This window comes from Adiantum capillus-veneris, chromosome 18 (assembly GCF_014529385.1).
Source record: "Adiantum capillus-veneris isolate H3 chromosome 18, ASM1452938v2, whole genome shotgun sequence".
Lineage (NCBI taxonomy): Eukaryota > Viridiplantae > Streptophyta > Polypodiopsida > Polypodiales > Pteridaceae > Adiantum > Adiantum capillus-veneris.
In genome coordinates this window covers 128,523,438-128,667,616 of record NC_140948.1, presented here as the reverse complement: position 1 = coordinate 128,667,616, position 144,179 = coordinate 128,523,438, and the positions used below count along the sequence as shown (strand labels likewise).

The 144,179-nt window shown below is 43.1% G+C and overlaps 2 protein-coding genes across 3 annotated transcripts; both read right to left on the bottom strand.

Moving 5' to 3' along the window:
• Nucleotides 1-28,901: 28,901 nt before the first annotated feature.
• On the bottom strand, nt 28,902-42,023 carry LOC147436390 (external alternative NAD(P)H-ubiquinone oxidoreductase B1, mitochondrial-like). 2 transcript variants are annotated; one of them, XM_086489301.1, is made up of 10 exons: nt 41,491-42,023; nt 40,273-40,567; nt 39,990-40,193; nt 39,662-39,912; nt 39,342-39,561; nt 38,977-39,081; nt 30,287-30,559; nt 30,090-30,211; nt 29,888-30,007; nt 28,902-29,656 (listed from the first exon to the last, which is right to left on the bottom strand). In XM_086489301.1, the coding sequence occupies exons 1-10, from the start codon at nt 41,685-41,687 to the stop codon at nt 29,653-29,655; spliced, it is 1,791 nt and encodes a 596-aa protein (XP_086345427.1). In that variant the 5' UTR covers nt 41,688-42,023; the 3' UTR covers nt 28,902-29,652. The 2 variants fall into 2 exon arrangements, with proteins under 2 accessions (XP_086345427.1, XP_086345426.1); XM_086489300.1 differs by having other exon boundaries at nt 28,902-29,663; nt 41,491-42,022.
• A 31,020-nt stretch (nt 42,024-73,043) lies between these two features.
• LOC147436389 (bet1-like protein At4g14600) lies at nt 73,044-132,193 on the bottom strand. Its single transcript, XM_086488157.1, has 5 exons — nt 131,958-132,193; nt 74,222-74,287; nt 74,016-74,139; nt 73,589-73,645; nt 73,044-73,510 (listed from the first exon to the last, which is right to left on the bottom strand). Exons 2-5 carry the CDS (start codon nt 74,242-74,244, stop codon nt 73,352-73,354), a joined length of 363 nt encoding a protein of 120 aa, XP_086344283.1. The 5' UTR covers nt 74,245-74,287; nt 131,958-132,193; the 3' UTR covers nt 73,044-73,351.
• Nucleotides 132,194-144,179: the final 11,986 nt, after the last annotated feature.

The window sequence follows — 144,179 nt, the reverse complement described above, 5'->3', positions numbered from 1 at the left end:
GAGCACAACAAGGATATTGTGAACATACTCCTAGGAAATTGGGATGGTATTCACGATCTTAGATGCGCTCCAAATGCAGTCAAGACATTGCAAATAAGTCTAATACTAGAGGGTAAGGCCTATAAATGGTGTATGTAGCTCAAGGAGCAGAGCATCATACCACATACATGGGTGAACTTTGAGGATCTGTTCAGAAAAAAATTTGCCCACCAATGAAGCAAAAAAAAATTGGACTGCATGGGACAAGTTCTCTATACATACACATAAGAGGCTGTTGGAGGAAATCTCGCACTATCATGATGTGATCTTCAAGCTGGAGGGTTTAGGTGCCTTCTAGCAAGTGCAGGGGTTCATCGGTGGGTTGACACCATAGCTTAAGAAGCACGTTAAAATCCAAGACCCAAGACGTTGGAGGAAGCTATAGTGTAGGCACATATACACAATGATCACGATGAAAAAACATTGCATAGCACACACATGCCTGGAACTTCACATTCAAATACACAAGCATCTCCTGGGCATAATAAGAGAAAATTTGTAGTAGTTGCATAAGTGATGCATTGAAGAAGTCCAAGGGGCCTAGGGCCATCTGTCTACTAGTGAAGAGTTTGAGAAAGCAAAGAAGGAAAAGCTATGTTTTGCATGTCGAAGAAGTGGACACGGCAAAAAGTATTGTCGTCCCAAGGGAAAATTTGCTACCCAAGGTAAATTGAAAGTGGTGCACATGGTGAAATTGATTCCCCTCAATTTCTCTTCTTGCTTTTCCAATGTGGAAGCAACACACGCCAAAGCAGTGCACGAGTGATTAGAGCCTCCATGTGGCAATCATCCTTTGATCCATAGGAGTTGGTACGCATGCTTAGATTTATCGAGGGTGACAAGGTGAGAATCTTGGTAGATGATGGTGCTTCACACAATGTTATTAAATATAAGTTAGTGAAATGCCCCCAGAAACCTAGTTCCCACCACTACAAGGTAGCCATGACTAATGGCCATATGCGAAGGTGTGGGATACACAAGTAAAGGATTGACCCCTGGATATTCAAGGGTATCATAATTCCTTGAATTTTCAAGTGCTACTATTGGGAGAAGAGAATATTCTTTTCTGGTCACTTATTTGTATAGCCAAGCTTATGAAGATCTCTTCTCAAGATGAAATGTAAGGACTCTTTTTGTGTTACTCGTTGTGTCATTTTTTGTCAAATGTTAACAATGGTTTACTAAATGAAAATTCCTTAACACTGCATTCTTATCTCTCTTCTCTTCCACCCCTAGCTACTTTTCTATCACCAGAACAAGAAAATGTTGCTAGTAAATTAAAAGAACTATTAATGGAATACAAATATGTGTTTCCATATGATTTACCACTACGGTTATTGTCGACGTGTTCTATGCCACACGACATAGACGCGGTTGCATGTAGTAAGCCTGTTAGTAAACCACCCTAGAAAATGATTCATGCTAAGGCTATTGAGGTGGAATGTCATCTTGCTGACTACCTCAGTAGAGAGTTTATTCAACCCAGTCCTTTACCATGGGCCACTCCCATTTTGCTGGTAAAGAAAAAGGATGGTAGTATGCACATGTGCGTAGATTATCATGGTCCGAACATGGTTAATGTCAAGAAAAAGTATTCATTGCCTTGAGTGGATGAATTATTTGATAAACTCACCCATGCTTGTATCTTTACAAAGATAGATTTTCGGTCAGGGTATCATCAAGTACGCATTAGGCTTACTAATATACCCAAAACTGCTTTCCAAAACAATGTTTAGACACTATGAGTTTTTGCTTATGCCCTTCGGGTTAGCCAATGTGCCAATTATTTTCATGACGCTTATGGAAAGTGTCTTGAACCATATATGGGCAAGTTTATTATCATTTTTCTCGATGACATCCTAGTGTAGAGTGCCTCTAAGGAAGAGCACTTACATCATCTGAAGTAAGTGTTTGAATTACTATGGCAAAACCAATTATTTGTCAAAGATTCCAAGTGTGATTTCATCAAAGATGAGATTCACGATTGGGGGTATGTAATTTGGGATTCGTAGATGGCCTTCTCCCAAAAATTTGGAACAACTTCAAATTTTTGTGGGATTTGCTGGTTTTTATTGATGGTTTGTTAAAAACTATGCTTGTATTGTTGTTCCTATGACAAACCAACTGAAATCCAAGGGGAAAACCTTTCAGTGGGGAGAATCTCAACATCAAAGTTTTGATGATCTCAAGGTTGCATTAGCTATAGCTCCTATTTTAGCTATTGTAGATCCTATGAAACCATTTGTGTTAGAAATAGATGCTAGTAATCATACTATTGGAGTAGTCCTGCTGCCTGCAGGAGGGAAGGCCACTTGCATTTAAAAGCAAGAAACTTGATTATGCACAACATAATTTCTCTACTTATGAAAGAGAACTCTATGCAATAGTGTCTGTTCTGAAAACATGGAGACACTACTGTATGGGACTCAATTTGAGATTGTGTTTGACCATGAGAAAATAAAATGGTTTACACAACAAATCCATTTGAAGGGTTGAAAGGCTAAGTGGGCTTGGATTCTTCAAGAGTATGACACAAAGCTCTGGTATCATAAAGGGCTCTTAGTTGTATGCCCAAGATCAAATCTCTTCTCTTTACTAAGCTTCAAAATAGCATGATGAAACATACTCCAAAGTGTGGAGCCATGTGAAAATGAGGGATCGTCTCACACCAATGCTGGAAGTGTGTCTTTTTCCTCCACACCCAATTCTCCTCTTTTGAGAGATGGAATAATTTTTCCATAGATGATGGATACCTACTTCACAAGAGGAGAGTTTTGTGTATCTACGAACGCAGACATTCAACGTCAAATTCTTTATGAATATCATGGAAGTCCTAGTGTAGGGCCCCAAATATAGAGAAAAATTATGCACTCGTATAACAATAGTTTTACTGGATAGGTTTATACGGGTATGTTCAAGACTATGTCTTGCATTGCCAAAAATATCAAGTTAATAAAGCAGAGTGCCTAAAACCAGGAGGTCTCTTACATCCTTTGGAGAGATTCCCAATGGTAAATGAAAAAGTATCTCTCTGGATTTTATTGTGGATTTATCGACCATTTTACAAGTTCATGACTCGCTATGGGTGGTAGTAGATCGATTGACTAAACTTTGCAAATTTATTCTAAGCAAGTCCACGATTAAAACTCCAGAGTTAGCAAAGTTATTTGTTGACGATCTATATAGACTATACAGATTGCCCAACAATATTGTGAGTGATGATGATCCCAAGCTTAGAATTCATTTTTGGAGGGCTATGTTTAAAGAATTGGGCACACAACTCAATATCAGTACTATAGATCATCCATAAATGGATGAATAGACTAAATGTGCGAATCACGTGCTAGAGGATATGCTAAGAGCATATGTTAACAAAAATCATTTTGATTGGGAAGATTATCTCCCTATTCTAGAGTTTTCTTATATTATTGCAAAGCATGTGACGACTGGTTTTAGTCTTTTCATACTGGTGTATGGTTTTCAACCTAGATCACTATTTACGGTGAGGTTGGCAACTAAGAAACTTTAGTAGGTCAAGGATTTTCTCCAAGATCATATGGATATGTTGAAACTTTCTCATCAAAATGTTCAATAAGCACAGGATAGATACAAAAAGTATGTTGATGAAACGTCGACAAGTCACCTTCATGGAAGGAGAAGAGGTATTTTTACGTGTGCCAAAACATTAAAAAAGTCTGAAAAGTGGGTCAACGCCTAAATTATCTCCGAGATTCTGTGGGCCTTTTAAGATACTCAAGCGAGTGGGCAATAAGTCTTACAAACTCTCTTTACCTATGCACTCTTGCATTCATCCGGTTTTTCATGTAAGTTGTTTACGTAAACACTTGCATAGGGATGACAATGTCATTGATTATTTGGTTGATTTCATTGAACGTCGAACTGAGACGCATGAGCCTGAGTGCATTCTAGATTATCATACATGCATGTCATCATGTGAGTCATCAAGCATTAGTCAAGTGGAAAGACCGAATTATGTTAAAGCACAAAAGAAAAATCAATTCTTTAGCTGTAATGAGATAGGGCACACCAAGGCTGAGTGTGCAAAGCTTAAAGCTAGCACTAGTGACAATGAGCCCAAGAGAGATGGAAAGTCCTCTAGGCAGTTGCATACAGTACAGAGGCTTCAGTTTCAAAAAGTTCAGGGAGGTGTTTGTGTGCCACTATGATGAGCATCATGCTTGTTGGATGACACCCGCTATGTGGCATCTTAGTGTAAGCCTCCATGACATGGTGCACATGTATGGCACCATAGGTGGCTATAGAGTCACTGTCTTTATAGACGACGGAACTAGCCATAACTTCTTAAACTACTTGTTAGTTGAGGTTGACAAAGACCACGAGCAATCATGAGCATACTGTTGGGTTAGCAACCAACGTTTATGATAAGATGGTATGGAATAATGTAGTCTTGGAAGTTCCATTAGCCATGTAGGACTATGAGGCTTCACTTGACTTTTAGGTCATGTAGTTGGCTAGAGTAGACATATATTTAGACAGGAAGTGGCTATTTGGCTTAGGCCCTAGTCTAGTTCACAGTTATTTGTGTAACACGCTATAGTTTGAGCATGGTGGTAGGGTCATCACCCTATAGGGCAATCATAATATTCCCATTATCCCTCTCATTTCATCCATGGAGCTACACAGATCAGTCCCCAGAGGCCAGATAGAAGAGATATTTGCTTGTTACTCTCTTTTAAATTTTGTAGTTGTAAATGAAAGTGATAAAAATGTCTCAGTAGAGTTCAAAATGTGGGTAATGTTTGCATAGACAAACATTTTCAAAAAGATTGCCTTGGATGAGACCCACTATTTGAGAACCATGTTTAGCATGCATGCGATTCTAAAACGCCAAAATCCACGGCAAAAGAGGACCTTAAGAAAAAGTACATAAATGCTTTAATGAATTTACTAGAAGAGTTTCATGATGTATTTCCTAGTGATTTACCGGATGGCTTGCCGCCATTGCAAAAAGTAGACCATGGCATTAACATTATGCTAGGTACAAAACCTATAAATAAACCTACCTATATATTAAACCACTCCAAGGCACAGGAAGTGGAAAAACAGTTGACCAAAATACCTAAGCAAAGACTTTATTAGGCTTAGTTCTAGTCTTTGGGCATCACCTAATCTTCTAGTTAAGAAAAAGTATGGATATATTCGTATGTGCGTAGATTATAGGGCTCTTACTTAGATAATGATTAAGAACTAGTATCCAATGTCGCATATGCATGCATTGTTTGATCGACTCTTTGGGTCAAAGTATTTTTCAAAGATAGACCTGAGATTGGGTTATCATTAGGTTAGAATAAACAAGAAGATGTTGCGAAGACAACATTTAGAACGCGTTTTGGACATTTTGAGTTATTGGTTATGCCATTTGGGCTAACCAAAGCACCAACCACATTTATGATGCTTATTGATAGTATTTTTTGTTCGTACTTAGAAAAATTTGTAGTAGTTTTCTTAAATGATATACTAATCTACAATAAATCTAAAAAAGAACACTTAAAACATTTACGTCTAGTGGTTGAGTTATTGAAAACACATAAACTATTTGATAAGAAAAAAAATGTGATCTCTTTGAGACCGAGATTCATTATCTTAGTCACATTATATATGCAAAGGGAACGTGGATGGAACCTAAGAAAGTGGAAGCTATTCTTAGGTGGCCAATGCCAAGAAATCTCGAGGAACTACAAATTTTACTGGTATGTCGGGGTTCTCCATACAATTGTGAAGGAATATGCCAAGATTGTAGCCACAAACAAGTTGAGGTCAAAAACCAAAAGTGTAAGCTGGGGGGAAGCCCAACAGAAGAGCTTTGAAAAGTTAAAGGTAGCTATAGCAAGTCTACCTATATTGACCATAGTTGATCCAAAGGAACCGTTTGTCCTAGAGACATATGCAAGTAATGAGGCCATTAGGGATTTGTTTATGCAAAGGGGATGCCCAATCGCATTTAATATTAAAAATTTAGATCTTGCCCAATGTAACTACTCAGCCTATAAGTGTGAGTTACTAGTGATAGTACATGCAATTAAAAAGGGGAGATATTTATATGCTGCCACTTTTGAGGTTCGGACAGACCATGAAAGTTTGAAATGGTTTTCAAGTTAGAATGAATTGAGGGGAAGAAAAGCATGGTGGGCAGAGGTCTTACAAAGTTCGACCTTTGAATAAAGGTAAATATAACGTAGTGGTGGATACACTTAGTCCCATGCTGCAAATTAATGAATTAAGCTTCATAGTCTTCAAGAATGAATTCTTGGAATCACTGCATGGCTTATGTGAGCATGACATATCTTTTACAAAGGTCTACACACGACCACCTCTCTCGTTGGCACGTAGTGCTAGTCTAGAGAGACTAGTTGTAGATACAACACGTAGAGAATCAAGAGTTAGACTTCTAGGTATAGTATAGAGCTAGGAAGCTTTGACATAGACACTTCGTCACCTTTGACAGCTATGACAAGTGATAAACTTCATCGGGGGGGATCAGTATGCTCACTACTCCATTGATGACGGGTACTTACTCTACAAGGGTGAAGTGTGTGTACCAACTATTGGTCATTTTTGGGCATGAACTCTTAAAGAAAGTCATGATACTCCAAGTGTAGGTTATCTCGGGATTCAGAAAACCTATACACTAGTTAAAACATAATTTTATTGGCCTACTTTATTTAGGGACATCTAGACTTATGTGCTGCAATGCAATAAGTGTCAAGTCAATAAATATGAGTATCTCAAGGTTAGGGGACTACTCCATCCTTTGGAGATTTCTCAAGAGAAATGGGAAAGAATTTCCATAGACTTCATTATTGGTTCACCCAAGACTAGTCGAGGTAATGACTCACTGCGGGTGATAGTGGATAGATTAGCCAAAATGGAAAAGTTTATTGGCACGAAGATAAGGATTAAAATGCTAGAGTTGACAACAGTCTTTATTGAACATCTCTACAAGCTATATGGAATGCCCACAGATATAGTGTGAGATTTTTAATAGCCACTTTTGGAGCGACGTCAAAAAGCTGGATATCATTTTGAGTAGGATTATGATGGATCATCATAATCTAAATTTACACCATTCATGTTGATGTATGATTTCCAGTCGAGATCTTCTCTGGTTGTAGGCCTAGAGAAGCAAAAAATGCAATCTATCAAGGATTTCCTTGAAAATATGAATCATATGTTGAAGGCATCAAAGGAAACCATTGGTAGTGCACATGATCATGCTAAGACTTATATAGATAAAGGTAAAGAAAAGCTACCTTTGTAGAGGGTGACTTTGTATTCGTAAAGGTTCCTGCGAAGTCAAAAAACCATGAAAACAAAAAAGTGTGACAAACTTTGTCTTAGATATTGTGGCCCCTTTAAAGTCCTTAAGAAGATTGGGGATGTAGCATATAAACTTGAGGTACCGAAGAGTTCTCAAGTTCACTCTATCTTCCATGTGAGTAAATTGAAAAAATCAATTCACAGGTTGGAGAATGTAGTCTCTCTATATATTTTGGTTCACTTGAGAGAAGCACCAAAGATACCATATAAACCGGAAAGGATTCTAAGGTATTGAGATAGACAAACCCGTCATAAAGTGTACCAAAATATATTAGCTAAGTGGACAGACATAGACGAGGAAGAGGCAACTTGGGAATGCCATAGTGCTACTCTTTATGGGTTGGTGGGGGGGGGGGGGGGGGGGGGGGGGGGGTAAATGTCATGTAACCTATAATGGCTATGACAAGGTCGATCGCCCTCCTATCATGAGGAAGGGGGTCAAGGAGAGATCACTCGGTCGTAGTGCCCAGGTGGTTAGACCAATGTGGATGGCATGACACATTGGACCAATGTGGATGGTAGACCACACCCCTATATAAGGTCTAGGAATGAGGGGCAAGCCTCATTCTCTCGATGGCTGGGTGGACAACAAATGACCCAACCTTCTCAGGCAAGTATGCCCGTACTGGCATTATGGGATCCTAAGAGTCGGTATTGCTAGTATTGGTTTGTTAAGACATTACCCAAGGGCCTTAATCAAATGAAAAATTGAGCAACAATTTTTAAAGGAATATATTGCAGTTTAAGGCCAACTTATCAAGTGCTACAAAAAATCACATTGCAAGGTATATACAATATTTAGATGCAAAAATCTAATTGGTTGCATGTGGAACGCCTTCACTTCTATGTTATTTTAAAGAACATTATAGAATCACATTACACATAATATTTAAATGGAAAATCTAATTGGTTGCATGTAAAAAGCATGTGCTTCTATGTTATTTTAAGGAACGTCATATCACACTATTTGGTCATCTTTTTGCTTGCATCAAGGACTTAACAATGTATGTGTGCATGACATTAATTACTATGCTCTGTGCGTGTGCGCACGTGCGCACATGCACATGTATACACACACATGCACACAATCCTTACTAGAATCAACTAAGGGCAAGGGATAAGTTAGTTGTGGACATGTATTCTCACTACTCCCCCTTGCAAGTTCATACACGAAGGGGGGAAACAACAACACAAAGAGAGAGCTCAAATTTTGACACCTATCAAACAAAAAATGAGCATAAACTTGACCTTCAGCACCAACGTAACGCTAGATAAACTATCTTGCATGTCTTAGAGGCTAAACAAAAGCTTATAGCTTATAGGCATGTGTTCTTGTGCTAGAGGGAAAGTATTCTCATAACCTAAATCCAATGCAAAATGCTGAGGAAAACAATGCATGGGAAGTCTTATCATGTATTGCTACTAGCATAGTCAATGTCTAAACCTGACTACACAAGGTGAAGGTAAAACCCGTTGGAAAAAGGCTTTGAAGTCAATGATGAAATGTAGAACAAGACAAAAAAATTTAAGATGTATAAGCGTTTAGAAAGCCGAAGAATTTTGTTCGAATTGTCTAAGCTTTGAGAGTTTTCCATCCCATGTCTCTCTCTCTAAAAGTGTTGGGACTACTCCCCTTTTGATCAAGGCTTCCATAATGATGAACCTTTGATATTGCATGATAAATCATCGAGGGCACAAGCTTTGTATGAAATGCCATAAAATATGAGCCATAGATCTCATATATATGAGTGTTCATAAACTTGGGCAACGATTAAACGATTAATAGCCATAACAAAGGGTGAAAATCTTTGAGGAAAAGAATAGCCAAACATTTTGTTGATGTTTCCTTTACTCGGTGTGATGGGGTTCTTATGAGGAATCCCAAGACATTAGGAGAGGCTTGTAGGTGTGGACCTGCAATGCAGGATTCAAAGAATAAGTCACAAAATTAATGAGCTTAAATACAATAGCATGTCTACATGGAAGGTGGCCAAATCTATTCTAGATGTGAGTGATGACGTTGATGGTGGTGTGAGACAGAGTGTTTTGTAGGCTTACAAACAAGGACAAAAGCAGAGGCCAACAATGGTGCTATTGCTGAGAAATGATGATGTAGTTGGTTGTGTATAGCAAAACAAGGGAGACAAGAGGTAGCCCGCTATGTAGCCAAATGTGTGCGAGTAGGAAATTGTTCTTGTGAGGTAAAGTTGTCGAGTTGGAGATTGAGTGAAAGCCTAAGCCAGCTCTATAGTACTGCTTGTTGGTTGATTAGCTTCCACACATAGAGGATGTTATTGCTCACAAGATCCCCATTAAATTTTTGCTCTTCTATTATGAGTGCAAAATAAGGGAGCCAAGAGTTGCGAGAGTAGCAGATAGGCAATGTGGAGCAAGCATCTACAATGGCTTTGGTGCCCAGAGAGAGAGAGTCTAGCCAGGTAAGGCGATGGGAAATGTGAGAAAAAATAGAGTTGCACCAAGAAAAGGCGGTCTTGAGTGTTGAAAATCCAATAATTTGACAATACTTGCTAGTTAGATTGGCTATTAATCAGGGTGGCTGCCACTTGGGAAGTGATAAAGGCATTGCTTTGGGATAGTGTGTTGGGTCAGAATCCAAGGATAGTAAAACAAGATAAAATATAATGTCTAACCACATAGTGTTTAAGATGATGAAGGACTAAGGCAAAATTAGATGCTAACTATAATTATAAAAAAAAAACTCTCTAAAAGAACACCTAGTGCTCTAATACCATGTTGAGAATATGGGCGGGGAGAGAGAGAGAGAGAGAGAGAGAGAGAGAGAGAGAGAGAGAGAGAGAGAGAGAGAGAGAGAGAGAGAGAGAGAGAGAGAGAGAGAGAGAGAGAGAGAGAGAGAGAAATGAAATGATATATTAACGTCTTCAAAAGGCCAAAGTGACATGACACAAAAGAGTTTACAAATGGTGAATCTAATACAATGTCTGTATAAAAGATTGAAAATTTGAAAAATTGAAACTTAACTGAGCTAAAGTGAAATGAAACGAAATGAAATTGGATGAGATGAGGTGAAATGAAATGAAAGGCTGAGATGCTGGAATCAAGATCCTATCCTATGATATCTAGCATCAGTCATTGGCGGAGCTCATCAATATCCTCCTCAGTGAGTACTCTAACTAGATGCCTCCCATGTCGTGATAGAATAGTCCGACCCTCTGATGCAGCTTCCACCGATGTCTCAATGACCCTGACAATCATGGGAGTCTGGATCTCCCTAGCTTAATGGCCCTGTGAGTCAGTGTATCTCTGGTACAGGTGGACTCTAAAGTCTACTTTGATGCCCGCTCATCTGAATGTCGTGCATGTAGTCAGAAGAAATCAGTGCTCTCCGTCTATGAGTGTCTCTATTGTCTGGTCTCCTCAAGAGGCTCTCTCTATGTCTGCACAGCTCCAATAAAAACAGCCAAAAGAATCTCTGATCTTCATATCTCATAGCTTTGGCCAATGGTCCAAAACACAAACACTAGAAGTGATACAAAATATTGGGAAGTCAATAACTGAACTTACTTAGCTAAGAATGTACAAGAGAGGGCTTAGAAAGCCAATGTGCACGATGACATCACTAATTGTATCAAGTTATAGTGACTTCATAGGTTCGGTCAAGCTTAGGATTCTAGTATAGAAGAGGTTCCCATATACCTAACAAGAACAAAGTGGATACTCTTGCCACCTTGGCACTAGTGGGACTAGGACAGCTCTCTTTGAAACAGAGAGATAAAAAAGAGAGCATTTCTCATATTACATTCACATTTAACGAGTATTATTGTTTAATATGCTTGAATGGCAATGTAACCAATGACAAGATTCTTACCATATTAATGTAATGTGTGTAAGCACACTTAAAACTATCAAAGCACGTTTTCCCTCCTTAGGAGGTTTTGTTCCCCGGCTTGTATATAAACCCAGCATTTTAGGGCAAAGTCTTATCTTGTACATTAACACTAGAATGCACAAAGTGTTGTCTGTTCTCCAAGCTTCTCCTTCTCCAAGCTATTTGTAGGCCTAACGGTATTCCTATCAAAGGGAATCTAGTTATATTCACTATGGGTATGCCGTTGGGATGACTATCATTTTGTCAAAGGAGAAGCAATATTGCCCAATCATTACAAAGAATGTTGATTAAAAAAAAGAGAATAATTGTATGTAAAATCATATGTTGATTGTTGTGTCTCATACATATGAGTTTTCTTCTTGTGTTACTATTTATACACATTATGAGTTGATTTAACCATTGACCTAAGGATTGTTAGTGGTTTTCTCTAAGCAACTAAGCTATGCAAACTAAAATAAGAGTCACGGCTAGAACTATTATTCTCTTGCAACACTAACTTCAACATTTGATATTAGAGCAAGCTTTCACTTCTGGAGCAGCATCGCCAATACCTCGTGCTTCACCATCTGTGATATACAATAAATTTTGTTGTACCATCAAGATTTTGATTCACTCTCATTTCAACCTCCTTCTCCACTAGTTTTTGTTGTTTCTTGGCAGCTTTCCCCTAATACATGCAACTTTTTCATCTGATGCATCAGATAGTGGCCACTGTCTGATGCAGACAGTGGCCCTGGCTAACAATAATAAATTTTTTGGTAGGTTGCGTGATGAAAATTTTGATGGGCCAATTATCCATTGTGTGAATGCACAAAAAAACATGTATTTTTTTTTTTAAAAAATCGTATTGTGCATGCATGTCTTACTATTTTAGCACTTGCAAGTGTAAATATCATGAAAATAGGTATCATTGATGATGTTGCACGATCGAGTTCCACTATTTCTACGAGAGTTTATAAAATTTGTCACAATCGGTGTCAGGGCTACATTGCCTACTACTAATGAGTAGATTTGTTGAGATGCTTAGGCATTCCAAACATTTGTTCATGCAAGACAGCTAAGAGATGCATGGAGTACGATTGCAAATTTGTACAAACTTAGATATGAGGCTAATGTGTTTTCTATCTTTTTATGTAGTTAGATAGTGAGTGCATGAATGATGGTGACTCTATGGATAAATCTTGGTCAGAGATTAAAGATTAAGGAGCAGGTAATTCATGCAATTGAGATTATTTGGCTGATAGTAAGCTCAGGTAGACTATTCTCAATGGTCTTCCTGGTTCTTATCGGAGTTTTTACATATGAACTCCTCTTGATGGTAAAAGGGGATTCAAATAACTTGTCATTTAAGGAGTCAATTTTAGTTTTTGTGCAACAAGAGCAATCCGGAAAAAATAAGAACAATATGCATGTTCTAGATCAAACTTTGTGGCTCGTCTTCCTCTATTGTTGAAGATTTTGATCTGTGGTACTTCAAAAGTGGTGCCTCTAAGAATATTACCTCACAACATTATTTGTGTGTTTCTCTTATGTATCCCTATAGGGAATATTATTACATGCAATCACGACTCCTTATACCCAATTAAAGTAATTGGTAGAATTGTTCCCAATGCTGTAAAATTTTACACTTTCTCATGATTTGTATGTATGGTATGGGGAATCAAAAAGAATTTGTTGTTAATTTGTGCACTTTCTAGGATTGGTACGGTTATAAAATTTATCAATGATAATGTACAATCCATTATCTCAATTTTGGTGACACTAGTGTGGCATGTGGTTCACTATGCCATGGGCTTTATTAGCTCAATCTTGATGGAAAAAGTGTGAAATATTTTCTATGTCCAATTTTTGCAAATATAGTTCATTTCAGATACAAAACTTTGGCATGCACATTTTGAGCTTATGAGTTTTGTTACTTGCCACCCCTAGAGTGCACCTGCAAAATTCTAAAATGAGACTCAACGTACTCAAGATAATCATATGTGAGGTCTCTCTTGAAGCCTGGCAACGTCTCAAATGCATCATTCCCTTTCAACTTGAGTTCTATCTCTCTGTTCTCTGAGATGTATCGAGTTAGGTACTTGTTCTCCATAGAGCACTTGTCTCATAACTCCCAATTCCTCTCTTCTTCATTGGTTGGCAAGAATTCCTTTTCAAACATTGTTTTGAACTCGCCCGTGGCAGTACAGTAGTCAAACTCATCTACCACTTGTACGCCTTGCCAATGAAAAAGAAGCTAGCCTCTATGGGCTGCACATGATTAGGCTGCTTTTGCAGTGCATGAATGTTTGACTACTTTGCTAGGAACATATTCATTGAATCCTTGTTCCACTCTCTTTCCTCACCTCCAAAGCTATAAAATCTTTGAAAGGGAGGAGGCTCTCTATAGATGGCCCTGTATGCACATCAGCCTGAACTCCCATGACTACAAGTGAGGCTACGCTCACCCGCATCATGAGAGCTCTCCTACTACAAGGAAGAGGAGAGCCTCCACCTTGATGAGACCCAACCATCAAGAGAATGAGGCTTTCCCCTCATTCCTGGACCTTATATAGGAGTATGGCCTACCGTCCACATTCGTCATGGCACTACAATCGAGCAATCTCCCCTTGAACCCCATCCTCACAACTCTACATCCAAAGTCACAGTTCTTACAGGCTACATGACACTCAGAATTGAAACATTGATCAGATAATTTTTGGGCCTCCAGGGCTAGTCCCCCTCGATGTGTGGGTAGTAGTGGCTCAAGGTACATGGTGGACACCTCAAGAGAAAGGTTCTCTAGAGCAACAAGCTTGTCCTTCAAAGAGGAATTTCAATTCTACACGTGTCCCAAGGCACTTGTTTGACTGATAGTGTGCCAATTGATGTGCATCCCAAGTTTTGAAATCAAAAAATCATCACATGGAGTCATATTGATAAAGGATTTTTATGTCAATATTGAACTTAAACAAACCATTTAAGCCAAGTTGATCTGAGAAGTGATAGTGTTCAACAATGAGTCTCATGTTTTCTATGCCAACACAAAAGACTCAATGAAGAAAGAAGTAACTTATTCACTGACTCTTGTAGATTTTTCAAGTTGTACATGTCTCATGTTTTCTATGTAAGCATGAAAGGCCCAATGAAGAAAGGGGTAACTTGTTCATTGACTCTTTAAGATTTTTCAAGGTGCACATGTGAGGATTCCAATACCAAGAAAGCAAAAAACTTACTTACGTGCCTTGCAAACACCTACACTATATATCCTTTTGCATTATATTGTTGGAGTCCTTTGTGCTTGAGTTTGTGCACTATGCCACTTGGACAAGGGTTTCTGCAATCGTAGCATAATAAAACCATACAAAATCAACAACCTCAAATAGTTCATCCAAAGAAGAAAACCTGGCTAGGACATGGAGGCATCTCACAAGAGTCAGAGAGTTCTTTAGTTTTAGTGGAAGAAGAGGCTCTAATAGAAGAGTAGAAGCTCAAAAGAAAATCCATGGAAGAACCAATCTTTTGTTTATCTCCTCTACCTCTATCAACCGTGTACACACATACACATGCATATGTATTCTCCTACCATACATACTACACACATCTCTTCCAATTAGCACACACATAGAGCTAACTAAAAAGGATGGAAGCCATGTTCTCGCAATGCACAAACTTCTAATTCCTCACATTGTCACACACACATGCTTATAAAGAGTGACCATAGAATGCATAGAAAGAGAGAGTAAGCATGCTCAGGCATAGATTAATGCAAACAACACGCACATAAACATACCTAATATGTAAGAAAGAGATTAGTGGTGAAGAGAAAAGAGAGACACCATAATCAAACTTCAAGCTTACTTTTTGTCCAAAAAGTGAGTTCACATGTTACAAAATATCTTCGTACTTAGGATTGCATAAGCATGTTCGGACGTCGATAACTAATGAACACACTAATCACTTAAGATTCACTTATCTCAAGCTCTCACAATTTAAAACTCCTCATGAACATAATTTACATTATACAACGTCACATTTGCCAAAATTACATGGTAAATATTTACAAAATATTTTCAAAATAACATGGGAAAGTATTTACAAAAGAAATTTTCAAGCTATTTTTGCACTTCTACTCCGATCCAACTTTCACTTTGACCATTGTACCTTGCAACTATGTAGTGTATGGAGACTCCGCCTTCACGTCCTCAGACGCCATTGCAAAATGGTTGCACATGCCAAGAAGATTGTTATTGATGAGTACTTCAATGTCAGTAGAAAGAGTATTTGTTGATGGAGGTCCTTCTTTGTTTTCCATTGTAAATAAAGAAAGAAGAGCATGTGGGGTGGTGTTCTAGAATTGTTGAAAATTTATTGAAGAACGTATATGGTGTGCTTTTTGTAACTTGTGATCCATTATAACATATTTGTCAACTGCGGAGAGCTTGCCCAACACCGTGTGCGAGCCACCAGGGCTGCAAGCACACAACTTGTACACACAAACAAACTCTATGCTCTACATATGGTGTGTCACTCGCCTCGTGTGATGCAACCACTGAGGGAATCATGCGCACGCCAAAAGGAAGAATTTTCCACTATTGTCATGCTCCTCGCTGTTGTTGTGCTCTCGTTGCTTGATCGCCTACGGCCTCTCTCTCTCTCTCTCTCACGCTCACAGATAGACAGAACAAGAAGATAAGGCAAGAGCAAGCTTCATACGTTCCAAATGATCCAAAAGACTAGTTTTACAACCTTATCTATGGGTTGTGGGTCCGTCCCTTTCACATATGAACGTCCACATTTAGCCACTTGGCACTAAACGAGTTTGGTGCACCCAAGTTTTTCCTCTATTGTCCCAAGTTTCTATGGTTGTTGTGAGGTGTACCCAATCAATGTTGTCCAACTCACCCATTCCAAGTAGGACATCCATATAAGGAGAGTCTCCCCCAATATTCATGTCCTTTTTACATGTGTAACAATACTTCAATGGAGATGAGTGAATTGTTGTGTCTGATTGATTGTCAATTATAAACATGTTCCCTAAAGGGTGCACTCAGCAGCTTACAAGATCAACTCGCATGACGGAGTCTTGGAACTGTAAGTAGACGTGATTTCTAGACCAATTATGTACCATTTTTTCTTCCCTCATGACAGGACGCCCTAAGATCATCTCAAATGATATAGGATGCTTAGAGAAATCCATAACGATAAAGGTATGCCTTACCTTGTGTCCAAGGACCTTGATCTTGAGATCTTTCAACATTCCAATAGGCGTAACGATATAACCATTGGCCATCTTTACCACTACGTTCATGACCTCAAGATGAGGTCTTCCCATAGATTTCGAAAAGCTTTTTGTTACAATGCTCACTCATGCACCACCATCAAAGATTCCTTTCACAGTTAATCCTTTAGTAGTGATTGCATTAGATTCATCACCTTCAAAGTATTGCCCCAACTTGTTAATAGATATTTCAATGAATGAGCTTTCATCTAGTTTGGGTTGTGGGTCCAAGCATTCCTCCTCAATTGGGATTTCATTGGGCATAGTCATTTGTTCAAATTGTGGTAGGCCGACTTTTATTTCTCCATGACAAATGTCCAAAGAGCCAGGAATAGCTCTGGATCCCTGCGTTAGGAAATAAGACGTAGCTAAATAGATATTTGAGTAGATTACTTAATGGAGAGAGATAGATTTCACACACAAGAGATTATAGAGTAGAGAGAGAGAGAAAGAGTACACACGATATACGTGGTTCACCCAATGTGGGCTACGTCCACGGGAAAGCAGCCACTCAATGGCTTTAGTACTTCAAAACAAGAAGTAGTTTACAAAGGGATTATACCCTTAATGGAGCTCCCGCCTTGCTTCACTCTCACCACCTCACACTCACCTTGTTGCATCAACTTCACACTATGAAACGTGTGTAGAAATGGCCTCCTTTTATAGGCCAAAAGGGTTGCCCTCTCTTATGAGAGGTAGCCATGTGTAGCCGCCCCTGTGCGAATAAGTCCAAATCGGACCCTCCAATCCGCCCATGTGTGGCCGTCCTTGAGAAGACAAGTCCGCCATTGAATTCGGCCACCGGCCCACTGGCCATTGACTTCCGACCACCGGCCACCGGCCAACCGACCGGTTGTTTTTCGACCACTTTCCGGCCGCCGGCCAGCCATAATATTCCGGCGAGGGAAAAGAAAAAGTCTCAGGGGCCTCCGCCCATGAGGCCCCTAAAGTTGCCCCTGATTCTTGTCCGTGAAAATTTTGGTTTCCGGTGAGTGATTTTCCTTCACGCACGATGGCTTCTCCTCATAATGGGGGCCTTACAAATGTGCGCTTTTACCACAGAAAATTACAAGGGTAAATCAGGCTCCATACTTAACAATCTCCCACTTGGAGACTGATCTCCAAACCAAACCTGTGACTGCTTTCCATTCTGGCTTCTTATCCTTGAATGCCGATTGAAGATGAGAAAAAGCTCAACTTCTCCTTGTTGACCACCTTTGTAAACATGTCTGCAGGATTTTCACTTGTATGTACCTTTCCTAGCTTTAGCTATCCCTCTTCCAAAAGAGTGCGTATGAAGTGATATCTCACCTCAATGTGCTTTGTCCTTGAATGAAAGGCTGAGTTCTTCGCAAGATGGATAGCGCTTTGGCTATCACTGTACAAGACACAATTGTCTTGTTTGAATCCAAGCACTTCTAAGAATCTGTGAAGCCACAGAATTTCTTTGCTTGCCTCCGTCATTGCTACATACTCTGCTTCCATGGTAGAAAGTGAAACCACTTTCTGCAGCTTTGAAGCCAAGCTTACTATTGTGCCTTCAACCATGAACACATAGCCAGTAGTGCTCCTTCGAGTATCTTTGTCACCTGCCATATCTGCATCAGCATACCCTTCTAGAAAAATATCAGTTCCTCCAAAATACAAAGCATTTGTTGTTGTCCCTTTTAGATACCTAAGTATCCACTTCACAGCTTGCCAATGCTCTTTACCTGGGTTGTCCATGAACCTACTCACAACTCCCACTGCATGTGCAATGTCTGGCCTTGTCCAGACCATAGCATACATTAGAGAACCTACCGCTGGAGCATATAGAACTTTAGACATATAGGCTATCTCCTCTTGTGTCTTTGGACACATATCCTTCGTTAGTTTAAAGTGACCAGCCAAAGGTGTAGAAACTGGTTTTGCATTTTGCATTGCAAACCTTTCTAGTACCTTCTTGATGTAATCTTCTTGAGATAGCTTTATTGTCTTCTTCGTCCTATCACTCGATATTTTCATACCAAGTATCCTCTTTGCAGCACCTAAATCTTTCATTGAAAAAGATTTAGACAGCTCCTCTTTTAGGTCTTTGATGTCCTGCATGTTAGCACTTGTAATCAACATGTCATCAACATATAACATTAGGATGATGAATTTCCCATCTCCCAAATTCTTCGTGTAGACGCAGTGATCCGAGTTGCATCTTGTGAATCCATGATCCAACATCCATCGATCAAACTTCAAGTACCATTGTCTTGATGCTTGCTTTAAACCATACAAGCTCTTCTTTAATCTCCAAACCATTTTCTCCTTACCTTTTACTTCATACCCCTTTAGTTGAAGCATGTAGATTTCCTCCTCTAAGTCACCATGAGGGAATGCCGTATTTACATCCATTTGCTCGAGATTTAGATCGTGAGCAGCCACAAGGCTTAAGACAAGCTTAATTGAGTTCATTTTTACAACAGGAGAAAATATTTCATTGAAGTCAATACCTTTCTTTTGAGAAAACCCTTTTACCACAAGCCTAGACTTGTATCTTTTCTTCCCACCTTCTTCTTCCTTCACCTTGTACACCCATTTGTTTTGAAGTGCCCGCTTACCTTTAGGCAACTCAACCAACTCCCATGTTTGGTTGCGATGTAGTGAGTCCATCTCCACTTGCATGCTCTTCGTCCATTCTTCTTTGGATTCATGTTGCATAGCTTCTTCGTATGATTCCGGCTCTCCAGAATCTGAGATCAAGAGATAGTTGAAGGAAGGAACAACCTTTCTGGAGGTCTACTTGCTCTTGTAGATCTTCGGGGAATAGGTTGAGGCTCCTCATTTGGTTGACGTTGTTGCACATTGTCACCGTTTGCAGTCCTTGAGTCTTCACCGTCCTCAAGCTCCATGTACTCATCACCTGTTTCTTTTGTTTGTTTTCTTTCCAAGTAATCTTTGTACATATTTTGTTCGTTAAAAATTACATCCCTACTCCTTAAGATTTTACCATCTTCAGGATTCCATAGGCGATACCTAAAGTCACCTTCTCCATAGCCAATGAAGAAACACTTTTTGGACTTTGCATCTAGCTTTGATCTTAGGCTTCTATCTATGTGCATGAAAGCCTCACACCCAAACACTTTGAGAAATGCATAAATCACCGGTTTACCTGTCCATGCCTCTTCTGGAACTCCCCCATCCAATGCCGTTGAGGGTGACCGGTTGATTAAGTACACAGACGTACTTATAGCTTCCGCCCAAAGCTCAAGCGGAAGGCCTGCATATAGCCCCATGCTTCGTGCTCGCTCCATGATTGTCCTGTTCATCCTTTCTAAAATCCCATTTTGTTGAGGTGTCCTTGGGGTTGTCCTTTGCCTCCGAATGCCATTGCTAGCACAAAAGCTTTCAAAAGCTTGGCTGCAATATTCACCTCCATTGTCGGATCTGAGGCATTTAACCTTGGTACCCGTTTTATTCTCCACAAAGGCTTTCCACCTCTGAAATATGGAAAATACATCGGATTTATTCTTCATGACATAAACCCATGTTTTTCTAGTCGCATCGTCTATGAATGTTACATAGTACAATGAGCCACCAAGTGATGGTGTACTTGCAGGACCCTAAACATCAGAATGAACCAACTCAAGTTTTTTATTTTTTCTTTCATTTCCTGATTTCTAAAATTTTACCCTCTTTTGTTTACCATAAACACAATCTTCACAGAACTCTGAGTCCACTTCTTTCAAACCTGGTAGAAGCTTCTTTGTTTGAAGGATTTGCATTCCTTTGGCACTCATATGCCCAAGTCGATAGTGCCACACCGCACTGTGAGCTTCTGTAGTTGTTGCACAAGCTGAAGGTTGCGTGCTAACAGTACACAAGTAAAGTGTACCGACCTTTTCTCCCTTGGCAACCACCAAAGTTCCCTTTGAGATCTTCCACCGTTTGTTTTCGAATGCAATGTTGTAACCTTCATCGTCCAATTGTCCTGTAGAGATCAAATTTTTGCGAAGAGAAGGAACATGCCTAACATCTTTAAGCTTCCATTCATTTCTGTTAGCAGTTTTGATAGAAACTGTACCTTTTCCGACAATCTCACAAGCTTCATCATCTCCCAAGTATACATACCCTAAATTACCTTTGGTGTAATCTTGGAAATGTTGCTTGTGTGGTGTCACATGGAATGAAGCCCCGGAATCTACTATCCAAGAATTAGACACATTGTCTAATGAGAGAATTAGAGCATCTTGCTTTACTTTACCTACCACATTGGCCTCCGATGTTGGCTTGTTGTCTTGAGACTCAGTCTCCTTCTTCTTCTTGGACCAGCAATCCTTCTTGACGTGGCCCTTCTTGCCGCATTTCCAACATTAAAGAACTGACTTTGTGCGTGACTTACTCCGCCTTGAGCGATCACGACCCTTTTGGTTTTTGAACCTCTCCTTAGGCCTTCCTCTTGTTTTCACTCACAATGCAGCACTTGATGATTCTCCTGTGCTTCTCCTTCGTATTTCCTCTCTTAGGAGAACACCCACAACATCATCAAACTTAAGAGTATTTGTACCAGAGATAGAATTGCTTACAGCCATCACAAGGTTGTCCCAACTATTCGGTAGAGATGATAGTATAAGGAGAGCTCGCACTTCATCATCGAAATTGATTTTCACCGATCAAAGTTGACTAATGTTTGTGTTAAAGTCATTTAGGTGTTCTGCAACTGAACCATTCTCTGCCATCTTTAGATTGAACAAGCGCTTGATAAGAAATACCTTATTGGATGTTGATGGTTTCTCGTAGAAGTCGTCAAGTGACTTCATCAACTCCTTCGTGGTCTTCATCTCCGAAACATTGAAGGCCACCGTTGACGCCAAGCTTAACCGGATTGTTCCCAGTGCCTTTCGATCAAGGACAATCCATGCTTCATCTGCCATTGTTGCAAGCTTCTTCGCAAGATCGCCTAGTGGCAAATAGAGGTCCTTCTGGTAGAGATAGTCTTCAATCTGCATCTTCCAATGTTGGTAGTTTTTGCCGTTGGAACTTCTCAATCTTGAGCTTCCCTTCCTCCGCCATAACTCCCACTCAATTCAAGGAATCCTTTCCTTGAGATAATTTAGCTACGAGCAAACCTTGCTCTAATACCAGTTGTTAGGAAATAAGACGTAGCTAAATAGATATTTGAGTAGATTACTTAATGGAGAGAGATAGATTTCACACACAAGAGATTATAGAGTAGAGAGAGAGAGAAAGAGTACACACGATATACGTGGTTCACCCAATGTGGGCTACGTCCACGAGAAAGCAGCCACTCAATGGCTTTAGTACTTCAAAACAAGAAGTAGTTTACAAAGGGATTATACCCTTAATGGAGCTCCCGCCTTGCTTCACTCTCACCACCTCACACTCACCTTGTTGCATCAACTTCACACTATGAAATGTGTGTAGAAATGGCCTCCTTTTATAGGCCAAAAGGGCTGCCCTCTCTTATGAGAGGTAGCCATGTGTAGCCGCCCTTGTGCGAATAAGTCCAAATCGGACCCTCCAATCCGCCCATGTGTGTCCGCCCTTGAGAAGACAAGTCCGCTTTTGAATTCGGCCACTGGCCCACTGGCCATTGACTTCCGACCACCGGCCACCGGCCAACCGACCGGTTGTTTTCCGACCACTTTCAGGCCGCCGGCCGGCCATAATATTCCGGCGAGGGGAAAAAAAAAGTCTCAGGGGCCTCCGCCCCCGAGGCCCCTAAAGTTGCCCTTGATTCTTGTCCGTGAAAATTTTGGTTTCCGGTGAGTGATTTTCATTCACGCACGATGGCTTCTCCTCATAATGGGGGCCTTACAAATGTGCGCTTTTACCACAGAAAATTACAAGGGTAAATCAGGCTCCATACTTAACACCCTGTACAATTTAGACATTATAGTGGTTCCGACTTTAAAAGCCAGGAAATTCGTTAATTTCGTAACATTCAAGGGCACTTTTTGAGATTCTAGTCCATGACCTAAGGCTGGTGACGATGGGATCTCCATTTCTTCAATGTGGTCAGATATTCCCTCACTAAACATTCTTTCAATCAAGAAAGATGTATGCCCACTTTTTGATGTTTGGACCTTACTTCCTTCCTAGGTGATACTAGGTATCTCTAGTGGGTTGGGATCTCCTTGAGGTTGCGGTTGTGTGGGGAACACTATATCTGTAATCCTAGTCCGCCTAGGTTTTGGCTCAAGCCCTCTTTGGGTCTCCTCTACCAAATTCCTTAAATCTCATCTACAGGGTTTGGATAGGTCCCAAATTTTCTTCGTGGTTCCCTTGGTTTTTGGTCATTGTGGCTTCTCTTGGAGGCTCTCGCTTGATTTGGTTAGCCTTGAAGACATTCGTTGCATCATCGGTGGTATGGGAGTGATTTCCTTATGTCTTCCCCTATCGTGTCTTTGCTTGATTTTCTATCATGATGGTCCTCATTGGTTTTTCCTCTTATGGTGGCAGGTTTAGTCTCCATGGTTTGTATTGAATCGGAATCATCTTCAGGATCATTCATTTACACGGGGTCATCACCGGTCCCTATGTTGGTTTTTGAAGTAGGGCTTGAATTTGTAGCTTTTAGTGACCTCTTCCTTCATGTCTGCTTCTTTCTCGCTCGGCCAATTGATGCAGCATCTCTCTCTTTGAGGATGTAATTTTGATCTTGGAGCATCGACCGTGTGAGTGTGTTCATTGGTACTTAGGTGTTGTTTGGTGCTCCATCGATAATTTTTTTATCAAGTTCAATGGTGTAATCTTTGATGCATTTGGATTATTAGGGCATTGGGCAATCAAATGATCTATGCCACAATGATTACAGGTGAGTATTGGTATTGCCGATGTGCTCCCTTGACTTATTTGCACTGGTGCAACATTCCTTTGCATTCTCATAGGACACGCAGCTACTCGATGTGGTCCACCACATTTGTAGCATTGAAGAGGCGGTCTCCTGGAAATGATATTGATGGTTTGGCCTCTTGCTACAAGAGAAATAGCTTGATATACAGGCTTGACTTGTCCCCAATGGTCCTCCATGTAGTATTGGGGACACTCTTATCTACTCTGTAGGTGATACCTGAGTCTATGTCATCTTCGTAGCCCAACTAAGTACTAGATGGCTCACAACCTACTTGGTTTATAGGGGTAACTCTAGGATGCGAAGGTTGCGGTCCTAGTAGCGGAGGGGGTAATGGTGTGGTTTGAACAACATTTTGGGTTCTAGGGACCATATGCTACAATGGTTGCTCAATGGGTGGGGTAGACATTAATGCAGGAACTCGAGGCGAGTCTGTCCAAGCTAAGGGTGGTCTATTTTCCATTATGTGTTTAAGCACTAGGCAATCCTTAGCTTGATGTCCATACCTACCACGCACATTGCAAGTCCCATTAAACTTCTCTAAAGGTAGGGCATTCACTGGTGCTATGTGGTCCCAAGCAAACAGAGCACCATTGTTGCTCCCTTCTTGGATACATACGATTATTTTGGGGGGTACGATTACCCCTAACGCTTTCTTGGATAGCCTTGGTCAGATCGGCTTAAGTCATCTCAGATATCTTTGGCTCTTTCACGATTGGCTTTAGGATCACCGGCTCATGCCCAATTTCTTGCAAGCTTGTGGATTTTGGCCCAACAAACACTCTTACACCTTCAATCATTAAATTGTCTTCCAATTGGATTGCATTGGTGGTGACTGCTTCCCAAGTATTGATACCTCTAATGACTACGCCATTATAGATATCCTCATGTCGCAATCTCCTAACGAATCTATCGAGAAGTTGGTTATTATTGAAACACTCATTTGGATTACATCAAGTATTCAAATGCTTCAAGCGACTAATAAAGTCTCTCACTGACTCACCTTCCTCCCGTTGGGCGTTCTCGAGCTGAGATGCTATGCCTTAAAGCCGTATGTACTCTTTCAAGAACAATCTCCTAAGAGTAAAATATTGTGTGTGCTCTTTATTCCTCAGGGTTCTATACCAATCCCCTGCCTTGCCACTTAGAGTCAATCTTAAAGCCTTGCACGTATGTAGTTCATTGTGCTCTTCCAGGGAATTAGCTAATGCCTTACTTCTAAGCTCTCTATGAGGCGTGCTACGCATATTTTCAACAATAGGTCAATCGATAGCTTAAGAAAATGTTGCCAGGTCACCTAAGTGAGCAGGTATAATGGGCAGAGATGCTCTCGAGACTGCATGTGGAATGGGGATTGGCGTTGGGTTTGGCATATGGGAAATTCGTGGGTTCCAAGCTTGGTACGACGTTACATCGTGTGTGGCCCAAAGTTCATATGTGTGGCCCTAGGCATATCAGATGCAGGATGTGACATGTTAATGCTAGATGGTATGGCTCCACTAGAATAAGGGCTTGGATAGGGTGGTCGTGGAGCGTAAGCTGTCTAAACAATTGAGGGTGTAGGAGCTACATGGACATGAGGGCCAACAAGTATATATGACCGGTATACACTTGTAGGTATTGATGTAGGCATTGTGCTACTAGAGGTAGTGGTGCTTTACTCATGAATGAGGTCCATGGTGTACTTTTTTCCATGCTTATTATTGAGATATGCATGGTAGCCGTAGTGTATTTGAGGGAAAGAGGAGCTAAATTTGGAAAGGTAAAACTATTTCTTGTGGACTCAAACTGTATCGAGATTCTAGGCGAGACAACATATGAAGGATCCATCGGACTTACTGAGGGAGTCTCCATTTGTGATAGGGTCGGTGTTTTGCCTTTCCTGTATCCAAGAACCTTATAGGACCCATTGAAGAAATGTTAATTCCCTCATTTTGCGTCTCCAATTGGACAACCCCATTGATGACATCATAGACCATCTGTTGCCACTCCTCTAGACTTGTGGCACTAGACGTGGATTGTACAACCTCTAACCAACCCACATGGTATACGTAGCTCGTGTACAGGTCACTCAAAGTCTCAGTTTGCAAGTCATACTCCAAATTTTTAGTGAGAAATACCCCCTCTAAGCCTGGAGTGTTGGAGGTTCCCCTTGAAGTGGAAGCATTATGGTTCCCTATGGTCTGACCCTCAGTGACTGCTAATTCAGGAGCACTTGGTTGATTGTCTGGTATGATTGTTGTCATAGGGGTCTTTGCTTTCATGGTTGGACGTTGCTCTATTATAAATAGGCTCTCAATTTCCCTTTCCCTAGCTGCTTGTATATATCGTTCGACCTCTTGTACTTCCCCAAGACTCCTACCATCGGGTAGTAGAACTTCAGAGGGTGATGGCTTGGTAGAGTCTTTAGTGAATGCAAGGCATAGAATGTCGACATGGATACTCTTGAGGAGTATAGGGTCTACATGAGAAGTGAAAAGTGAATCTACCTCCCCATCACCTTCGTTTAATTCACTAGATGTAGGCTCGAAACGAGTGGCTCAAGTAATGGTTTCCGTTACGCGACTAAACACACTAGCACTAGGTTGTGGGGCCGAGAGTCCAAGTACATTTTGGCTTGTATTTTTTTGGTATGGGGTAGAGTGTCCATCCATTATGTCAGAATCAGAGAAAGAGTCACTAGCCACCGTGATGTGTGGATCTTGGGTTGCACTACATTGGATCCCCGTCGAAGGACCGGAACCTAATGTGGGTGGATAATGGGTTCTTGTGTAATCTGAGCCACTTTCTAATTGCTCAGACTCTAGCACTCATCCAGAGCGTAAATACATGTGATGTGCGTAGCCTAAAAGTGTTGACAACTACCCAGAGAGGCCTCATCACTAGCTATTCCGATCGTTTTTATTTGGTTTTTTTTGTTTTTGATGTGGTATGCATCAAGTGATAGCTCAAAACAAGCGTATCGATCAGAGATATGACGTGCTTTACAGCACACGATTCGGCTATCAAAAACTCTTGTAACCCCAAAAATAGTAGAGTCCGACTTGGACATGTGGACACAAGAGGGAAAGTTCGACTAGTTTAAAGGAAGCAAGTGGAGGGAAAAGGTGAAGCCTGCATCCCACATACTTCTTTTTGCCCTTGAGAAGTGGGTTTTATATATAACATGAGACGCATTATTCCTTCACTTTAAAGGAAGTTATGGAGGACCCTACTTCCTATATATATGGATCAAGATCAAGGTTAGGGCCAATGGTTCTCTTTCTTTTTCTCGCCTACACGAAGGGCTAGTTGGAATCGGTTTTTTTTTTGTCAACTCAAAAAACAAATACAACTGCTGGCAGGGCAGTTTTTTTTTTTCATTTTCTTTTCTCGCTTTTTCTCTTTTTGTTTTAATTGGTTTTCAGAGATATCAACTCAAAATTTGACACCAAAAAAAACAACAATTTGCAAAACTTAACAAAGCCTAAGTTTACAGAAAAACAAAAAACAGGTAATATTGTCATACAGTAAAATGTAAACAAAGTTAACAAAAAAAAAAAGCACAACTGACTTCAACACATCCAAATCTACACAGATAGACAAAACACACGCACACACTTCTTAGCCTTCCAAACATGCAAAAAATAACCTCAACACAGATGCATGTTGCAGTTGGAGCTTGGTGTAGAGCAGCTCCCCTCCCCGGCAACGGCGCCAAAAATGTCAACTGTGAGGAGTTTGCCCAACGTCATGTGTGAGCCACAAGGGCTGCAAGCACACAACCTGTACACACAAACAAACTCCACGACTACATATGGTGTGTCACTCACCTCCTGCGTTGTTGTCTTTGAGGGAATCATGCGCGTGTCGAGAGGAAGAAGCCGCCACTGTTGTCATCCTCCTCGTTGTCGTCATACTCCCGCTGCTCTATCGCCTCTCTCTCTCTCTCTCTCTCTCTCTCTCTCTCTTCTTCTTCTTCTTCTTCTTCTTCTTCTTCTCTCTCTCTCTCTCTCTCTCACACAGACAGACAGAATAAGAAGATAAGACAAGAGCAAGCTTCATATGTCAGAATGATCCAAAAGACTGGTTTTACAACCTTATCTATGGGTTGGGTCCATCCCTTTCACATACACACGCCCACATTCAACCAATTGAGCACTAAACGAGTTTGGTGTGCAGTCTATTGCGCCTCTCATCGGCAATCACCAGCCCTAGACTATAGACCTACGAAACCGACAAGCCCGACCCATAACTAAATACAAATAATAATAATAAGGATGACACACAAAGTTAACAATATTGCTTGGAGTTTGTCTAGCTATTTTGTGGTATGGATAAGACAAAGTAAATAATTTGTTAGAAGCTAAATTAAGGTGTGAGGACTTGTATGATCAAGTAAATAAAACCTAGTGGAAAAAAAGCTCCCTTGGTATATGCACATAGGATTCTTCAATGTATCACACTCTAGAGGATGTATTTTGATTGTAATAAAGTACATATAGAAAGGTTGGATGAGGCTACATTAGATTATTAGGATTTTGAAAGCAAAGGGTTGTAGCCAAAAGATAGTGTCTTAAAGTTGAGAGATTTGAGTGGCTAGGCTCAATTTATGTAGAGATATATCTAAGAAATGGGGCTATCAAAGATGTGGATGTTGGAGTGGATAAGATAATAGATAGCTTTTCCTTGGCTTGGAAGTTGAGTCATTAACATTAACATGGTTGAGTCACCTCTAGGATGAATGTATGTGTGGAGCACAAAGAGAGTGTTTAATGCATTTATCGAATGATACAAAATCAAGTAACAATGGACACTTCTAAATGTAAGTGTAGCTATCAAAGCTTTAAACAAGCTTCTCAAGCTCCAACCTTTTAAGAGGGGTTTTAGTTGTTAAGGATAAGTGCTCTCATTTCACATTGCATGTGTGCACAAGTATTAGACTCTATGCCACTTCACTAATAAATTAGAGTAGACTTCGACCCCTCTACTCACCTCTACAAAAAGGAACGACACATAGTTCAACTCCTCTAGTTTGAGCATTAAGCTTACTATTTATGACATTTAACAAAGAGCTTACTATGACTTGAAGCCTTGGGACTACCACATTGCTCATTCAATGGCTCAATTATCCAAGCTTGACTATACCAAAGGGTTCTCTTTGCACTCTGATGACGACTTTATTTTAGAGAGCTCTTACCATGGAGTAAAGCATTAAGTAAATGAGCTCTCAACTTGGTGCTTGGTGTGGAGACTTGGCTACCACTAGGCTTCATGTAGGTTACGAGACTTTAGTTGCTGCATCCATGACTTGGAAATAACTTCAACCTTCTTGTTGGTATGAAGTTGCTTCTTACCAATATATTGCTTTCTTGACAATACCTAGTTTCACTTGTTGCATTAATATATGGATAAATGAAGTTTAAAGGTTCAACCTCATTTTGGTCGAGCAGATGGGACTTTCTTGGCAACACGTCTTGTTTTTGTACCATTAAGGTGAAAAGCATATGTTGTTGTCTAAATAGCGGGGCCCAAAACAAATCAACGTAGCCCAATTAACAAAGCAAAATGACTTTTCTTTCTGGCTGAAAGTTATAAGTACATCAAAATGGTGTTTTCGAACTCTTATTGCAGATCAATACTATGAAGTAACAAACAAGCTTTCACATTTTTGTTTGGTTTGCTTGATAGGACTACCTTGAGCATCCAACCTGCGTTGTACCTCTGGAGGACTCCCATTTATTGAGAAGAAATGGTAATCAGTTGTCTGGGCAAAGAAACTTTGGCAAATCACACTGATTTGCAAGCCAACATGTTCGAGGAGAAGAAATGATAATCAGTTGCCTAGGCAAAGCAACTTTGGCAAGTCACACCCATTTCATGCTGATTTGCAATCCAACACGTGTGTGCAAATTGTATTCAGGTGCTCGATTGACCAATCGTGCCATAATATGCTGAAAAGGCGACGTGGCCAGATCGTCCATGTAATCCACAAAACTGCTGTCCTATGCATTAAGTTATAAACAAGAATCTCGTAAGGGCTTAGGCCCTTGAGGCTGCCAATGATGATATGCCAATGTGGCAAAATGGTAGTGGTGTGAGCAGCAGCACTTGCCTCTCTTGGATGTAACTGAGTTTTATGCATTCTTGAAATGCAGGATGTAACTGAGTTTTATACATTCTTGAAATGCACCTTGAACCTTTGTTTATTCATGATACCGCTCTACATTCACATACGGCTTGAATCCCGCCCAAAAATGAAGCGCTTGCTCCAATCAAAGATTACCAGTGCTCTTGTCCTCCAGCTTACCTGCTTGCTGCCAAGAAAAAACTGTGTCAAATTCCCATAAAAGTGGTAGCATGACAGTCTTTTCAATTAAACTAGTTTTAGCATCTGAGGCCACTGCTTGAAAACTGTGACCTCACCTGCACTCATTCAAGGCCTTTCTTTAATTCCATTTCTATCAAACTAGGAGCTTTAACTGGCCTTTTCTTAGGTCAATCATACTTAATGAGGAGAAAAAAAGCCTCATATGTTTACCTTGCATACACAGAGTACCATAGCCACTGCGTACTTCTTCCAACCGAAACCCAATCACCTGGCAGCTCTGCAGCTGCCTGCTCTCCACCAAGAGGTGCAAACTGGCCTAAGTGCTTATATCTGCACACAACAGCAAGGCTTTGGCATCACAGTCCGCGTCCATTATATTTCTCGATTGAAAGCAAGGGCTAGTCTTTCTCACACAAAAGGATGGAACTGATGCCGTCCATCTCCTCTGACCCGCAATGGTCCCTCTGGTTCCACCTCGCATTTTTTCCTGCGGTTGAAACAGCGGGACAAATATTCACCTTGTTGTGCAGCAACCTGGAGGAGTCTTCAACAAAGGTCAGCCACATCAAATGCAAAAAGCGTGAGATAACAGACGACAATTCAAATAACCTGAGCAGTCGCAGGTAGGGCTTTCATCTGTGCATCAACTTTGCTAAGAGCCTTCTTGAACTGCTCAACATCAAGTAAGATCCTCTCACCCTCCCCGTAAGTTTGAGGATCATCGAGAATCTTCATTACATCTTTCATGTGTTGGCGTTTCAAGTAAAGATCAATCTGTGGATATCTTTCCCTTATTGAATCCAACGCCTCCTTGAACTCTGTGGCTGTCAGATTGCCTGAATTGTCCTTGTCTGCCAGCGTAAATATGTAAGCCACATCTTCCTGCACATCGCAAAATCAATGATATGATTGGAAAATTAAGGTCAAGTGAAATTTTTGAAAATACAATAATAGCTTTTGCAAGATAGTACAAGAGGCACTGATGAGTCTTTAATACAAAGTTACGTGTTCTATATGCATGAACATATACACTATACACAAAAGGATTGAAGATAAGTAAATCATATGCAAGAGAGGCTATCAAGACTGTATTCAAGCAATGGAAAGACTTAACGGTGCCCCTTAATCTTCACGTCAAGGTAACTGTCAAGGGCTCAAATCCTTCCAAGCTTCTTTGGCAGCAGCAGAATATAATTCAACAGCAAATGTTGGGAAAAATGTCCAAATACCCAGGATACATGGGGAGAGTTTCCACTGGTGACAGAAAATCATGTTTCACGGATGCATCCAGCGAGGGGGTTTTTGGATACATGGGAGGCATTGGCATGATGCTTGGCATACACAGGGATTTCCTTTGTTGCTTTCATTTACATATTGATTCAGCTTTCTTAGAAGGAAATTTCACTGAGGCATCCAAAGTGAGAAAGAAAAGCTTAAAAAATTGTTTTCTTTTTCTCTGTGGTTGAGCTTTTGCAGGGCTGCCGTTCTGCCTGCATGGAACCATTGAGGTTAAGACACCCTGCAAACTTTTAGTCAAAGATTTTGGGATGCCTACTTACCAACCGCTTCATTGAGACAGATGAGCAGATGGAGAAATACTGTTGAGGCCTTCCTCTTGAAATTAACCCATACCAAAGAGAAGACGAAGCCAAAGGACTCCAAATAGGACAGCAAGAAGGAAATCTTTCAGAAAAGGGAGTTCGGGCAGGCATCTAAGACTACTGAACTCGATATTCTTGGGGTTCAGCAGGAAGATGAGTTGTCACAAATATGCAGATATTGGGTAGTCCAAACCAGGAGACTTGTATTCTTTGACAATGGAATGAAGCCTAACTTCATTTCACCTGAAGTAGAAGCATGCTTAGGAGTAAAGCTCGAGGAAATGAGTTCACAAATAGATGCAACTTACGCAATGCCAGGATATGAGGTGGCAATGATTCCCTCGATACGCAAACTTTGCACGTCCAAGGGTATGGTGGATGGAGAGGAAGACTTTCACATCAGGACTCTAAAGGGATGTGATCTCTTAATGGCAACGCCATGGCATCACAAGAACCCCGTCATGATTGACACTAGAGCTAGGACATTCCATTGAAAGACAAACATCAAGACCTTGTACTCGATGTAAAACACAAAGGGGAGTCTGTTCCCATTGTATGCGCTTCTAGAGCTTTCAAATCAGTAAACAGTCATACTTCTTTTTTATTGATTTTTGTCACGAGCAATTTAAGAGTAGCTCTAATTTACCTCAGAAGAAGAGAGATTAAACTTGTTGAAAACTAATGCACACTGTTTCTCTAAAAGTAACTTCCTCCACAAAGTTCCAAGCATCACACTATTGATCTTGTTCTTGGGAGTTCACCACCTAATAAGTCCCCCTTACAGAGTCAGTTGAGCACAACAGGAGGAGATCATGAGCCAAGTAGTTGTTTTGTTGGCCAAAGGATTGATACAACCCAGTTTTTCACCAATTTGATCTCTAATTCTCCCTTTTCTAAGAAAATAAGGGTCTTGAATAATGTGCATTGATTATGTAGTGGTGTACAATTACTAATAGTACTATGTGATTGGCTTGACAGTACCATCTAAATGTGGAACAATACTGTGAAACTCATTGGATACTACTGTGAATGGAGCTACAGATGGGATGCCCCAATGATACTAGATTCCCCAAACCCAACACAAGAGCTCAGCACCTTTCCCTCAATGTGAGTGCGTGCCCCAATTTCTCATTACTCATAACAGTCTGTAAGGCTATGCCCCAAACTCAATACAAGAGACAACAAGCTCAGCACCTTTGGCTCAATGTGTGTGTCCCAATTTCTCATTAGCGAGTACAGTCTGTAAGGCTATGCTCAAACTCTCAGAATGCCTGCAATATCCATTACACCATCTTATATAGATGTTACTTCAACATAATGATGGACAGAATCTTCAGAGGATACAGAAGATTTATAGATAGCACGTATGGCATTAATGACCAAGCTCATAGTTGTCCAAGGCTGTTTTTGTTCAGCTAGCATTGACCATAAAGTGACTTGCCATTATGGCAGGTTGGGCTGACCTCTGTACCAATGTCTCTGATGCACTAAAATTATCACCACCGGGTTGGTGAGTTCTCTCAACACAGAATGCTACAGCCATTCTTCTCATACAAGTCTCTCGCAAAATATTGTCAGTCTCAATACCCTATGACTATGCTAAGGCCTAAAAGACAACCATAACTCTTCCATCCACAATCTAGTTGATCTGTAAATATCAGGTCTTCAGTTCAAGACGCATCGGATTAAAGTCTCTTGGGAGTGTTCCTCTGGCATCAAATTTTCTGTTCTTTTTCCTCTTCCTCTCCCCTCTGCCGCAGGCACTGCACCAGACTGAAGAACTGAACACCTTACCTGAGATCTACTAGGGAAGCTCCTCAAATCTAAAGACAGGATCTTTCATTAAGGACTATCTGCCAAGTTGTCCCCCTCCATCTAAAATTCTTGAAATCCAAGTGACTCACCTTATCCAGAGGTCCGGAAGATATTTCTCCGAACCTGTCAAATCAAGTGGTTCAATACCTGAATCATCTTACATTGTCTTTTTATCAACTGAAGAAGAAACTCACAAAGATAATTTCTACATCCCTCTTTCTTTCACAACCTCGTCTTCCTCTTTAAAAGGACACACTGCAAAAAAATGTGTTGAATCTCTAAAAGTGAAACACTTCCTTTGCTTGAACCATTCTTGCCTAAATCTTTTTCTCTGCTGCTCAATAGAAAGTTGGATCTTCCTCTAATCTTGTTTTTGTATTTGATGCTTGATACTATCTGAAAGCATAGCCAGTATCATACCATACATGGGTCCTTGTAAACATCATTGGAAACTTGAGATCATCCAATATCCACTCCAAACCCCTGGTCCAAGTCCAAATCAAGGTAATTCAAAAACAGATCCAAAATAACATATCTATGTGCCTTCTTCACTAGAAGGGATATTGGCCTTCTTGATCACTAGAACCTTCCCTTTCTTCTTTGCAGCCAAAGGCTTAATTGCTTTTCTAGCAGAGAGGGGTGATTCAGTGTCCTATCGACAGGATCTCTCCTTGCCGACACCTTCTTTTTAGGCTGAAAATGAAACTAGCTTCACCTTTCCACTGCTGAAAAACCAAATTCATGCTTTCCTCCGACAGATTCATGCTTCATACCATCTAACAGCATACCCAGTATCATACCAAACATAGGTGTAGATGTCCCTGGAAACCTGAGATCATTCCAAGTTCAAATCCAAGTAATTCAAAAATAATGTAACTATGTGACCTCTTCATTGGAAGGGATCTTGGCCTTCTTGACCACTAGAACGTTCACTCTCTTCTTTGCAGCCAAAGGTTGAATCATGGAAGTTTCCGTATGTTGTACGAATACACGCGTCGTATGGCGTGTGGCCGTACGGATACAAATATGGTCTAAAACAATTTTGCAGGGTGTGCCTCGAGTCTTTGGTCTTGTGCCTAATACCTAGGTCATTTTTCATAAAAATTTTAAGCCCTTTAACCTTATGAGGTAATTTGCAGATTTTTTTAATGGTTTTTTCCTACGAATCTAATATAAATTGAAATACAATGTATTCTTCCATACAAAACCATACCATACAACCACACGATGACAACTATGGGTCACCATTTATGAGGTAATTTGCAGATTTTTTAATGGTTTTTTCCTACGAATCCAATATAAATTGAAATACATTGTATTTTTCCATACAAAACCGTACTGTACAACCATACAATCACAACTATGGGTCACCATTTAATCACGTTTCTAGCAAGAGAGGGTTGATGCTGTTAGATATACACCACTATGCTGCTTCACATGTCTAGGGCAAGTTCATGCATTGACAGGCTTCCGGTCATGCTCATGACGGTTCCTGGCCTTCCCCATTTTCTCCAGTCGGTTTGACTATAGACATCACAGATCCTATTGGGCAGGACACTTGCAGGTCTATTGGCACTTCTTTTATGACAAGGAGTTGTTTTCACACTCAGTTCGGGACCTTCACACAGTATCTTCACCCTGCATTGGCAGAGTACAGCAGTTTGCTACACTGCTGTGACGACATCTTTCCATGGAGATTTCTTGGCGGTCGGGACACCCCAAGCTTAGCCACCTGGCCACACTGGGTTGCAGGTTCATGCATTGACAGGCTTCCGGTCATGCTCATGACGGTTCCTGGCCTTCCCCATTTTCTCCAGACGGTTTGACTATAGACACCACAGATCCTATTGGGCAGGACACTTGCAGCTCTATTGGCACTTCTTTTACGACAAGGAGTTGTTTTCACACTCAGTTCGGGACCTTCACACAGTATCTTCTCCCTGTATTGGCAAAGTACAGCAGTTTGCTACACTGCTCGTGACGACATCTTTCCATGGAGATTTCTTGGCGGTCGGGACACCCCAAGCTTAGCCACCTGGCCACACGGGGTTGCAGGTTCATGCATTGACAGGCTTCCGGTCATGCTCATGACGGTTCCTAGCCTTCCCCATTTTCTCCAGACAGTTTGACTATAGACACCACAGATCCTATTGGGCAGGACACTTGCAGGTCTATTGGCACTTCTTTTACGACAAGGAGTTGTTTTCACACTCAGTTTAGGACATGCTTCAAGGTAAAGTGATTGAATAACTGTAAGAATGTTATTTCGAAAACTCGCATCTAGCCGCAGCATGTCATAGAGCGACAATTGTTGAAAAGTGTTCTTCAAGATTGTCTCTGCTGTAGGCTTTCCTTTTCTTCCAGTGGCTTTTCTGGTACCTTGATCTGTTTTAGATCAGCCACTGCTTCCAAGAAGGCTTCATCAATATCAGAGAGCGAAGATTTGGATTCTTGTTTGTTGATTGAGGGCTTGGCGCCAACTAAAGGCAGAGTATACGTTGTTGGGAGAATGTGCGGGGGAGTTGAACGTGTTGTTGAAATACTAAGACCGAGAGCGGCTCTCTGGGCCCGAGTGAGGACGCCCGTTGGCTCCTCTACCAACTGCCCTGCTGGCTCCTCTACCAACTGCAACTTCTCTTGAGTGGTAACCACATGGGCAGAAGGGCCCAAGGGGGTGGTTGAAAAGTGGTGCTAATTGCTATCAAATTGAGCTTGGGAAAGGTAAACTCATTTTGGCTTTGACTTGGGTTCGCAGCCGAGGATGCACAAAGTTTAGGACAATCTTTACTGTAGTGATCCTTCGTTTCAGGGCAATGACGGCAAGGAGGGGACCCTTCAGGCAGAGGGCATTTACTTTAGTGATGACCATATTCCCCGCATCTGTAGCACAAAATGAGCCGATTCAATGGGCGAGTCGAAGGGCGAGGTGATCCTTGCTCCTGGTGCATGGAGTTGGAGGTGGAGGCATAGAAGTTTTGAGGTGATGAGGGAGCATGGGTATGATAAAAGCTCTGAGAAAGTACTTTGCATACCTTGCCTAGGAGGGGCTGTCAGCAAAGGTGGCATATGGTGTGGATGGCCACAGGGAGAAACCATGTTGGATGTAGGTGCTGGCCCTTGTTGAAGGGTAGGACCAAGAATTTGTTGTATTTGTCGCAATCCCTTGAGGTAGTAGCAGTCCTTGTCCTCATGTCCAGACTTTTCACAAAAGTGGCAGTTAACCCGAAGGGGGCATTCCTGTGGAGGGTGCCCTGGAGAGCGGCATGAGCTACACCAAACCATTGCCTTAGTCTCCTGCTGAGACTTGAGCTCTTCTAGCTCGGGCTTGATTTGTTCCAATGCCTCATGATGTGGAGGCTTCTCTTGTCTAAGAGAGAAGGACCTCTCCTCTTGAAGAGCTCGTTGTGACTTTAGGGCTTCCAGTTCCCCGCGTAAAGAAGTTAACGGATCAGAAGGACTTTCCGAAAACACTGAGGGGGTCTCTACCTGAGGAGAGTTGGTGAACAGCTTCCTAGCTCCCTCTATCCTAGTAGCAGCTGCGACAAACTCCTCCAGAGTGGCATCAGGTCAGAGACTCTCTCGGAGTTTTTGCTAGGAAGTTTTGGGAAGAGCCTTCTCCACCCACTTCTTAACCATAAATTCCCCTGGTTGCTGAGGAAGCTTCGCAACCAGAGACTTGGTTTTAGTCATGAGTTCTGCAAAAGTCTCCTCTGGCTGGAGCACCATGTTGACCAACTCATCCAAGACCTTTTCTTGGAAGTCACCTAGCCTGAATGCTGCACAAAACTGTTGTCGTAAAGTGGCCCAAGTTGCAAACTGGTTCTCTGCAAACTGACTATACCACTTATCTACTCAGCCATCCAAGGTAGATGGAAAGAGTACCAAATAAGCATCTTCTCTATTAAGACCACGACCTCTACAGAGAGATACAAACCTCCTTACATGGTCGTCTGCATCTTCTGAGGAGAGTCCCTTGAAAGTAGGAAACTTGATGTTTACCTTGGCCAAAACAATGGTCAACACCTCCATGGCCTCTTGCTCAGGAGCTTGTTGCTCAATAGCTTGTTGTAACAAAATAGAGAGCTTTACTGGGGAAGGTGACCTAGAAGATGTAGAACCGGATGGAGGAATGGATGATGCCGTAAGTGGAGGTATGGGTGATGGGGTTGGTGGACTTCTACTACGTACCAAGGGTTGATGGCTTCTATGGTAGTGCTTCAGAGGACTCAGTAGTGCGCTTTGACGCTCCAATGACCGCCTTGTCTGTGTCATAAGTAACCACAAACCCAACCAAGCTTTGGGCAAGAAGACTTTTAACTGGCTGAACACAAGTCTAGACTCTACTAGACCAGGGCAAGTGACTAGACCACCTGGCTGGACCAGGGACGAGGAAGAACTAGACCAGGACGAGAGCTTGGTTGGACCGGGGTGAGAGAGGTCCAGACCAGCAGGGCGAGATTGGCTAGGGTGAAACTGGACCAGACCAGCAGGCTGCACTGGCCAGGCGAAGTAGGCGAGGCTAGGTAAAACCCAGCTAGCTCCTCGATTTGTACCTCAACAAAGTGAGACTTCAGTTGAGGTCCCACCGGGCGTGCCAAAAATGAGAGCACTTGTAGCGCGGATAGTGTGTCGTGCTCTCTACAGTGGGTGTCCTCAGTGCAATGTGCGTGATATCTCACTCAAAACAGAATGAAAACAAAGGAAACAATAGATAACAGCTGATCAACACAGAGACACAGAGGGTACAAATGGGGGTGTCGAGGCTCAGATGTGCACGGATGGTGCAGACGTGCTGTGTGTATAGACTCGCTACCCCAGACGACGACGTTGGACCATATATGAAGAAGAAGATGATCGTGACCCAACAGCTACTACTCATATGTACCACCATAAAGAGCCACCAACGGCTCATAAATGTCAGCCATCCCCAAACTGAGTGGTGGTGGTGACCTGGCCACGATGTCCACTAGACCAACGTCCGTATCCCTGCCACGTGTCACTGCCCAGCCCACAGAGTCCGTCCAGTGTGAACCAGACCAGACCAACTGTACTAATTGTGTCCTGTGAAAGTGACATTGTAGCCTGCTACAGCTGCCATGCACCTGCCACCAAACCCTCCTCTGTTACCAATTGCTGGTGGAAGTAGGGTTGCAAGGATGCACACACAAAGCTTGGAGAAGGAGAAGCTCAAGGGCATACAGCAAGTAGTAGTATAACTTAGTAGCGTGCAAATACAAAAGATAAGCCTAGCTTGTCAATGATAGGCATATCAAAAATGCAAGCTAGTGCGGGAAAAAAGTGCCCCACCCACAGTAACAAATAAAGCATCCCCAGATTTCCATGTCTTCCTTTTAAACCATAGTTTCTAACGTGAATATGTCAACTTCCTCAACTATAGACAATCTTTAAACGAATGCAAAGCATTTTTTCGTCCCCTTTGCTTTGAGGAGAGAAAATCTATGAGAAAATAGCTCTACATAGAGAATATCTTCTATAGAGATGATCACATCTAGAGAGAGAAAGACAGGTTCAGAAAAACCAGCACTCTCTAGAGAGGAGAGAATTGGAACACCTTTCTAGGGCAAGGCTACTATGACTGGCCCAAACAAAAGCAGTAATCAGTTCTGATTTTATCTAGACATAGAAAACTTCACCCTAAAGCCTATCACATCTTGCCCTTTAAAACCAAAGCAGTCGAACTCGATTGCAAGTACTAACCAAAAGGCTAAACAAGAAATTCATAAAGGATATACACATACAACCATGCAGACATTTCTAATCTCAGAAGTGCTGAGCATGAAAAAACTCGCAACAAGATAAACTTAATCAGCAGCACAGTAAATACAAGTTTCAATCTGATTGAAAATCGGAAGTGAAACAAACCAATAGCTTGCGTTGCTCGATGGTTGCACAGTCGCCAAGTGCATATACATTCTCACATCCCTTCACACGAAGCCACTCATCTGTCACCAAAGCACGCCTGTCATGCTGCAAAGTTGTTTAAATCAATAGACAACCTCTAGAATAATGAGAATGCTTTTTATGTTACTTAACTTAGGATACTTCATTTCCTTGTATGCATTAAAAGAAGAGACCTCTACACTATTAAAACCATTTACTCCATTATCCTGGACAACATCTTCTCAACCGCCTCTCTGCCCACCTTCTATAATTGAATCTAAAGCACTTCTAACCCTTTGAAAACATAAATGCAAGAGATTGACACATAAAAAGATTAAGATTTTCACCTGCCCAATCTGGTTCATGAACTGCGCTATTACAGGTCGTGTACCAATCCCTGTAGACCACACAACCATTCCATGTGGAACCTCAACTTTCTTGCCTGTGCTCTTTTCCTTCATTATGATTGCATTCTGTTGAATTTCCAAAACTCTGCACCCAGTTTTCACTTCAATTCCATCCCTTTGAAATTTCTGTTCAGCAAAGTGGCTAATGCGTTGATCAAACCTGTACAACATAAGTAAGAACTAATTGTGAATTCATGACACACAATTTACAAAAATCTTCAGCGATCTAATTGAGACTTAGCTGACATGCTAAAACTCACGTGTTCAATATATGGTCTCCAGATTGAATAACAACAATATTTACAAACGGCATAAGATCTGGATAAAGCTTGCACAAATCTTCATAGACTAGATCATGTAGTTCAGCTGCGAATTCCACTCCAGTTGGACCACCACCTACGGTTACAAAATGTAGAAGCTGACTTCGCTCTTCCTTGGTTAAATATGGAAGTGCTGCAAGCTCAAAGCAATCGACTATGCTTTCACGAATTTTTTCCGCATCTTCAATTTCCTGAAATGTACAGAGTCCGTCTCAACTATAAGACAGAGGAATATCACTAATGTAGTGCACAATGAAATCAGAAATACCTTTAGGAAATGGCAATATTTCTCCACTCCTGGAGTATTGAATGTGTTGGCCTGAGCTCCAACTGCAATTACAAGATAGTCATACTCAACCTCGAAATCATTTTTCCCTGGCTCAAGGTAGTCAGCAACTGGTCTACATAAGACCTTCCTATTCACTGAATCAATGTTCATGCAGTTTGCTTGTGAATATTTGACATTCTGTTTCTGCACAATCATAAAACTCCCACCAATATGTCATCAAGGGACTACTACACTTCATTCAAACTACTGATAAAGGTCTCACCTTAAGCACTATCTTGCGTATAGACTCTGTGATGCTCCTTGCTTCCACGGTTCCAGCAGTCACACTGGGTAGAAGTGGTGTGAAGACAAAAAAGTTGCGAGGTGAAATTATATGTACATCGTATAGAGTGCAATCTAAACTCTTCAAGAAGCTCACACCCGCCCACCCTGAACCAAGTACCAAGATCCTTTTCTTCCTGTCAACTGGATTTGAGCATTCTTTGATAGTTACAGCAGTGGGAGATGCATTTGAGCTAGCATCTGCATAAAGGACACATGATCCTCCAAAATATCCACTGTTTGTTCAAGTTGTTTTGTAAGATAAATTGTTTGGGCTAACCGTATTGCACAAACTAAAGAAGTCTCTTAAGTATATGTGACATGACATGACAGTCATTTGAAGAGCCGCAAACACAGGTGTTTTTGCAAGATAAACTGTTCCAAGGAAAAAGAAAAAATATGCATACATACATGCCGTACATGTTACAGACTCTACCTCTCAAGTTCATACAATAAGACAGTCACTAAAAGACTTCGAAGCCACAAACTCAACTGAACCATGCCATAAATTCTCTTGATAGGGCTAAGAGCCTACAGCAAAAATACAATCAATCAAGGTTTACTCTCGCTCAGAGGTTTTCCCTTATATCTCACTGACAGAAAGTAGGGCATGTTAACTTAGAGGACATCATAGTATGAAAGAAAAGCTTACAAAGATGTGACTTCCTTCTAATGTAAAAGTGGGCATGGTTTTAGTCACTAATCTACATATGTAAATGTCAGTCTACCTTGGGTCATCACTCTCATCAAGGTATTAATAATGACCTCCAGAACTTCCTTTAATACTTTAGTGGCTATGGATCCTATCTGAGATTACTGTCCAACTTGCATGTCCAATGCACTAACTTAAAGTGAATGGGCATGCGTGCAGAAAATCTAGCGTAGCACAAAAAGTTCGGACTTCTTGATGCTCGAGTAAGCATTACATTGACATCAAGCTAACAATATTGATCAGAGTGAAATGTGCTTGTGCACTGTCATTGTAAACCTAAGAGATCAAAAACAATACGTGGGTGCCAGATAGAAATAAAAGAACTGAAAGAGACATAGCAAATTTTTGTTTTTATCATCAAGCACTTGTTACAGGCCATGGCAAACAAAGTTTTTCTTCCAAAAAGCCATCGCTCATGGCTGCGGAAAGATTAAAACATGACCTGACCTCATGGCGGTGATAGCAAGAATGAAGTAGTATCTAAATTGTACATCCCTTTCCCATGGTGATTCATGACTCCTTCTACTCCACTGCGTGTTCCAGGTGTTCTTCAAGGTTTTGCAAACCTGATGGCTCTGACTACTCCCAGCCACCAATGGCGACAAGAAGACTCGCCTTGCACTCCGGCTAAGCACTGAAAACATGATCCAAGTTCAAGGACAGAAAAGAGAGCCTGCTTGTGTTAATGCAATCCTTAGAAAGCCAAAAAGGAAGCCGGCAATAGAATGTGCAGAGAGTCTCTATGGGGAAAGCAGGTAATCTTCTTCTTCTACGGGCAGAGAGTTGCCTGTTGATTCCTCAATCTCTCTGTTTTTTTGGAAAAAGAATACAAGACGTGAAGGAACTTTGAGTGTGTGAGAGAAGAAGAGAAGGTGAGCGTGTCAGATTATGGAGGTGCCATGGCGCTGGAAAAAAACACGAGTATTGCAGCGAAAACAGAAGAGGGTCCTTAGAGGGACCGTTGTTACGCTTTCCACAGAAAACGACGGAATGATCACGTTATAATAACTTAAAACAGGTCAGCAGTGAGAGAGAGAGAGAGAGAGAGAGAGAGAGATCTGGTATCATTTGGAGACCTCAAGGTTCAAAGTTTCAAATCAAAAGAAATTTCCCACCTTGACACGAAGCTCTCACACACATTGTTCTTCCTTTGAGTTTAGAGGGGGAATATTAGAATTTTCCAAAATTGCAAGAGTTTTTGAACTATTTCCTTGTAATTTTACTGTTTTTCTTTCACCCTCTCTAGGTATGAGCCCTAAAAGGAGTCCAACATACCCGGTATTGCTACAAAGTATGTTGAAATAATCTCGCCTCCAAGATAAATTATGAATTGTTATGATAAGATAGCATCTAGCTAAGACAAAATCATGCACAATTCACAACAACGCACCCAAATGAAATGAAGCAGAAGTTACGAATAACATGCATACAAACATGCACATCCATATCCATTACCCAATCGGTGGTTATCAAAGATACCCATAACCAAACACTTTGACTGATTCTAATCATGACTCTAATCCAAACAGTCCATTCTATGATTGCATGACAATCTAGGATCCTCACACACTAATGAAAATTCTATTTCAAGGCGTCCGGCCTATGCATGGCACTCTAAGAACCTCGTGATAATGCAAAAAATTACATATACATGTCATTTTGTAGGAATTGTAATAATCTTTTGTGCATAGTTTGAAAAAGAGAAGTAAATAACCAATTAGCCAAGCATTTGGCTTTAAACACATAAGCAAAGGGTAAAATAGAAATTTTTGCAAGAGGTGAAAGAGTGTTACCATATATGTGGTACTGATGTGTGTGAACACACTTAGGATCGCCACGGTACTTTCTCCCTTGCTAGGAGGTTTTTGTTATATTAGGGTTGTAGGAAAACACACACAGCACAATGGAAGCTCAAGGCACACAACGGAGCGTGTATTACTTAGTGTGCAATGGAAAGATAAGATAGCCCTAGAGTGATGGACGTATATACAATGCACGGGGGAAGGAACCTCCTAGTGAGGGAAAAAATGCCCCAACGGTTCTAAGTGTGTTCACACACATCACTACCACATGTATATGGTAACAAATCCCCCCTGGGAGTGTTGCGATGAACGACAGCTAGCACATAGAGTATAGGAAAGTGCCATGTCCTGTGAGGACATGATCAGTCCACAAAGGGGAGTAAGCCCAAAGCTGTTAGGAAAGCTTCTCCTGCTTAGAGCCTCTCCATGACATAGTGGTAATGCACCACAATGTGCTTTGTGTGAGCATGAAAAACTAGGTTCCTTGCAACTACCAATGCGCTTTGACTGTCAGCGTAGATAGTGTTGGTAGTGTCATGTCCAACAACCAAATCAGCCATAAGGTGTATGAGCCATACACACTCAAACGTAGCTGCAAAGACTACCCCTGTACTCAACCTCACAACTAGAAGTGGCCATAGTAGGTCGCTTCTTGCTCAACCATGAGATACATGAACTGCCAAGCATGAAACAAAAACCACTTGTGGACACTCGCGTGTCAAAACAACCAGCCTAATCTGAGTCCAAAAAAGCATGTAAATCTGGCAGCAATGATCCCCCCCTCCAGATAAAACAAGTCAAGATGTAAAGTGCCACTCAAGTAGCAAAAAATCCTCTTGACAGCCTGCCCGTGCTATAACCCTGGGCTATGCATAAATCTGATGACCTGTGAGATTGCAAACTGAATATCCGGCCTCATGTTGCATACATAAATAAGGCAACCAACATCAATTTGGTAAAGAGTGACATCAGCGGGATCATTAGCATCATGAAGAATCAATTTTAAACCTTTGCAATCCTCAAGTCTAAACTTACATAGCAATGTCTCTATGTAACTTGTCTGACACAAGACAATACCACCATCACACTGCTTAAATTGTATACCCAAGTAATGATGTAACAACCCCAAGTCTTTCATCTTGAAAGTAGCATTCAAATCAGCCTTCAATTCAACAATATGTCTCTTATTTGGTCTAGTGATCAGCAAATCATCCACATAGAGAACGACAATGAGAAGTACATCACCCTCACACTTTACATACAAGTGCTTTTTGTTGGACTGTTACAAAAGCCTTGTTTGACCAAATGAGTCTCAACCTTCTCATATCAAGCACGAGGAGATTGCTTCAACCCATACAAAACTTTCTTACATTTGCACACTTTATCTTCTTTCCCTTTAATGATAAAACTGTGACACTGGGTTACATAAACTTCCTCAAATATGTTATCATTCAAGAAAGCAGTAACAATGTCTAACTGATATACATCCCAACCAAAATGAGTGCCAATGCACATAGAAAACTCACATTAGTCATACGACAAGTGGGAGAAAAGTCTCTTCATCATCTTTGCCTTTTTGTTATTCATAACCCTTTGCAACAAGTCAAGCCTTGTAGCCATCAATCTCACCATCCGGCTTGTGTTTCAACTTGAAAACCGACTTTGTACCAATGGCCTTTTTGCCAGGAGGCAAATCACATAAAGTCCATGTCATTTCTATAAGTGCATCATATTCTGATTGCATGGCAGCCATTCAATTTCTTGAATTTTGTAATTCATCAAAAGACAGAGGTTACTCAATGTCACATAAGCTAGAGCCAGCCAAAGCATAACAATCTGATGCATAAGACGCATGGCGAATGACTAGACAAAGGTGCATCCAATTTACTATCACACAAAGTATGCACCAGTCATTTTTGCATACCTCTAGCCTGCTTGTTCTCAGCCCTTTCCTCATCAAGTAAGTGGCCCTACCTTCAGCTAGCCTGAGTAGTGGTGCTCCACTTATAATTGTCTTAGCTAGATGCTAGCTTATCGTAGCAATTCATAACCTATCATGGAGGCGAGATTGTTGCAACATACTTTGTAGTAGTACAACCATTGATCAATTTGAGCACTATGTGTAAATTGTTGAGATGTATGTTGTAATGAAAATGACCTATAATAGGGATCCAAAGGGGGGGCCATCTGTAAAAGAGCCATGTGCAACAATGGGCTTAAAAGACCCTAAGGTTCAGCCCATTAAGACTTCCAAAATGCTAAGGTTCCAAAATTCAAAGGCTGTGTCCAAAGGTCAAACACTGGGGGAATTAGATGCTTTGTTTGTGTCCCAAAAGTCTTTGGCAATCCCTACATAGGAGGGGGCGAGCCTTGCAAGTAGGGGATGAGAGAGAAACACACACACACACACACACACAAGCTCCCTTTACACAAAGGGAATGAGGGACACATGTCAACTCCCTAGCCCAGATACCCACAAGGTGTACCCAATTCCTATTGGATGGCCTTGGAGGTGGACCAATGAGAATTAGGCTAGAGTAAATCTAGTTTAATTAATTTAAAAACACTTAATAAAAGAACCAATAAGAATTAAGCTCTCTAGAAGACTATTGGACGGTCTCCCGAGGGGACCAATGAGCATTTAGCAGCCCAATGGCTTGCCTGATTCCTATTGGCCAAGAGGCAAAGGGGTCCAATGAGAGTTTAGTTGAATTAAATAATTACCTAAAGCTCTCACAAAAGGGGAAAGGGGGACACGTGTCAAAAGGCTATCACTTATGCTGCTTAATTACCATTGGCTAAGCCTCCGGAGGTCCAATACAATGCTAGCAAGAGCAAATAGCAAGAGGGGTCGACCAAGAGAGAGAGGGGGCTGATTTTTCAAAGGCATTATCACTTACACACTCACACTAACTCATGTGTGAAGAAAAGAAGACTCTCTCTCTCCTTCTCAAGCTTTAATGGAAAGCTTATCACCTACTCCAAGCTTGTGAGAAGGGAGGCCTACACCAACAACTCTTGGCTTTGTGATGCAAATCCAACCAAGAGCCAAGCTTCAATGCATGCTCATCTCCACTACCATGCTAATTACTAAGCTGAGCTATGCTAATATGAATGATTATGTGAGGAGATGTACATCTTTCTCGTAAGAATACTACTCATTCTTCCTCTCAATCTAATCTCATACCCCGCTAGCTCTCACCATCTTCGAAGGTGTGTGAGGTCTTGGGTCTGAGACCATGAGGGAATTGATGTTGTGTTTGATAAGTGTTTTGCTTAGTGCATGAAATTTCCATCTTCATTGCACTAGCTAGTATTGAAGGAACACAAGAAATTGTATTGTAAAATGTCTCTCTTGATGGGAGAAACCATAATACAAAGCCTTTTGGAGGGGGGACCGGCTCCATGCAAATCCGGTCCTCAATTGTTGTCAATTGCTTAATTTCTCTCTCTTTTGAAGTATTGTTCATGCTATCTAACTAGGTGTTATGCTTTCGTTGCTCTCTCCACCCAAGCACTCTTGTTAATCTCATTAGGAATCTATTCTAATGAAATGCTCACTATGTTCATGCTATTTTCCGCTACACACAAGTTACTAGGCCATTAAATGTTACATTGGTATCAGAGCACAAGGTTTCTCTTTTCTTGCTCAAGAAGGGAGGTCCTCAAGCTAGCTATAAATGGTTGGTACTATTAATTGCATGTGAGTAAGTAGAATAGGGATTTTTCAGTCTTGCAGTGCGCCTGCCTTTGTGCAGTTAACGGGGCATCCCCGTCGAGAGCTATGGTCTTAATAGTGGAGTCCTACGGGGCTTGCCTATGGCTTAACCACTATTGAGCTATTAGAAGCTTGATAGGAGCCGGTGCTATTTTGGTGTTGAACAACCCTCTCTTCTATTCCTTGCAATTAATGGTATTCGAGCCACGGGTACAGTAGCTTGAGTGCTTTTTCTAAAGGGGTAAAGAGGAGTAGCAACTAGGGCTTGAAGTGCCAAAGTACACCTAAAAAGTTTACACCTAAAAGTTGTTAGAATGGCTGACAATAGTAAAGAGAGTGAAATTAATGTTGATAACTTTGATTTTGCTAATGAGCAAGCTACTAATGATGCCCCGATGCTTGTTAACTATCTTGTTTCTAGGCTTCAACAAGCCATGGACAATCCATTCCTCCAAAGTGAAGTGCAACAGTAGCTTCATGCTCATGGGATTCTCCAAGCTCCCCACCGTGACGAGAGAGCACCTAGGAAGCCTCCTAGCGAGACTTCCAAAAGAGGTCTCTCTCCGATTCGGGAAGAAGAAGAGGATCCCTATGAAGGGCTCAAAAATTTTCTCCTTGATGACGCATCTCCTTCTCAAAGGAGAATTCAAGAGCCTCCACCGAAGGAATGAGAAAGAAGTGAGTCTCCCGCCACCTCAACAGAGATGGCTCCACGAAGACGGCAGGCTAAACGCTCTCCATCACCTCCAAAAAGGAGAAGACCATTGCATACTTCTCCACATCATACTTCAAAGAGGGATGACAAAAAGCAAGAGAAGAAAAAGGCGAGAAAGAGTACACCCTCTTCTCCATCTTCTTCATCCTCTTCCTCTTATGAAAGTGATGGTCAAGACAACGAAGATCAAGGCAAGAAAAAGGCGAGAAAGAGGTCACCCTCTTCTCCATCTTCCTCAAATTCTTCATCTTCTGAAGAAAGTGATGGTGCAACCTTTGAACCATCAAAAAGAAGAGGCCATAGGAAATCCTATGCCGCATGGAAGAGGTCATCCAAGCTCAAGAAGTTCAAAGAGGGAGGGAAGAGCGTCTCTTTCCTTACCTATGATGGCACTTTTGGTGCTACGGACAAAGTCTTGGCCTTTATCCAACAATTTGATGCGGCGTTCGGAGATGAGGGCTTCACGGAGTCCTCTAAGCTACACCATGTAGCTATGCACTTTCAAAAGTCCACCAGACAATGGTGGTCTAGCCTACGGGCCAACGGTGAAGCTCCACGGACATGGAAAGCTTTACGAGCTTCCATTATGAAGCAGTTTTTGGCCATCGATGCCAAAGACAAAGTACTCACCGAATGGCGAAGCTTAAAGCTCTCTCCCGATGAATCCATCCACAAATATGTAGACAAGTTTTGGGACCTACAACTCAAAGCTACTGTCTTCAAAAAGTTGGATTTTGGAGAGCAAAAGCAGCAATTTTGCGCGGGCTTAACAGAAGAAATGATAGAGTATGTCAACTCCCAAAGGCCACACACCATATTGGCGGTAATACATCATACTATGGTGGCCTCTCGAATCAATTACCAAACAGGTGCTAAGAGGAATTCTAAGCCCCCTGAAAACAAGGGTTCCAATGAGCCTAAGGGGAAGGACAATGTCCAAAAGTCTCCTAAGGGCAACTCCAATAAAGCTAAAGACAAGGGAGTTTATGAAGGCAAAAATAAACTCTCTCCTGAAGAGCTTGAGCGTTATCGCAAGGATAACCGGTGTTTCAAGTGCGGTGAACAAGGGCATGCGTACCGCGCTTGTCCCCAAAAGACAACCACCATGATCCTCCTAGAGGTACCTTGGTCGAAATCCAAGAGGAGGAAACTCACCACAAAGGATCTCCTCTATGCCATGCTTGGGGAAAGGTAAGAGAACATGATGCTTTTATTCTCTTTGACCCCGGTTCTACTGATAATTTTATATCTATAGAGTTGGCTACCAAGTTGGGCATACAAACCTACGAGATGGGAGATGTCCTACCCGTAGACGGTGCTTTCAAGGGGCAAGAAGCTTTAGTCACTCCCTTAATCGGGAAATTGAGGCTCCATGTCCAAAGCTATGTGGGCAAAGAAGACTTCTTTATATCTCCTCTCAAGCATGAGGATGTAATCCTAGGGGCACCATGGTTTGATTGCATGTTTACCAATGTTAAATTCCCTGAAAGGAGAATCTCCTTTAAGTTCAAGGAAAATGATATGTATATAGATGCTAAGGAAATGGGTAACACTATACCCATTGTACATACACAAGCTTTCAACAAGTCAATAAAGAGCTCTATTTCCGTGTATATGATTTTTGTTAAAGATTCTCAAAATGAACCTAATATTTTAGCAAAAGAAAATATACACAACCAAAAGGAATTAGAGTTATCCAATTTTCTCAAGGGGTTTCAAGATGTTTTTATTGACGACATCTGTTGTGAGCTACCTCCTAAACGAGGTAATGATGACCATGCAATTAAACTTCTTCCAGGAAGTTCACCACCTAACAAACCTCCTTATAGAGTTTCTCAAGCTCAACAAAAGGAGATTATGCGGCAAGTGCATGAGTTAGTTGAGAAGGGCATGGTTAGGCCTAGCTCATCTCCATTTTGTTCTCCTGTGCTACTAGTGCAAAAGAAAGACGGCACATATCGTATGTGTGTTGACTATAGAGCACTAAATAGGATCACTATCAAAAATAGGTTTCCCAAGGGTCCACCTACTTCAATAGGATCGACCTAAAAAGTGGCTATCATCAAATAAGGATAGTTGATCAAGACATTGTAAAGACCGCATTTCACACTACGTTTGGTCTTTACAAATACATTGTCATGCCTTTTGGCTTGACCAATGCACCAGTCACATTCAACCGCTTGATGGAGAAGCTATTCAGGCCTCATCGAACCTTTACTGGAGTGTTCTTTGATGATATCATCATCTATTCTAATTCATTAGATGAACACAAGTGACACCTCTAGTTAATATTTCAAGTTCTAAGAGAGAATAAACTTTATGTTAATCGAAAGAATAGTGAATTTTTCTTGCAAGAGATTCATAATTTAGGTCACATTATCTCTCAAGATGGCATCGAAATGGATCCATCAAAGTTAGAGGTAATAAAAGGATGGCCTAAACCAAGGAATCTTCATGAGTTAAGAAGGTTTATAGGTATGTGCGCATACTATAGATGCTTCATAGAAAAGTTCTCACTAATAGCAGGACCATTACATGACCTAACAAAGAAAAATGTTAGGTACACATGGTCTGCCAAGGAGAACAATTCTTTTGATAAGCTTAAAGAAAAGCTTATCTCTCAACCTGTGCTTACACTACCGGATCTCTCAAAGCCATTTGAGGTCCAATGTGATGCTTGTCGTGATTGCCTTGGAGCTGTTTTGCTTCAAGAAGGTTATGCCATAGGCTATGAAAGTCGAAGGATCAACCCTGTTGAGCAAGCTCTAGGCATATATGAAAAGGTTGGCAACTAGCTCATAGAGATTCCTTGCACGGGGGTTTACCTAGATGAGTTACCTTGCAGAGTTAGCACTAATTACCCAATGATGTGTGACTGTGTGACCATGGACATGGGTTTACATGAATGGGCTACCTTGTAGAGTTACCGCTAATTACACGGTGTTGTGTGATTGTGTGACCATTTAAATGCCAATGTAGACACTTATAAATAAGAACCACTAATCCCATTTGGGGGACTCTGGAGACACTTGACTCTCTAGACCCTTTAAACATTAGTCTCTTGACTTGAAGCAGTTACGCAAACATCTCATTCGACTAGTGATGTACCTACCACTAGTAGTGCTCTAGAGAGAGCTAGTGATGCTCCTGAGAGAGCAAAGTCCATCAATCAGGCAATGAGGAGATCTACACATGTCTCTTGTGCCCTTGAGTGGTTTCAACCATGATTAGACTATCTAATGGTCACTGATGCGGAGAGCCTACTTGCTACTAAGAGGCAAGTAGGCTCTTGGAAGATAACATGAAGTGGGTGCACGTAATGCATCTGATTATAACTCAATTATGGCAAATGAGACTTGGAAATCCAAAGGGCAAACAAGCCTTGCCTTGCAAATGGGTGTATAATAAAAAGTACACAACAGAAGATCCCAAGGCTAAATATAAGGCTAGATTGGTTGCTAAGGGTTTCAAGCAAAAGAAAGGAGTGAACTTTGATGAGATTTTCTCATCAATAGTCAAAATGATTACATTGTTTCTTATGCTTGGGCTAGTAGCCACTGAGGACATGGAACTTGTTCAAATGGACATGAAGACAACTTTCCTTCATGGGGATCTTGATGAGGATGTCTACATGAAGCAGCCAAGAAATTTTGAAGTCAAACCTGAAAAGCCTACAAGGGGATCTTGATGAGGATGTCTACATGAAGCAGCCAAGAAAGTTTGAAGTCAAACCTGAAAAGCCTACAAGGGCAAAAATGGTGTGTAGATTGCATAAGGCATTGTATGGACTAAATTGTAAACTTCATGAAGCTTCTTTAAGACAATCTTAAAGTGTAGATTTTTCAATTTTAGCTCATTGAAAATGCACTCAATGCCGGGTTTACTTGAAAATTGGCTCCAAATTGGGACTTAAAGAGGTTTTTTTTTTTCTTTATAGGTGTTCAACTACTTTGATGGGTTTAGAGGATATTTTTATGATTTTGACTCGTTACGATGACATTCTATTGAGTTCGATGAGTTTTGATCTGCTCAATTGATTTCAATTGGGTTCGATGTCTTTTGAATTGGTCTCATTATGTATTCAACTAGTTCAATGATTTTCCACTGGTTTTGATGCATTTGGTGGCTCTAAGAACTTTACTGAGATTGCGGGTTTTGGGTTTGAAGCTATGGGAGGTTGTTTTGAGTTTTTTCCCCCTTTTTGATTTAGCTCGAGGATTTTGTGCTTTTTATTTTGATGCTCACGGGTTTCAACTTGGGGCCTGTGGATTTTTGAACAGAGCTTGGGGAAAAGTAGGCTTGTTTGATCTAAAACCTGTTCAAATTCAAAGTGATCTTCTTAAACTTTTACTCGAAGAATTCAACCAGCCCAAATTTTAAAAGTTTTATGCTCCCCTCTCACTAGTGATTTATAAATTTTGACTGGCTCAAATCCAAGGTGAGGCCCACTTCTTTCGAGCCTAATCTACTCGCAAGATAAATTCTTGGCATTTGGTGGGAAGTGCTTGGAAACAATGTAGGTTAAGTGGAATCTCACCCACAAACAATTTCGAGATTTACCACTAAATTTGAAATTTGGAGGTAAGCCAACCTACCAATTTTCAAGAAATTTAGTGTATAAACCTCTAAATATGGTCAATATACCTCTCAAATTTTTCATGTATCAGCTTGCCAAGGCTATTTTTTGGAGGCTTTTTACGAGCTCCGAGTTGGAACAATCTCCTTAAAGATTTTTTTGTAAAATTTCAAATTTTATTTTTTTAACTTCTACGAGGCAGCCTAACACTATGAGAGAGAAGGTGACAGAGGTGACGAGGGTAGGAGAGAAGGTTGTGTGTGTGTGTGTGTGTGTGTGTGTGTGTGTGTGTGTGTGTGTGAGAGAGAGAGAGAGAGAGAGAGAGAGAGAGAGAGAGAGAGAGAGAGAGAGTTGTTGATTACTAGGTGTGAGCATGTGTTGCCTTCATTCCTCATGCCCCAACAACGGACATCTCAAAGGGTGGTTTTGATGTGTGGGCCACTTGCCAGTGTGTGAGCGAGATAGATGATGGTGTTGGTGAGATCGTGGGGTGTCAGCACTCTATGCAGTAGTTGATAGCATGATTGGGTATGGGAGATGATGGTGTGGAAAGAGAGAAAGCGAGAGAATACAAAGAGAGAGCGTAGAGTGTGTGTGGGTGAGAGCACATACGAGCGTGCCTATTTTGATGATCAAGAGAAGGAGAGAGAGTACATGTGAGGAGAGAGGGTGAGAGGTGGGAGAATGAGCGCGCCCATTTTGATAAGCAAGAGAAAGAGAACCCTGATTTTGAGCATTTTTTTCGAGGTGAGCAAGAGAGCAAAATTCGTGGGTACATTGAAAAATGCCAATGCGGGTGATGATGTGTCTGGGGAAACACTTTTTCTTTTGAAAATTTCAAACCCCAAAATTGCCAAAAACTCGCTCAAGGACATAACAATTGCCCAAAAAGATTGAAAAATTTTGACAAACAATACAAAAAAATTAGGAAATCATCAAGGATCATGTTTGATCACAATGGATACATAGAAGTATGCAAAAAAAAAAGTAGTTTCTATAGAAATTATCAATTACAATGAAAATGCTAAATCAACCCCCAAAAATAGCAAAAAGGGTCCGGGTTGATCACACACAAGTACCTACACAGTCAAAGTCATGCACTCAAAACAGCCTGTCAAGTTCATGCATAGCCAAATTTTCACGTACTCAATTAGAAATTAATGCAAAAAGTTAGCATGCAAAAAATTTACTAAAATTATCCAAAAAATACATATATTTTTAAATCCACACACATGGATAGATTGTGCAACCAAATCAAATCACAATTTTCACAAAAACTCAATTGCCAATTAATTTCATCAAGTAAAATCAAAACTAGGCATTGACAAAATTAGGTTGAAATCTGATGCAATTAGAGTGCGTAAATCTATGTTTTCAGCCCAATCATGCATCAATTTAAACATTACACACATCAATCTTGCATTCACAAGTCCAATCAAGCATGCACATTGGTCAAATTTTATGCATACATGCGTGCCCATACTCACACACAAAATAATTGGCATTGTTTTTACCAATTTTTATGTGCACACACACAAAAATTAAACTCATAAAATTTGCACATCAATCATGCAATTGATCAATTAGCAATGTCCACAACACAAATCAATAATCATAAATGCCAAATTCATATTTTACACATTGAATAATTGGAGCTACCAGAAGTGCAATTTTGTGCACACACAATTAGTCTTAATGCACACACTTGTAATTGAGACAATAAAGCATACAATTAGCACATCAGCAATGAAAATTACCACTTGATATCATCATTTCCCTGCACATATAATTTAGAAAAAGTTTTGTATTATGACGAAATGGAAACATACAAATCCAAAATCAATACCATCACATTGACAACAACATGGCATATCTACACATGTTTAGATTCTAGGGAGATTGATGATACCATTTTGTTTACATATTAATGGTTGATTGCTTGATATGTAGGTTGGCTCCATTGACTATATCTCTACACTTGCATTCTAAAATCAAGAAATTATTAAGTGAATAACACAAGTCAACATGATTAGAATGCAATTGAAGCCTCTAAGTAGGCAAATATTACAATTTAAGGACCAAACGTTACCAGCTAGTAGAAAATTAGTGTGTAAGTTAGCAAAAGTTAGTGAAATTAGTGAAAACTAAGAGTGTGTGTGCACACAATTAGGGAGATATGGTGTCACATTAGGGTGAATTGAACACATTGCCATGTGCACACACATCCAAAATCCACAAAATAACCAGTACACATACCAAATAAGTGAAGAAATTAATGAGAAAACCTATTCAATTATGCCAAGACTACACTAGTGAAGCTCAAGGACTCCATACCTATACATCACATGAGCTCTTGCTAGATGTGCTCTCAAAAAACGAGGCCGAGAATCCCAATTCCATTTACACGCTGCCTTATTAACATAGGGTTAAAAATGTGCAACGTCCGGGCACTCGAGGGCTTTGGGCTCTACATTTACTAATTGACATTCTCTTTACAGCTTGGAACTTTTATTATCTCATCATAATTATCAGTTTTTTAAAAATTAAAGTACAATACAAGGCCATATTGGGAAAATGTGTAACGCCAATTCTTGTTGCTTCTTTGTATCCATCCTTGATCTGTAGTTGCTAGGCTTGGGCCTTTAGCAAATCAAGTGCATGGTTAGGAGGTTAGATGCATATGAGTCTCCCTTAGTCTCACATTTGTATTAGAGCTACTCTACAAATTATCAAGATGCTAAATGAGGTATTTTCTATTTTTGAAATACTTGCGTACACACAACTTACCAGAATCATAGTGGTCTCTAACTTTGTAGAACACATCTTAGATTTCGCATAGATTTTGAGTTACTCTATGCAGACTAATAGGTGGTAAAAAAAAACATGGTTTTGGTCTTTCACATTTTTGGCAAAGAAAATATCAATGTTTCCATGATTAAATGCAAGTGCATACAATTTTTATAATGCATGCTACTAAGTAGTAGATTTATTGGACGTCATGAAGAACTTCGTGGTGCATACAACTCCATGTTTATGGAAAGATTTTGATACTCATATCGATGTTGAACTTCTTTAAGCGTAGTATAAGTAACAACTTCATTTTTTTTCTTTTGCTTGGATTATGTAAATTTTGATACTTTGTATCTTGTCGAACTTAAGCTACAATAATCTTTTTTGCAACTTTAAGTTTGTGCATGTATATGCCTGCCATGTACATGCAAGCTATGGCATCTAAGAAAAGTTTATTGCATACAAGGCATGCATGCATGCTGGCCAAGGAAGACACACATGCAAGGTATGCAACCATGCTTATATATCAGCGTAAAAGCGTGCATGAAATCTTTGGCTACAAACCAAGTATTTCTCTTTTGTTGCTACGACATAGCAGACACAACATTTATAGAGTATTTTGATGTTTTGAATTATTGTTGTGAGAAATTTTGTTTTCGTAGAAAATTTGTTTGAATTTCTATGAAAGAAGATTTGAATATATTATGATCATCCTCGATATTGCTCATCATCTTCGTCGCTTGCAAGCTTTGACTCTAGATTGATGATGGGCTGTTCGGTCTACTTTCGGTACATATCTATAGGTGTCATTCATTTTGGACATTGTCCATTCTTGGCCTTTCCATTAAAATGTCTAGTTTATGTGCTTTGTCATAGTAAATGATCTTCCGGTAAGAATCGTCTGTGTCAAAGGTATATATATTTTTTGAGATGCTTACTATATGTAGATTTCAACCAAGCACCACAGAAGGGACAAGCTTTATAACCTTTGGTTGAGCACCCTACATCTATAATAAAATGTTTATCATGATGATAAAAAAATAGAATAAAATGAAAAATATTTGTATGTGTTACTTAAGCACAAATCAGTATCGGCGGCACAAAATCCGTAAGTTGGAAAATATATGTATAGTCTATGCTAACATTCCATGAACTCTAAATATTCTTTCATTTTTTTATTTTGATATATCATGCACATCTATACCTCTCCACAACTCTTAGAGGTGGTGCCAAATATACGTTAATGTTTTTAACTTGACATTTTCTTGAAATTATGAGAGACAAAAGAAAATGCTCTTTTTTAAAGCAAATAAAAGGTGGCAGATTGTAGTTAACTAGAATTACTAGCCAAATAGATCATGTACTTGAGCGCATGGAGAATGGAATCACACCATCCAGTCCAACGCCCATCTTAATGTGTCGTGGTTCGACTTCAAACTTTGGCCATTTTGTATTGATATGTTTGAAAGCAAGACAATTCGAGGAAATTCTCATAATCCCATATGTACTTGCATTGTTTGCTGCAAGGCAGATGTTTTTGAGATTATGACCTTTTGGTAAGGCCAATCTATGATCCTTTACATCCATGCAAAGTGCCTTTTGGATTGCCTAACTACTTTCTAGCTTCACCATACATTTTCGGATGTGTCGAGTGCTTTTATCTAATTACATATCACAATGATTTTACGCAACTTGATTGTAAGTTTGCGAATGTATCTAGCTTCCACTCAATGAATAGATGGTTCAATTTATCTTACTTTCCATGTTGTGACGATTCTAACATATGGAGTTGGATTATGCATTCATATCGTTTTGCAAGTTTATGTTGGTTTCATCCCGGAAATGTGTACATTGAATTAATATAATGCTTACATAAAGAGAGATATGCGATTCACATTTTTGCTTTGCCCTTCAGACATGAAAGGCATGTTTTCAAATTAAAATAAATGTATTTTTCAATGATCTAGGCAAGGCCACACAATATGCTTTTCTTTTTTCACCAAAAGATGTGATTTGCTTAGACATGCGATTCCTCACACGACATGTTTTGAACTCACACAAATTATTCTAAAACTATTGAATGGTTATGTATGGAATAAATTTACACGAGAAAATCAAGAGTTGAAACATATTTCTAGGAGCAATCATGTCAAATGTATCTTGCCCTTGTACTTAAGATAATGCACAACAAATTTTCAGATAATGCCATGTCTCTTGTAGAGCATGAGGATGTGCATGTAGGATTTTGTTGTTACACAGTTCCACTATTAAGGAGGTGTAGTTAGTGCAAAATAGTTGAGTAGCCCATTTTCATCCCTCTCATAGTCAACTTTCATTGTATCATGTTTTCCATTGTGAAAAGTTATGTCTTCTCTTCTTGGATTGCAATATGGCCAAGGGACTTCTATTACATTCTTTTCCAACAACTTTGGATTAAATGTATGTAGTAACCCTTTTTCTTTGGGGATGGGAATGGAGAGAGCTTTTTCCAAAATTTTGCTCAACTGAGCAATTTTTAAAAAAAGCTTGCTTCGCTCCAAAATCAACCAGCTTTTTTTCTTAATCGCTCCCTCTCTCTCTCTCTCTCTCTCTCTCTCTCTCTCTCTCTCTATCTTGGATGGAGAGAGAGAGAGAGAGAGAGAGAGAGAGAGAGAGAGAGAGAGAGAGAGAGAGAGAGAGAGAGAGAGAGAGGGAGATGGAAGAGAGAGAAAGAGATAGATAGAGAGAGAGGGGCGGGGAGGGAGGGAGGGAGGGACACACACACACACACACACACACACAGATAAGGAGATCGATAGATAGAGAGAGAGAGGGGGGGGATTAAGAAATATGCTTGCTCCAAAAAGCTCGCTCCAAAAACTAATTTTGGAGCGAAGAGAGCTTTTTTTTTTTGAATTGCTCAGTTGAGCAAAAATATTTTTAAAAATCCCTCCAAAGCTCCCTCAAAATCTCAACTCTTTTTCTTTCATAGGTTCTACTAGACATACAATAGTTTCTTGATCCTTCTTACCATACAATAATATTCACATTTATAGTGAGTGCTATATACATACAAAGATATATGACTCACAAAACTCTTATTTGTCAAGAAGGAATGATGGGCAAGGTCCTTGGTAAGATTCATACATAGGCAATGGTTTAGCAATGGCTCGATTTTCATGTACTAGTTTTGATGACGATTCACTTGCTCACTATTTTGACAACAATCAAAAGTTCTACCATGGACACTATACGTCGGAACACATGTAAGCCAAGTTTATTTTGGCATGTTCTTTCTCCCAAGGGGTGTTCAAACAAAGGAGGCAAGGGGGTTGATATGATCCACGTCCAATTTTACTCTTTGGCATCCATGGGATGTAAATTTTTTAAAGAATATGTACTTAGATGAGTTTAACTCATGTATATGTACGTATATTCTTGGGACAATTGATCTCTCCTGCTAAGAGTCTCTCCCTAACATAGTGATAATGCACCTCAATGTGCTTTGTGTGAGGCACCCAAACCCGCTCTAATTGTAAGTGTAGATGATGTTGGTAGTGTCTTGTCCCAACGCACACATCATCCATAAGGCGTCTGAGCCATACACACTCATCATAGTTGTGAAGATTGTCATGTACTGAGATTCACAAGTGGAAGTCACCATAGTAGGTTGCTTCTTGCTTAACCATGACATGCATGAAATAAAAACTATGCGTGGATACTGGTGTGTCATAACAATCACCCCAATCCAACTTGTGTCATAACAACCAGCCCAATCTGAGTCCCAAAAAGCATGCAAATTTGGTGGCAAAGATCCCCCCTTGAGATAAAACGACGAAAGATGTAAAGTGTCACTCCAATAGCAAACAATGATTTTAACAACCTGCTAATGCTTAGACCTTGGGCTATGCATAAATTTGATGACCTATGAGACTGCAAAATGAATATTCGGCCTTGTATTGCATACATAAATAAGAGATCCAATAGAAGTCCGCTAAAGAGTGACATCGCAAGATCTCCAGCATCATGAAGACTCAATTTCAAACATGTTTCCATTAGAGTAGCAATAGCTTTGCAATCCTTGAGTCCAAACTCCATCACACTACTTAAACTCCATTCCCAAAGGAATGATGCAAAAGACCCAAGTATTTCATCTTGAAAGTTGCATTCAATTCAAACTTTATTTAGTAATGTGTGTCTCATTTAGACCAGTAAAATCAGCCAATCATCTACATACAAAAATGCCACTGAGAAATACATCACCCTCATGTTTGACATACAAAGTGCTTCTATTATGAAAGCCTTGTTTAACCATACGAGTGTCAGTGTTCTCATACCAAGCAGGAGGAGACCGCTTCAACCCATGTAAAGCTTTCTTACATTTGCACACTTTCTTTCTTTTCCTTTCTTGACAAAATCATGAGGCTACATTACATATACTTCCTCAAATATATCACCATTCAAGAAAGCAATAACAATGTATGATTGATGTACTTTCCATCCAAAGTAAGTTTCCAATGCTTATAGAAAACAAAAAGTAGTCATACAACAAGTGAGAGCAAAAGTCTCTTCATAGTCGATTCCTTTCTATTGTGCATAACCTTTTGCAACAAGCCTAGCCTTATAGCAATGAATCTCACCATCCAGGTTACATTTCAACTTGTAAAATCACTTTGTACCAATGGACTTCTTGCCATCACATAAAATCCATGTTGCATTCTCTATAAGTGCATCATCTGTTGATTACATTGCAGTCATCCAATTTTTTGAATTTTGTGCTTCATCAAAAGAAGTGGTTTCTCTTCATCACATAAACTAGAAACAGCCAACTGAATGCTGCATCTTACCCAAATAAAACCTGGGGTAGACATAATATGCGTGTTAGGAATCCCTCGCCTTTTTGTAGTTTGAAATAACATAGCTCGGCTTAGCTTTGACGTCCATGTTGGCAATCCAAGATGAGTACGAACGCATCCAATTTAGAAACAAGAATTCAAAAAGGTGGCTATACAATGATTTTGCCATCCTTTTAGGTGTGAATGCATATATATATATATATATATATATATATATATATATATATATATATATATATATATATATATATATATATATATATATATATATATATAGAGAGAGAGAGAGAGAGAGAGAGAGAGAGAGAGAGAGAGAGAGAGAGAGAGAGATAGATAGATAGATTGAATTATCGTCCACGGAGGTCAGATATGACCTATGGGACCGAAAAACAGCGCATACAAAGATTCCTTCTAAATGAAGGGCAGATACATATCAGTTAAGGACTGAGGGTCCAGTGATGGGTGAACAAAAGAGAAAATGGGATGGGATGAACAAAACTTAAAATCTAAGGGGGGATAGGTGAGAGGGGAGCCATTTTAGGAGTTCGAAACTCCTCAATAATGGCTTTACCTCCTCGATAGACTGCCCATTTCCCTACCGTACGCGCTGCTCGCACCTTTTGTAGTTCTGTCTTCTTCTGCTTGAGTTGGCCGGGGGTAAGATCTTCTGCGAACCAGATTTTAGTGCCCTTGAGAAGCCTTGATTGTTCAAGGAGTTTAATTCGGTCCTCTTTGGTCTTGAAAGTGAGGATCGCATGATTGGTGCGATGCTCGTGTGTGATGGAGTCGATTGTTGGTGTATTCCACTCTATCATGTGGGTTGTTGTCTGGATGCGGGCAATCGCTTCATGGAACTTGAGCTCTCCCTCCCCTTTCCAGTCACTTGGCAGCCCACCAATGTGAACATTGAGGGCGATCTCCTCTTGCCGTTGTCGCTCGCGTAGCGTGGACGCCACACGGTCGTCCACCTTATGAATGATGGCTTCTTGCACTTGATTTTTGACTGCTTGTGTAAGGGTAGTCTCCACTTCTTCTTTTGTTTTGGTGAACTTGGTTTGCATCTGTTCCGATTCCTCTATCTGGTGGTTCTCCACTGCAGTTAGCCGGGTCTCGATGGCGATGAGCTTTTGTTTCAGCTTGTCGTTCTCCTTGCGGAGTCTTTCAACTTCGCTTTGAAGATGACTGACGTTGTCCGTTTTGGGGGGTGTCGCCACAACCCCAACAAAGGTGAGTTTGTTTCGGGTTGAGGCGCGAGTGGCCATGGTTTTACTCGAGGGGTAAAAAACTTGAGTTTACTGTGATTTAAATCGGCAGAGCTTAGAGTGGGCTTGAGGTTACTGTGATTAAGTAGGCAGAGCTTTGGCTTGAGGTTACTATGACACAGAGCGAATTGGCTTGATGTCAGAGCTTGAGGTCGACAGCAGAATCGGCTTGAGGTCGATAGGCAGAAACAGAGTTGGCTTGAGGTCGCAGTAGGCCGACACAGCTTGAGGCCGAAACAGAGATCGGCTTGAGCCCGAAATGGATGTCGACTTGAGGTCGACTTTGTACAGAGTCGGCTTTGAGGTCGGCTGGTACAGAGTCGTGGGCTTTGAGGTCAGTTGGTGCAGAGTCGTCAAAGCTGAGTTGACAGAGAGCTTCGAGCGGTGCTGGTTGAAAAGGGGAGGGGCGGGGCTATGGCTAACGCCCCCCCAAGGGCAGCCCCTCGCCCACGGGGGAGCTTGGGGGCTAGGGAGGGCAACGGCTTCGAAGAGATGCTAGGGTTTGAGAGAGAGAGAGAGAGAGAGAGAGAGAGAGAGAGAGAGAGAGAGAGAGAGAGAGAGAGAGAGAGAGAGAGAGAGAGAGAGAGAGAGAGAGAGAGAGAGATGGGGGGGGGGGGGGGGGGGGAGGGGGGGAGGAGAACCTGCTTGCTACATTCATTGAAATCCTAATAAGGTGTGGCTACATTTTTGCAATACATAGAAATTTGAGCCCTTTACAGTCTCTCTCTTTGATCTCTCTGAATGGCTACGCGCGCGCTCACGCGCGCGCACACACACACACACACATTCATGACTTGCGATGGTGGCCTTTGATGCTCTTACACTTTAAAGATCCATTTCATAACATTCACTTCATGATAGTTACTGATTCCCAAGGGTATGGGATGCAAATATCCACTTGTAGTAAGTGTGTAAATTTTTGTGGCAAAGTGGGAGAGGGATAAGGAAATTTTGCATATAATAGGTGATTGGTTCATAGTAGATAAGCAAAAACATTGCTAGAGTAGTCTGTTGCTCTTGATAGTGGGAAGCCATTGAACAAAACATTAACTCTCTTTTGTTCATAGAGATACAAAGTGAGTTTTTAGCATCTTTAAAAGGAAGCTATGAGCATGACAAAGTCATACTCTAAGGTGTGGATCCATGTTCAAATGAGGGTTCCTTCTCACTCCAATGCTAGTAGTGTTTTTAGTTCCTTCGCACACAACTCTCTTCTATTGATCACAAAACTGAGTCAATGGAAGAATTTCTCTAGCAAGATGGGAACCTACTTTGCAAGCACAAAGTATGTATACCCAAGGATTAACACATTCAACACCATTTTTTTTATGAATGTCATGAAATTCCAAGTATAGGGCGCCTATGCATAAGGAAGATGTATGCATCATAGAACAATAGTTTTACTGGTAGGTTGACATAGACATGTTCAAGACTATGTCTTGCATTGTCAAAAGTGTCAAGTTAATAAAGTAGAGCACCTCAAAGCAAGTAGCCTTGCATCCCCTGCAAAATCCCATGGCAAGTAAGAAAGTATTTCTATGGACTTTATAGTCAGTCTTCCTACTATAGTGAGAGGACATGAGTCAATTTGTCAACACGTTGACAAAGATGTGTAAGTTTGTTCTAGCTAGGTCCACGATAAAGACACCCAAGTTAGCACATGTATTTATCCAGCATGTTTAAAGCCTTTATAGCTTGCCTGTTGTGTGCCTTGAGCTTCTTCGTCTTCTCCAAGATGGTGTGTTTCCTTGCAACCCTATTCCCATTAGACCTTGTGTACAAAATGAAAATTAAAGAACATTGGTCCAATGAATGTTGCCATTGAACCCGTGGAATAATGCCAATAGTAGAATTCATCATTAACGAGGGGAAAGATGTCTCCATGATAGCATTGACCAATCCAGAACAAGAGAAGGCATTTGAAAATGTAGAAAATGGAACAAGTACCAGTGGGATGACTGGAAGAGGTAGATACCAAGATTTTTTTATTTGAGGATGGGGTAGGGCCGTCGGAAGTACAAACATTTTGCAGCGCAGTCTCCAGATGTTGTAAAAGCTAAAGTGGCCTAGGGAAATGTGGCAGAGCCAATAGCAGTGCGTGTAATCACTAGGAGATTTTGCATTGTCATCAAAGAGATACCAGATGAGCCGATTTATCAAACGAAGGCAAACAAAGCAAAGTGAAGCGGCTCATAAGTGGGAGAAACATGGGCTATCTAGAAAGCCCACTATGCTAGCAAAAGTTATCAAGGACAACCATAAGCTTTTGTGAATCCTTTGAATTGTGTGCTAGAAGCACTACATGATCCACAGACCGAAAAAAGCATGACACAACTGAATTGCAAATAGTAACCTCTTCAATGCCTTCTTGTTGCATTAAGTCAAGTACCATTTATTTGAATTGATTGATGCATAAACCAAAGAGATTTGGTGACAATGAAAATCCTTGTTTAGCCCCAATAATGCTTGCAAAAAATTTTAAAATTCCTCTTTCCATGTGCAATTGACATATCACTTCTCATAGATTCAAGAAACAACAAGCATAAGCTCTCTTGCCTTTCACTCAACTTTCCTCCATGAGAACATGCAGAGTGTCAAGATGGTCAATCGTGCACAAAGATGAGAGAGATAGGTAGGGTATACAACACACACACACACACACACACACACACACACACACACACACACACACACACACACACAGAACACATTACCTAAGAAAACTATGTTTGTCCTCAAAAACAAAGGTGGAAAATTTCTTCTTAAGAATAACAATGTCGGTGGTAGAGGCACTTTCTTTAGGACTATCTTTCCACTTGACTAGTACTTCATGACAAACATGATGTTGTGTTCTTAACTCATCAAATTCCATAATTTGTTTAGGTTCATGCAGTAAACTAGGAGGTTCAATGAGGTCAACCAAGACCTCTTGATGAACAACATTTTTTACTTGAAGTATGCGTTGGAGGAATCCAAATTCTTGAGCGAGTTTTTCCGAGCAATCATGGAACCGAGCAAAAATTATAAATATACGATTTTAAAAAGCCCAAACTTATATAAATGGGCAAAACATGGAATCTAGAATGTAGCTATATAATGAGACAAAGTCAACTATTGTAAAAAATACAATCAACACCATGGCTAGTACACTTGTGAAAAGAGCCATTTTTAGGGCTTTTTAAGCCTGAAAATGAAACTGAATCTTGATTCACTCAACAAAAATATTATCCAAATAGGTTCTTCTTTAGCATGAAGTTGTTATCATTTAGAAGGAATACATGAAATAGTGACTCCACCTCAGCTACGCCAAATACCACTTCAGCAACAACCTATTGCAGGGCAGTCGTGCCCTACATGCTGATAAATACTAGGCTCCACATGCCCTACCTACAACCTTCATGCATGCATTGTAGGGAAACCATGATGCACATGCTCTCTCTCTCTCTCTCTCTCTCTCTCTCTCTCTCTCTCTCTCTCTCTCTCTCTCTCTCTCTCTCTCTCTCTCTCTCTCAAAACATAAACAAATGTCTCTGTTTGATTATAGGGGTTGAAAATCATAGAGCCATTTGTGGAGTTGCTTGTATTGCCACATGTGGACACGTGATGCTATTGGAAGCTTCATACGGGCTAATTTTAGCGCTTTATGGATCTCCTTGTAGCATCACGTGTCGACAAGTGGTGCTGTGGGAAGCTTCAAAGAAGCTAATTTAAGAGCTTTATGGAGCTTCTTGTAGCACCATGTGTTGACACCTAGTTCTAAAAGAAGTTTCAAAGCGGCGAATTTAAGCGCTTTGTGGAGTTGCCTATATTACCACGTGTCAACACGTGGTGCTAAAGGAAGTTTCAAAGAGGCCAATTTAATAGCTTTGTGAATTTGTCTGTAGCACCACGTGTTGGTACATAGTGCTATAGGAATCTTCATAAGGGCTTATTTAAGCCCGTCATGGAGTTGCATATAACACCACGTGTCGACACGTGGTGCTATAGGTAAGAGCTTTGTGGAGCTACTTGTAACACCACGTGTTGACACATGGTGCTAAAGGAAGTTTCAAAGAGACTAATTTAAGCGCTTTGTGGAGTTTCCTGTAGCACCACATGTTGACACGTGGTGCTAAAGGACGTTTCAAAGAGGCTAGTTTAAGCACTCTGTGGAGCTACATGTAGCACACATTGAAAGGCTATAGGGAAGATAGACATGCTCATAAAGGAAGTTTCAAAGAGGTTAGTTTAAGCACTTTGTGGAGCTGCATGTAGCACACATTGAAAGGCTATAGGGAAGATAGACATGCTCATAACCACCCAACCTACCTATACATAGGCCCCTGGTCCTTAGCTACATATAGCCCCTGTACCGCATGTGTATCTGGAGTTGACCCTTGGCCTTGGTCTATCCTACCTTAGGCTTGACATTACTCCCCCCTTGGAGAAACGTTTTCATCCTCAAAAACAAGAGTGGTAATACACTAATGTTTTCCACTATGACATCCTTCATGGATCCAACTGTTCCCTTGACTGGAACACGGTTCAGTAGGAGATCCAACGAAACCAAGAATAGCATCTTGATTTTCCTTTGTCCATTTACAATCATCTTATGTTACCTACTCCTATCCAACATAGTGTGTAGACTCCATTTAGAATGCACATGAGCATGCTAAACGAGTTATCGAAAGAGTACCTCTTTCACTTTCCAGGAAAGTAACTGGCTTATCAGCAAAATATAAGTCCTTGACTTGTTCTCACTTTTCATTAGTAAACAACCCCACCATAACTAGTGTGCAAGATTAAGAACCTGAATTATGCATGTAAAGAATAAACTTAGTCACAAACATGCTTTAACTTATGGTAAGCAAACTCCAAGTAGAGCAATAAATGCTTACTAATTGGATTGATTGGTGCTAACGTACGCACGTTGCATATCCTTTAGCACAAGATTACACTTTGTAATGTACCTATCCCCTTGGATAACTGACAGTACTGAGATGTTTTTCCCCACGGTTTACAGACAGTCTTCCCCGATGACTGGTAAACGGGGATCGCATATCGTACAACATTGCTAAGGAGTCAACGATGTCGTGAATAACCATCTTGGTTAACTTGAAAGATATACAAGCACCCAAATAGAGCCATGACCTCTATCGATGATTGGTAGATCCAAACATAATTTCGGAGAGATACTCCACATAGAGTGCAAAATGCTTCATAGCACTAATGTGATGAATATGCATGCCGCTCCAAATTAGCCTTTGCTAAACACTAGGGCCCATAACACCTAGTGTGCATGCATTTAGCAAAAACAGATCCGAACCTGTATATCCATGATCATACTTGCCAATACTGATGGCGAATGTGATGCTCCTAGCACACATTAAGGAGGAATGTAAATAGTTCTGAAAGGAAACTAAATACTTTTTGATGCAATTATTTGCAAGCCTTGTTGAAATGTTTGGACCATAATAGAAGGTGAAACATTAATCACGTCTAGGTACAAACAATGAAACTTTTTCATGAACAACTCATAGCCTTTCTATATGTATAAACAACCATGTGTTAATGTTGTTTGGTTGCACTTGTACGTTTAACAAGTCATTCTAAGTATCCGACAATTTTTGGCCAACTGAAATTATTCCTGACACGACGTGCTAAAAATGGTTGATAAAACGGATTCAATCAGCACCTAAGGACTTTGTCGTGACATATACTTGAAATAGTGGACGCCAGTGTCAGTCCCAGAGACTCATATTCTCCACATGTGGAATATGTCTCATGTAAGAATGTCTGGAAAAGAACATCCTTCAAGTACATAAAATGTACTTGTGTGTGGAGGTAATTGCAAACACTCTACGATGGGAGTGAGAGGGCCCCTCATTAGCCTTGCTCCACACTGGCTAAACTGAACTCCTTGAGTTCCTAGACCATGTTGTATCCCATGTGACAACATGTGCCAAATAAATCCTATAAGTGGGTCTATAACTGCATAATGCAAAAAATTATTTTAGATACTACAACCCAAATTTCGTGGCTCTTTCATGACCTTGTCATTTTCCTTAAGAGAAAAAATTGGATGATAACATAGTTTGTGCATCCTACGTGGGAAAAGAAAACAAAAAGAAACAAAACCATATCAGATGCGTACCTGAAGGTTGAACATAGGGTTCACTTATCCGTAATGAAAGGCACTTGCCCAAATTTTTTGCCGACAAAGGCCTGGGAGCACTAATTTGAAAATTAGTAAAATGCAAGTAACATTGTACATGTAACCTTGGGTGTTACCGTTGCAATCCAAACCGCTCGATTAAAATTGACATTGCCAAACCGCTTGGTTAGACTTTTGTATGGAAACTGCTCAACTAGCAGCCTTAATTCAACTTTGGAAGTTGAAATTATCCACTAGCCCTTAGCAGCTTATGGACGTCTTTCCTTGAAAGTGCAAGTGTGAAGATTCTAAGAATTGACCATCAACTTAATAAGTGATCGAGTAATCACGAGCTGGGTCTTACCTCAAAACTGGACTCATATAGACACTCTTAGTGCTATAGATAAAATAGGAGATCCATTGAAGTTGGAATTGTATTCGGACCCAAAAATCCATAATCTTAGGTTTTTGTTAATAACCGTGCTGTCTGAAATGTTGGCTTCATCTATACACTTGGGTAGAGATAAGCCCTTACGAGTTTAAGATGTTCAAAAACTCAACTTGATTTTCACACTCTAAGTGTGCAGTGCGAAAATAACACCCAAAAAATCGCTAATGGCAAGACTCTTGCTTGTCCATTAGAATTGAGGGGTACTCAACTGAATAGAATTGTTTGATCTTGAAAGCAATCACTTATGGATTACCAACAGATGGCTCTTAGCCTTTCCAAAATAGGGGGCAATAGATGGCTCTTAGCCCTTCTTGTTATTGTATTGACATAGAAAAATGTCAAGAAAATCATGCCAAGTTTCACCTTTCTCGCACAGAAGCTGGAAAGAGAGAGAGAGAGAGAGAGAGAGAGAGAGAGAGAGAGAGAGAGAGAGAGAGAGAGAGAATGCTGGCCTGAGGAAAACCCCTTATGCGAATGTGTTGTATACCCCTTGCATATGATCCACTGTAGACCATGTTTGTGTCATAGCTTATCGTATAAGCGTACAACAGTGTACGTGTACCACATCCTCATAGAGAGAGGTACCATAAGTCACATCTTGACCCACTTACCTTGTATGTGATCGTGACTGTACCAGGGCGACTTTAAATATGGAACTTTAACTATAAATAAACATAAAAATATTTTAAGATATCAAGCACTTACCGTGTCCTTGACAGAGTAGTTAGTGTTATAGCAGAAGCATACGTAGTAATGAGATGGAATTATGTCAATCTCATTGGCATGCCATGCACGCAGAGGTTGAAGCCCTTGGCGACATTGACATCCTAATGACAGATTGAGCCGAGAGCAAAAGTGCCTTGCACAATCAAGCATGGATACATCACAATGTGTCGTTGTCTGACGTAAATTGTGAGCGTATACCCACACATTGCCGAATGCCCAAAACTGTGTGCCAATGTCATTGAGTTGAAGTAAACAGCAGAATCTTGGTATTGGGTAGAAACATTGCTTCGCATAAATGTTGTCAAAGCACTTTGTTATGTACAATAGGCAATTTTTGCCAGCTTAAAATTTAAAATGTATAAAAACAAGAAAACTGGAAATTGTCTAACCTGGTTGCCTTGCTGTAGAGAGTTGTCTTGAGTTTTTGAAAGAAAACACGCTTAAATTTGGCTTATAGCCATATTTTATGCTTGAGTGAGGTAGCTACACCCTCATGTGATTTAAAAACCTGCAGACATCTTGGCAAATGACCCAAAGTTTGTATGCTATTAGCATATTCCCAACTTTAGAAACTGCTATGCCAAATGTAAAAAAGGGAAGCCGTGCTTCACATAAGGTATGGAGCCGTGCTCCTTTGTTGGAGGATCATAATCTAGGTTGATTGCATTGATGGCAGACAACGTGCCTAGGAGTTCTCTCCTAGCGTTGCTTGCCAACATCATGAAATAATAATTAGTGATCGGCCTTGCCGAGTACCTTAACCTCACAAATCACAGGCCATGCCTGATGTGCTTTTACATGCCGAAGGTTTGATTAAACCCTGGCTATGTAGCCCAACCAGATGATGTTGGGTACACAAGTTTTCCACATGAGCACCCTATACCGAGCCTTGCTCCCTCACAATACAAAAGATCGGTCATCACTAGTCCGCCTTGTGGAATCCGTATTCCCTATAAGGCATAGGCTTTGCCTGTACCGTCAAGATATAACCAATGTACCTTGGGCATACGGAGCCTGCTCCAATCTAATGGCTAATGCATTGCCGGTATACCCATAGACGACCTTGTGTTCATGCTCAAGGTCGAGACAAAATTTTTAGAAACTTGATTGCGTCGAGCCAACACCTTGTCGATTAGGACGCCATATTGAAAGCATACAATTTCAAGAAGACATATCTAGTGCAATCATATAAACAAAGCATACCTGGATTGCAACCGTGAACATTGCCAGCCTCATACCTGGCAATTTGTCTTCTCGTTGTCTTGGTTCAATTTAAGCATGCCTTGCCTTGCCTGAAGGTGATGAGAATGCAATCATTTGAATCCTTGTCAAAATGCCTTGCACTTCTTGTTAATCCAATTTGGCTTGCGATATAATGGTCTTTGCATGGCTAAGGTTTGCCATGTATGACCAGTGTGGGCCGCCTTCTTGCGGTCCTCAACACCTGTAGGCTTGTCCATATATGCTGACAAGCAGACTGACATCTTGTCCTTGACGTTTGTCCTTGACAAACAGTCCTTGGAACAAGCTTCCTTTGCTCTATAAGAAATGGCCTCAAAACTTGCCATTAAAAAAAATGTCTATATCGAAAATTTCATCAGAGGTGAAACAATTGTCTTGAAGATCATGGCGTTACATGGTAGACGATGACTAATAACAAGAAACCTTTCTTGCTTTGGAAGATTTGTATGTTACCATTATTGGTCGTCGGTCGAGTCATTGCTTGAAGTGTCGCCCTCCTTGAGAGCTCAACCACACTTGGCGACGCCTTCTGAACACGGCTGCAAGCCCTTGTCACCACAAGTGAAGCCGAGACCAAGGCCATGCCATCTTATGATCTCAAAGTTATGTACAACATGTCTCAGCTCTGCAAATTCTGAGATTGCAGACATTATTCAATAAATTCTGCCTAGTACCTCTCGGCGTATGTTTTCTCCCTTGCTTCGTAGGCGAGGTAGGAAAAAGGTTTGGGGGGGAAAGTCCGTGGGCACCCTCCCTACTCTAACACCAACTGGAATATAGTTCAATTGTCAAGAGCAACTTAGTTCAAGCCACTGTAATCACCAAAATGGAATGAGCTAGACACTTTCACTCAGTCATTCGAGGTTGGTAGTTAGAGTTAGTTCAAATCATCACAACACTTCATATCAGACAAGGCAAACTGAAAGACAAGACTGAAATTGGAAATGATACTAAACACTAGAATTGGAAATGGAATGAACACTAGAAGTGGGAACTAAAACTGGGATTATATATATTCAGATTAGAACAAGTACAATGGATAAAGCAGAGTGCATCAAGGTTGGGCACCCATTTGATTTTCTTGAGAAACATGAAAGCATTTTCATGCATTTATAGGGTTGCCTAAAACAAACTAAGGGACCTTTTTTATTGATTTGAAGTGGGTTGGTTGACTAAGATGGCAAGGATGTGAAACTGTCAGCTTGCTAGATTATTTATTGCCTACCTAGATATATACTATCCTTTATAGATACAAAGTTTAATTACCATTTTTAAAGGGAAGTCTTCAAAAAGCTCAATACTACTTTGAGTATGATCGATATTTGTAGTTGATGCTTAGATCAAGAGAGTTCATCGAATTCTAGATAACATGCATTTGGAGAGTGCCTACAACATCTCCAAACCTTGCGCTACAAGCTTCACACCATTCATGTTGATGTATGCTTTTCAACCTAAATCTTATACGAGCATAGGGCAAGAGAAGGACAAGATCAATTACTAAAGAGTTTCCTTGAAGACGTCATGATATGTTGAAGGCACCAAGAGAGAGCATACATAACACGTAGCATCCTATTAAAACGTACATGCTAACAAAAGGCATAGACCTATCAACTTTGCATACTATGAGTTTATCTCCTTGAAGGTTCTTGTAGATTTTAAAGACCATGTTGCAGTTGGATGTGAGCAAGAAACAATCCGATTGAAATGATTATTTACCTCGTTTGGCAATTTCTCATAGAAGCTCCAATCATGTTGTTCCAACGTCCCACCATTCATGTTGATACTTTAATGTCATATACAAAAGAAATAGATAAGCTCAAAGAATATTTATGACATGATGATATCCTTGTTCAATGCTATCAAGTCAAATTGACATGCCAATGAGGCACGTGTATAGCCTATGCAAGGTTTACATGAGTTCATGTGGATAAGCCCATAATAGATGTTGACGTAGAAGAAGCATCAAACAGGACAAAGCAAAAAACGAACAATGCCAAAATGGGTAGTGCAAACCTTGCAAGGTAGAAAATTATCTAGACATTTCCCTATACTTGCTTTGCTACCGTCGGATTGTCTCACTATGGCTGTGTCAAACGTATTTGATGAATAGGAACAAGTTACATTTGATGAGGTATATAGTTCACAAAATTGGAGAGTTGCATTGCAAGTGAGTGTGATGCAAGGATAGCACCTAGTCTTTATTTGATTTCCCTCTTTGAAAAATGCATTAGTATGTAGTGGGTGTACAAGCTTAGATGTAAGTTTGCTCGTAGAATTGATTTTCATTAGAAGGCGAGGCTTGTTACAAAAATTATGCTCTCAAAAGGTGGAAATATTTAGACCTTTTCTCACATAAGGTTGACAACTTGTGTTGCTTGTGCATTGATAGCATACAATGGTTGGATTATACATTAATTGGACATAAAATCCACTATTTTGAATCATGACTGCAAGAGGAGGTGTATGTAACACTTCCTTGTCATTTTGTTTGAAAAAGGGGAAAAAACTAATGTATGTAGGTTGAAGAAAGTGTTGTATGCATTGAAACAAGCTACAAATGCATGCCTAATTGGTCATGGGGTTGGTAACAATCCGGGCACTATGTATGTAAAATGGATGGGTCATGTAATTTCAATCATTGTCCTTTACGGGGATGCCTTGTTGCTTGTGGGTCCAAGTAAGACGCATAATGCTAAATTTAAGATTGATATAAAATCAGTTCTTGAAATGCCAAATTTTGGTCTCTTGCATCAATATTTGCAGATTTAGTGTAAGCATTAGCATGGATCTTTTTTTGTGTCAAAAAAAGTAAAGTCCTATGTAGATTGGATCTTGATAATTGTCAACTTGTTGCTACACCTATGAAAATAGATATAAAACCTAGCATGCACAAGTGTGGTGATTCTATCGATGTCTCTGATTATCAATGGTCTCTTGGTTGTCTCATTTCATTTATCTAAAGAGTATGAGGCGTGAGGTTGAGTTTTTAGGCTCAAAAACATGTACATCTATGCATAGCTCAAATATAAACATCGGCAACGCATCTTAAGTTTAGTAGTGCTAGGAACCAATATGTTTCAATTCAAACGGGGGATCATTATCCCTATATTTACTAACCCTTTGGGACCCAAGTTGTGCTAGTTCGCCCAACATGTGGCTTGTGTTGCAGGCATGTCAACTATTGCATATCTATAATAATGGCCAATTATGGTTGTGAAATTGAGTACATGGAACCTTTTACAACTATGCTCGATCATGTATGGCTTAGAGGCCTTGTGAGTGATTTAGAGGTTGGATAAATGTCTACCACAAACTCATGGACAGTCAGATTGCATTGGTAGTTAGTTGTGAGGAACCAAGTTTCCCATGCTTGCAGGAAGCACATTTGAGGTGCATTAAACTTTATGAGAATGAGACAAACTCATCTTTGATTTGGAAGAGGTTTCATAAGGAATTATACCAACTCAACTCTCTTTCTACAACTTCAGTCCTAGCATGACCCACCCTACAATTGTTGCCACATATCTTCATTTTTTATACAAAAGTCTTTCATGTGGCCCACAATTTACTTAAGTGCAGCACAGAGCAAGAAACTATACTCTTGTTTTTGGTAAAATAGTGTCAAGAATTTTCTGCATTTTTTTGGAGCTATGATGCAATTTAGAAAAGGCACTTTTCATGGACAACTCACTATATGATGGTCAAGAAAAATCTTTAAGGTATGCTTTTTAATATGGACGACTCACTCTATGCGGGTCAAGAAAAATCTTTTTTCCCTTGAGAAAAGTTTGAAGCTTCGTGTAGAGCTTTGAGTCCTCGGGCTTTTATCCTCACGTACAAGTTGAACTCTCAGCCCTTCAAATATACAACAAAACATGGGCACGTCTGAAAGACTAGGTACAAGTATATGTAAGATCTTCAAAAAACCTTTGTTACAACTCTTCTTGTCCAAGGACCACCAAGTTTCTCATCTTGGGTGCCATAATGGCACAAGTTCTTTGATATACCATTCCAAGGCTTGCGCTCCAGAGTAGATACAAAGCAAATGAGACAGCTTGCTATCTGAAAAGTTTCTTCCACAGGTAGACAAGGAAAAAACACAGAAGAGCAAATAATATCACATGTAAGAGATGATTGGAGCCTTGCTGGATTATGCTTCTGTTCAACCTTTTCATAGTATTTTTGAGTCCTGCCTGTGCCTTTGTAACGGCAGATTCCTACACAACACAAACACAGCTTATGACGTGAAATAATCGGTGCTTATCACCTACCATTATCCGCTAATTTTCACATACCAGTTGATTCAGCAGTTCATTCTGGTACTTCGACTCCGTTTCAATGGCTTCTGCAACCTGTTTCAAGGATCACAAGAAGATTTCGACATTTTCTCATGGAGGAAAATGGGCTCTTTCTTGTTTGCAAGTACTGTTTAATATCACGAGCTCCCGCTAGGGAGGCACTGCATACCTACCTAGGTGTGGTTGGGGGCAGGAGGCCACCAGCCTGCCCACTAGGCGGGCGATCCACTGCCCCTAACCGCACATAGCTAGGTATGCCATGCCTCCCTCAAAAAGCTCATGATGTCGTGGTAAGTCACAATTTGAGAATTATAGTAGGAATTTGTCCGAAAGCTCTCGTGGATTGATTGATAAGCAAAAACACGACCACCCAAAAAATCCTTCATCTTTCATGAGATTATCTGCTATCAAATAACCCACTTACCCCCTTCAAATTTTTCACTTTGCTGTGAAGCAAAGCAATCTCTTCATCGAGATCTCCTTGAAGCGGGTCAACCCGTACTTGCAGCTGATCATTTGTCGTTGGTAACCTGTTGTTCAGCCCTTGCCTATAAAAGAAAGTAGCATGTTTGTTTCATAACTTTTCCTATACAGTGATGTAAGTCAAAATCTTAGCTGTCAAAAAACTACCGGTATCTGTAGCTTGACGACATTTCCTTACAACTCTTTGAGGAACTAAATCAGAGAGAGTTTTATCTGAAAAACAAGGAAACAAGAGATTAAGACAGTGCCACTCCACTCAATAGAGAGACCTTCTGGACATGCATGCAATAATTTTATCCTTCATGTTTTATGTTTGTCTTCAAAACAAAGCCATATTTCAGTTCAGGATGTTTCTTAATCATATGACCTAGATTCTTTACCATGAATAAGGCCTCAATTGTTGCTGCAACATGACCATGCAGATGCAAATGTCTATATTAACTCCAGTCTCTTAACAAATCGTCCTTGATATTCTTTTGATACCAAGTCCACTTGCAGCTCCACAATAAAAAGCGCCACTAAGTAATCGCAGGGCACATAGCACAGAAAATAACACAAACTGTTGGAGATGTGGAGTAAAGAAATACATTTCGTAGTGGAGTTAATGGAAAGCCTAGATATCCAATGCACTCGCCAATGAAGTTCAAGACAGCCTACACGCCTAGTTCTAACTCGAGTCTCAAAACTTCTACTTTAATCCCCCACAAGTGCAGACATACCTCAGGGGTCAAAACTGGCCCAGGTTTGCCATAGGGAACTCTTTATATGCAAAGCAGAGCATCTGTGTCACTCATAGACAACTCACATGTGACTATTGAACTCCAGAATAAATAGAGCTCTGACAACGCAGCCAAGCCCACTTTAATTCAATATAGAAGAAGGTAACACTCACAAAAACCGACCTCATCTCAAAAGGGCACGCGAGCTCGCTGCTGCTCACGGCCCCGCGCGCGCAACTCCCTCGCCATTGCTCCTGCCTCCCCCCTCCTCCTTCGCGCTGCGCGCTCCCCTGCCCGCTGCCCTGCCCACCGCTGTCCAGCCCTCCAGCGTGCTGGTACAGCCAGCCCCCGCACCCCCATCTGCCGCCGACACAACCACCCGCCCCCTGGCCTCAGCCCTCTTACTCCCCCTCCCCGCCCCCTTTTTCGCCTTCTATGTGCCTGTAGGCTGTTTTTTCAGCTTGCTGGCATTCGCCTCGACACAAACGACCCTACCCTTTCAGCAGCAGACACAGAATGGCAGCCTCTGCTCCACCTCAGAGGGACTCTACAGAAGCCCCCTTGCCCGACACCGCGGAGCCGACCCTTCGACTTGCTCTTTCGCCAGAAGAGCAAGCGAGCTTGATGGCCGAAGTGGAGCGCTTGCAGGCCACTTCGGTTATCTATAAAATCATTGGCACTTGGCCCAGTCGGGGCGAAGTTCGGGATTTACTGCAAGCCCGTCTTCTCTCCGATGTGGGCACAGATGTCCAGATCCTCGGGAGAGGGTACTACCAGGCCGAGTTCGAGTCTGCAGATATGGCGACCAAAGTGATTTCGATGAGCCCCTTCGGCATCAGAGCAGCTCGAGCTTACTTCCAACGTTGGCATCACGGTTTCGACCCTACTACAGATGTGCTCGAGGAGGAGGCAAACTTGCCGATTTCGGTTTGCTTTCCAGGCCTGAGGCGAGAGTACTATCCCCTCCTACCCAGGATCGGTTCCATGTTCGGGATAGTTTTGGAGTCTCCACGCACGGCAGCTTCAGTTGTGGCCAAGGCCGCAGGTCTACCTAATGTGCGGGTTCTTGTTCGTGACACACACACCCTCCCCAAGGTGGTACTGCTGCCTAGGGTGAGTGGGGGGTGGATTACACAGAGTGTGGAGTATTCAGGTCTCCCGAACCAGTGTTTCATTTGCAGACAAATGGGCCATATGGCAAAGGCCTGTCCTCACAGGAGACCTCAACCCACAGCGCATGCGCAGCCGCCCAAGGCTGAGCATGCCAAGCAGCCAGGTACACAGGATACACAGGTTGGTACTTCGACAGAGACCAGTGACCAACCAGCTGATGGTTGGTAGCAGGTGCCTGGCCGCCGCCGTCAGGGGAGAGCTCACCCCACTACTCCTCCTGGTGGCCGACCTGTTGCAGCTCAAGAGCATTGGGTTTCGACTGGGAACCGTTTCGACCCCCTTCAATAGGACCTGCCTGAGGAGGCCCCGTCCACTTCTGTTCCTCCACCACCGCCTCCTCCTCCCTCAGCCGCCGCCGCCCCCCCCTCCCCCCCCAACCACCTTCGCCCCCCGCCCCTCCCCTCTCCTCGATGGGGCCCACAGCCTCGTCTCTGGACCCCTCCGCCACTCCTCCTCAGACACAGGGTACTGGCTATAACCGGCCTATACAACGTAGAGGGCGGTACTATTTCAATTACCTGTTAACTTTACACAGAGCACTGAGAAGGGAAGAGAACACAGTTGCGTCCAGCGACTAGAATGTCACTGCGCACACGAGACCGACACCATGTAGGCCCCAAAGACTGGCGCCCCTTTCGGTATTTCTTTATTCAAATTAAGGTAGACGATCCGACCACTTAGCACAAGCTTTCACAAAGCTGTCCAAACCTGGCGAGGGCTGAAAACGCAGGTTTTCGACCGGATTTCCACAGCATAACGACGCAAAAACCCCTGTAGGTCAAAAACACCTGTCTAGGACGGATTCCCTCGATATCTGGAAGCTTTCTGGTGAGCTGTCACAGAAATTCAGCGGGCTGTAATTCTCTGTTTTTCACTGCCGGGAGCCCAAAAGCCTGTACACGCATCCCAAGGCTCTCACGAGGCTCCCCCGATGTTCCCTTGCAGTTTAGGTGCGAAACCCTAAACCTGCAGAAAAACACAGCAGGCTGTAATTCCATGTTTCGGATCGTTTTTAGCGGAGCGAACACGCCTACGCGTGTCCCAAGGGCTCCCGCACACAATGGGACAGTTCCCCTATGAATTGGACGAGTTTTCACGCGAGAAAACTCTCCAAACTCGCAATCTTTCGTGATGGAACTGTGCGTACTTGTGGGGGATTAGCAATTAGCTAATCCGGTTCCTGTTCAGAAGGCTCTTGCCTTGGCAAACGCGCATAAACCCCCAGAACTGTACATAGGTCAAATGAGAAGCCCACTAGTGGGGCATAACATACTGTACGTAGGGGAGAAAGAGAGCAGTATGTAGCGTGCGGGGCATCACTTCCGTCACCATACTGTGCATAGAGGGCAAGGTAAGCATTCCATAGCTTCTGTACCTGCTACAATCCACTTGAGGCTGAAAATGGCGCCCCCTTTGTTGATATGCAGCTCGTTTTTGCCTCCCAGAGTGGCAGAATCGCTCACAGGCTGACACGTCGCCCAGTTTCCGAGTTTGGGCTTTCCCTGCTAAAAATATCTCAACTGGTGCGTCAGTTGACTTGGCAGCAGAGCAATAAAATGTTCCCCTTGTCATTCCAGAGCTAATGATGCGAACACATTTTCCGGTCAAAAATAGAAGTTCCCTAAATTTTAGGAGATGCTTCCATGGTGTCCCTATCGGTCTCCTGACCATCATTGAAGACTACCATTTGACCAACATCTACAATGTGGGTTAATTTACTGGCCCCTTTCAACTTATAAAGTTGCAGTGACTTGACGAGTGGCCCAAATTCCAGTTTGGCGCACATGAGCTTCCATACTCATCAGAATTCAGTGCCAACTGGCCCGGGCAGTCCCTGTCTGATCGACCTAGATCCCCGATGTGAGAAACCCATTTGGCTGCATCCGTTTCACACTGGCCATGCAATGTCCACTTGCACCTTTTCAAGGGTTTTGGGACAAACAAGTAAAAATAAAATAAATATATCTAATACTTATTTACGGAAGGCAACAGGAAAAATACACCTCCTGGTGACACACCCCACCCTTGAAATACTGCAAGCAACCTCGCTTGCATGCCAATAATACATGCAGATATCTCCTGATATCACATATATTCTATGATGGGAATCCAAGATATACATGCTTCCGGAAATGTAGCGTTGGACGATTAAACAATCCCACCAACCTGGCTACGACACATATATCAAGCATAGAAGTCTTCTAGTGTACTCTTGAGCACAAACTTCTCTAGCTAAATTCTGTATGGAAAGAGTAGATACAATTGCTTAACTACTCTCTTGAGCATCATGAACCATGCTCTTGCCTTGCTCCAAAAAGGCTGCATCAAGTCACTGTGGGTTCCATCTGAAAGGCTTCAAGATACAATTGCAATAGCTGAGGTGAATCAAGCAATTCAGACTCTTCCATCCATTTGGCATCTAATGATGGATAGTTCTTGAACTTCACCAAATAGCGTCTTGCAACCTTTCCTCTAACCTTCCTTTCTTTATGTGCCAATATCTGTTCAGGAACAAGGATTTCATCCAATTCTTCCACTTCGGGTTGTTCCTCATCAAGCATATTCTCTGGCACATCACCAACAAAGGGCCTTAGAAGGCTGACATGAAAAGCATTATGTATTTTCCAGCCTTCTGGTAGCTTTAACCTGTAAGCTACATCGCTGATCTTTTCTGAAATCTGAAAAGGACCATAATATCGCATACTGAGCTTAGGAAACAAGCGTTCCTTGCCTTTCCTTTTCCTTAACCTGGCCTTTTCAAAGCGCAAAAGTACCCAATCACCAAGTGAAAATACAAGTTCACGACGGTGACGATCAGCAGCTTTCTTTTGCTTAGCCTGAGTCTTCTCAAGAGCAATCTTTATCTTCCTGTATGTTTCATCCATATCTCGCACATACTTGTCTGTCTCAAATATCTTGTCCTTAGTCTGCAAAATGGGCGGGACTTTCTTCTCTCCTTCCACTATCTCAAATGGTGCCTTACCTGTTGACGTATGCACAGTGTTATTGTAAGCATATTCAACCAATGGAAGATGGTGTTCCCAAGTTGCCTTGTGCTCTGACACATAACATTTGAGCAGGTCCAAGACAGTAGAATTTGCCTCTTCTGACTGTCCATTAGTTTGCGGATGAAACGAAGAAGAGAACTTGAGCGTAGTGCCCGTGTTCTCAAACAATGCCTTCCAGAAAAGACTCGTCATACGTGGATCCCTGTCACTGACAATTGACTGAGGCATCCCATGATATTTAAAGATATTGCTCATGAATATCTTGACCATGTGTTCTGGCTTTATCTTCTTCCTAACAGGAATGAAATGGGCCTGCTTACTGAACCTACAAATGATAGTCCAAATCCCATCATTTCCTGTTTGCGTCCTTGGAAGATCAAAGATAAAGTCCATTGCTATACTTTCCCATGGCCTATCAGGGATCGGCAATGGCTGCAACAATCCCGGTTGCTTTTGTCTGTCAAATTTGACTTTTTGGCATACTAAGCATGATCTTACAAATGTGTCAACATCTTGACGCAAAGCTGGCCAATAGAAGAATGCCTCAACCCCTTTCACTGTCGCATCAATTCCACGATGCCCAACATAAGGTGGAGCATGACTTTCCATCAAAATCTTTGGCCGTAACTGTTTAGTAACGCATAACTTTCCATGCATCATGAGAAAGTCATTCTTAAGCATATAGTGCTCATGATGTTGCCCATCAACAAGCTGGTCATAGATCCTTGCAAAATCTGAATCTTCAGCATATTGTGTCTTCATTTCGTCTAGTTCACAATGGTATGGAATTGACACTGCTGAAATTTGGGGCTTTCGTGACAACGCATCAGCCACCACGTTCTTTTTCCCTTGCACATGCACAATCTGAAAATGGAACATTGACAAGATGTTTGCCCATCGCATGTGCTTCTCAGACAACTTCGTCTGTGTAAGAAAATATCGCAAGGTTTGATGATCCGTTTGGACAAAAAAATCAGCCCCTAGCAAATAGTGTTTCCAACTAGTGAGAGCATGAATTACTGCCAACAATTCTTTCTCATAGACTTGCAAGTTCCTTTCAGTCTTCAAAAGAATTCTGCTCTCATATGCGACTACTCGGCCATTCTGCATTAGAACTGCACCAAGACTATGGCCACACGCATCACATTGAACCACAAAAGGTTTAGAAAGATGGCAAAATAATTACCGGATCTGAAGTGAGCTTCTCTTTCAAGTGTTTGAACGCTAAAATTTCCTTGGCTGTCCACTTGAAAGTAACTCCTTTTCCTTGCAGTGCATGGAGTGGAGAAGCAATCTCAACAAAATTTCGGATGAACCTCTTGTAATAGGAACATAAGCCTAGAAAGCTTCGAATGTCATGTACGGACTTCAAGTCTGGCCATGACCTGATTGCTTCCACTTTAGCGGGATCCATGCGTACCCCATCCTTTGAAACAATGTGCCCAAGGAAGTGAATCTCTTGCAAAAAGAATTCACTTTTCTTCGCATTGATGAGTAGCCTATTCTTGCGTAGCTCATTGAAAACTGCGGTCAAGTGATCCCTATGCTCCTCTTCAGACTTTGAGTAGACAATCATGTCATCAAAGAAGGTACCCACGAAGTTTCTATGTGGTCTAAAAATTCTGTCCATCATTCTATTAAATGTGGCAGGAGCATTTGTGAGACCAAATGGCATGACAAGAAACTCATAGAGACCAAATGTTGTCCTGAACGCAGTCTTATGGACATCTTCTGGTCTAATGCGTATCTGATGATACCCGCTCTTTAGGTCTATTCTTGTAAACAATGACGCTCCCTCAAGCCGATCAAGAATGTCATCTATCCTCGGTATGGGGAACCTGTTCTTGATAGTATTCTTATTCAAGGCGCGATAGTCAATGCACATGCGCCATGAACCATCCTTCTTCTGCACTAAGAGTACAGGCGAACAAAAAGGGGATGAACTGGGCTGAATCAGCCCCTTCTCTAAAAGCTCGTTGACCTGTCCCATAATCTCTTTCTGCTGGGCTGCACTAACCCTGTATGGTGGTCTATTCGGTGGACTAGAACCTGGCACAAGATCTATAGTATGATCCTCAGGTCTCTCAGGAGGTAACTCCCCTGGCAAAGAGTCCGAAAAACAATCACTGAAACCACTCAAAAAAGTTGACCTGTCTTTATCTAAGGTAGACAAATTAGATACAACTTGAGGTACTTCTTTTGCAAAGATCAAGTACGCAGAAAGATGATTCTTTATTACAGATGAAATAGCAGAAGCAGAAACAACTGGAACAGACTCGCCTTTAAGCTTTACATCAAGGACATGAGTCTTTCCTCTATGTACAAGGGTAATCTTTTTGTTGTAAGTATCCACCATAGCATGCAACCTGTAACACCATGGGATACCCAATAACACATCACAACCCTCAAGCGGCATAATATGAAATTCTTCCGCATCCACATAGCTCTGAATGTGCAGACGAAGCTTTCCCAGAATGGGAGTAACAGGCTCTGAATGTCCTGGGCTACCAAACCTGCTTCGCCTGTCATACCCATCTCCTCTGCACGAATGCCCAACTTTGATGCCAATTCTGGTGATATGAAATTTGCACGGGCTCCAGGATCAAAGAAAACCAGCACTGTTTGGTCTCTAACTTTGCCCCAAGCTCTGCATAGCTCCGTGGCATCTGTGTTTGGCTGATCTCCAACCAAATCTGGAACAAGTCCTGCACTCGGCTTTGGCTTCTTCCCTTTATGGTCTGACTTGTCATCCTTATCCTGTGACTTCTTCTGTGGGCACTCATTTGCAAAGTGTCCTTCCTGTTCACAAATGTAGCATTTCTTCGCCTCCCTAAGAGCTTTCCTTTCTTGAAAAGTTTTGCCAGAAAAATGCCTTTTTTGTCCTTGTCTTCGTTCCAAAGAAGATTTAGACTGCTTCTTGGACGTATCAGCTTCTTGAGTGGAGGGCTTCTTTGCAGGAGACTCAGAAGGCTTTGCTGCAACATTGCCCTTGGCTGAAAACTGTTTGCCCTGGGCCCCTTTCTTGTGGCTATTAAATCCATCGGAATCTCCCTTCGACAGATTGTTGGCCACTCTTGCATTCTCTATCAATTGAAACATATTCATGACAGTAGTCTTTGTGCAGTAGTCCCTGATTTTCTTGGGCAATCCGCAACAGTACTTCTCAATTTGTTCTGACAAAGGCACAAACCTGTAAGAGGTGACTGGCAACAGTGCGGCCCAAAACCGTTTATTGTACTCTTCCAGATCCGCACACTGTTTAGCATTCAACTCGTGCCATTCCGTCATTACATCCACTTCAAAAGTGTTTGTCAACCATGCAGGCGCAAAAAGTTGTTTGAATTGGACCCACGTTGTTGGGGCTTGACCTTGGTTCAACAATGCGGTCCACCATTGAAGCGCATTCCCTTTCAAGAAAGTGGCAGCCTTGCGTATCTTTGAAGATTCCGTGAAGTTGCCTCTAGCATAAGCTGCATCGAACTGCTGTATAAAGGTCAAAGCCTTTAATTGGTCCTCAGTTCCTCTGAAAGTTTCAAACTTCACTCCCTGCCCACCTTCCTTGTAATCCTTAGGCTAACTCAAAGGAGCCACATTATCATAAACAGGTGCCTGTAGCAGTGGTGCTCCATGAGTGTTCATTCCAGCACTCGCATCAACTGTTTTCCCTGTCATATCTGCATTTTGTACGTATGGCTGCGAAAAACCAGCCATACCAAATTGTGTTCCAGGCACTCGAAACTGGCCATAGGCACCCTGAAAACCTGGTTGGACACCCATGTTCGCGTACATAGGGTTATCCATGCCTGTTTGCATTGTCCCGAACACATTCCCTGGCATATAACCTGTGGAAGGTCCAGCCATAGCTTGAAACACTGAACCACCTCCAAAATAACCAGGATAAGTATTAGGTAATGGGAGGGTCTCACGCATAGCGTGTTCATTGCTCCCTTGACCATTCACAAACGGTTCCTGTCCAGCTAAAGCAAGTTGCTTTGGATCATTGGACACCGCTAGTTGCTCAACCACATGGGCTTTCCCTCAAGCATCATGAGTCCTCTGCCCATTGGAAATCTCCTTTTCCTGCAACGGCTCAGTCATGCCCTGTGTAGGAGGCTGAAAACCCTGTGTCGGAGCCTGTAAGAATTCCTGCATCCTTGGGTTGTTAGCCAACTACTGAAACATGTCCATGCAACAACGCAGTTGAGTTCTAAACAACCTGTCCTCTTCTTGAAGAGTTGAAGGAATTTTCTCTGTGCCATGTGAGGAAGATCCCTCTTCAGGTACTTGGTCTCTCTTCTCTGCCATATCGACAAGCTCTGTGTTGCTTTCACCCACAACAATCCACGCTGCACTTTTTGAAGAAAAAGTGACTATCCCGTCGATGGAACCATATAACCGGCCTATACAACGTAGAGGGCGGTACTATTTCAATTACCTGTTAACTTTACACAGAGCTCTGAGAAGGGAAGAGAACACAGTTGCGTCCAACGACTAGAATGTCACTGCGCACATGAGACCAACACCCTATAGGCCCCAAAGACTGGCGCCCCTTTCGGTATTTCTTTATTCAAATTAAGGTAGACGATCCGACCACTTAGCACAAGCTTTCACTAAGCTGTCCAAACCTGGCGAGGGCTGAAAACGCAGGTTTTCGATCGGATTTCGACAGCATAACGACGCAAAAACCCCTGTAGGTCAAAAACACCTGTCTAGGACGGATTCCCTCGATATCTGGAAGCTTTCTGGTGAGCTGTCACAGAAATTCAGCGGGCTGTAATTCTCTGTTTTTCACTGCCGGGAGCCCAAAAGCCTGTACACGCATCCCAAGGCTCTCACGAGGCTCCCCCGATGTTCCATTGCAGTTTAGGTGCGAAACCCTAAACCTGCAGAAAAACACAGCAGGCTGTAATTCCCTGTTTCGGATCGTTTTTAGCGGAGCGGACACGCCTACGCGTGTCCCAAGGGCTCCCGCACACAATGGGACAGTTCCCCTGTGAATTGGACGAGTTTTCACGCGAGAAAACTCTCCAAACTCGCAATCTTTCGTGATGGAACAGTGCGTACCTGTGGGGGATTAGCAATTAGCTAATCCGGTTCCTGTTCAGAAGGCTCTTGCCTTGGCAAACGCGCATAAACCCCCAGAACTGTACATAGGTCAAATGAGAAGCCCACTAGTGGGGCATAACATACTATGCGTAGGGGAGAAAGAGAGCAGTATGTAGCGTGCGGGACATCACTCCCGTCACCATACTGTGCATAGAGGGCAAGGTAAGCATTCCATAGCTTCTGTACCTGCTACAATCCACCTGAGGCTGAAAATGGCGCCCCCTTTGTTGATATGCAGCTCGTTTTTGCCTCCCAGAGTGGCAGAATCGCTCACAGGCTGACACGTCGCCCAGTTTCCGAGTTTGGGCTTTCCCTGCTAAAAATATCTCAACTGGTGCGTCAGTTGACTTGGCAGCAGAGCAATAAAATGGTCCCCTTGTCATTCCAGAGCTAATGATGCGAACACATTTTCCGATCAAAAATAGTAGTTCCCTAAATTTTAGGAGATGCTTCCATGGCGTCCCTATCGGTCTCCTGACCATCATTGAAGACTACCATTTGACCAACATCTACAATGTGGGTTAATTTACTGGCCCCTTTCAACTTATAAAGTTGCAGTGACTTGACGAATGGCCCAAATTCCAGTTTGGCGCACACGAGCTTCCATACTCATCAGAATTCAGTGCTAATTGGCCCGAGCAGTCCCTGTCTGACCGACCTAGATCCCCAATGTGAGAAACCCATTTGGCTGCAGCCGTTTCACACTAGCCATGCAATGTCCACTTGCACCTTTTCAAGGATTTTGGGACAAACAAGTAAAAATAAAATAAATAGATCTAATACTTATTTACGGAAGGCAACAGGAAAAATACACCTCCTGGTGACCCTAGCCACACTTCTGCTGCGAGGCGTTCTCTTGGTAGTGCTTTCGCTACGAGCCGTGTGGCTCGTGGGGGACAGCCCCACTTGAGGCCGCCATTTTTGGTGCTCACTTCTCCCTTTGCAACGATCCCCAGAGGTCTGACCAGCTTCGACATTCGCAGACGTTGGGATTTCTTCGATTACAGCTTCACTCGGTTTCTGGGTGATTCCTCTTCCGACTTGGAGGAGGCCAGCTTTCAAGTCCACGTCCTCTTTCTTGCAGCTAGAGGCAGTGAGGCCCTGGACGCAGCGGTGGGTTTCTCCTTTCTGTCACACAGGGGACTTAGCAGTGACAGATCTGGTGCAGACACTTTGGCCTCTTGCCAAGTTCAGCGTGACACCTCCAGATGTAGCGGGTTGCAGGCACATTGTGGTGCACTTGTTTGATGACACTTAGTGCCCTCCGTGTTATGTTTTTGTGCATGAGGATTCTTGGACAGAGGATGTAGCCCTTCGGGCTGCACACTCGACTTGGGCCTGCTGGGCGGAACAGCCACTTCTTGCGCGCTTGCCTAGAGATCGTTCGAATGCGGATTACTCCCCATCCAAACCGGCCTCAAAGATAGCGAGGTTGGCTGCTATTGCAGCATCTGTTTTCTCTCACTAACTCCATGAGGATCATCTCATGGAATGTGCAGGGATTAGGAAGGCCCCAGTTTCAGCGACAGAGGGGTCGGCTGCGTCAGGAGCTGCGAGATGCCTTGTGGGTGGTGAGATTGACATTCTTATGCTGCAGGAGCATCATCTTTGTGAGAGCCGCATTCGGCGTTCTGGTCAGATTTTGCATGGTCCCTATGAGACTTTTTGGTCAGCTGCTTTTGGACCTAGAGGCATCCAGGGTGGGGTATGTATGACTATTGCGGAGTCTCTACAGCAGGCCATTGTGGGCAGAGGGATTATTGTGCCAGGTAGGGCTCAGTGGATCACTATGTAGGTTCAGGGTTGCCTTGTGGGCTTCCTGAACATATATGCGCCCAATGTGGCAAGTGCACGAGCAGAGTTTTGGTCATAGATTGTTGAGTCTCTGCCGCAAGCAGAGCAGTGGTGCATTGGGGGTGACTTCAGCATGTTGGAGGACCCTTCTGACAAGATTGGTACTGTGCATGGAGTTGAGCTGGCAGCTTGGGCGAGGTTTTGTACGACTCTGAGGTTTTATGATGTGTGGCAGCACTCTAGCTTTGTGAGGCCCCCTGACAGCCTGACCTTCTCTCGTTCGGACCGCAGAGTGGGAGGAGTGGATCTATCGCGGATAGATCGCTTCTACACTAGTGACTTTTTCTGTGACTCGGGTGGGACAGTTGGCATCCTGGCAAGGACTTCCTTCTTGGACCATGCACCAGTGATCCTCACAGTGACAGATAGGCAGAGGCGGGGGAACACGATGCTACGCATCCCTAAGAGGGTCTTGCTGGACTCTGCACTCAGAGAGCGAGTAGAGGCTCTTTGGACAGAGAGCTTGGGCATGCAAGACTCTCTTGGTGACAGAGTGGCCTCAGGACTAGCTCAGCTTAGTCGTTTCTTTCTCCAGGAGTCCTTGACTCGCCTGACTGCAGCGAGAGAGGAGCAGCATCTCAGACGGGGCGTTGCTTCCTTGAAGAGGATGCAGGAGCAGCATCCAGTCCTTGGTTGGAGGAGCAGTTACAGCAGGCTCGCCAGGAGCTTGTTAGCACAGAGGAGCGGCGCCATGAGTTTGCTTTTCACCGACAGGCATCTCAGTGGACGCAAGTGGGTGACAGAGTGACTAGTGCTTTCTTCGAGGCAGTGGGACCTCAGCATACGCATGCTAAGTTAGTCCGTTGAGGAGGCCCGACGGGTCAGTTGCTTCTGAGCCAGAGGACATGCTTGCAGTTGCTACTGACTTTTACCGTGAGTTACTATCTGCAGAGCCTCAGTCAGAGAGTCAGGATGCATGCAGGGAGCAGGTGTGGGCACAGATGCCTTGCCTTGTGACTGAGGAGATGCACCAGAGACTTGAGCTTCCACTTCAACTTGAGGAGTTGCACACGGCTCTTAGTGCACTCCCCCGTGGTAGCTGTCTAGGTGAGGATGGCTTGACTCCCAGTTTTTCCTTGGAGTACTGGGACTTGCTTGGCCCTGATCTCTGTAGTGCTTTCCAGTAAATCTTGCACATAGGAGAGATGCCTGACAGCATGAGTGAGGGTCTGATCTACCTCATTCCCAAGGAAGGTGGCTCCTTGGATGAGATTCGACAGTGACGCCCCATCACCATCCTCAACTCAGCCTACAAAATTCTTACCAAGGCTCTGAGTTTGAAGATCCAGCCACTTCTAGAGAGCCTTATACATGGGACCCACCCAGACTGGTTTTGTCTTGCTACAGCGGCTTCATGCTAGGGTGCCTCAGGCTGAAGGCCCCTGGCGACCTTCGACCAGATGGATCTTCACAGAGATGCGTAGAGTTGGTTTGAGCAGGAGATTGGAGGACCGCTTCGCTGTGAGTCTGCTTTGATCTTGGGAGCACTTGCGGCGAGGCTTGGAGCAACGACAGCCTACTTGCACGGAGGAGCGCCTACGACAGCCCCTTGTTTGGAACCCCATGGTTAGCACTCAGAGAGGCCACTTGGTTGGTAGTCGGCCTCATGTTTCCTGAGGTCCCATGGCAGCGGGTCCAGCGCGCTCTTTAGGTGACTGGTTAGAGTTTTCAGGCTTGTTAGAGGAGTTGCAAGGTTTCCAGCTACTACAGGGCATGAGAGGGGTGCAGAGCATGTGCCAGGACATCTCAGAGGCAGTTCCAGTTGAGTGGCTCACACCTCTCGAGCCAGTAGCACCCAAGTGGATAGGAGCCTTCACACGACTGGAGGTTCTCATCTTAGTCCAGGCCTACTCAGAGACTGTTCCCTCCCTTTGTTTCAAGTTACAGGGTGAGGGACGCTTACAACGAGTTGCAGTAGAGGCCGCGCAGGTGGCAGAGTACTGCTTTCAGAGGATCCGAGTGGTGGGCATCTGTGGGAGGACTTGTGTCATCGATCCTGACCCAGTAGCTCTTGAGACTGGACACTGGAGATTGTGGGCTTGGAAGTGTTGTCCACTGGCACGAGTACAGTGGGATCCTGGAGAGTGGCTTTGGAGGACCCTTTCTCTTCTGCAAACCACCCAGGTGTCCCGTTCTTTCAGTACACTGTTCGACTGGGACGTCATAAACTAGCAGCACAGAGAGAGGCTCGCCCCGCTGCAGCACCTCATTGGCAAGAGGAGGGTCGCACAGCTGAGTTCTTGGCAGCCTTTTGGGAGAGGTTGTGGGACTCCAGACAACCGAGGTGAGTCACCTTGTTTCAGTGGCTGGTCGCACACAGAGCTTCAGCAGTTGGGAGCTGGCTAGTGCATAGTGGTCTCTCGGCCGCATGTGCAGCTTGTGACCATCTTGTGGAGAGTCAACGTCATTGTCTTTGGGACTGTCCTTTGGCACAGCAGGTGTCAGGTGTAGCGGAATTAAAATGTTGAAGATCTAGTTTTACACTTCCACAAACCCTTTCCTTCTTTCCTTGCGTTAGTGAATGCTTTGTACTTCAATGAATGTTCCTTTTATGTTCCCCTGAAGAGAGGGGTTGAGAGAATGCAATAGACATGTGTAGAGGGAGAGAGAAAGTGAGAGAAGAAGAGAGCGACACCCGATGGGGTCCCAACCAACCCTCTCAAGGGCCCCCCACACCGTTACCGATGTGGTATTTGCTTTAGATTGCGTAAATGGAATGTATACACAATGCAATACCTCAATGCAGACTCTAATGACTTGACGACGACAAATCACCGCGGTAACTCCTCGGGAAGAGGCACCTCCAGGGCTGATTTGATGCACCTTTGGATCCTTCTCGATGTGGGATTGCGGATGGCCACCAAGGGTAGATTTGGGGCTGATTTGCGCTCCCGATGTGAGAGGAATAAAGGGGCGAATGATGGCTGCAAAAATGCAGATCTGCGACGAAAAACGTAGCAGATCTCTCGCGTAGAGCAGGGCTGAAAACGCAGATCTCGATGACGGCGATGATGGGCAGCAATGTGAGCACTCGATGCCGGCGAGGGAATGGCCAAGAGGAGGCTCGATGGGCTGCCGAAGTACCGGACCGCAGCCGTGAAGGTTAGATCTCACCCGCACCGCAACGGCGATGGGCTGAAAACTGAAAACGCTGGCTGTTGTGCAGGGCTGAAAACACCAAGGGCTGTATTCTGAAAACACTGGTTGCTCCTCTTCAAAAACGCTGGCTGAATTGCAATCCCTGAGAGAATGAGAATAGCGCTAGCTCCTTGGGTGCCTTTATAGGGAAAGAATAGGCCTTAAGTAATTATTAGGCCTTAGGTAGGGCAAGTGTCCACTAGTTTTCCCAACAAATAAATCATAATATGATTTATCAAAAATTGGTCCAAACTTGGTGAGATTGTTGCACATCTGCTCACCTGGGAATCCGATCAACGCGCAGTCTAGCACGTCGGATTCCTCTAACCTAGAACTACATGCTTGTTGTCACGATTGTGACTATGTTAACAGCTATACATCTACTCCTAGTTGCAGATACGCGAAGTGCCATGCCAAGCAGAACCCCTACGCTTGGATGGTCACACCCCTTCGCCCAAAAGACGTGCCTCTTCGTCAAAAGCCACACTCCTTCAACGACTAGTCACACCCCTTCGCTCTACGGGTGCGACTCTTCGCCCAATGGTTGCAGCTCTTCGCCGAAAGGACGTGTCTTTACGTCTAAAGTCATGTCTCTTCACCAAGAGACATGTCTTTTCATTTATTTCTCTTCGTCTCCTATATAAGGAGCCTATTGTACTCAGTTTTGAACAAGTCAATCAATCAATCAAACACAGAGTCTTCTAAGTCTTGTTTCTAAGTTCAATTCAGTTTCTTAAGTCTTAATCATGAGTTTAAGTACTTAATTAAGGATTAGTACCTAGAATCCGCACGCTCGTCATGCCAGATGCCCACCGTAGTGTAACAACATCAGTCAAACGCGTATACAAACCATTTATGCAAGAGGGTTCCAAACTGGAAAACCTAATCTAATGGATTTGTCCACACATGCAGGTTCTGCGAACAGGCTCACAAAATTGCCGGTACTAATCCTCCTAGGATTCTAGACATCCCTATCTAGGAAGAAGGGGAAAACTGGCTTTGGAAGTCGATGAAGTATATCCACGTAGCACACAAAGCCATGTGCACGTGACAGCAGGTGTGGCTTCGTGTTTTTCGGCTGTTGCCTGCTCTTTCCACGGCTCGACAGTACACTTGGGGAGCAGCTGCTTAGTCCACCCTCACAGGCCCGGCACTTCAGTTTGAGCTATCTTCCACTAGCAGGATGATAGTGATACAGGGGGAGTGACCTACACTCCAGCCTGCCACAGAGCTTACTCCACAAGAGTGGTGCAGTGAGAGAGAGGAGTGTTGGGAGCTCATCAGTGGTTTGACACTCTAGTTCATCTGGCGGGCCCGTTGCTTCCGCATCTTTGAGGGTCGCCCTGTGCCACCAGCAGAGACTGTTCGCGATTTTTGGCTAGAGCTGATCCACTCTCTGAGGACAGCTCGAGAGACTACAAGGCAGCTCCGACCGCATGCGGGAGCGCAGAGAGGCTTTCCTTCGACTCTGGTGTCCTGGGCCTTTCTACAACATGTTCCAGGGTGTACTCAAATGGCACTACCAACCACCTGTGTGGCTTTTCCCTCCTCCCATCTCTTGATTTAGCCTCTTTGTACAGTTGATGTTTTTTCATTGGGACAGTCTCCCCATCATGCTTGTTTTAGCCCTCTCTCGCAGAGGTGGTTGTAGTTTCATTAACTAATAGAAGGATCTTTTCTCGGAAAAAAAAAACACTCACAAAAACCCAGTTTGTAAAGGATTGCATACACTGCACAGTAAGATGTTACAAAAGCAAATTAAAACCTTGAATATGGGCCTACCCAAAGGTGGCTAAGGACCATCATACAATTAGTGCTTAATTATGCTTCAAGGTAAATTGGAGGCTAAAAGAGCCTATGTTGTTTCTGCCATCGCCCTGCAAGCTGCAATCCCGCCCCCGGGGGCGGTTTCTAACATCTGCGCTTTCCCATTGGCTCAAGCCCACCCTTCTTGGCCATTCTCCATCTAGTGCATGCATCAATTAGCCCCCACGAATTTGCAGCCTTTTATTGTCACAAAGAGCGGATGATATACGGGACACAGATCAGATATCAAACACACTTCCTTGATTTTTCGGCAAGAAAAAGTGGCTAATTTCTATCAATTGAAAACCCTCTCAAAATGCCCATATGGTGCCAATTCTGAGGGAAAGTACAAAATTGAGATACAAAGCATGCACAAAGGCAACATCTGACAAACCACATACAACTAACTAGCCACAAGGCAAAGACTGAAAAACTGAAAAGGCCCGGGGCTGTCCTAAAGAGGATTCCGCATCAATAGCGCCTTCTCAAGCCAGCACCTCTCGAAGACGGCCTCCCGAGCAAAACATGGACACGGTGGGATGAGGTAAATCTCGGTGGTCGAGGCCAAGGTGGTGGTGCAAGAGCTTGGACTTGGAAGCTTTGGTCCTACAAGAGGACCATCCGCGCCAACAAAGTGTGCACACACTTTTTGCATGAAGAAGGCCAAGAGGTGAAGTTTTACACACGTCACCCCCGAAAAAAAGAGTAGAGCTTCTTGAGAAGCTCGAGGTGTTTGAGGCAGCTGAGGTGGCAAAGAGAGGTTGACGCATTGCCATTGATCCCTCCACCATGACGAAACTGAGAGTAACCAGCGCCGATGGAAATGGAGATTGGAACGGGAACCTTCAAGCTCTCAAGCACATAATCACGCTCCTTCCGCATCAGGTGTTTCCCTTGCCAACCGTCCCGATCGCCAATCCACCCTCAGGAATATACGATCGAAGGAAGAGGTGGATAGGTTGGTCGCTCACTTCTTCTACCATAACCACATTGCCTTTCATGCGGCTCCGTCTGTACAAAATTTCTAATTCTATCCAACATTGCAAGGCCTCTTTGATTGCATACGAATTGGATTCACTATTTGTAACAAGTCTCCATATTTCAACATAAAAACTGGGGAGTATGAGCCCTCTTATGTGCCCCCATCATCGGAGACACTCCGCACGACCTTCCTTGATAGGGAGAAGCGGAGTGTAGACCAAGCCCCGAAGACAACGAAAAAAATATGGGCTACCAATGGGATCTCCCTCATTGTTGACAATTGGAGCGACACTCACAAGAGGTTCCATGGAGTGGTTGGTGTAAGGTGAAGCGGAAGTGAATGTTGAACTTTGCTCAAGATGAGTGCTCCGAATTGTGCTCAAGGGTTCCTTTTACCTACGGAAGGGAGAGCCTTCCATTTCCTTAATGAGAGAGTGCAAGTGATCACAAACAAAGTGAATAGACACTGTGCGTGAAGGTGTTGAGACTGAGAGATAGAGAAGAATACGACACCAGAATGTTGTCAAAACCCTCCTCCGAAGGCCCCACTCTCTATGGCGAGAGCGGTCTACTATTGATTGCACAAATCTCGACAATGCTTGGACTTGCCGACGATGTCGACAACGATGAGGATGACGACGAGACGGGCTGAAATCTGCAAATCTTTATCTGCTAAAATCTGATTCTATCTCGATGGTGACGATGCGATGACGACGTGCCGAAAACGCACATGCTGAAATCTGCGTTTTCCGGGCTGAAACTGCAAACTTCGCTGGATCTGACCCTGCGGCGAGGATCTGCTGCGGGAAGGTAAGATCTGCGAGGTTCGGGGGTTCTACTGCGGAAATTGACTACTGAAAACTGAAAACCCTGAGTCTAGGGCTGATTCCATCGCGAAGATCTGCAAAAACGTTGAGGTTGATCTGCAAACCAAAAACGCTAGGGCTGAAAATGGGTCCTGCGGCAAACACGCTGTGGATCTGGCGATGCAAACCACTAACGCTAGTTCTGATCTGTCCTTTGATGTCGTCAGGCTGATGCAGATGCAAAAATGCTGGTTGATCTGGGTTCTTGTCCAAAAACGCTGGAAAATCTTGGGGTCTTACTGAAAAGTTGTCTGTGAGCAAGTGCTCCTTCTACCTCTTCTGCCAAAAAGTGCTAGCGCTAGGTTTTCTTATATATCATCTCACTGAATTTGCTCTACCCAGTTTCTCCCAACAAAAGTCACTTAAAAATAATAAGTGAAAAATGTCAAAAATAGGGAAAATAGATCTATGCACTGTAAAAATGCTCCTGATGGGTTCTGATGGAAATTTGATGATTATACTGTGTGCAACCAGAGGATATGCATCTAATCTAAGTGTCTGGACATGCACGGTCTGCGAACACTCACAAAAGTGCCAGATCACTTCCTATTCTAGACTGACTTGACTAAACTGAACCCTTGTCATGTTGTAGCTTGTCCACGGACACATAGGGTTGGATGTGTCACGTGACATCCCCTCCTTTTCAAAGCGAGGTACTGGTACTGATCTATATGGCATCGAGGAAGATCGCCAATAGCATCCGGAATCTGGGAAAGGACACTTTGCCGGCCCACTCTGATGCGTGGGTCATGCAATACTTGAACTTCATAAAGGTCTGCAACGCTTGCTTCTTTGGGCAGCGCCGAAAGCGACACAAAGTCATTTGTGGCTCCTTCAATGCTTCAACTTTGTCTATAGTCATGCGTCTACCTTCTTCAAGAATCTCCGAAGCTGAAAATTCCAGAAACCACTTCCAACACAAAAACATGAACATATCCATTCCATGTAAAGTGACTGGAAAAATTCTAGTCTTCCTAAAAGAATGTGCATGCAATGCAGATATACATAGAGACGGAGAGCCAAACCGTTCATCAAACACACGCAAAAAATGGGGTCGAAACTTGTCTTTTTAATCTAAATCAATCAACTATGGCAAATCACAATGGAAATGCCGATGCTTGATGCCCAATCCTTCTTGTGCTCTTTCGGATACTGTGGCATGCGCCAAGGAAGAGACATGGAATGTGACTTCCTTGAATGCATACTTTTCAGCTTTTCATGAGAAATCTGCATACATCCGTGCTCATTCATGAGTGAATCGTGCTCAACGTACAATATGGCATGCCTTTGGAAAGGGATCACATAAAGACGCTAACTAAAATACAGGAAACGACCATGAATGAAACATTCGAACGTTGCGTGCTGACTAATCATTCGAGCACATAATACTTCCTGTGGGGGTTCTTTGGATGTCAACTCGAGAGCCAAGATTGGTTCTTCGTTATCGATCGAATCTGCCTGTGGGGGTGCTGTGGAACTCGACTCGAAAGCCAAGATCGGTTCCTAGTGATTGATCGAATCTGCAACGAGGTTAGCTTCGCTAGAAAAAGCATCAACTAAACCATCATCCTAGTGAACAATCACATCATCTTCATGCAAAGCATCATGCTTGTGAGAAATCACATCTTGATCATCATGCAAATCATTGTCATCCAAATCATCATGCTTATCATTATCATTTAATTCATCATGCTTACCATCATGCAAATCCTGTGCGCCATGCTTTGGATAAGAAGAAACTGAGAGAGTCTCCTTTTCCCGAATCTCTTGCATCTGTGCCTGCACTTGAGAAAAGAATCGGAACAAGGCGGCTTTCCTTTCGTTGTGCTCATGCTCTATGGCTGCCATTCTTTCTTCGTATTCCCGCTCTATTTTTGCTTTTTTTTCTGCATTTCTTGCTTTGCGTTCTAACTTGTTGTCCATTATCATCTTGTCGAAAGCCTCCATAGGAGTTAGTGCAATCCTTGGCATAGATGGGAAAGGGGAAGGGTCAAAAAAACCTCTTGGTGGAAAACTCTTCTTCGCCACTCCCATGCTCACCACCTCCATGCGAAGTATCCATGCCGCTTCGGGTGATGACCATCCACTAAAGTCTTGGGTTCTTTAGTTCACAAGGAACTTGGGTTCTTGTGGGTCTTGGATCTGGGGTTGAGGTTCTTGAGTTCTTGAGGTGCTTGAGGTTCTTCTTTAGGTTGCAGTCTGTGTTAGAGAAGGATCTTCTCTTCACGCGAGTTCTTCTCTTTTCCGCGGGCACACCCCTTGGCGGCCAACAAGGTTGCTTTCTCCCACCTAACGTCGATTGGCCGGTCGCTAAGTGCACGGTCCTCTCTGAATGAGTAAAAAGAGGCACAAGTGGAGACTGGACAAGCCCTTCTTTCTTGGGTTTCGTGTCATCCTTCAAAAGCACGATTAGGAATCGACACGCCCAAGAGAACTTGGGTTACGTGCGACCGCAACAAGCAAAAAAATTTATTGTGGGTCCTTTCTTGATGATACAGAACACTGCCAAAGCTCTGATATCAACGTAAGGTGCAACGAAAAATTTCAGCCTCTCTTGCCACCTATTGATGTTCAAAAAGAGCCTCAGGATGCATTACCGCAAGCTGAAATTGATAATCAGCCGGTTAACCTTGAGCCAGAAGAGGTAGGACATGATTTAGATGCTCCAAATGAGGATGGACAGCCACCTGTCATGGCTGAAAATGATTTTCAGCAGCATGAGCATGCTGAAAATGAGTTGCCTCCTGATGTAGAACCTGTGCCTGAGAATGTAGATCATTGGGTACGCAGGTGTACTCGTGTCAGAAGGTTGATACAACGCGTTGAGCCCTCTTTGCATCATGTTATGTTGACAGATGAGGGAGACCCTCTTACGTATAAAGAGGCAAAGACATGTGAGTCAAGCAGTAAGTGGGAGCTTGCAATGCAAGAGGAAATGAAATCCTTGTATGCAAATGATACTTGAGATCTTGTGCCATTGCTTAAAGGGAGAAAGGCTCTTCCTAACAAATGGGTATACAAGATTAAGATTGTGGATGAAAAACCCAAGTACAAGGCAAGATTGGTTGCAAAAGGATATGCACAGAAAGAAAGAATTGATTTTCAAGAAATCTTTTCTCCCGTTGTAAAGCTTACAACTTTACGTGTCCTTTTTACTCTCGTTGCGGTGCTTGATTTGGAATTGAATCAAATGGATGTAAAGACAACGTTTTTGCACGGTGACATTGAAGAGGACATATACATGAAACAACCTGAAGGTTTTGTAGTTCCTACACGTGAGGAACTTGTATGCAAACTAAAAAGGGCTTTGTATGGTTTGAGACAATCATCACGGCAGTGGTATAAGAAGTTTGACACTTTTATGCTGTCTCAATGCTTTAAACGCAGCCATGCAGATCATTGTTTGTATACGAAAAGGGATGAAGATGGTAGTCCCATCATACTTGTTCTCTATGTTGATGACATGCTGCTTGCCGGGAAACATGCCGGGAAACATAAGACTAGTCTTGATGCTTTGAAACGTAAGCTAAATTCAACCTTTGCTATGAAGGATTTGGGTGATGCAGAGCATATTTTGGGCATGCGTATTAAAAGAGAGAGAAAGCTGAAATTGCTGTTTTTATCTCAAGAAAGGTACATTGCAAAAGTACTTGATAGGTTTAATATGGCTGATGCTAAGCCTCTTGGAGTACCTTTACCTCCATACACTAAGCTTAGCAAAGCAGATTGCCCAAAGGATGAGGTAACATTGAAAGCAATGAAGGGAATCCCTTATGCATTAGCTTGTGGTTCTCTTATGTATGCTATGGTTGCCACTCGTCCTAACATTGCTTATGCAGTGGGAGTTGTTAGCCAATACATGTCGAATCTTGGCAAAGCGCATTGGGAAGCTGTCAAATGCATTCTGAGATATTTGAAAGGTACACAATCAAAGTGTATCTGTTATTGCAAAAGTGACTTAAAGTTGCAGGGATATTGTGATGCAGACATGGCAGGTCACATGGATACCAGGAAATCTACCAATGGATATGTATTTGCCATTGTTGGTGGTGCAGTCTCTTGGTGTTCTAGGTTACAGAAAATTGTGGCATTGACTACTACTGAGGCTGAATATATTTCAGCCACAGAGGCTTCAAAAGAGGCCATTTGGTTGGGCAGACTTGCAAAACAACTTGGCATGCCTGCTCATACACCCGTGTTGGGTTGTGATAGCCAGAGTGCTGTCTATTTAGCCAAAAATTCCATGTTTCATGCACGTACCAAACACATAGATGTGCGGTACCACTTCATACGACAGGTATTGGAGGATGGTCTAGTCAGCTTGACTAAGATCCATACACAGGATAACCCTGCAGATGTTCTCACCAAGAGTCTTGCTAAGGCTCAACATGAGCATTGCATACAGCTGGTGGGAGTTGGTTAACTTAAAGGCGTCATTTATGCCTTTAAGTGGGAGGTTGTTGGGTTAAAGGCCTAAATAACCCCTTTTTGTACATTTTTATACTTTGTCCAGGTTCATATTGACCCTGGACAAATATAAACCTGGACACATTTTTTAAAGGTCACTTATAATAAAAGTGGGAAAACGCAAAACTCACTTATTGAGTTTTCCCCAAAAACGTGAGCTCTCTCTCTCTCCCTCTTCGTTCTGCTAGCGCTTCCCTTCTGCAGCACGGTGCCTCCACTTCAAGCCTCAAGGCCTGCACATCTTCGCGTGCTCTATCACTTGCACACACCGCCGCGCGCTAAAGGCCTAAATAACCCCTTTTTGTATATTTTTATACTTTGTCCAGGTTTATATTCAACCTGGACACATTTTTTAAAGATCACTTATAATAAAAGTGGGAAAACCCAAAACTCACTTATTGAGTTTTCCCCAAAAACGTGAGCTCTCTCTCTCTCTCCCTCTTCGTTCTGCTAGCGCTTCCCTTCTGCAGGACAGTGCCTCCGCTTCAAGCCTCAAGGCCTGCACATCTTCGCGTGCTCTATCACTTGCACACATCGCCGCGCGCTCATCATGATAAGCATGATAAATTGCATGATAATGATTTGGATGACAATGACAAGCATGATGATTTGCATGATCAAGATGTGATTTCTCACAAGCATGATGATTTGCATGAAGATGATGTGATTGTTCACAAGGATGATGTGTTAGTTGATACTTTCTCTAGTTTCTCACAAGCACGATGATTTGCATGAAGATGATGTGATTGTTCACAAGGATGATGTGTTAGTTGATACTTTCTCTAGTGAAGCTAACCTCATTGCAGATTCGATCAATCACGAAGAACCGATCTTGGCTCTCGAGTCAAGATCTTGGCTCTCGAGCCTAGGTCCAAAGAACCCCCACAGAAAGTACTATGTGTTCGAATCATTAGTCAACACGCATTTTTCGAATGTTTCATTCATGATCGTTTCTTGTATTTTAATCAGCGTCTTTATGTGATCCCTTTTCCTAGGCATGACATATTGTACGTTGAGCACGTCTCACTCATGAATGAGCACGGATGTATGCGGATTATTCATGAAAAGCTGCAAAGTATGCATTCAAGGAAGTCACATTCCATGTCTCTTCCTTGGCACGACACAGTCATAGAAAGAGCACAGAAAAGTATGAGCACCAAGCATGGCCACAGTTGATTGATTTAGATCAGAAAGAAAAGATTCGATCTCATTGTTTGCATGTCTTGGATGAATGGGTTGGCACTCCGTCTATTTGTTCATCTACATTGCGTGCACAATCTTTAGAGAAGACGAGCTTTTCCAATCACTTTACATGGAATGGGTATGTTCATGTTTTTGTGTGTCACGTGACACATCCAACCCTATGTGTCCGTGGACAAGCTACAGCATGACCACGGTTCAATTCAATCAAGTCAGTCTAGAATAGGAAGTGATCTGGCACTTTTGTGAGTCTGTTCGCAGATCGTGCATGTCCAGACACTTAGATTAGGTGCATATCCTCTGGTTGCACACAACATGATCATCAGATTTCCATCAGAACCCATCAGGAGCATTTCTATAGTGCATAGACCTATTTTTCCTATTTTTGACATTTTTCACTTATTATTTTTAAGTGACTTTTGTTGGAAAGTAGGTAGGGCAATTTTGCTAAGTTTGTATATAAGCAAACCTAGCGCTAGCACTTTCTGGCAGAAGAGGCAGCAAGAGCATTGCTCACAGGCAACTTCTCAACAGGACCCCAAGGACCTCTAGCGTTTTTGCTCCACAGCAGATTGGCTAGCGTTTTTGGACAAGAACTCAGGTCAGCCAGCGTTTTGCTTCTACGTAAGCTTGGCAACAAAACCACATCAGCAAGACCAATCAAGATGTCACGTGACACATCCAACCCTATGTGTCCGTAGACAAGCTACAACATGACCAGGGTCCAGTTCAGTCAAGTCGGTCTAGAATAGGAAGTGATCTGGCACTTTTGTGAGTCTGTTCGCAGAGCGTGCATGTCCAGACACTTAGATTAGATGCATATCCTCTGGTTGCACACAGCATGATCATCAACACTCCCACAGAATCCATCAAGGGAATTTTCCAGTGCATTTAACCTATTTTTGATATTTTTCACTTATTATTTTTAAGTGACTTTTGTTGCAAAGTAGGTAGGGCAATTTTGCTAAGATATTATATAAGCAAACCAAAGCTAGCACTTTTTGACAGAAGAGGCAGCAGGAACTCAGTTCAACAGGCACCTTCTCAGCAGGACCACAACAGGCCTAGCGTTTTTGCATCTGCAAGAAGGTCTAGCATTTTGCACCCAGATCAGCTAGCGGTTTTTGCATCTGCAACAGCCTGGCGACAGCAGAAGACAGATCAGCCCTAGCGTTAGCAGTTTGCACTAGCAGATCAGCAACATTTTTGCAGATCAAGACAAATCAGCCGTAGCGTTTTTGCATCAGCCTGACCCCTCAGCGTTTTTGCAGATCTTCGCGACGGAATCAGCCCTAGACTCAGCGTTTTCAGTTTTCAGCCTTTAGGCATAGCAGAACAAGTCACGAACCTCGCAGATCACACCTTCTTGCATCAGTTCCTCGCCGCACGGTGAGATCCATCGAAGTTACAGTTTCACCCCGGAAAACGCAGATTTCAGCATCTCCGTTTTCAACGCGTCATCGTCGCATCGTCGTCATTGACATCGACAATGACATAGAGTCAGAATTCAGCAAATAAAGATTTGCAGATTTCGGCCCTTAGCGTTTTCAAATTTCAGCCCGTCTCGTCGTCGTCCTCATCATCGTCGGCAAGTCCAAGCATTGTAGAGATTTGTGCAATCATAAGTAGACCGCTCTCGCCATAGAGAGTGGGGCCCTTGGAGGAGGGTTTGACAACATTCTGGTGTAGTATTCTTCTCTCTCTATCTCTCGGTCTCATGCACCTTCATTCACAGCGTTTATCACTTTGTTTGTGTCCATTGCACTCTCTCACTAAAGGAACGGAAGGCTCTCCCTTCCGTAAGTAAAAGGAATCCTTGAGCACAGTTCGGAGCACTCATCTTGAGCAAAGTTCAATATTCATTCCGCTGTACCTTACACAAGAAGCCTAGCGTTTTGCATTTGCAGGACAACCGGCCGCAGTTGACAGATTTCAGCCCTTTTTTGCATCAGCATAGCGTTTTGCAGTTTCACCGCGACGGAACACCAAGAAGCATCAGCGTTTTCAGTTTTCAGCAGTCAGTACCTGTAGAGGAAGTCCCGAACCTCGCAGATCTCACCTTCCTGCAGCAGATCCTCGCCGCACGGTCAGATCCTGCGAAGTTTGCAGATTCAGCCCTTAGCATTCTCAGATTTCAGCCCGTCTCGTCGTCCTCCTCATCATCGTCGGCAAGTCCAAGGATTGTAGAGATTTGTGCAATCATGAGTAGACCGCTCTCGCTATAGAGAGTGGGGCCTTCGGAGGCGGGTTTTACAAATCCCTGGTGTCGTATTCTCTTCTCTCTATCTCAGTCTCATGCACCTTCACGCACAGTGTCCATTCACTTTGTTTGTGTCCATTGCACTCTCTCATTAAAGAACGGAAGGCTCTCCCTTCCGTAAGTAAAAGGACCCTTGAGCACAGTTCGGAGCACTCATCTTGAGCAAAGTTCAACATTCACTTCTGGTGCACCTTACATTGTGTTGGAAGTGGTTTCAGGATTTTTCAACCATGGAGATTCTTGACGAAGGTAGACGTATGACTCGACGAAGATGAAGCATTGAAGGAGCCACAAAAGACTTCGTCGCTTTCGTCGTGGCCCAAAGAAGCAAGCGTTGCAGACCTTTATGAAGTTCAAGTATCGCACGACCCACACCTCAGAGTAGACCGGCGAAGAGTCCTTCCCAAGATTCCAGCCCTATTGGCGATCTCCCTCGACGCCATACAGTTCGGTACCAGTACCTCACTTTGAAAAGGAGGGGATGTCACATGACACATCCAACCCTATGTGTCCGTGGACAAGCTACAGCATGACCAGGGTTCAGTTCAGTCAAGTCAGTTTAGAATAGCAAGTGATCTAGCACTTTTGTGAGTATTCGCAGACCTTGCATGTCCAGACACTTAGATTAGATGCATATTCTCTGGTTGCACACAACATGATCATTAGCATTACCATCAGAATCCATCAGAATCCAACAGGAGAATTTTCCAGTGCATTAAACCTATTTTTCCTATTTTTGATATTTTCACTTATTTATTGAGTGACTTTTGTGAGAAAGTAGGTAGGGCAATTTTGCTAAGATAATATATAAGCAAACCAGAGCTAGCACTTTCTGGCAGAAGAGGCAGCAAGAGCATCTTGCTCAACAGGCAACTTCTCAGCAAGACTAACCCCCGCGACAACTCAAGCGTTTTCAGCATTGCAGAAGGCCTAGCGTTTTTGCATCATATCAGCCAGCGTTTTTGCACTTGCAGATTCACGACGACAGTAGACAGTAGATCAGCCCTAGCATTAGCACATTCCCCCCACAGAACCCCAAATCAGCCTAGCGTTTTTGGATCAGCCAGAGATCTAGTGTTTTTGCAGATCTTCGCGACAAAAGCAGCAGTAGCACCATCGTTTTCAGTTTTCAGCAGTCAGACTCCGCAGTAGAACCCCCGAACCTCGCAGATCTCACCTTCCCGCAGCAGATCCTCGCCGCACGGTCAGATCCAGCGAAGTTTGCAATTTCAGCCCGGAAAATGCAGATTTCAGCATCTGCGTTTTCAGCGCGTCGTCGTCGCCATCGACATCGTCACCGACATAGAGTGATAATTCAAGAGATAAAGATTTGCAGATTTCAGCCCGTCTCCTCATTGTCCTCATCGTCGGCAAGTTCAAGCATTGTAGAGATTTGTGCAATCATAAGTAGACCGCTCTCGCCATAGAGAGTGGGGCCTTCGGAGGAGGGTTTTGAAACCGGCCTGTTCAATCCAAAAAGGGCGGTAGACTTTACTTTAAACCTTGATTTAGCTTTCACCCATTATTAGTCGTCTATTTTACCTGTACTTTCAAGACACAACAAAGGGGAGAGGGATACAGGCTGCTAGATTGCACCTGTATGAGTAGACAGACACCAGATTGGCCCCTAACTTAGGCGCCCCTTTCGGTATTTCTTTATTGTTCAAAAGAGGGAATAAACGCTGTGGTTCCTACAAGCTGCCCCGCACAAACTCGGCTGAATTTCCACTGTTCCAGCCCGATTTCGGCAGCATAACTGTACTAGAACCTTTCACGGTCAGTATTCCCACGCATTGACTGACTTTCCCGACGCATACGGGCACTTTGCAAAACCTGGCGAGAATCTGCAGCACGCTGAATTCTCTGTTTTCAGCCCTGAAAATGCGCCAGATCGCCTGTACAGCGGTCCCCTTGCGTCCCCGAACCTCCTGGGGGTATTAGGGTCCGTTTAGGGCCAAAACCCTAAACCTGCAAAAATACACAGCAGGCTGTAATTCACTGTTTCGGGCTCCGTTCCGCGTGCCGGTCGCATCCCTAGCAAGTCCTCGAGCTCCCGCACCTGTAGGGCTACTTGCCCTTTGAATCGGACGAGATTTCTGGCGTGAAACCTCTCCGAATTCACCTGTACCTGCGGGGGGATTAGCCGCTAGCTAATCCAGTACCTGTGCAAGAGGCTCTTGCCTCGGCAATCGCGCATGAACCCACACAACTGTACATTGGTCAAATGAAAAGCCCACTAGAGGGGCATAACATACTGCCAAAGGGGAGAGAGAGGGCAGTGCGTAGCGTGCAGGGCATCACTCCTGGCACCGCACTGTGCATAAGAGGGAAAGCAAGCACTCCATAGCTCTTAACCTGTGACAGAGACTTGCAAAATGAGCCTCCCAACTATAAATCACGTTTTTGCCTTCTCTATAAGTAGTAAACTGGCCTCAAAGTGCCAAGTGTCACTCATTTGTGCATTTTCCCGCTTTAGACCCTCGGGTCTAAAAATATCTCACCTGCAGCCTCTGTTGACTTGGCCACAGAGTAACAAAATGATCCCCATGTCAAACTGCACGTAATGACGCGAAGACATTTTCAGGTCCCAAAATAGCAGTTCCCTAAATTTTAGGAGATGCTGCCATTGTATCTTTCTAGGTCATCCGACCCTCTTTGTACACTGCGGCCACATCCAGAACTGAAATGTAGCCTCTGTAGCAAAGGATTCCACTTTGGCTAGTCAATGACCCCACTTGGCTAACCATAGTCCTTGTCCAACCTTAGTGCTCTCTTGCCCTCAGGCCTGGACTCCCTCTGGACAGTTCCACACTAGCTATGCAATGCAGGGCAGTTAGATTTCCCGAGGGGTGTTTTCAAAAAGTGAAAGTAAATAGATAATAAGAAAGAAATCAACAAAAAGGATAGATAGTAGTCACACGCTCGTGACATACCCCCCTCTTGAAATCTCAAACGTCCTCGTTTGCATCTATGTCGTACATGCTTACTGTCAACACATGTCGACACATATACGACACATACATGCTCATTGTCAACCCTGGTGTATTCAACACCTCATCGACTCATGTATTGCTTGCGTGTGAACCCTGTCCCAATGACATAGTGGTAACTTCGCACTCTGCCATTGCTTTGAGTCACTAACTTTCCAATGACAAAATGGTGGCTGCACATTTTGCCACTGTCTTATAGTACACGTTGGATCCCGTAACACTTTCGAGCATACCCAAACCGACAGTTTAAGAATGCAGTTACACATGTACTCTTCAATAGAAGCAATCACTGTATCCTTGACAAACTGACAAGAAATACTCACTTCTATAGCACTAACCAAACTTTTGGACATTCCATAAGAGCAATTGCCAAACTGACAATCTGTACAGCTCTAACATTCATGTAACAGGTATTTGATTTGAGCTCACTTTAAATACCATGTACATCATTTGTTTCAGAAGCCATTGTCACACTGACAATCCATGTAGCTTTGAAACTCAAGGGGTCAAGGTAGGTTGCAAATCGAAGGCTTCCAGGTAAAGTGATAACACAGTTGGTGACTCTACAAGTTCACCTTCTTCCATCCACTTAGCATCCATTGGTGGATAGTTTCTGAACTTTACCAAGTAACGCCTAGCAACCTTGCCTTTCACTTTCCTTTCTTTGTGTGCCAAAATCTGTTCAGGGACCAAGATCTCGTCAAGTTCCTCGACTTCCGGCTGATCTTCAGCTGGCATATCTTCTGGCACATCACCCACATAGGGTCTGAGAAGACTCACATGAAACGCATTGGGAATCTTCCAACTGTCAGGCAATTTCAGCCTATATGAAACATCACTGATTATGTCGCATACTTGAAAAGGCCCATAGTAACGCATGCTGAGCTTTGGAAACAGTCTTTCCTTGCCCTTCATCTTCTTTAACCTTGCCTTTTCAAAGCGTAAAAGCACCCAATCACCAAGTGAATATACCACTTCACGACGGTGACGATCAACTGCTTTCTTTTGCTTTGCCTGAGTCCTTTCTAAGGCCACTTTGACCTTCTTGTACATTTCATCCATGTCCTGAACATACTTATCTGCTTCAAATATCTTGTCCTTTGTATGCAGTATGGGAGGAACTTTCTTGCCACCTTCAACTATCTCAAAGGGTGCCTTGCCAGTTGATGAATGCACTGTATTATTGTATGCATACTCCACCAATGGCAAATACTGCTCCCACTTTCCTTTATGCTCTGACACATAACACTTCAGCAGATCTAGGACAGTAGAATTTGCCTCTTCTGACTGCCCATCTGTTTGAGGATGAAATGACGAAGAGAATTTGAGCGTGGTGCCCATATTCTCAAACAAGCCTTTCCAGAACAAACTAGTCATGCGTGGATCACGGTCGCTAATAATCGACTGTGGCATGCCATGATACTTGAAAATATTGCTCATAAACAAGCGTGCCATCTGATCTGGCTTTATCTTCTTCCTGACAGGAATAAAATGAGCCTGTTTGCTGAATCTGCAAATAATGGTCCAAATACCATCATTTCCTGTCTGCGTTCTTGGAAGATCAAAGATAAAATCCATAGCAATACTTTCCCATGGTTTATCTGGAATAGGTAGTGGTTGCAATAACCCTGGTGCCTTTTGCCTGTCAAACTTGACCTTTTGGCATATTAGGCATTCTCGCACAAAGGCATCCACATCCCTTCTCAATGTAGGCCAATAGAAGAATGTCTCTACCGCTTTAACTGTAGCATCGATACCACGATGCCCTGCATACGGTGGGACATGACTCTCTTCCATAACTTTGCGTCGCAATGGCTTTGTGACACACAATCTGCCATGCATCATCATGAACCCGTCTTTAAGAAGATAGTGTTCATGACGTTGTCCATCCATTAGTTGCTCGAAGACCCTTGCAAAATCTTCATCATTTGCATACTGTTCTCATATCATCAAGTTCATGATGATAAGGAATCGACACAGCTGAAATTTGTGGCTTCCTTGACAAGGCATCAGCCACAACGTTCTTCTTGCCTTCCACATGCACAATCTGAAAATGGAACATGGACAAGATATTTGCCCATCGCATATGCTTCTCAGATAACTTTGTTTGTGTCAAGAAGTATCGCAAGGTCTGATGATCCGTTTGGACAACGAAATCTGCACCTAGCAGGTAGTGTTTCCAACTTAAGAGCGCATGAATCACAGCCAGTAACTCTTTCTCATAGACCTGCATGGTCATCTCTGGCCCTTGCAAAATTCTGCTCTCATAGGCTACTACCCTGCCATCTTGCATTAGCACTGCACCAATGCTACTACCGCAGGCGTCACACTGGACCACAAGACTTCCTAAGATCTGGCAACACAATGACTGGATCTGAAGTCATCTTTTCCTTTAAGAGATTAAAAGCTGAAATCTCTTTCTGTGTCCATCTAAAAGTGACTGCCTTCTTTTGAAGAGCATGTAAAGGTGAAGCAATCTCAGCGAAATTTCGGATAAACCTTCTGTAATAGGAGCATAGTCCCAAGAAGCTTCGGACATCATGCACCGTCTTCAAATTTGGCCATGACTTGATCGCTTCAACTTTTGCAGGATCCATTCTGACACCATCCTTTGAGACAATGTGTCCCAGAAAGTGAATCTCTTCCAGAAAAAACTCACTTTTCTTTGCATTGATGAGCAACCTATGACTGCGTAGCTCTTTGAACACAATGGCCAAGTGATGCCTATGCTCCTCTTCATTCTTTGAGTAGACTATCATGTCATCAAAGAATGTACCAACAAACTGCTGGTGTGGACGGAAAATTCTGTCCATCATCCTATTGAACGTAGCAGGAGCATTTGTGAGACCAAAGGGCATCACTAAAAATTCGTAAAGGCCAAACGTTGTTCTAAAAGCAGTCTTGTGCACATCCTCTGATCTAATGCGGATCTGATGATACCCACTCTTTAGATCTATCCTGCTAAACATAGCTGCTCCTTCTAATTTGTCCATAATATCATCAATTCTAGGTATAGGGAACCTATTCTTGATGGTATTCTTGTTCAGTGCACGGTAGTCGATGCACATACGCCATGAGCCATCCTTTTTCTGCACCAACAACACTGGAGAACAGAATGGAGATGAACTAGGCTGAATCAGCCCTTTTTCTAACAGCTCCTGTACTTGGCCCATTATCTCTTTCTGCTGAGCCGCACTAACCCTGTACGGAGGCTTGTTTGGTGGGCTACTGCCTGGCACCAAATCTATCGCATGGTCCTCGGGTCTCTCTGGCGGTAATTGAGACGGTAATGAATCGGAAAAACAGTCACTATACTGTTGTAAAAACATTGACCTTTCTTTATCTGGCATAGATAAATTTGATTCATCACAATCTGACACTTCACGTGCAAAAACCAAGTACGCAGAAAGATGCTTTTTCATTACAGAAGTAATAGCAGAAGCTGATACAGTAGGAATAGACTCCCCTTTAAGCTTTACATCCAGAATGTGAGTCTTTCCCCTGCTCTGTACAGTGATCTTTTTGTTGTAGGCATCCATGATTCCCTGTACACGAAACAACCAAGGAATACCTAACAACACATCACATCCGTCCAGTGGCATGATGTAAAATTCTTCAGCATCTACATAGGACTGGATATGTAGACGCAACTTTCCAATGATGGGTGTCACAGCCTCTGTATGGCCAGGACATGCCAAACCTGCCTCTGTTGTATACCCCATCTCTTCAGGTCTGATTCCCAACTTTGAAGCCAATTCTGGGGAAATAAAGTTGGCTTTGGCACCTGGATCAAAGAAGATAAGCACTGTTTGATCCCTAACCTTTCCCCATGCTCTGCAAAGCTCACTTGCATTTGAATTTGGCTTGTCGCCCACCATATCTGGCACTAGACCAGCCATGGGCTTCTTTCCCTTCCTGTCCTCCTTGTCTTCAGAATCAGCTGGCCTTTTCTTTGTAGGACAGTTGTAAGCAATGTGGCCAAGCTGCTCACATATAAAGCATTTGTTCTCTGTCCTCAGGACCTTCTTTTGCTCTTCTGACTTGCGAGGAAAACGTCTTTTCCATTTCTTTGCTGGTCCTTTTTCTGATTCAGCCGTAGCTTTGTCTTTCCCTGCGTTGGCCGACTCCTGAGTCCCTTTAGGAGCCTCATTGGGAACGTGCTTCTTGGCTGAATTTTTCTTGCCTGATCCTGCCTTGACGCCAGTGTTAAATTCACAATCTTCTCCCTTGAGCAAACCATTGCCAGTGTTTGCTACCTCGATGAGCTGCGTCAAAGTAGTGACTTTTGTCTTCGTACAGTACTTTCTCAATCCTTTAGGTAGGCCACAACAGTATTTTTCAATCTGTTCTGTCAATGGCACAAACCTATAGGAAGTTACTGGAAGTAGAGCTTTCCAAAACTTCCGATTGTAATCATCCAGATTTCTGCAAGTGGCAGCATTTAGCTGGTGCCATTCTGTCATGACATCTGCTTCGAAATCATCAAATAACCATGCTGCTGCAAAAATCTGCTTGAAGTAAATCCATGTGGACGGAGCTTGCCCTTGAAGCAATAAAGTTGTCCACCATTGTCCCGCATTCCCTGTCAAGAAAGTGGCTGCCTTGCGGACCTTTGAAGCCTCTGTAAAGTTTCCCCCTGCATAGGCCTTATCAAACTGCTGGAGGAATGAAAGAGCCTTCTTCCTGTCATCAAACCCTGTAAAGGTCGTGAATGACACACCTTTGCCACCTTCTTTGTACGGAGTTGGCCTCTCCAGCGGCGTTAAATTGTCATATGGAAGTGACTGAAACATGGGAACACTATTAGGGTTCATCTGTGTTCCTTGGCCGCTATTAACTTGACCTGGAAATGCCATATTTGGCTGCTGATTTGTAATTCCAGCCATGCCAAAATTTGCTTGTGGCATCCCAAATTGTCCCTGAGTGCTTTGAAACCCTGGTTGCATACCCATGACACTGTACATGGGGTTAGGCATCATCGTTTGAGCACCCGCAAACACTGTTCCTGGCGTATAAAACTGATTTCCAGGTGCATGACCAGCCATGCTCTGAAATACCGATCCACCTCCAAAATAGCCAGGGTGTACTGAAGGTGGTGGGAAGACCTGTTGCATAGCCTGTAGGTTGCTTCCCTGCCCATTAGAACCAGCTATAGGCTGCTGAAAGGTGGCGGGCTGAATTGGTACAGCTTGAAAAACTGGCATCTCAGCCACCTGTTCTTGCACCTTAGGCACAGGTTGTGGAGACTGCATGTTCTCCGTCAAGTGTATAGGTGTTTCCATTGACTGTGCGGTATGAATCACCTGTGCTCGAGCCTTAACAGGCTTTTGAATATGATCCAGTGACCCAACTTGCTGAGACGGAACAGGAGGTTGCAGAAAGGCTAAAAACCTTGGGTTCTGCATTACTTGTGTGAACATAGCCACAGCAGTAGCCAACTGGGTCCTGAATATATCATCATCAGTCTGTGGTGGTCTTGAGGACTTACCCACTTCATGTGTCTGTTGACCCTGTGAAGAGGAAACCTCTTCAGTCACATCATCTGGTCTGTCAGCCATAATTACAATTCCCTGTGTCTCGTCTATGATCCCCTGTGTCTTCAAGCCCAAAACTGACCAAGGCTCACTTCTATGGGAAAAAGTGATTTAATCCCGTCGATGGAACCATGAAACCGGCCTGTTCAATCCAAAAAGGGCGGTAGACTTTACTTTAAACCTTGATTTAGCTTTCACCCATTATTAGTCGTCTATTTTACCTGTACTTTCAAGACACAACAAAGGGGAGAGGGATACAGGCTGCTAGATTGCACCTGTATGAGTAGACAGACACCAGATTGGCCCCTAACTTAGGCGCCCCTTTCGGTATTTCTTTATTGTTCAAAAGAGGGAATAAACGCTGTGGTTCCTACAAGCTGCCCCGCACAAACTCGGCTGAATTTCCACTGTTCCAGCCCGATTTCGGCAGCATAACTGTACTAGAACCTTTCACGGTCAGTATTCCCACGCATTGACTGACTTTCCCGACGCATACGGGCACTTTGCAAAACCTGGCGAGAATCTGCAGCACGCTGAATTCTCTGTTTTCAGCCCTGAAAATGCGCCAGATCGCCTGTACAGCGGTCCCCTTGCGTCCCCGAACCTCCTGGGGGTATTAGGGTCCGTTTAGGGCCAAAACCCTAAACCTGCAAAAATACACAGCAGGCTGTAATTCACTGTTTCGGGCTCCGTTCCGCGTGCCGGTCGCATCCCTAGCAAGTCCTCGAGCTCCCGCACCTGTAGGGCTACTTGCCCTTTGAATCGGACGAGATTTCTGGCGTGAAACCTCTCCGAATTCACCTGTACCTGCGGGGGGATTAGCCGCTAGCTAATCCAGTACCTGTGCAAGAGGCTCTTGCCTCGGCAATCGCGCATGAACCCACACAACTGTACATTGGTCAAATGAAAAGCCCACTAGAGGGGCATAACATACTGCCAAAGGGGAGAGAGAGGGCAGTGCGTAGCGTGCAGGGCATCACTCCTGGCACCGCACTGTGCATAAGAGGGAAAGCAAGCACTCCATAGCTCTTAACCTGTGACAGAGACTTGCAAAATGAGCCTCCCAACTATAAATCACGTTTTTGCCTTCTCTATAAGTAGTAAACTGGCCTCAAAGTGCCAAGTGTCACTCATTTGTGCATTTTCCCGCTTTAGACCCTCGGGTCTAAAAATATCTCACCTGCAGCCTCTGTTGACTTGGCCACAGAGTAACAAAATGATCCCCATGTCAAACTGCACGTAATGACGCGAAGACATTTTCAGGTCCCAAAATAGCAGTTCCCTAAATTTTAGGAGATGCTGCCATTGTATCTTTCTAGGTCATCCGACCCTCTTTGTACACTGCGGCCACATCCAGAACTGAAATGTAGCCTCTGTAGCAAAGGATTCCACTTTGGCTAGTCAATGACCCCACTTGGCTAACCATAGTCCTTGTCCAACCTTAGTGCTCTCTTGCCCTCAGGCCTGGACTCCCTCTGGACAGTTCCACACTAGCTATGCAATGCAGGGCAGTTAGATTTCCCGAGGGGTGTTTTCAAAAAGTGAAAGTAAATAGATAATAAGAAAGAAATCAACAAAAAGGATAGATAGTAGTCACACGCTCGTGACAGGTTTTGACAACATTCTGGTGTCGTATTCTTCTCTCTCTATCTCTCAGTCTCAGCACCTTCATTCACAGTGTTCATCGACTTTGTTTGTGTCCATTGCACGCTCTCTCTAAAGGAACAAAAGGCTCTCCCTTCCGTAAGTAAAGGAACCTTGAGCACAATTCGGAGCATTCATCTTGAGCAAAGTTCAACATTCACTTCCGCTGCACCTTACAACGACACATATGATTTGCATGATAATAATAAGCATGATGATTTGCATGATCACGATGTGATTATTCACGAGTATGATGATTTGCAAGATATAGACGTGATTGTTCACAAGGATGATGGTTTAGTTGATACTTTGTCTAGTGAAGCTAACCTCATTGCAGATTCGATAGATCACGAAGAACCGATCTTGGTCTCGAGTCGAGGTCCAAAGAACCCCCCACAAGAAGTATTATGTGTAAGAATGATTAGTCAGCACGCATTGTTCGAGTGTTTCATTCGTGATGCTTTACTGTATTTTAGTCACCGTCCTTATGTGATCCCTTTTCATATTGCACGATGAACACGATTCACTCATGAATGAGCACGGATGTATGCGGATTACTCATGAAAAGATGAAATGTTTGCACCCAAGGAATTCACATTCCATGTCTCTTCCTTGGCATGACACAGTATCCAAAAGAGTTAAAGAAGGATTGAGCATCAAGCATCGGCATTTTCATTGTGATTTGCCACAGTTGATAGATTTAGGTCAAAAAGACAAGTTTCGAATCCATTGTTTGCGTGTGTTTGATGAACGTTTGGCACTCCGTCTATATGTTCATCTACATTGCATGCACAGTCTTTTAAGAAGACTAGAATTTTTCCAGTCACTCTACATGGAATGGGTATGTTCATGTTTTTATGTTGGAAGTGGTTTCAGGAATTTTCATCCTCAGAGATTCTTGAAGACGGTAGACGCATGACTATAGACAAAGTTGAAGCATTGAAGGAGCCATAGTTGACTTTGTCTCGCTTTCGGCACGGCCCAAAGAAGCAAGCGTTGCAGACCTTTATGAAGTTCAAGTATCGCAAGACCCACACATCGGAGTGGGCCGGCGAAGAGTCCTTTCCAAGATTCCAGACGCTGTTGGCGATCTTCCTCGAAGCCATACAATTCGGTACCAGTACATCACTTTGAAAAGGAGGGGATGTCACAATGCACATGCACATCTAACCCTATGTGTACGTGGACAAGCTACTTCATGACATGGGTTCAGTTCAGTTAGATTAGGAAGTGATCTGACACTTTTGTGAGTCTGTTCTCAGACCGTGCATGACCAAGCACTTAGAGTAGATTCATAACCTCTGGTTGCACACAGCATGATCATCAGATTTCCATCAAAACCCATCAGGAGCATTTTTACAGTGCATAGACGTATTTTCCCTATTTTAGCCAATTTTCACTTATTATTTTTAAGTGACTTTTGTTGGGAACTAGGTAGGGAAATTTTAGAAAGCAAGGATATAAGAAAACCCAACGCTAGCACTTTCTGGAAGAAGAGGCAGCAGGAACATCTGTTCAACAAGCACCTTCTCAGCAAGATCCCCCCCCCCGCCCCCACACCAAGCCTGGCGTTTTTCATCAACAAAAGCCCAACGATTTCATCCACAATCAAGCCTTGGTGTTTGCATTGCAGATCAACCCCGGCAACAGCAGGACCAGTAGAAACACTAGCGTTTTTGCAGCAGAACTCAGAACCAGCCCTAGCATTTTTGCATCACCTAGCGTTTTGCAAATCCATCGCGACAAGACTTAGATTAGCACCAGCATTTTCAGTTTTCAGCAGTCAGATCCCGCAGAAGAAATCCTGAACCTCGCAGATCTCACCTTCCCACAGTAGATCCTCGCCGCATGATCAGATCCCGCAAAGTTTGCACAAAAAACGCAGATTTCAGCATCTGCGTTTTCAGCGCGTCGTCGTCGTCGTCGCCATCGTCACCGACATAAAGTCAAAATTCAGCAAATAAAGATTTGCAGATTTCAGCCATTAGCGTTTTCAGATTTCAGCCCGTCTCGTCGTCGTCCTCATCGTCGGCAAGTCCAAAGCATTGTAGAGATTTGTGCAATCAATAGTAGATCACTCTCACCATAGAGAATGGGGCCTTCGGAGGAGGGTTTGACAACTTGTCTAGTGTCGTATTCTTCTCTCTCTATCTCTCTGTCTCAGCACCTTCATTCACAGTGTTCATCACTTTGTTTGTGTCCACTGCACTCTCTCACTAAATGAACGGAAGGCTCTCCCTTCCGTAAGAAAAAGGAACCCTTGAGCAGGGTTCGGAGCACTCATCTTGAGCAAAGTTCAACATTCACTTCCGCTGCACCTTACATTCCCACGGGTGCACCCCTTGGCGGCCTTGCGCTCACACCAAGGTTGCTTTTCCCACCTCACGTCGATTGGCCGGCCGCTAAGTGCACGGTCCGCTCTCAATGAGTGAAAAGAGAAACAAGGGGAGGTTGGACAAGCCCTTCTTTCTTGGGGTTCCTGTCACTCTTCAAAAACACAATTAGGAATCGACAAGCCCAAGAGGTCTTGGGTTACATGCGACTGCAACAAGGAAAAAAAAATTCTTGTGGTTCTTTTTTTGATTGAGTGATACAGAACATTGTCAAAGCTCTGATACCAATGTAAGGTGCAGCGGAAGTGAATGTTGAACTTTGCTCAAGATGAGTGCTCCGAACTGTGCTCAAGGTTCCTTTTACTTACGGAAGGGAGAGCCTTCCGTTCCTTTAGTGAGAGAGTGCAAATGATCAAAAACAAGTGAATAAACACTGTGAATGAAGGTGTTGAGACTGAGAGATAGAGAGAGAAGAATACGACACCAGAATGTTGTCAAACCCTCATCCGAAGGCCCCACTCTATGGCGAGAGCGGTCTACTATTGATTGCACAAATCTCTACAATGGTATGGACTTACCGACGATGTCAACGACGATGAGGACAACGACGAGACGGGCTGAAATTTGAAAACGCTAAGGGCTGAAATCTGCAGATCTTGTATCTGTTGAATTCTGACTCTATGTCGATGATGACGCGCTGAAAACGCAGATGCTGAAATCTGTGTTTCCCGGGCTGAATCTACAAACTTCGGCTGATCTAACCATGCAGCGAGGATCTGCCATAGGAAGGTGAGATCTGCGAATTTGGGGGCTGCGGTGCGGAGTCTACACACTGAAAACTGAAAACACTGATACAGAGAAAGTGATGACGCCAGAAAACTGCAAAAACGCTAGGCTGAAAATCTGCCGAGTGCTGTTGTCGCCAGGTTGATCTGCAAGTTGCAAAACGCTGGGCTGATATGTACTTGAGAAAAACACTGGTTCTATTGGCTGAAAACGCTATGTTGACTGTCGGGGGTCCTTGCCGAGAAGGTGCATTGTTGAACACAAGGTTCCTGTTGCCTCTTCTGCCAGAAAGTGCTAGCCCTAGCTTTTCTTATATATTATCTTACTAGAATTGCCCTACTCAGTTTCCCAACAAAGTCACTTATTAATAAAAAGTGAAAATGGCTAAAATAGGGAAAATGGGTTTTGTGCACTGTAAAATGCTCCTAATGGGTACTGATGATCATGTTGTGTGCAACCAAAGGAAATGCAACTACTCTAAGTGTCTAGACATGCACGGCCTGCGAACAGACACAAAAAAGTGCAAGAACACTTCCTAAGCTGAACCAAACCCTAGTCATGAGGTTGCTTGTCCACATGCACATAGGGTTAGATGTGCACGTGGCAGATCATGAATGGATTCAATCTTGTCTTGAACCGCCTTTGTCCTAACAAAGACCATCGACGCAAGGTTAGGATCTGTCAAAGGTGAAGCGGAAAAAGGTGAATCGTGTGCTAATCTTGTCTACGACCACAAGCAAACCTCCTCTCAAGATCGGGCAGCCAATGGATCTTGGATCTATCGCAATAGATCTCCTCGTACAAAAGCTCCTAGCGCATACCGCCCACCATACGGGCACAGCAACCACCTGCAGGCAAATACACCAGGTGTCTACATGGTAGGAAGAGGAAGCACTAGAGCGAGGAAGAGAGATTGCTAGGGAAAAATGCTAGAGAGAGAGAGAGCCCAAAACGTTGGAAGCTTTGCTCACTAATACAACATGCCAAAAGTACAAAGGGGAGGCCTGCATATATAGGGCAATAGCAAAATTGCCTTTTGAGAGTGTTGCTTTTCACTGTAACTACTTTTAGACAGACCGGGGGTCTTTATAAATGTGTCAAGGCCTCTTCTTGACAGGAGGAAAATGAATCCTCGTCTCTCACTATTCGTCTCTGGCAGAAGTAAAAGTAGGAGTATGATTTTTGTTTTTCTTTAAAATAATATTTTTTTGTAATGGTGTATAATATTTTTTTATTCTTGTTCTTTGAGATTTCTTAGCTCGGACATTGTACTTCTGTGAAGCAATAATAAAGAAATACCGGTAGGAGCACCAACCCTTGAGGGCCTGTCACAAAACGGGAGCGTACACGAGCACTTAGAAATCTGAAAAATAAAATACTTTGCAAAGGTGAGAGAAGGGAGAAGATCGACACAGTATTGGGGACCAAAAGATGGGCTGGTCCCCCCCCGTCAAGAGTATTCTTTATTCAGGGAGAATTCATATACAAGCACGAGAACCTGAGGAAACCCCTCCGTTCTGTAATCTTAGACCCGAACGTCATGCTTTCCCGTAAAGGGCTTGGGCACTAGGCCGTTCTTTCCCGTAAGGGGACTTAGGCGTGAAGCCGTACTTCCTGTGAGGGGCTTTCCCGTAAGACGGGAGATTCTTGCAAAACAAAGCACACAAAGCAACAATTCTCAATGCGTATCAACACCTTATACCTGTCGCTCCTTGCTCGGAAAAGCGACCTCCGTACTTAGTCGTCACACGAACTCTTGCAGTTTCCGTCGCCAGCACTTGCTCCAGAATCTCAGCGCTAACTCCTTCTACTGCTTCCGGCATGTGTAAAACTGGAACGCTGGCTGCTACTTTATAGGGCCTGGCACCCGGCGGGAATAGAGCCGAAAAGCAAGACCTTGGCGCCCCTAGAGAGAGGAGAGAGAGAGAGATCGCTGAATCTGCGTTTTCTAGAGAGAGGAGAGAGAGAGATCGCTGATTTTCAGCCTGCGTAGCTTATTAGCGCTAGATTTTTAGAGAGCCTTGCTTTATTTTATTAATAAAAGGGCTGGTCACTTAAAAGTGACCGGCCACTTTATAAAATAAAGTGTGAACGTGTTCAAACTTTACAAACTCACTCAATTAGTGAAAACAATGCTACACGAACACATTCCAGGCGTCCCCGGGTGCAGAACACAGCACAGATGCAATGCAGACACACACTCCTCGCGGGAAAGCATCTGCCCTCCCGCGAATGTTCCTGCTTTTCGTAAAAAGCTTCATTGAACCCATCTTTATTCTTGTGCTTGCGTTCTTACGCGTATTTTCTTACTCAGTTCGGATTTACTCCTTAGCCTACGGAATGCCCCCTTTCTGATGCACCCGTCACCCATCATGTGACGCATCAGGGGCACTCGTAACCCGGCCCTTTCCACCGAACTTACAGAAACTCCTTCGCGATGTTTACCGTCACCCATCAAATGACACATCAGAGTTGTCCGTTCTTGATGGCAGTTCTTGTAGCTACAATCTTTTAACAGTTCTTAGTGCACACAATAAAATATCTTTAAAAAAAGATTAATCATTAAAAATCAGAAAATAGTCCAATTAGCAACATCCCTCTGGCTTCTAAACAGTTGACCTCAACTGTAGTGCTTGGACATATACCTCCAATATCTCGAGATAAGCTGCTAATTCTTCCTGTGTCATCCACTGAGCATCTAGATTCGAATAGTTCTTAAACTTAACCAAATACTTCCGTGTTATCTTTCCGGACTTGAGAGACCGCTCCTGACGACTTACTATCTGCTCCGGTTGGAGTATTTCTTCTGTTTCCTCATCCTCAGGAGGTTCCTCAGCACTAGGCTGGCTCGGAGGCGGTCCCACATACGGCCAGAGTAAACTGACATGGAAAGCATTATGGATCCTCCAATTAGGCGGTAGCTCTAATCGGAAGGTGACATCATTCACTCGCTTAGTGATCTTAAACGGCCCATAATAACGGGTAGAAAGTTTTACCACCTTCCCCTTATGAGATGCTTGTTTCTTAAGTCTTGCTTTCTCAAACTTGAGTAAGACTAACTGTCCGACTGTTAAGTCTAGATTCCTCCCGTGCTTGTCTGCAACTTTCTTATGCTTTTCCTGAGAGCGTATAATAGCTCTCCTAACTTGCCCGTAGGCTGTGTCCAAATCTCGGACAAATTCATCTGCTCCAAAGATCTTATCCTTAGTTAAAAGGATCGGTGGAAGCAAAGGCTTACCATAGAGAATCTCAAAAGGTGCTTTCCCCGTCGATGAGTGTATGGTATTGTTATACGCATACTCGACAAGAGGCAAATATTTCTCCCAATCAGATTGCCTGTCTGACACATAAGCTTTTAACATATCCAATACTGTGGAATTGGCTATCTCACCTTGCCCGTCCGTTTGAGGATGGTAGGCAGATGAAAAATTCAACTTTGTACCAAGACTATCCATCAAGGCACGCCAAAAATTTCCTGTCAAGACCCTAGCCATATGATCTGATTTGATCGTTTTCTTGACTGGTATAAAGTGTGCTTGCTTGCTAAACCTGTCCACAATGGTCCAGATCGCGTCATTTCCAGTCTGAGTTCTAGGGAGGTCCATGATGAAGTCCATGGCAATACTTTCCCAAGGTTCATTAGGCACAGGCAAAGGTTGTAGCAACCCAGGCGTCTTATGCCGATCATACTTCACTTTTTGGCAAACCAAGCATTCCCTGACATACTTATCAATGTCTGCTTTAAGGCTAGGCCAAAAGAAATATCTTTCCATTGCTAAGGTCCTAGGGAGAATACCCTGATGACCCGCATAAGGCGAAGCGTGTGCTTCATCCATGATCTTCTTTCTTAATGGTTCCGCCACATATGGCTTGATGGTGGTAGAGATAACCGTCCCGAATGGAATATGGAAACTCATTCTCTCCACGATGTAGCTTTCCCCAAACGGTGGAGAAGTCTGGATCATTCGGATACAAATCCGGTAGTGCTTCTAATTCTTGGTGATACACCGAAGTGATAACGTTCACCCTTGGCCGCCGAGACAATGAGTCCGCGACCACATTCTTACTCCCAGCCGTGTGAAGGATCTGGAAGTGAAACATAGACAAAAAGTTTGCCCATCTCATCTGCTTCTCAGATAGTTTCCTTTGCGTAAGAAAATACCGCAAACTCTGGTGATCAGTCTTGATCACAAAATCCGCTCCTAGAAGATAGTGCTTCCAGTTGGATAAGGCGTGAATCACAGCCGTGAGTTCCTTTTCGTAGATTGATGCATGCAACTCTGCATCCTTAAGCCATCTGCTTTCGTAGGCCACTGCATGGCCTTCTTGGTTCAACACTGCTCCGATGCAATCGCCTGAAGCATCGCAATGAACCTCAAATGGTTTCCTTAAGTCAGGCACTATCAAAATAGGTCCATGGCTTAGCAAGTACTTGAGCCGATCAAAAGCTCCTTGTTGTCTCGATCCCCATCTGAAAGGAATCTTCTTCTTTGTCAAATCATGAAGTGGTCCTGCTGCATGAATAAATCCTCGGACAAACCTTCGATAATATGAACATAATCCCAGGAAACTACATACATCATGTACCGTAGTGGGAATAGGCCAATCTTCTACCACTCGGATCTTGACAAGATCCATACTCACTTGATTGTGAGAGACTATATAGCCGAGGTAATGTATCTCTGAGAGAAAGAACTCGCTCTTCTTTGCATTCACATGCAACTCATGCTTTCGCAATTCTTGAAACACTAAGTCCAAGTGCTTCCGATGTTCCTCTTCTGACTTAGAGAAGATTAGTATGTCGTCAAAGAATACTCCCGTAAAAGCTCGATACGGGCTGAAAATGCGGTCCATCATGCGATTGAATGTCGCACGAGCATTGGTCAAGCCGAAAGGCATTACCAAAAATTCATATAGTCCAAAGGTTGTGCGGAAAGCAGTCTTATGGACATCCTCAGGGGCGATCCGTATCTGATGATACCCACTCTTTAAGTCTATGCGACTAAAGACACTTGCACCCTGCAACTTATCAAGTATATCATCAATCCGAGGGATCGGAAAGCGATTCTTGATCGTGATCTTGGTTAAAGACCTATAGTCTATGCACATTCGAAACGTGCCATCTTTCTTCTGCACCAGTAGAACTGGAGAGCAGTAGGGTGAGGCACTTGGCCGTACTAACCCTTTCTCTAGAAGCTCGTTGACTAGCTTCAAAATTTCCTCTTGCTGAGCAAGACTTACCCGATAAGAGGGTTGATTGGGAGGCGAGCTACCCAGTATGAGATCTATGCGGTGATCTTCCGGGCGTACCGGAGGGAGTTCATCAGGAAGTGTTTCCGTGAAACAATCTTTGTACTTTTCAATAAATTGAAAACGCTTAATTTCCAGACTAGAGAGAGAGTCCCTACTAGTTTTATCATAGTTACCCGGAACGCGGAACGGGAACGGCAACGGGATCCCCGCGGAACGGGGGAACGGCTAGGGGTCCAGAACGGGAACGTCGCGGAACGGGAGGTATAAAAAACACCCAAATAGTGCAATTTTTAGCTCCTTGTGTTTAAATACAAGGAGTATTAGAGTGCTTTGACTCTAATACTCACAAAAAACTCGTTTTGAAGACCATTCAACCTTGCTATGACTAGATGATGTGAGAGAGAGAGAGAGAGAGAGAGAGAGAGAGGGAGAGGGAAAGATTTGAGAGAGTGGGAGGGAGAGGAAGAGAGCTTGAAGGCTTGAAGCCTTGAGCCTTGAGAGAGTGAGTCTTGAGAGGGAGAGATCTTGAGAGTGAGAGGGAGAGCTTGAGCCTTGAGGATTAGCTTGTGAAGAGAAAGGGGAAGGGGGGTGCATTTTATGAGTCCTTGAGGCCTTGCACACTTTCAAAAGAAGCCCAAACATTTACTTCAATTTTTTCAATTTTTGCCAAATTTGTTTGTAGCCGTTGGCCGTTCCAGGGGCATTCCGGAACGGTCCGGGGGCATTTTGGAACGTTCCGGAACGGCCGTTCCGGTTTGCATTGGCCACCCAGAATGTCAGACATTCCGGGACGTTCCGGAACGTTCGGGAAGAGAACTGCCCCCCGGAACGCCGGAACAGGGGCTAGGGGGCGTTCCCCGGTAACTATGAGTTTTATCCTTCTCACGTGCAAAAATCAAGTAAGCAGAAACACACTTCTTCATTTCTTTCTTAATGGAGATATGGCTTACAATTGGGAACTGCCAATCTCCTACATCAGCATGAATCTTTATTATCTTATCCCCATGATCAAAAGTGAGGGTCTTTTCCACATAATCGGGAATAGGTGTCATGTGGAAGTGCCATGGCATACCCAAGATGATATCACATCCCTCGATGGGTGCCATCAAAAATGATTCGCGGTCCTTGTACTCGCCAATCCGAAGATTGAGCTGTCCTTGCACGGGAGTTGCATTGGTTGTCAACCCCTCGAATGCCGATCCGGATGTAACCGGGGTGCCAAGCTGAGCCGGTGTGAGGCACAAACGTTCCGCAGTATCCAGGGAGATGAAGTTATCCGTGGATCTTGGATCATACAGAATCAATACTCGCTGGTTGTTCAAAGACCCCCAGCCCTTCAGAAGCTGACGCTTCCCTTTCTCCGTTTCTGTGTTTCCTTGAACATCTGGAATTGAGTTCGAGCTTGGTGGAGCGGGTTCCTTCCTTGCTTTATCTTGCCTCGTAGAGGCTTGTTCTTGCCGTTGCTGCTTTAGAGGGTAGTCCGGCTTCATATGTCCTTTCTCTCCACAGTAGAAGCATCTTCCTTCCTCTCTGAAGGTTTGGAGTTGAGTAGGAGAGAGATACTTAGTTCGCTTGCCATTGCCCTCTGGCTTCTTAGAATGATCATGGTCCCTAGATGGAGGACGTTTTCTTCCTTGGCCCCCTTGGTCATCGTAGACCCCTCTTTGTCTCGTACGGTAAGTGCTATGCTCCATTTTTCTGGGCGTCCCAGTTGAGTGCAAATCCTCAGCAATGATTGCTGACTCCATCATCCTCTGAAGAGTGTCATGCGGATACACTTTCATACTCTTTCGAAGCTGCGGTTGGAGACCCACTTCGAACTTTCGTTTCTTTTCCTCATCGGCAATCTTCATGAAGGGAGTGACCTTCAGAAGAACCGACCAATACTTGTCCACATAGGTCGTTACTCTTTCATGTTCCTTTTGGGCAAGCCAGTCCCATTCCTTCCGTATGTCCTGCTCGAAGTCAGGCGGAAGAAATTGTTCATAAAATTCAGATTTGAATCTCTCCCAAGTTCTGGCCTGAGAACCTTCCAGAATCTTGGCTAACCACCAATTACTTGCCGTTTCCTTGAGGTGCATCCCTACATGGCGTAATTTGGATCTTTCTGTGAAGTGCCCATTGGTAAAGGCGACTTCAAACTGTCTGATGAAGGACAGTGCGTTGGAGATATCTCTCCGTCCATTGTAGGTTTCGAACTTGATGTCCTTGTCGCCCGATTTGAAGACTCTCATGCAATGTTGAGACTTGCGACCAAGCTTCTTGAATCGTGGCTTGTCTTTAGGTTGATGTAGGGTAGTAGTAGTGGCGGCTTCCTTCTTCTGACGAGACGATCGAGAAGTAGAAGTATAATCAGGTGAGTAAGATGGAGATGAGATAGAGATGTCCTTGCTCTCGTCTAACAAAGAGAGCGCTTTTTCCTGGCCTTTCCTTGGAGTAGGCCGTTCATTCCGATCCGAAGATCCTTTGTGCACCTCGGCACGTTCTTCTCTTTCCTCCTGTGGTCTCACGCCAACAGTGCGGTCTGGATGCCCGGCTGCATCGGTTCCATTTGTTTTCTTCATTCCGCCCAAGAGCTTTTGGACATCTGGCAGTAGTAAGATTTGTTGCAAATCCGCAAGCTGAGCTTGCACTTGTTGAAGCTCCTCTTCAACGCTTCTCCCTTGGCCTGACATGGTTCTTCCCGTTCTTCCCGGAATCGTCCTTCTTTGCAGAGAAAGAGAGGAGTCCGAGCTTTGATACCACTGTCTCAAAACGGGAGCGTACAAGAGCACTTAGAAATCTGAAAAATAAAATACTTTGCAAAGGTGAGAGAAGGGAGAAGATCGACACAGTATTGGGGACCAGAAGATGGGCTGGTCCCCCCCCCCCCGTCAAGAGTATTCTTTATTCAGGGAGAATTCATATACAAGCACGAGAACCCGAGGAAACCCCTCCGTTCTGTAATCTTAGACCCGAAGGTCGTGCTTTCCCGTAAAGGGCTTGGGCACTAGGCCGTTCTTTCCCGTAAGGGACTTAGGCACGAAGCCGTACTTTCCCGTAAGGGGACTTAGGCGTGAAGCCGTACTTCCTGTGAGGGGCTTTCCCGTAAGACGGGAGATTCTTGCAAAACAAAGCACACAAAGCAACAATTCTCAATGCGTATCAACACCTTATACCTGTCGCTCCTTGCTCGGAAAAGCGACCTCCGTACTTAGTCGTCACACGAACTCTTGCAGTTTCCGTCGCCAGCACTTGCTCCAGAATCTCAGCGCTAACTCCTTCTACTGCTTCCGGCATGTGTAAAACTGGAACGCTGGCTGCTACTTTATAGGGCCTGGCACCCGGCGGGAATAGAGCCGAAAAGCAAGACCTTGGCGCCCCTAGAGAGAGGAGAGAGAGAGAGATCGCTGAATCTGCGTTTTCTAGAGAGAGGAGAGAGAGAGATCGCTGATTTTCAGCCTGCGTAGCTTATTAGCGCTAGATTTTTAGAGAGCCTTGCTTTATTTTATTAATAAAAGGGCTGGTCACTTAAAAGTGACCGGCCACTTTATAAAATAAAGTGTGAACGTGTTCAAACTTTACAAACTCACTCAATTAGTGAAAACAATGCTACACGAACACATTCCAGGCGTCCCCGGGTGCAGAACACAGCACAGATGCAATGCAGACACACACTCCTCGCGGGAAAGCATCTGCCCTCCCGCGAATGTTCCTGCTTTTCGTAAAAAGCTTCATTGAACCCATCTTTATTCTTGTGCTTGCGTTCTTACGCGTATTTTCTTACTCAGTTCGGATTTACTCCTTAGCCTACGGAATGCCCCCTTTCTGATGCACCAGTCACCCATCATGTGACGCATCAGGGGCACTCGTAACCCGGCCCTTTCCACCGAACTTACAGAAACTCCTTCGCGATGTTTACCGTCACCCATCAAATGACACATCAGAGTTGTCCGTTCTTGATGGCAGTTCTTGTAGCTACAATCTTTTAACAGTTCTTAGTGCACACAATAAAATATCCTAAAAAAAAGATTAATCATTAAAAATCAGAAAATAGTCCAATTAGCAACAGGGGCAGTGTATCTTGGCTCGGAACTTTGTCGTGCCGTGTCGACTCTCATGAATTCAGGCAGTAAATCCGACAAGGAGGGGAATGCTACACCTACTTGCATGTGTGAAGAAGCCAACAGAGGTTCTATCAGGAGTCTGCCTCTTTCCGAGGAATCGAGGGAAGAGCATGGCCCATTCTTGCCAAGCGATTTCAACAGGATGGAGTTTCAACGTCAACTGCAGGTTGACACTTGTGCTAAGCACATGATCAAGTACTCCAAGGATCCACAGTATGCAAAGTTTCTGAAGAATCACCCACTTGACAAGATCCATTCACGATGGTGTGTTGCGGCCTGCCATCCACTCACCTCTAAAGTCGTCTATGAAACAGAAAGCAAAGGCGAATGCAAACAAGCAAAAATTGTACTCGCAAAATGAGTTTAATGATACTATGAAGCAGTAGGTTGATAAACTGATGAAGACTACGAAGAGCTCTCGGAAGAAAAGTCGATCAGCAGACTATTCCGGCTATTTGGGTCGGAAATTTACTTCAAGGCAGCCAACAAATCCAAGAAGCGTGTTCACTTTGAGAATGATCCTAGTTCATCATCGCCTTCTAATAGCTCGCAAAGTTCCTCTCCTTTGACTCCAGCGAGGAGGACGGGAAGCGTAGAAGACTAAGAAGAGCAAGAAGAACAAGAAAACTAAGAAGAGCATATCCACAAGAAATCTCGGAAGCATCGGAAGCATTCTGACAGTTCCAACAAGGACACCTCGTCCTTTGACGGTTTTGTACGAGTCAATGTATAGAAAGAAGAAAAGACAATGGTACCATACTATTTGAACCAGTATAACCATCTCAAGAAGGGCGAGAAGACTAAGGATTTTGAGGGTGGGCAAGCACTCAAGTTTGATACGTTTTCAGGCTATCAGGATACCCACCGAGCTCTTAGTTCATATAGCAGTTCGACATCGTCTTTTCAAGAGGTCGTGTTTCACAACACTGCAAAGTGCAAAGACATCTGAAATGGAATGCCCAGACATGGTGGTCTACCCTACTGTTGCGCAGGGAAGCGCCTACAAAGTAGTTGAAATTCAAACACATATTCACTTCTGCCTATCTGACAAAAGAATACGAAGAGGATGTCATCACAGCTTGCAACAGAAGTTCTCCATACAGACACTTATGGGTCATGCCAAATCGGGTTTTGGTATGCATACCGGCACATTAATATACCCTTCCGACAAGCTAATGTCCACTAAAGCAAGGCAAGATTCATTCAACAGTAAGAAGAAGAAGGGTAAGCAACAAAAGAAGAAATCAATCGACCCGAAACTCTCAGTAGAGCAACGTGTTGAGTGTACTACAAAGAGGGCAAGTGTTACGGTTGTGGGGAGCAAGGCCACATTTTTGCGAAGTGCCCTAACAAAGCATCAAAGAAGCACATTGAGGACAAACCAAAGAATTCCAAAGCGGCGGATGAGCCTGCAAAGAAAGGGATGACAAAGGCAGGATTAGTTCTGGATTTTGTGCGGACAAGTCCACAACAAATAGACGAGAGTACGTAGCTCTAAAAAGTGTGGGGAAAAGTACAAGATCAGGAAGTCCTTGTATTCTTTGATAGAGGAGCCAAGGCCAGCTCCATCTCGGCTGAATTGGCAGCTCGACTTGGAATACGCATGAAGGAATGGGACCATTGATGGAGGCCGTTCTAGTAGCACTAGGGTGAGATGTTGCCATTACACTCATCATAGGCAAACTTGCCAAGGGTATCTAGGGCACGAGGACTTTTACATCATGCCTCTGGAGGGGTGTGACATTCTTAGGGATCCCTTGGTGCCACAAGAATGGCATCGTGGTCAATTATCGAGCAAGAAAGGCCACCTTGAAGAATGAGAAAGGCAAAGAAATTACCTTTATGTAAAATTAGAGAGCGAGTTTGTCCCACTTGTATCGACTTCGGTCGTTTCAAAACTAATGAAATTGTCACAAAGTGATGACGTGGCGTGGCCTAAAGGACTAATTAACTTACAAAGCCGAGCCAAGTCGCCCATTAAAAAGATAACCTTCAAGCAACAAGTTGAGCGATTCTGATGTGGACTTCCAAAATAAATACGGAGTTATTTTTACAAAAGAACTCCGAGTCCATACATCGGCTCTTAGGACATGCCAAACAAGGTTTTGATACGCATGCTGGCACACTCAGTTACCCTACAGACAAGCTTGTGGCAATCAAAACCGGACAATAATCATTTATGGTAACAAGAAGAGGAAGGAACAGGAAAAGAGCCCTAGATTGTCAGCCGAGCAGCACATTGGATACTACAAAGAGGGCAAATGTTATGGATACGGAGAACAAGGGCATGTTCTTGCCATGTGCCCTAACAAAGCGCCCAATGATCAGGCCGAGGACAAGCCAGAGAGTTCCAAAGCGGGCTCTATTGCATTCTTTCATCCCCTCTCTTCACGGGAAAGTAAAAGGAAAAATCTTGAAGCTAAAAGGAATCACTAAGACAAGGAAAGAAGTTGAAGGATTTGTGGAAGTGTAAAACTAGATCTTCACCATTTCAATTCCGTTGCACCTGACATTGGTATCAAAGCTTTGAAAATTTTGCACTAATCCGCTAATCCTTGAATTTTTTTTTTCTCTCGTGTTTAAGTGTGTGTTGTAGCGTTTCGCCCAAACTCTCACTCAGGGAACTGCATGACCTACCATTGTGTGTAGGACCGTGCGCCTTGAGCGAAGGAAATGCAAACACTGTATACCACGGGTTACAGTTGTGGTGCACCTGCGAGAGGATAGTTGACTTGGTGTGCGCGCTCGATCACCTCAACATAAAGAAAGCTTAGAATGGATATTTGCAATCATAGCTTCTTCGACATGACAGATCGCATCATTGAAGACATGCACAGGAAACATGAAGATACTAATTGCGAGTATCAAAATTTGTTAGCGGCCTATGACGACAAAGGAGGGCACCATCCAGATAAGCCTATTAGCTTTGGATTCTTGGCATTGTTGAAAGAACCATCTCTCCCATCTGCTTGGAGAATTCCATCATTCCAGAAGAGGCGTTGCATCGTCATCAATCTCCACACCTTTGGTTGTACATCAGGTCCAAACCATGTACATCTTCTTAGCAATCCATAGCCATCAATTCAAGAGCCAAAGGGTTCCAATCCGAGGCAACCGCCGCGGGAGTTCGCAGGCATCGTGAGCCTACATTCGCAGCCACATCCGTTGCAAAGGCGAGGATTCATCTAGAGCTTTCATCATACGGCAATCTAGTGGAAGCCCCAAGAGGAGTCTCTACCTTTGAGGAGTTACTTGGCAGTTTCATGAGACATCATAAAGAGGACTTGCCATGGTTCGTACAATTCCAAAGGACATATCCATCTTCATCTCCCATTTGGCGTTGCTCTCGCCAATCTTCGCGCGTAGGGGCCACATAGGCTAGCCGGTAACCTTCGTGGACATCGACGTTTGCATATCCAGCCATTCGCTCTACAAGCATCCATCCGGTTTGCATTTCGGTTCACACCATCCGAGTTGGGACAGCAAAGGAAATTGTTGGTCGGTAACCACCAAGGGCATCATTGATCCAAGAGGCAGTCTATTGTTTGCGAGTAGATGCATCATCACCATCCTTGTGTTTTGGACATTTCCACATCACCTAGGGGAGCCTCTCTCTCAAAAGCCGCCGTGGAGGACATCTTCTAGAAGGAACTTCATTCGAGACCAGCTTATGGCGTGCATGGAGTTCGGTATAGTACCTCACCTTAAGCAGCAAGGGATGTCACGTGCACATAGCTCGCTGTGCCACGTGGACATGCTTCATCGACTTCCAGAGCCAATTTTCCCCTTCTTCCTAGATAAGAGTGTCTGGAATCCTAGGAGGATAAGTACCGGCAATTTTGTGAGCCTGTTCGAAGGACCTACATGTCCGGACAAGTCCATTAGATTAGGTTTTCCAATTTTGGAACCCTCTTGCATAAATGGTTTGTACACGTGTCGACATATGTTATTACACTACTACGGTGGGCATCTGGCATGACGAGCATGTATTTCTAGGTTAGAGGAATCGAACGAACCATTCCCCGCGTCGATCGGATTCCTAGGTGGGAGGATGCGCGACAGTCTCACCCAAACGGACGCCCCCTGGCTCAATTTTTAATAAATCAATTTATTGATTTATTTTGGTGGGTCTGGTGAACAGTTGCCCTACCTAGGCCTTTATAAGTTCTCAAGGCCTATTCCTCACCTATAAAGGGAGGAGAGCTCTCATTTGGAACAAGTTGCAGAAGGAAGATGCAGAGAGGAGCCTAGCGCTAGCACAAGCTACAAATAAGCCTAGTGTTTTTGCATCCCTAGATCAGGCTTGACATTTTTGGAAAGCATCGGCAGTGTTCGCAGATTTTAGCCCTTGCGCCAGCCTCAGGCTTGCAGATCAGCCAACGTTTTCAGTTTTCAGCCCTTCCCTCGCCGGATCGGGTTGGATCTGGCCTCATCGTCCTCTTCGCTGCGCTCCAGCTGCGTTTTCAGCCTTGCTTTACGCGAGAGATCTGCTGCATTTTTCATCGCACATCTGCATTTTTGCAGCCAGCTTTCAGCCCTTCATTCCTCTCACATCGGGAGTGCAAATCAGTCCCAAATCTACCCTTGGTGGCCATCCGCAATCCCGCATCGAGAAGGATCCAAAGGTGCATCAAATCAGCCCCGGAGGTGCCTCTTCCTGCGGAATTACCGCGGCGATTGTCATCATTCAATCAATAAAGTCTGCATTGAGGTAATGCATTGTGTGTACATTCCATTTACGCAATCAAAAGCAAATACCACATCGGCAACGGTGTGGGGGGCCGTGAGAGGGTTGGTTGGGACCCCATCGGGTGTCGCTCTCTTCTTCTTCTTCTTCTTCTTCTCTCTCTCTCTCTCTCTCTCTCTCTCTCTCTCTCTCTCTCTCTCTCTCTCTCTCGCACATTCTCTCAGCCCCTCTCTTCAAGAGAAAGTTAAAGGAACAATCATTGAAACTAAAAGGAATCACTAACACAAAGAAAGAAGTTGAAGGATTTGTGGAAGTGTAAACTAGATCACCATTTCAATTCCGTTGCACCTGACAATAAGGTGAGAGGATATAGTCCTTCATGCTTTTCAAGCATGTCAATGGCCATGTATCCATCAATATCTCTCTTCTTATAAGGTGATAGGAAATAGTCCTTCATGCTTTTCAAGCATGTCAATGGCCATTTATCCATCTATATCTCTCTTCCAATAAGGTAAGAGGATATAGTTCTTTAGGCTTTTCAAGCATACTCCCCTACTTAGGGATAGAAAATGTCTAATCAATCATAGTTCTGTAAACACAAGAACACATGTCCAATATGTGATCTTTTAATCAAAGCAACAACATATATAATCTCCCATAAATTTCTTTGATTCAAGGGTGTCAAAGGCTGATGACAATTAGATCAGGTTTTCCACTTTTGGAACCCTCTTGCATAAATGGTTTGTACACGCGTTTTGACAAATGTTACTACACTTCGGTGGGCATATGACATGACGAGCATGTAGGTCTAGGTTGAAGCAACATGTTGGTCCAAACAATCCTTCAAATGCTTCACCAAGCAGTGAATTATCGCCCATGTCCAGCATTTCTGCTCAAACCTCGCTGATCAGCCCAACGTTTTCAGTTTTCAGCCCTCTTTCTCACCAGAGATCGCATGGATCTGCAAGACGATGTCTTTCCTGTTGCGGTCCGGTACTTCGGCAGCCCATTGAGCCTCTTCTCGGCCATTCCCTAACCGCATCGACTGTTGTTGTTCATCATCGTCATCATCATCATCTATATTTTCAGCCTTGCTTTGCGCCACAGATCTGCTGCGTTTTGCGTGCCAAATCTGCATTTTTGCAGCCAACTTCCAACCCTTGTTTCCTCTCACATCGGAATCACAAATCAGCCCTAGATCTACCCCTTGGTGGCCATCAGGAACCCCTCATCGAGACGGATCCAAAGGTGCATCAAATCAGCCCCGGAGATGCTTCATCTTGAAGAGTTACTGCGGCGACATTCCCTATTCGAGTCAGTAGAGTCTGCGTTTAGGTATTGCGTATGTGTACATGCCATTTACGCAATCAAAAGCAAATACCACTTCGGCAACGGTGTGGGGAGCCAGGTTGGGGACCCCATCACGTCTCTCTCTCTCTCTCTCTCTCTCTCTCTCTCTCTCTCTCTCTCTCTCTCTCTCTCTCTCTCTCTCTCTCTCTCTCTCTCTGTGCACATCTCTACCTCTCATTCTCTCTCTACAAGGAAATATCAGGAATCATCACTGATGCTAAGAAGCAATCATTAACGCAAGGAAAGAAGTAAACATTTGTGGAAGTGTAAAACTTAGATTTGCACCATTTCGATTCCGTTGTACATGACATGACAAAAGCTTTCAAGGAGTTTTAGTATTTAGGCAAAGGGGGAATCCCCCCCTCCCACCTTTTCTTTTGTCTATTCATATATCATCATTTCTCAATATTGGAGAAAAGACTTGCCTGTGAGACAAGCATGGGCTTTTCACGTCGTGAGAAAAAGAGGTCATTGTACGAGGAGAGAATCAAACACGACTTTAAAGTTTAGAGATGATAGCGGCTTTAGATCCCTATGTAGCCATCTCGATTCTCAGCTTTCCAAAACTCTTGATGCACTCACAACAGTATCCAATCATCTCATCCATATAGAAATCTTGATGCCCTAGAATCACATTCCCTTAGCCATCACATCCAGATCTCGTTGATCTCTAACAGATGTCTAGATGCACTAAATTTATCAAATCCTTCATCAAGCGAAATGTTGCAGACATTTCATCTTTCTCTCCAAAGATCAATAGCAACACGCGAACAGAAATATCAAATAACTGACTTGAATAGAGAGAGAGAGAGAGAGAGAGAGAGACGTCTAGTTGACGTCGATAGACTGTCTTGTCGAGATCCCCTATCGAAAAATAGCCATGGTCTCCAAAATCATCAAAAGGAGCCTTGCTTCCGTTGGAAGCTCCATCGGTTTCTTATGTTCCCTCACTGGGATTTGGATTTTCTTCGTCTCCCCGTGGAAGCGTGTCGTCTCTTTCGCATCCACTACTAAAACCCATGTGTGCTACAAAAAGCATCGGATCCTCTTCTAAAGAAGAACCGTTTGAGCTCAGATACCACTGTTGCAGGCTTGGACACTCCAAGCGAGAAATCAATAGCAACACACGAACAAAAACTGCAAACAATTGAACTTGAATAGAGAGAGAGAGAGGAGGGGGGGGAGACGACACAGAACGACGAGCCTACGAGGTTCTGTCCCCAGATGCACTGACCTCAAAGACTAGCGTCCCTTCCGATATTTCTTTATTATTGCTTTGCAAAGGTACAACTCCCTAAGAGTCCAGTTCTACGAGACTCTGCATCCACATGCTCCTTGGAGATTGTCCTAGCGGCTCTTATAAACAAGTATAAGGAATACCCAAAAGGAGAGCCTCTAAAGCATCACTCCCAAAAGCATGCACAAACTGCTAGCTTTTCAACCAGCACAAAACACGAAAATCCACACAACAATGCCACATGCCAACTCAACGAAAATTTTCGGCCAACATTTACGCTTTGGACTTTTAATGTTTAGGCCTCTCGGCTAGTGCTCCATGCGTTGTCCAAGGTCAAAAACTCTATGGTCCTCTCAACCATTCTTTTAAGTTGGATACTGCCACATCACAATCTTGTGACAATCAACCCATTACCTCCGACCTCGTCATAGTTGCAGATCCTCTGGCATTTTGCATTTTCAGCCCTTGGCCTCTCGGCTCCAAGCGTCTACCGCAAGAGCCCATCAGCATCTAAGCATCTAGGACCACTGTATCACCATTTGTGCAATCTAAAGCAAATACCTCTTTGGCGATAGAGAGGGGGGGGCCTTGGAGGGGGGCGGTTCGGGACCCCATCCGGTGTTAAGTCTTCTTTCTCTCAATATCACTCACAAAACTTTCAATCGCAGTATCTCTCTTCTCTCTCCCGTCTTCACAATATCTCTCCCTAGTCTATTGCACATCTCTCATGTAATAAAAGGAACCTTGAGTGCGCATTGAGCACTCATCTTAAGTTATCGCCATAAATCACTTCTGTTGCACATTACATGTGGACATCACAGTATACACGGCCTCATATCTTCAGCTTCTGTCGGTTTGTTCAGCATCCGGTGTTGAGAGGGGTGTTAGACTTATAGCACTCATAATATATATGCATACTTGTACGGCTAGAGAAAACGGAAGGAAAGAACAGACTTTATCCAAAGCTCAGTAAACGTTTCTATGGTCCATTCAAGTTCATCTTTTTGATTGGACCTGCCTTTCCATTGGAAGATTCAAAATGCATTTCATGTGAGTCTCCTCACGAGAGATCTACCTACTAAGCATTCGATAGACACTAAGCCAGAGGATTTCGCTGAAGGTTAAGAAGTATCCACCCATGGATACTCAATGACAACGTTGGGTCCAACACCCGTAGATATGAGTTGCCACCCGTAGATATGAGTCGCAAAGATACAGAGTGTAAGTGCGTTACACACTTGCAGGCACATACACAGAAGTACCCTAACCCTGATAGACATTACCCTGTGAAAATTATCAACCCAATGTGCATAGATGAGAATATATAGCACACTTATATGAACCTTGGTACATGCATGCAGAGAACTGATTAGGACAAAGCATACCTTCTCACTTGACATATGGATTTGATGATCTAAAGAATGCGACTTTGAGGCTTGGACCTTCTCCTTTGAAATCTCGGGAGATCTCCGGGCGCAGCTCCGTCAAGCCTGATAGAAACGCCTGCGACAATGATTGATTGAAATCTGCAGCGATGAAAAATTGCATCCGGCATCTGAAATGCGGAACTGGGAAGACGGCAGAGAAGGAGGCTATCGGGAACTTTATGATATTACTCTTCCTTGGCTTGGAGAAGTACTATTACTTTTGGCCTTTTAAAAACAAAATCGAAGAAGATTGTGCAGATTCCTCTCTCTCGCTTTAAGAAAATAGGATTTTATGTAACTAATTGCTCATACTCATAGATTTTTGGCAAGCAAAAATCCAAGCATTCATCGATCCATCCATATGGCAAATCCGAGGCAACTCTCCCAATTCGAAAATAGTTATGCATCATTCTCATACCTGTAGCCGCCTCGAACAAGTCATAAATCATCTCCTTTCCCGAAATATGTAAAAGAAAGGGGTTTGTGCACTGATATCCGCTAGGAATGGCCCGAGCCATAACAGGTGAATAGGCTAACTGATGGTAAACTTGCCAGGTAACTCATCCACATCAACCCTCGTGCAAGGCATCTTCAAGAGCTGGTTCCCCCCTTCTATAGAATCTGTTGCCTACTCCATAGTCAATGTCTACTACATATTCATGGTATTCAAGAACAAGATAATGAACTTGAAGTTTTCTTTACTAATTTGATATTCAAGTCCATGCCATGACCATGTGAATTTCTCTCATCATGATAGAGTACATTTCATTAGAGCGCTTGTTAATTTTTACAGATCTTTGATTCTCTCTCTTTCATCGGGGAAAGAAAGCCCGTGTTTCTCTCTGTCTACAATCTTGCTTTTAGAGGGAAGAATATCATGAATGCTGGTGAGCAAAGGAAGTACGTAGAAAGCTCATGCCATAACCTTAACCCACACCTCTTGATCTCTCTTCACAACATATTTTGCATTTGCAATCATGTGTGTGGCAATTTGCGACACATGAACAATCCCTTCCTTTTGATCAAGAAAACCTGCAAGTTGCACAAAGTATCTATGATCCATGATCCATGACACGTGAAACCCTACCTCAGTAAACATTGAATAACTCAAGCTCCTATGGTTGATGCCCCTTTTGATGAGCTAGGGTTTCTATCATTTCGATCCCTCCTACATCGATCTCTACGCAGTGCGACCAGTTATACCTCAATGTGGAGACCTATCGATAGGACCCACTAATCCCATTTTGGAGACTCTTAACACTCGACTCTTGACTCGAGGCTCTTCACTCTTGAGACTCTCAATGCCACCCTCTTGCATCTTTTAAGCTTAGGAGCATTCAGTGTGGAGCCTTATAACAATTTTACTTTTCAGATTAATCATTCCAGAGATCTGTTCTCTCAACCCTTGTACTTCAAATAATTATCTGAATTTGAATACAATTCTAGTGGTCTTATAATCAAAAGAGTATTTTCATTCAATTCTATGGTTCATCTGAAGTCTGATGTTTGAATCCGTAAATGTCATTCATTTAAAGTCTGAATCTGTCATCTAGTAATGTGAAGTTTGAACTTGATCAATTACTCTGAGTCTGACTGTTCCACAAGATCGCATGGACATGTCAAGTATAGCTTGCCAAAAGATTTGATAAGCTAAAGATTGTTATAGAAAATATGTATATGAGAAAAGATGACATGCTACTTTCATGGAAGATGATGGTTTTTTTACAAGTTCTAGAACATTCAAAAAGTCAGGGAGTAGGATCCAGCCTAAGTGATCACCAAGATATGGTGTTTCATTTAAAATCCTCGAGAAAGTGGGAGAAATGGCATACAAGTTAGCTTTTGAATCACAAACTCTTGTCCATTGAGTATTTCATTTTTGTTGGTCTTGTTGTATGACAATGCCAGAGTCTTACCATAGCCCGAGAGAGATCTTCCGAGCGACCTGAAACCCGAGAAACTTTCTAAATGGCTAGGACCCAATTTGTGCTATTTGTTGCACTCTATATTGTGATGTGTGAAATGTCTTTTGCATTATTGTTAGTAGGCCCATGCAATGATCAATGATTTAAAAACTGATGCCTCAATGTTTCAAGACACCAAAGTGCAAGTCAACAATGCTCATGCACTTAGAAAGTTTTCAAACAAAAAATAAAGAAAAGAAACATTACATTGTTTATCTAGATGGAATATTTTTGCAATTTGTATTCCGTGGAGTATTAAGAAAAAGTAGAGATTTACAAGCCACGAAAAAGTGAGTCGCACTTGTCTTCATTTCAAATGCCAAAATCGTGTCATGCGTGTCGACTACCATGGTTAAGATGCTTCAAAGAAGAGGATTTTAAGACCTTGGAAAGTTTTCAAAATCATTACCAGGGACTATATATTCCATAAGGAGAGCTTAGAAAGTAGGACTACAAAAAATTACATAGCATTATCAAGTGGTGAGGGGTCCTCTAGAGAAGTGGAAAAAATAACCTCCTTTGATTCTACTAGTAGCACCATGTGTTGGTACAAGGTGCTACAAGAAGCAACACTACAGGGGAGAAAAAGCTCCTCCAAAGCTACGTGTACCACCATGTGCCAACACATAGTGCTACAAGAAGCAACTATGTAATGTCTTAGCGAGAAGAGCTTAGGAATTAAGAGTCTTCACGATGACATAGCATTGTCAAGGGGGGAGGGATCCTTTAGAGAACTGAGAAAACAAATTATCTTTCAAAGTTGCATGTAGAACCTCGTGCCAACATGTGGTGTTACAGGTAGCATCAAATGATCTTTTTCCCCTCATTCTTGTCATGTCCACAATGACTCAAGTGTCTAAGAACCAATATCAAGCCCTTGCAAAGAGAGAATTAAGCCCTTGCCACTAGGTGTTGTCACCTGGTGATACATGGAACTATGTAGGAGTTTATTTTGCCCAATTCTTCTCTAGTCCAAAATGGAAAAATATCTCGGAAGAGAAAATTACACCCTTTGTAGAGCTGCTTGTAGTAGCATGTGTCGGCACATGCTGCTATATGAATCTCTACAGAGGCTTGATTATGTTGGGGTGAAGGTAGGTGCCTTACTCCGGGTTGGGCACTGGATCCGGCCACCTATTGTTTCAACTTATTGATTGAACATTTACAAGCAATAAGGAGTACTCTCACCCATTGTTTCACCTTATTAAATGAATATATACAAGAAATAAGGAGTACTTTGAGAGGTCGCTCCACCCACTCCCCATGTCAACTCTCCTCTTTCCCTTTATGCACCGTACATGCAAGCATCACACACTCACAAATTAGTCCCTCTAAATATTCCTACAACACCATGTGATGACATGTGGTGCTATAGCACCATGTGCAAACACACAATGCTAAAGGAAGCTCCACAAATTGCTTAATTAGCCCATTTGAAGCGTTCTATAGCACTAAGTGCCGACAAGTGGTGCTATGGGAAACTCCACAAAGGGCTTAAATTAGTCCCTTTGAATATTCCTATAGCACCACATGATGACACGTGGTGCTACATGTAGTTCCAAAAAGTGCTTAAATTATACCTTATGAAGCTTCCTATAACACCACGTGCCGATACGTGGTGCTACAAGTAGCTCCATAAAGCGCTACCACATGTCAACACGTGGTGCTACATGCAGCTTCACAAAGCGCTTAAATTAGCCTCTTTGAAACTTTCTTTAGCACCACATGTTGACACGTGGTGCTACATATAGCTCCACAAAGCTCTTAACTTAGCCTCTTTGAAGCTTCCTATAGCACCACATGTCGACATGTGGTGCTACACGCATCTCCATAAAGGGCTTAAATTAACCATTTTGAAATTTGCTATAGTACTACGTACTGACATGTGGTGCTATAGACAACTCCATAAAGCTATTAAATTAGCCTCTTTGAAACGTCCTTTAGCACCACGTGTTGACACATGGTGTTACTACATGCAACTCAATAAAGCGCTTAAATGAGCCTGTTTGAAACTTTCTTTAGCACCACGTGTCGACACATGGTGCTACATGCAACTCCACAAAGCGCTTAAATTAGCCTCTTTGAAACTTCCTTTAGCACTATTTGTCAACACGTGGTGCTACAAGTAGCTCCACAAACCTCATAAATTAGCCTCTTTGAAGCTTCATATAGCACCACGTGCTGACACGTGGTGCTACAAGCAGGTCCACTAAGGGCTTAAATTAACCTCTTTGAAACTTTATTTAATGCCACGTGTCGACACGTGGTGCTACAGGTAGCTCCACAAAGCTCTTAAATTAGCCTCTTTGAAGCTTCCTATACGTGGTGCTACACACAGCTTCATAAAGGGCTTAAATTAGCCATTATGAAACTTTCTATAGCACTACGTACTGACACCTCGTGCTATAGATAGCTCCATAAAGCTATTAAATTAGCATCTTTGAAACTTCCTTTAGCACCCAGGTAGCTCTAAAAGCGCTTAAATTAGCCTCTTTGAAACTTCCTTTAGCACCATGCATCGACACGTGGTGCTATAGGTTTCTCCACAAAGCGCTAAAATTAACCTCTTTGAAGCTTCCTATAGCACTACGTGTGCCGACACATGGTGCTACAAGTAGCTATATAAAGCGCTTAAATTAGTCCTTATGAAGCTTCCAATAACACCACGTGCCGACACGTGGTGCTACAAGCAACTTCGCAAATGGCTTAAATCCCTTTAAGCACCATGTGTCAACACGTGGTGCTCCAGGCAGCTCCACAAAGCACTTAAACTAGCCTCTTTGAAACTTCCTTTAACACCACGTGTTGACATGTGGTGCTACATAAAACTCCAAAAAGCGCTTAAATTAGCCTCTTTGAAACTTCATTTAGCACCATGTGTATCAGGCCTAAGGTAGTCTCTCTCTCTCTCTCTCTCTCCCTCTCTCTCTCTCTCTCTCTCTCTCTCTCTCTCTCTCTCTCTCTCTCTCTCTCTCTCTCTCTCTCTCTCTCTATATCGGAGTTCCATGGATATGGGTCGTGGGCAAGATCCCTTGGAGAGAGGAGCAACAAGGGTTAAGGTAGTCGTATGCAGGCCCGCTTATGAAGGATGGAGCCATGCTGTCGACGTGCACAAAACCGTGAGGGAGCTCGCTCGTTGCGGTTGCCTTGTGAAGCTTCGGATTATTCATCTCACAGGGGGATGCCCCAAATCCTCGTGTAGGGTGCTTCATCTCCCGCTTCCTCCCCTCGGCGATGTCTGTCATGCATGGTGCAGGTTTTGTTTGTTTCATTCCCCATCTCATGCACCCAAGACCTAAACCTAAAAGGTATTTAGCAAAATGTTGAAACCAGGAAGAGGGAGCAACAGAGAGCAGTCTGGAAGGCAAAAGGCAAGGAGAAGGTAGTTGATGAATGGCAGGAACAACATAAAATTGCAACAAAAATTACTAAAAATCTAGCTAAGAAACTGCCAAAACAACCATAGTATTATAAGACTTGAACGATTCAAAAGCTACCACCCAAATCTTCAAAAGGACAAGAACACCAGAGTGAGAAGAAAACATCTGGATCGACTGAGTCCATGATCGCTGCAGTAGAGAGTTTGGTAAATGAGATACGCCAAGTCAGGGGCCGAGGCTGGAACCAATGGTCTAATGAAGGACTAATCAAGGATCCATCTTAGATTCAACCAGCAACAACCAGACAAGAGAAGATAATTGCATGGAACTGTGAAGACAATCATGAAGATAAATCTTTCGGTTCAGACTGCAACTTTGGGAATGAGTAAGATGAAATATATGTGAAGGTCTCTGAACGCATCCAAAAGTTGACAATGGAGCTGGATGACATCAGATGCACGTTACCAGAGGCCCCAAAGTTTATCAGAAAAAAGAGAAAAGCAGTGGACCTAGTAGCCATCCAAAACGATGAGATTCCAGTAATCCAGGTGCACTATAAGCTAAGAAAGCAATGGGAACCATTGTCAGGGGTCATACTGTAGAGTGCACGTACGGTGCGTGAGGCGTGCGTGCGAGAGAGGTGAGTGCAAGCGTGAGAGGGTGAGGTGCAAGGGAGACAATATGTGGTGGAGCTCTCAGAGGCAATACCCACTAGCCCCTTATTCTCTATATGTACATAGGAATAAGATGAGGGCTAGTGTGAGTGGTCAGTGTCAGTGGTTGGGCAGCCGGGCACTGGGCGCCCAGCCCGGGGTGAGGCACATCGCCTTTACCCCAACATACTTCCACTTAAAGGCGACTGTGCCGATAAGTGGACCCTACTAGCTATCTACTAGTATATACAAGATGATAGGTGAGAGACTCTCTCAACCCACGGCCACTGGCTCACTCATTCGATCTACATGTAGTCGCATCGGCTCTGGTGGTAGGCAAGTGTGCGTACCCACGCTAGAACCTGCATGTAAATCTTGCAGACAACTCTGTATGGTCATTACGATATGCTCGTAGTGATTACAGTTTTTCTTTGATTTTGCCTCATGTTCTCACATAGACGCATATTCCGAGCGTGAGACTATAGTATGTAGGTTACAAGTGTCACTATTGAGCTATTGGTTGGTTTATGATTGATTAGCGTGGTGGTCGAGTGATCTCTCACTTTTGACGCTTATGCATTGACATGATGTGTGACACAATTGAGTCTACAGTGACGGCTCATGAGAGATGGAGGTCTCGATCTTCGCGACATATGCGATGTTGGTATTGTGGTCACACAGGGCACATTAGGCGCTGTTGTTTTAGACGCATGAGGCAGCAGCGGAGACAGATGCGTGATGCACAGACAGTTACGACGCAGACTAGAGAGACGACTACTTATGCTAGTGATGGTGATATCACATTTACCTCTAGTCTCCACCCATGATACATGTTTGACAGAGATGACATTTTGCTCCCGATTGTTGCTAGATGAGTCTGTAGCATTTCATGTCACACCATGCCGTGATGGTTCAGCACATTTGCTAGTGGGAGTTATGGTTGTGTTCATTTGGCTGATGGTTCAACGTTATGACATAGAGTGTGCAGGAGATATATGTCTATTACTACCCAATGGTGCATCTTATACGCTTACACATGTGCGCTATGTTCCTGGGATTGCACAGAGTTTGATCTCAGTGACATGTTTGAGACAACGTGGTTGTCAGGTACTGCTTCGAGAGTGGTCATTCTAGTTGCAGTTGGGTCGCCTAGTCATTGCTCGAGGAGCTAGGTCTTCTCTGGTTTACCCACTGCATGTTTCTGATGTTCGAGACGGCGTAGTATCGATTTTGTTGCTAGCATGCTTTGAGCGAGAGACGAGACGTGTCTTTTTCGCCAGTGACCTCCATCATGCTCAGGAGACAGAGCATTTAGCTGTGCAGGACATGCTAGTAGACTTTGTAGAGACAGAGATAGAGAGGCAGTGCTCTAGTGAGACACAATAGGTGTTGTCAGACTTTGTGCAGGCATAGGTAGAGCAAGTTTGCTCCCTAGAGATACAGATAGAGCTGACATATATGGAGTTTTTTGACTTGCTCATGTTAGAGGCTGATGAGTTGGTGCCAGGATGCACAATTTTGCCTATGCGAGAGGGACATAGCTTCCCCAGTGTCGGCGTTGACACATCCATACATGATGGGTAGTCCTAAGGATGCAATAATTGCAGATAGCACAGGGGAGGCAAATACAGCCAGTCTTGCGCAGATTTCATCAGCGTTCGGGCATCTCATGTTCGACTTGCTACTATCGAGGCCCGACTTAACAACTGTAGTGGGAGCATCTGCATTAGGGATTGCCAGTCTAGCGATGACTGATGCTAGCATGACGCTTCGTGGAGCATTGCAGACCCGCTCCACCTCTGCTGATGCAGAGTCTACTGACTGTGCATCACGCATCTTTCTCCGCTGCTACCTAATGCGTCTAAAACAACATTGCCCAATGTGCCCTGTGTGACCACAATACCAACATCGCATATGTTGGGAAGATCGAGACCTCCGTCTCTCATGAGCCGTCACTGTAGACTCAACTGTGTCACACATCATGTCAATGCATAAGCGTCAAAAGTGGGGGATCACTCGACCACCACACTAATCAAGCATAAACCAACCAATAGCTCAATAGTGAACACCTGTAACCTGCATGTTGTAGTCTCACGCTCGAAATATGCGTCAATGTGAGAACATGAGGCAAAATCAAAGAAAACCTGTAACCACTACGAGCATACCATAAACCTCACTCCTGCGAGAGTGGATACGAGAACACGGAAGTGTGTCCAAAACTGACAAGAACCTGTCAAAGTGAGAGTAGAACTCGATCACTGTCAAAATAATGGCGAGAACCTGGAGAAAATCTTGCAGAGTTTCCCCTGTAAAATGAGCAAAATCTCAACTCAAATATTAGCCATAAACAACAATATGAAAGTAAACCAACTCAAGTGAAGCCAAGCGAGGCTATACGCATAATTAGACTGCAAGTCTATCACTGCATAGCTGTCGAAAATCAAGTCAATTGACCAAAACGCTCTCTATACACGATACATGCAAGACAATATATATGTGGTAACAAAGCATATAAACCTGTCAACAACTGATCCACAGAAGGCATACATAGGCCAAAACCATGGCAAAGTGAGCACTTTTGAACGAGTGACTCCTAAACAATCTATACATGTCCGTGTAACCTGTGCACCTATGGACCTGTGATGTCTGAGCTATCTAGGGTAGCTCACCTGCACAAAACCTGTGCCCAAGTGAGAGTAAACACTCAATCACTGTATGAGTGGGAATAAATTTCCCACTGTGTGGGAGTCACACTCGACCACTAAAGCATCAGAGAATAACATTGCAGATACACATGTAATTCCATGGCAAGAACCTGGGAAAAATCTACCAGAGTTTCCCCACAAAGTGATCAAAATCCATCAAAACTCAGCCATAAAATACAATCCACATCATGTATACATCACATACCAAACATATGGCAATTGAGCTCACTCCTATATGAGTAGCTCTCTGGACAAAGTGCCCAACACCTGTATGCACGTGAATCTGTCACCTGTGAGCTCTAACTAGCTCAAACTATATCCGCACATGCCATACATAGCAAAGACTCTTTGAATCTTTGACCACACAATCATTCATGTGCACAATAGTTGTGCCACATAATCCGCATGATGGGGAAAAACCTGTGAGCAAAATAGATCCACACCCTGCTCAAGGCGTAGAGCACCTGACTGCCAAGAAATCACCTAAAGAGTAAACCACCTGCACTCTACCTTGGTGACACGGCTCGAGTCTCACTAAATCAGCCCCACACTTTCACATATGCATTCATTCACTCTAAATGGGCTGAAGATTCAACTCTTCAAACCTTTCCATCACCCTGATCTGAAGCCCTGATTTAAACTTCAAAACACGTACCTGTGAAAAATCCAAAATACACACAGCTGCTGCAAAAAATTATGTGATCAGAATTAGGTCAAACGGACATCAACATTGCGTTTGGAACGTGCCAAAACCCCAAAAAAGAGTCCTGGGTTGCGCAGATATGAGTCCGTACGAGGGATTTATGCCCAAAAAAGTGATTTTCGGGCCCAAAAATGCACTTGCACGAATTTGTTTCTGCAAAGTTGTCTGTTGTGTGGTGTGTATGGGCTGATCTGTGGATACAAGGAGCTCAAAATACACTCCTCCTACAAGCCTCTGCAAAATGGGTCGCAAGCTCTTTGATCTGTGCTCCGATTTATGACCTCCCTGCCATGGTCAAGCTCCTGCAAAGCTTTTGCTACTCCATATGTGTGCTCTCCCTCTCCGTGCATGTGCTCTGATACCAGTTGTAGAGTGCATGTGCGGTGCACGAAGTGTGCATGCGAGAGAGGTGAGTGCAAGAGTGAGAGGGTGAGGTGCAAGGGAGACAATATGTGGTGGAGCTCTCAGAGGCAATACCCATTAGCCCCTTATTCTCTATATGTACATAGGAATAAGATGAGGGTTAGTGTGAGTGGTCGGTGTCAGTGGGCGGCCGGGCACTGGGCGCCCAACACGGGGTGAGGCACATCTCCTTTATCCCAACACATATTGGATGGGAGAGCTAATGTTAATATTCTGGGAGAACATCTAAGGCAAAAACTGGGAATCACGAAGTTAAAACCAACAACATTCAAAGTGAGCATGGCTAACCACTGGGTGGTTCGGGCTAGTTGAAAACATGCAGATCAAGGTGGGCAAGGAAAAGTTCAAAACTAGCTTCTTAGTATTGGATGTTCAAGGAGCATATGGGATGCTCTTAGGTTGACCATGGATCAAACATTGACAATTCAAGGAGCCAACGGAGGGTTCATATAAAAATTGACAAACCCAGAAGCTGGAAGAAGGTTTTGAGACCAGAGGAGTTATGCAAGAAGTATTGAAGAAAGAAAATAGAAAAGATGCTTGCCTCGATGAATATCTTCCCACTCACAGAGATAGACTTGAGTGCAATGCTAATGGACAAGGAGCACGCTGAGAGACAAAGGAAACGATACCCATACGAATTCACTGAGCTAAACTCTGGGGAAAGGTCACTTGAATTGGATGGTCGGTCATCGGAACAGACAACACCAGACAAATTAGATTTCAGACTAGTGGGATAACAATCGAGAAAATTTTGATGAAGGGAACACATCAATCAAAGAAGCAAAGATTTAGAATGGTTCAGTGGAATTAGGTAATCCATTCAATGATAATGATGAGAAGGAAGCTAAATTAATGGCTAAATGAAAAGGAGGAAGCCCGAACTGGTTACCCTCAGATGATTAGGAAACTGGAGAGTTCAATCTGGCTAAGAAGAAAACCCTCGGATGATTAAAAGCAATAAGCACATGAAGCCAGAAATCAAAGAGAAAGCAAAAGATTTGTTCCAAAAATACACAGATGTAGTTGCCTAGGAACATACTGACCTGAAAGGAGTGGATCTAGAAGTGTGCCAACATAGGATACCACTGCAACCAAATGCCCGACCAGTCAGATTACAGAGATACATGATGAACCCCAATAATGCCAAGAAATTCAAGGAGGAGATAGATAATCTTCTCAAAGCAGGATTCATTACAAAAGTAGTAAGCAAGACTGGTTGTTTTTGCAGATAGTGGTAGTATCTAAGAAGAATGGAAAATTGAGGGTATGTGTGGACTACAGGAAGCTGAATGCTTAGACAATTAAGGCTTATTTTCCACTACCCTTTACAGATATGATGTTAGATGAGATTGTAGGCCACAAAATATACTTTTTTATGGATGGATACAATGGCTAAAATCAACTCAAGATAGCACATAAAGATGGGGCCAAAACTACATTTATAACTAAATGGGGAGTATCTATGTATTTGAAATTGCCATTTGGATTGTATAATGCCCCAACGATGTTTCTTCATAAGTTTTTGGCCTTATTTTTAGATGACTTTACTTTTCTCTCCACAAAAGAACTGCATTTCTTATTTCTAAAGATGGTCTTCGAGACATGCAAAGAAAAGAAGATATGTATGAATCTCTTCAAATCAGTGTGTGGTCTAGACGGGACAGCTTGTGTGACTTATTGTTTCCAAAAACGAGATTGAAATGGCTAATGAAAAAGTTAAGAGTGTTCAGCAAGCCAAAGCGCCAACGATAGTATCTAAGCTAAGCTCTTTTCTAGGATATATCAATCTTTATAGAAGGTTCATTCATATGTTCACAACGAAAGTCCTACCCTTGTATGAATTGACTCAGAAAGGAAAGAAATTCATATGGACCCCAAAATGTGAGCAAAGCTTTTAGTGCTTAAAGGATACGATCAACAGGAGGCCAATCGTTTGCCAACTGAACTGGGATGTGATTTTCCATGTGCATGTTGATGCGTCTGGAATGGCGACGGGGGCTATACTTGCTCAACCTGATGGGAAGATGGACTACCCAATCTACTTTGCAAGTCGTAGAGTAAGCCTCGTTGAGCAAGGTTATTCGACCATTGAGAGAGAAGCACTGTGAATGGTGTTCAAAGCTACAAAGTTCATGTATTATCTACTGAGAAAGTTGTTTTATATCAGTTGTTGTTGGCCTCCCTATTCTCTGGCAAATATCACAGGTTTTGAAGAATGTTCAGACATCTGCCATCATTGCATGCCCTACTTGGAGGATCTTCTTATATGTAATATCAATGGAGAAGTTTATACTTTTTATGATTAGTGCCTTTTTCTTGGTTTGGGACTAGTCCTCTAAAAATCCCTCC

Coding starts and splice junctions, on each gene's coding strand:
- LOC147436390 (XM_086489300.1), bottom strand. CDS start 41,687: ATGTTTTCAGTGCTTAGCCGGAGTGCAAGGCGAGTCTTCTTGTCGCCA. Junction 40,194..40,272: donor TACGCAAGATAGTGCTTAAG/GTGAGACCTTTA, acceptor ATGATTGTGCAG/AAACAGAATGTCAAATATTC. Junction 39,562..39,661: donor GGAGACCATATATTGAACAC/GTGAGTTTTAGC, acceptor TATGTTGTACAG/GTTTGATCAACGCATTAGCC.
- LOC147436389 (XM_086488157.1), bottom strand. CDS start 74,244: ATGTCGTCAAGCTACAGATACCG. Junction 74,140..74,221: donor TCGTCAAGCTACAGATACCG/GTAGTTTTTTGA, acceptor TTTCTTTTATAG/GCAAGGGCTGAACAACAGGT. Junction 73,646..74,015: donor AAGTGAAAAATTTGAAGGGG/GTAAGTGGGTTA, acceptor TCCTTGAAACAG/GTTGCAGAAGCCATTGAAAC.